This window comes from Suillus clintonianus, assembly GCF_016758775.1.
Source record: "Suillus clintonianus strain FC179 chromosome Unknown DEU56scaffold_107, whole genome shotgun sequence".
In the NCBI taxonomy this organism is placed as follows: domain Eukaryota; kingdom Fungi; phylum Basidiomycota; class Agaricomycetes; order Boletales; family Suillaceae; genus Suillus; species Suillus clintonianus.
Genome location: NW_024539331.1, coordinates 1 through 125,090, shown reverse-complemented (window position 1 = coordinate 125,090; position 125,090 = coordinate 1). Strand labels below are relative to the sequence as shown.

The window sequence follows — 125,090 nt, the reverse complement described above, 5'->3', positions numbered from 1 at the left end:
GATTGGTTTGACGATTGGAATTCAACCTCATCCCTATCTTCCGATTCTGCGCATCTGTGAGACGTGTTACTGTTGTTTGTACGGTATTCATCTTTTCCAAAGTTCACCGCTTTCACTTATGTTTAAGTATCTTCTGTTGTACGTTGGCCTTGGTTGAGTTTATGTTATTCCTGCTGCCTTTTCCATCACTTGTTTTTTTACCAATTACCATCTCCCCAGCCCAATGACGGCGCTTTTGACAGGCAGACGCATGTTCCACCTATGACATGTATATTGGAGTTATGTCTACTCGCCTGGTGCAAGGTACCGCTCATCGTCTCCAACTCAAGTGTACTCCTATCACCCTTTGACTACAATACTTAACCCTCCCCCCCCTCCACCCTACTATCTTTGCTTACACAATAGTAGCTTTTACACGTTTCCTTGAACCCTGCTTCTAGTGTACAGATAACATGCACCAATTATCATAATGTTGGAATTCACACCGTGTGCCTCGTATGAATCAGAATAGCATCCTCGTCGTCATAAGTTAATGGATGTTCTTTTTGGACTCGCGGAGGGATGGCTCTGATTCTATGTTAGTTATTAGGTACCTTGCGCAGTTCTGAAATTTTATTATGAGCAGGTCCGTTCTAGATTTTTTGCGTGTTTAAATTGATCAGCATCTAATCAGGGTGCAGGTCCTCCGCGGGAGTGCCGGGGGTCCTGGTGCAGTGGCTGGAGTCCTGGCTCGTAGTTAGTCACTACTGCATGTTGTAGTCGGTCCTCGATAGATAGAGCCGTCGCCTCCCGCTATAGAGGTTGGCCTTGGGTTTCCTTTGCAGTTCGTGCCGGTCCATCATCATACACACATCTATGCTCGCACATCCTATCCAACGCTCTCACATCTAATCATCTCCCCAAATACGACTCAAAGGCCAACCAGGCATTTGCAACCCGCCTCGCCAGCGTCCTCCAACCAGGAGACCTCGTATGGGTCCGTGACTACCATCTCTTGTTAGTCCCTCGCATGCTCAGGAATGCGATGCATTCTGGTGCTGTGAGTGCTTTTTTAACGATGACGGCAAGAGTACTGATACACTACGCGTAGGGTCATCGGTCTTTTCGTGCACACGCCTTTCCCGAGTTCTGAGGTGTTTAGGTGTTTACCGCGTACGTCCTCCCCCATTCCCCACACGTCTACATTCCTTCCTCGATCACCCTAATCAGCACACTAACCTAACGCACCTCCCTAGGCCGCAAAGACATCCTTGACGGAATGCTAGGCGCCAACCTCATCTGTTTCCAAACCTACAGCTACACCCGCCACGGACGGAATGAACACGACCTCCATGGAGTTCGTGATCGCGCAAGAGCGCACGAAGAGCTCTTCCTTCGTTTTGAGCGAGTTTATGGGTATCAGTCAGCATATGGCTGATGCGCTGCAAGTGAATCCTTGGGATCTTGGAGTGCGTAGTGTCTGTTCATTTCGAAAATCTTCGGATGATTGACAGATGTGTTGTGAGCGGGATGTAGCGGCTGCCATGAACCGCGGGTTGGTGATTTCGGAGGAGGAGAAAGCGTCAAGGCACGCGGCGTTGCACAAGGTCGTAACGACTCACACCTCGCACACGTGGGCTGCGGTCCATGTACGTGTTGAGATACTGTCGTGGAATATGTGATAAGAACGTTGATGTGCTTGTGCCTTAGCGTTTCTATAGACCAATAGTTATTGTTTTCATTTCGTCGATGCTGGGAGTTTGGCGCACAGGATGTACAAGGGGCTTCGCGGCTTATATTCAGATGTAAATACTTTCGAGTCGTGTGTGCTGCTTGTCACGATTTATGTGTAGCTAGGAGTTCTAATCAATTATACATTATACTTACAAGTGATTCCCTTTCAGTCGGCACTATGCAGTATGCGGCGAGCGCAAGCTAGTATCTATAGGACGCCTAAGTCTACTGTAAATGCTCGGCCATGTTGGCAGTGGCCAGACAAGCAGGCTGTCACGATTGTAGTTCTTGCACCTTCTATGCAATTCAGCTAAGCTATATCTCACTTTTAAAAAAATGTCACAGTGGATTATAATTCTACTAGATTTCTCCGGTCATTTTACCTATGTGTTACACCATAGTAAATTTATCTAAGGTTAAAAAATGACGTGCAAGCAGGCTGTCACAATTGTAGTTCTTGCACCTTCTATACAATTCAGATAAGATATATCTCACTGTTTAAAAAATGTCACAGTGGATTATAATTCTACTAGACATGTGATGACCTGCAGCCATGCAGTTATCTCACTGTTGTTTGCTTACAAGATGCACGCCAAGATGGTATTTCTCTGGCATAGTCTTATCTCATTTTACCTATGTGTTACACCATAATAAATTTATCTAAGGTTAAAAAATGACGTGTCATAATGAGTTTTGGTTACCAATCCTGTCTGGTCATATCAATTTCGGGTTGATTTCCTGATGTAGCAGTCTAGATGTCGACATAGTTGTTGGACGGCATGCGCTATGTCGGGTCGTGTGCCAATCGCGAGATACATCAAAGAACCGACGAGTGACCTGTATGGCGTTCGCGACATAAGGTCTCGTTCAGAATCATTGGAAGGGGTGTGAGTGCGACGAGATAGGTGAAGTCCTGGTTCCATTGGGGTGGACACGGGTACAGCGTCCCTGAGACCAAATTGCGTGATGACGCGATTGATGAGCGCCGTCTGCGACAGTTGAATGGTGCGATTAAGTCGGTTTCTGTTGAGTGCGATCCCGAGACAAAAGCGTGCTTCACCAAGGTCGGATACTGTCCATTTCGTACGAAGCTGGTCTTTGAAGGTCGAGATGGCTTTCTTAGTGCTTCCAACAGTGAGGAAATCGTCCACATGGACTGCGACAAGGAGAATGCCGGCGTCAGTGCGCCGATAGTAGATACAGTGCTCGCATTTCAGTCGGCGGAATCCCCAGGACAGCATAGCGTCGTTCATGGTGCGATTCCAGACGAGTCCACCTTGTTTCATCCCGTAGAGACCTTTCTGTAGTTCCCAGACCCAGTCCTCCTTCCCTTGTTCGACGAAACCCTCCGGTTGCTCCATGTAGCAGAGTTCGTCGGATTCGAGAAGTCTGTGAAGAAACGCGGTTTTGATGTCGAGTTGATCTATTTCCCAGTCGAGAGCAGCGCCGATATGCGTGAGGATGCGGAAAGACTCTAGTCGGGCTGTAGGAGCAGATGTTTTAGTATAATCTTGTCCCCATACCGCTGAGTACCCGCGGCAAACGTATCATGCTTTGAATCTAACTGGTTTGCTGTCTTGATCACGTTTCAGCTTAAAAATTGGGCGGCCTCGCATAACTTTACGACCGGGAGGGATGGATGATCGAGGGACGAGTTTGTAGACGCCTAGTTCACGTAGTGAGTTGAACTCCTCCTGGAGTGCCTTGGTCCAATCGCGTGCATTGTCAGATGCCATGGCTTCTGCATATGTGGTAGGATCGTCGGCGAATTCGTGTTCGAGGTGGTCGGGCATGGCTGAGAAAAGGTCAGCAAGGTGCGCAAGTTCGTCTGCCGAAACGATTGCGGCCAGGGCGTCTTCTTCTGATAGAGGAGTGGGTGATAGAGCCTTTAAGCGTTCGGCCGACGCGAGCGAATCCAGTACCGCACGCTGTGTCGTGGAGAGGTAAGGTTTACCGTCCAGGGCGCATTGTCGTTCAGAGGGGATTGGCGTGCGATTGGAACGTCGAGGCTGAGCCGGTAGAGGTGGGAGTGGTAAAGGCTGTGGTCGATCTATGTCCGGTACTTCCTCAATGGTAACAGAGCGTGTGGGAGTGTTAGCTGCACACTGTATAGTATCAGTATCAGGCAGATTGACAGAAGGTGGAGGGGGGGAGCCAAGCTGATGTGACTCAATGAACGACACATGGAAGGATGTAAAGACCTTCTGCGATGCACGATGAAAACATCGATAGGCTTTCGAGTTAGGCGAGTACCCAATCAGTATACATTCGACAGAACGGTCGTAAACCTTTGGATTGTGGTGGTTCTGAATCAGCACAAATACCCGACAGCCTATTTCGCGTAGATGTGACAAATCTGGTTTGGTGCCTTCCCAACGTTCAAATGGAGTATGACCTGCTTGCGAAGAGACTGGTGTACGATTCGTGAGGTAGCACGCGGTAAGCACAAATTCATCCCATCGATTGATGGGGACGTTGCAAGCAGTGCGCATGGAACGAGCCTTACCCATCAGTGTGCGGTGGAGGCGCTCTACTCTACCATTCTGAGCGGATGTGTATGGCGCGGTAAATTGATGTTGAGTACCACGCGAGAGGAGCCACTCTCGCATGGCCTCAGACTTCAATTCGCCGTTGTCGGATCGATAGACACCGACTTTGAGGTTGGTTTCGAGCTCGCGCGCGCATTCCCAAGCCTGAAGATGAGGGAAAGCGTCAGACTTAGCAGCGAGAGGGATCGACCAGGCGTAAGACGAGTAATCATCGATGATGTCCATAACATATTTGTTACCGGATGCAGATACAGTATCGGGGTGCTCCATCAAGTCTACGTGCACAATCCCCAGCTTTCTGGTAGCTCTATCTCCAACTCGGACCTTTGGGACGCTAGTTCTTGTCTGCTTGCCAAGAATACATGCGTCACATTTGGGGGGTTCCGTAGAGAGAGTGATAGGCATACCGGTGGCATTGTTGGAACGTGCCAAGTCATATACGGCGTGATAATTCGCATGGCCGAGACGGCGATGCCATGTTTGGAGAGTGGGTAGCTGTTGGGACACATAAGCATGTTCAGCTGATAACTGCCCCCCAGATAACGCATAGAGGCGGCGAGACGTCAAGATGCCAGATAGCATGCGTGCTCCACTGCGGGCCTGGACCCAGCAATTGGTAGCGTCGAATGACGCGATACAGTGATGAGCGGCACAAAGGGATGATACGGAAATGAGGCGAACAGTGGCCGCCGGGATGAATAGGACTTGGTCCAAGGTGATATGAATCCCTTTGGCGACGACAAGACGAAGTGTACCAATGCCAATTGCCTGGATGGATGATCCACCCATGCCATTAACGACACGGGGAGGGATAGGTCGCAAATGAAAGAAGTCGGTCTCGCAGTTGCTGATGTGAACGGATGCTCCGCTGTCCAAGAAGAATGGAATTATAGAGGGGTCGACGATAGTTTTATTGCGCTGGTTGGGAGCCTTGTAAGTCAGGCCTGCAAAGTCTACCGCGCGGGAGCATTGACGCCAGTCGAGGCTAGTCTGGAGAGGCTCAACAGCAGCCAAGAGTGTGGTGTACTCGTGGTCATCGACCGCAGAGAGTTCGCGTATAAAGGCGGGGGTTATAGTATCACTGGCGAGACCAGCGAACTCGCGACTTTCAGGTTCAGAGGTGGAGTCGGGAGCCTGATCAGTGGCAACGTAGATAGCTTGACGTGTCTCGCTATCCAGAAGGTAAGCCCTACCACCAGTATCATAACGAAGGCCTCCAGGCTTGCCAGTGGCAGCGGCTGGTTTGGAGGGTGCGCGAGAGGAGGACGAAGTTCCCTTGTTAGCCTCACGTGCCGCTCTCTTGCGTTCGAGTACCTCGTCTCGCTTGCCTTCCATGGCACCACCCTTGCCGAAACAGTCCTTGACGGGATGCCCTGATTTACCGCAGTTGGTACAGGAGGGGCGACCGGACGGGCCTCCTTTTGCAGCAACGAGGGCAAGATCTGTGGAAGTCTTAGCCGACTCGGAGTCAATCAGCTGCTGCTCTACATCGAGACGAGCTCGAATGTGCGAAGGACCGTAGGAAGCCGTGGACGAGCTGATGGTGAGGGTGTCTGCCACGTGATTGCGGACATGCGGGAGTTCCTCAGACATAGCGTTGAGCATCATGATGACGAGGAAGTCATCTTCGGAGGGAAGGCCAACGGCATAGATGCGACGAACCAAGTCGCTGAGTTGAGTACTGACTCCTGAGAGGCGCTCACGGCGACGATAGCGCAGGGAAAGAACCTGTTGGATGAGCAGGATTTGGGCAATGGGCCCAACCTGCTCATGACGAGATTTAAGGGCTTCCCAGGCAACGTACGCATCGGTGTGACCGCGTAAGAACTCCTGCTCTTCGGTGCTTGAACGAGTGCGAAGGGCGGCGACTATACAAAGATTGTTGAGGTCAAAAAGGCCGGCCCCGCTGGGGTCAAGGATGGGGTTTGGACGTGACATGATTCCGAGGATGTATGCGCCCCCGTGTTTGAGCAGGAGGTAGTTCTGCATTTTGTCTGACCAAACGCCCCAGTTATTCTTGCTGCGATCAAGGACCTCGATCTTTTCAAGATCGGTCTGGCTCAAGGTGATGGAGGTGATAGCAGCTTGCGCGGATGGGACGATGCCAGATTTGTTCTTAGCGCCGGAGCTATGAGCGCGGGTATGGGGTCCAGTTTTGGTGGATGTGGTAGGGGCCATGTTGATGGGGAGGTGGAGAGAGTCGGACGGATTGTCTTGTTTTACCCTCGAGGTATTTATGATGGCTAGCGGCGTCAGATCCGCAGGGGGTCCTTCTCCGAAGAAAGATATATTAACGCCCTTTTAGGGTCGTTGTTGATTCTCGACGTAATTCGTCGCACGCCCTCGGCGTGGATGTTCCTGCGAGTTTAATCTAAGTTAAATCTCGGCGGGCTCGATAGTGCCTAGAGGTTTCCGCGTTCTCGATTATTTACGAGAGCGCAGGGCTCATAACCTATAGAGACTAGACACAGTTAGAGACCTCAGTCGTAGTGGAACGAACTTGATTAATGTACCTAGACACAGTTAGAGACTATATGTACTCGTAAGTGTCTGGCGGTACGGATATAAATGAACCAAACTTACCCTCAGTCGTAGTGGAACGAACTGAGGGATAAGAGCGGGAAAACGTTGACTATATGCGTCAGTATTCCTAATAATCAACTCCGCTTGTCGCGTCGCTCAACGGCACGAGCTCACGTGCTCCAACAAAAGCGAGAGACATGTAAGAGAGGAAGTTGTAGAGGAGACCCTGTTCTGTATTTTGTTGTAAGGGATTGCACATATGTTGAAATTTGGCTTCTTAAATGCACGAACAGTGACAAAAATGACCTAAAGTGACCTGTTTGTATGGCTTAAAGATCAGAAAATAAAAATCTGTTTTCAAGAAAGCCTAGAGTAAGGTCTCCTCTAAAACTTTCTCTCTTACACGTCTTTCGCTTTTGGTGTAGTTGTGTTGGAAAACACGTTGCAAGCTCGAAAGTAGGGCATTTCACCACTATAATCTTCAGCCACAATCATATCTTTAATCTATTTGATCAGCTATCTCCAGTACTCCTCGAGATCTCTTGACCTATAACACCACAACAACTCCACCAAACATTATGAAAATTTGCATGCAGCTGATAAAGTACCTAAGGAAGGTATTTGCAAATTTTTGTGTTCATATGTTGCATGCGAGAGTTGTGAGACACAGAAACATCACTGGGTCACTTGTGTTTGTGCAACTTGCTGATGGGAAAATTATCTAAGCGGCACGAACGCCCTGCGGGCGTTGCGCCCCAGTGAAAATCGACAAGAATGAGGTAGATAGATAGCAATATACGTCTAACTACAAATTGAGATAGATAGAAATCTAAGAAATTCGAGACGGCAAAACTCTGATTTTGTGTAAAATGCAAGAAACCTTTGCAAAGGTAAAAATGTAAGCTTGTTTGCGTACTTTGCAACGAACTTTTGACAAACTTTGCATATGCATTCATTAATGTGCATGTGCATATTGCACAACTTCTGCATCTGCACATATGCTAACTTTATCATAGTATCCGAGTTGGTGCAGACTGTGCAGTTGAACCACATGCATCTTCTCCTCCGCCCACCATGTCATTCGTCCCCGCCGCGACCCCCGCTCGACACAATCACTCCCTTCAAGTTGTGTTTCTAGTACAACACGACAACCAGTTACCACAAGTTGATTTCCTAACTGTGACTTTGAACTACATCTAGGATCTAAGTTCAACGCTTGCAGACGTCGCAGTCACGCTAAACGGCATTTCTTCTAATTATGACTGCAGACCTTGCACGCGACCTCAGTCTTGATTCGGTCGGTATGCTCAACCACTCCCGACCCCACATATGCAAGAGAGCAGAGCTGGAAGATTCTGATCCAGGTCAACCCAAGCTAGACGAGATCAAACTGCCTGTTTAACCAAGGCATACACCCAGGTGTGGTCTGCGTGACTGTAAGTGTCTTGTGCGAGCTCGCCCGGCGGGGCCCCCAAGACTGCCTTCCGCTTGCCCCACAGCTCTTCCATCTCCTAACCACATCGTCTAACAACTGGATGCTCATTGAAATCGTCAAGTTGGTATGGATCTTTCTTGCTTTTCTTACGAGCCCTGCTTACTCTTATTAGTTTGGTTGTCTCTCGCCTCATGAACCGCGGCTAAAGACCTCAAGAGAGCCGTCAATATCATTTTCCAACGAGTCTTTACCTCATCCAACCACTCTTCTCATCGCACGAGCTCAACCCTATCTCATCTATTGCACAAGCTAGTGTGCCGATTCCTGACGGACTTGACCCGGACGCGTGGATTGTGCCGTCAATGCAAAATCGCGTCGCAGAAGAGCTGGTGATGGAGGTGAGCACTGTTCACTACATCTCATCGCATGTACTGACCACGTGTCCTATGGCCGGCTTCCTCAGGACTGGTTCGTGTAGACGACAACCACGATGACTACATGGCGCATGGCAGGATGGTGGGCAGGCAGGATGGCGGGCGGGATGGCGGACGAGGCGCAGCGAGCAGCGATACCCTACCTAATGATAGCGATACCACCCTAACCCTAGCGATACCTATAGATAAATCTTATTTGTGTGCATTAGATGTATATCGATGTGTTTTTGGATCAAATCGAGTGATAATTCGTATGTAAATGTGTATCGGTAGGTCTAAACACAGCGAGAATCATATCTAAACGTCTAAATTTTTTCTCAATGTCTTTCTTTTTCCGTCTCGAAAAGTGCCGTTTTTTCGAAACACCTCGAAACGTAGCAATAAAATTGACAGCCTCAAATTTCCTCGACGTATATCGTTACGTATCGGCCTGTTTCTTGTCGATTTTCACTGGGGTTGCGCACCCCACTGTTAGTCTGGGATCGCAGTCACATGTTTCTCCGATGTCCGATTTCGCCAGGCGCACAATTGTCTTTTTTCGATGTTGGTCATCATTCTTTCAGTTTCTTCTAAATCTGCCTGCACCTGCGATTGTGTCGCCCGTTCGAAGTTCCTTGAACTCAATCTTTGATTTTTCAAGATGTAGTGTTTATGTCTACGCACATTTCCAGGTCGGTAATTAAATTACTCCACGCTTGTCACGGTGTATGCACATTTTTAGTGATTCCGTCTAGATCCTACGGTATGTTATATACAATTCAGTATCATCTGATCTGCTGTTTAGAAAAATTGGTCATGGAAAAGGGTTACGCCAAGCCGCAGGCTCTGCTGTGACGGTCTTCCTTGCACTGTCAGTGACTATGGGAGACTAAGAGCGCTATCATACTGCAAGCATCATCTGTTCTCAATGTTCATCGTTCTTGACGCTGATTTTCTTGTCACCACATATTTTCAACGGTCATCATTCAGAAAACAGGTGACAGTCGTTGTTTGACTTGTCCTGTACTGTGAATGGATTTGTGTTACCGAGACAGAAAAATGGCTCCCCTCTTCGAATCTACCGCTAGTGCGCGCGTTGTATACTAAGCTCGTGGACCACAGCGTCTGAGTAAGACCTAGTGAAACTGTTAAAGTGAGCAAACTTCTGATAGTTGGGCCTACCACATGTCATCGAGGACTCGCTGATCAATCTATTCGGATATTCTCCACTAGCATACACCGTCACTTTTACCTTCCAATAGGAACCGTTCCCTCATTGTCCATTCACTCGTCCATGCATATAGAATTAACATGCACCGATAACATGCCCGAACGATTCCTGGTTGTGTGATGAAGCCTGCGGCCTGCAGCAGCTTTCTAGAAACGGATTAGTAGATATTTGCTGGGATGGTGGCGGATAAGTTTTAGAGGCTCGGTTTGTTGCAAAATTTCCTTGCTGCCTCAGCTGTCTCCTGATCGGGTCCAGATATATATATGAAGCTACGAAACAAATGAGCTGAGCACAACTGTGAAAATACGGCTATTCGAGATGGGTGGCAGGCTGCAGGCGAGCAGAAACACTGCGAAGGGTTCCTACAGTACTGGGGCCTACTAGGACTCGACACGTATAAATCGCCACATTTGCCGAGCATTGCCTGCTGTGAAATTCTCCAATTTCACCTATATTTCGAATTTCGTCAGCACACAATCCTGCATATTGTTGAACTGAGAAAGTCAACATACTTCCGGCTGAGTTCTGCTAGGAATAGCCAATACCAAGTTATTATTCTCGTAGTAAACACTGTATGCATTTCAACGTTGGATATGGAATCCAGTACTGATATGAATGCCGACCTGAAGCCATCATCTGAAGCACCAAGTACATTGACAAAACACTTCTTCATGGTATATAGAACTCTTTCACCAGAATCCTGCAAGTAGCATCTGTCAAAAAGGAGTAGATCGAAGACAGAATGACATTCCGGTCCAGCTTACCTGTATTTCTGCAGCAAAGAATCCATGCCCGTTGGACCCGCCACTGTTGACTGAATGGTGACAGTTTGACGGCTGAACGTGAAACCCGGCTGGCTTTGGTCGGTGATAATCCACTGTGCAAGATATATAATGTAAGAGCCATTCATCGAATGGGGGCACACATACCTGTTGGGCTACGGAACCGTTGTCAGAATGGCCTTCGATCGTAGTGCCTTCTTGCAAGCCTTTCAAATCCAGCATGAGACCCCTGCCAATATTTTCGATTTTATACACTCCGTCAGTCAGAAGACTGGACATGGCGTAATATGTTGAAGGATTGGACAAGCACCAAGTTGTTTTGGCAACAGGATTTGAGTTCTTTTCTTCAAACAGTTGGGCATACAACTCAAATTGGGCGCTTCATCTCATCAAGTTGCACAACGGTAATACTGTTCTGTTTGAACACGCATTAGTAACATTATGGCACTTTAGTTGCATAGCAAGTTGCAGTATCAGTGTTGGAGTTTGCCCCTAGATCAGGTGGCAGGCGGGGTTAACCGGTGTTTAGGAGTGATTGCAGCGTCAACATAGAGCTCGGATGTATTAGCAGAGTTCCTGACGTCCGTTCCACAGAGAGTGGTCATACGCGGCTCATATTATCTTTAAGCTAGCAACAACACAAACCCTGTCGTGTCAGGGATTTCATATGCAGACCACGAGACACACACAGAGACGCACCCAGACGGCGGGCCGATTCTGGTCACGCGCAACGAGAACCACAAATGATCGCGCAAGCAATCGCGACATATCAGCGGAACAACGACTGTCGTCACGACATGGGTCTCAATCCACTTCACACAATGACTATACCCTGCATCACAATGGTGGGAACCCGTGTCACCTTCTACCTTGTTCCCGTCACCAACGAACTGAACGCCGCTGTCGTCGCTGGAGAATACCCACTGTCCCAGACTCGAGTGCGGAAATGCACAGTCGATCACGTCGGTGGTATGGAGTATAGGAAGCTTGCTTTTTAAGGCTTCATTCGCGGTGAGTCCAGAAGTTTGATCAGCGTACCTGTCCTCACTGTTGGCCGTGCTATTTCTCAGTCCAATAGTTCCTAACTCGGACGAATTTCGCCCAAGTACAACACGCAATCACGACCGAAGAAGCGCGGAAGGAGTCACGTACTCCGGGAAATGTCGGCGCATCTGATGCTAGAGAGTATGTTCTTTAATTTGTTAAAATTTGTTATTGATATTTATATTCAGGCCAACTGCGGTTTTCTTGATTGTTTTCCATTGTCGAATAGACATGTAACGACGCGCGAGGTGCGGGTGAGCAAATACTTTTGGCAATGTTAAATTATTTTCTAATCTCATTCCGGCAGGATTTATCCCATCAAAGATCAAGTGGACGGCGCTGTACAGCACCATAGCCATCCCGACATTGCTGGCATGCATCTCCACCGCCCTTCATCTGATTGCAGTACTGATCATCGCCGTATGGGAGCCTCATATGGCTGTGTAGAAGCTTAGCTATACCATCATACCTGCGATGTTTTTTCATTTCGTTCCTTTTCGAATTCATTAATTTACTATAGTAACTTGTCTAGATTTTAGACCTCCCACATCCCACTTTTTTTCGCTTCATTCCACTCGCCTCGTCCTGCCTCCTTAACCTTTCGTTCATGTTTATATGAATGAAATGTCAAGGAGGCAGGACGAGCGCGCTTTCCGCGACTTTTCATCTTCTACGAGTAGTTTATCATGTCAATGCAGTTCCACATCTCTTGTCCCGCCAAGCTTTCTGAGTGTTGCCATTTGTCCCTCGTCTTAAGCTTCAACGCATTGCAACTCTCGTTTGGAATCCTCCCTCAACACGACCGCCTCGTTCTTAATGGTAGCGCCTTTTCATTACACCACTCGCATACAGTCTACAGACAACACTAGGTAATCCAAGATACCAGACGCACACCGGACACGTACATAGAGTACAAGAACATAACAGTCAATTACAGCAGACAAGTCCCCATAGTCCGTCATGTCGCCTCCAATACATACGATAAAAGACAGGGGTGGTGCTACATACAGTGATTGCGAAACAACGAACAACAACAATCTACATAACATGGGCGCTATCACCACACGACGGGCCGCGCATACATGCTGTTTGCGTAGGTGGGAGCAGCGATTGGGACCCATGAGGTCGGTGGTGGTGGCGGCGGCGGAGCGCGGGCTGAGACGTAGTACGAGCATGGATACCCCGGTGCGCGCGGGAGGTGATAGAAGGGTCCAGGCGGCGCGGAAGATTGTATGTGAAAGGGCATGTCTGGAAATGAGGATGTCATAGGGAACGACGAGCGTGCAGCGCTGCTGGAAACCAGTGCTTTGACATTGAACGTAGGTGACGGGAGCTCCATCCACCCGTTTCTCCCTGGTGTGGTGTGGTTTCCGGGGCTGAAGGGTGAGTCTGGATCAGAGTCGCGGTCACCGCCTTGTGCGGAGCTGGGACTCTTTTTGTCTCCCGCGTCACTGAGTGATGTGGAAGGTTCTGGCGAGAGTGGGCTTCGATACGGGAGTGGCTCTCATCTGGTCCATGATGACTCTGGTCTTGGAGGCCTTGCGCGACTGAACGTCGGACAAGAACTGCGGGAGACGCCTCAATGACAAGCGTGAAGAAGGTAGAGAGGAATCAAGACGGGGGGCAGGAGAGTGTTGTGTGTCAAAGGACCAGGTGACAGATTCATACCTGATCTCCCACCAGGTAGGAGGCCTAACCTCCCAAACTCCTGTGTCTTGCTCGGGCTTGATGGACGTCTGCCCACTCCAGTGTGTATTGATGAAGTCTTCACATACCCGATGGGCCAGCCATTTGGTGGGGGCCTGACAAAGTTGTTGAAATCAACCTTAAAATTCACACGATTTGCACCGTGACACGATACATTTTGCAAGAGCGTTTTCTTTCGACCGTCCCATAATGTCACCTGAACGCACCGGCAAACCATCGGTGCTGCCTATAGCTAAGTACCTGCTATTCACGACTCACATTCAAGTAGGAAACCTCTGTGGGAGCCACTGGCGCACAAATGAGGAACAATGTCGGCATTTTTTTGTTCTCCACTTCATGAATTGATGCCAAGAGTATTGTTTACGACTCGTCGTATCAAGGCTTGTGAGCCTTTTTGTGCCTGTCGATGCAGTTGACCCCCATGCCCGCGGATGAACATGCAAATTTCAGGTCTGTTTTATCATTTGAAATCATTTGCATTCACATTCACACTTGCACATAAAGATCTGTGTTTTGAGCATGCGCTTTCTTGCATGTGTCTCAAGAACTGTTTGTATGGTAACCTTGTATTCATAGACCGTTATCTGTAGGTTTTGACATGGCCAAGACATCATTCTTGATTTTGCTATAAATCAAATCAAGCAGAATGGCATATTGACACCAAATTGGCGGCAATATCAGGTCTCATCGTACTTCGCCTCCACAGCAGTTCCTCTGGTATCGACTGTCATGATACACAACGATCAGCGTCTCCCAAACCCGAATTCCGTGGATAACTTACCATTGATGCCCTTGGATGGGTTCCACTCACATTCTTCACCCCGTCACTCTCTATCTGGTCATCAAGAGACCATGTCAGACCCTCAAAACTCCAGATTTTCTCTCTTACCCGACGAAGAACCGTTTTATCACCACCAAGAGACGTCTGGTGCGAGCCATTTCCAGAACCCAATTCGCCCGCAACTATTTCGCCAGAGCCCCACCAAGAGCCACAGGGACATTGTGCTCAAAGGCACCTGGCAACTTACGAAAACCTTCATTGTTCCTTTCATCACCATTGCATATCTGACTTTTTGCTATACGGTTCAATATCGAGTGGTTCGCTTCAAGGGAAAAGGGTTGTACGATGAACTTGACGACACCTGGCTTGGTATGAAATCTTGATTGCGATATCTTGGCCCAATACTCATGACTTGTGGAGCCATTGTCAAATCCGGTTTAACAACGATCAGCATCATTATCGTCAGCATTTCTCTCTATCCTGTGTATGATCTGCTTTCCAGCTTGAAAGTAAGGCGCTTACTTGCTCGTTTTGTTTCGGGTTTTGACAAGTCTTTATGACAAGAGCGAAGAATTCTTCAGAGTCCTTCGCAGACGTCCCCAAGGCATTCCTCTGTCTGCAATCAATTCCATTTCCAACCCTTCCTGTGGAACTATTGAGACTATCATGCTCATCATACACAAACAATGTTCTCGGTATTTCGTCACTGCCTTTGTTGCAGCAGGTATTGCGTGGGTTGCATCGGCGCTTGCACCTGCCGCTTGTAGGTAGAATTATCTTGCCTTTGTGGCAGACTGTTAACGATCTTCCGCAGTGAGTATTCAGCCCGTTCTGGCCGATGGAGATATCCAAGCATTTCTTGTTGGTGCTGTTCCGCCTTTGAGCTTTTACAGGTAGGGAACCAATTTTCAATAGGGTCAACTATTTACGATGATTTTGCTCCATGATAGACCCACTGCATCCGAACAAACTATTCCGTCTATGAAGCAAGCCGTTTCCCCTGGGTATCCCGCTTCTATAGCGTGGGCAGAAATGGCACTGGGCATGTCATATGCGTACACCATATCGAGCAAGTCACTTGATAAACACGCGGCTTATCTCACGCCAATGCCGACCAGCATCCAAGCTTCGACAAGTGCAAGATGGTTAAGTGACGTAGTTGGACTCGATCCTTTTTGCACATGGGCAAATGCTGTCAATCTTACCAAGTCTTCATCATCAAAAGCGATGAATAGTTCCAGCGTAGCCTCCACGGCTGTTACTGCATACCTCTTGGGTCTCGATCTTGATATTTCCGTTCCAAGCAGCCTTTTCCGTATGTTCTTTTCACATTGAAACCTGTCATGACTAAAGCCATAACAGCGGTGTATAAATCCAAATATGTAACACGGATTTACGTGTTGGATCCAACTATATATGTCAAAAATCATACCACTCACACACTGCCGTCTGACGGCTCGACGACTTTTGCCGTCATTGCTTGTACCGAAGGTTGCACAGGAAACCAGATCAACATCTACCCAGACTTTACAGACATACCGACTCTGCAGTTTACTGCGCCAAATAACACTTACGAACTCGCGTTCCTCGTGTGTAAGCCCAACATCGTCATCGAAACGCGCGAGGTGCGCACACAAGGGTCCTTCATATTCGAGGTCCAGCCACTCCCAGAAGGGAAAGCTTACCCAAGGCAAGGAAACTTGGACCACACGCAAACCTCCTTTATGTTAAGCATAGCGACGTCCGTCCTATCCTCAGACTCAGGCCCTCAGACATCAGCATGGTTCGGCCTCGGGTCAGAAACACAAGTCAATTTCCTCTTTTCGGATGCTCAGATGAACGCTATCGATCTCAGCAAACTGGGCGTAACAATAACACTTCAACCAGTGCCCCTCAAGAACCTTACACAAGGGTACACTCAAATAGTACAAGCTGCGGCGAAGGGTGAGTTTTTTTATCCTTCATGCGCACATTCTGCAGGGCATTGGTAAAAACTGAGACGCCTCGGTCCTCAGCATACATCACGGGTGGCCTAGGCACTGCTTATGTCCCGGCTCGAGTGTCGAGAATGCAACTCATCTTCGCGTCGTCACTCCCACACGTCATCTTGGCTACCGTTGCGTTCGCGCTTTTATGGGCACTGAACATATACGCGCACTTCCGCCAAGGAAAATATTACGATTTCACGCTCGTCAACGTCGGAGCTGCATTGCACAATTCGGAAATACCCGAACAGTTTTCACAGATGAAAACGCATGCAGCCAATCAAAAAATCCCTCATTCACGCTGGATTAAAGTTGCCGGGGTGCGGTTCAAGACCGGTTCGAGGTATGACAGCCCGAACCCGAACACGAACCTGTTCATGATATCTCAAGGCCATCGAACACGAACATTAGCCAACGGTTCGGTCAAGAACCGGTCCTATATGGTGCTGTTCAGGTGCGAACCGGTTCGAACTTTTTCTACTACCAAAATTGAAAAAAATAGGTATTAGAGCTATTTCGCACCCAACTGCACTTCGTCGACAGCGTCGTCGAGCCAACGTTGTCTCCGCGCAGCGTCCTTGGCTTCCATCTCAGCTTCGTGATGCCTCCGCTCCTTCTTGTACTTATTCTTTACAATTTGAATGTCACCAAAGTTTGCTGGAAGTAAACGTGCACGGCGTTTGGTATCTGTCAGCCCAGCATCCGAAAATGCACGCTCGCAAGGCACAGAGGAGCCTTGGATAGGGAGGTAGTCAAGGGCCATGCGACTGAGAATCGGGTATCGCGTGACATTGGCCTTCCACCACTCGAAGATATGCTCCGCCTGGTGCTCTGGAGATGCCCGTTGGTCGTTGACAACGAGTGGCTCCTCGATGTAAGATTTGAGTTCTGCGCGAGAATCCTTAGTTATGAGCTTTTCGCGGGCACGCCGACCTTCAGTAACCCTGCTCATCAAACTGCCAAAACTATTGCTCGACTCAGAGCTACCGGGCTCTGTTGTTGGTAAATGATCATCACGAGTAGTAGTGATTTCCGCGCAGTGTTTTCGGCAGTACTTATCGAACTAAAAACTGACATTAGATCTGATGTCGAATGTGAAGTTTTCACAGAAGTCAACACATACCACTTTTTCCATAACAGCGAGAGCTTGTCGTTGGCCTTCTTCGGTCCATGCAACATTGAAATATTCGTCCTTGATGCAGGGATTGAGATCTAGAATAAAATACCAATCAGCCTCGAAGTCAACATAAGTGGTGTTTCAACGAACACATAGAAACAATGTGCGCAGGGGAATTGTCGGTCTTATTGTAGTACTTTTCGAGGTTCGTGATACCTGCGTGAATAGCATGTCGAAGCACTGCCATCTTAGGGTCTTTGGAGAATGTTTGCCACCGGACGATGAAGTCCTCGTAAAGCGGAAGAATTCGCCAGACAGTTGGATAGTATTCAGCCGAGAAGGCTTCTTGTACATCAGCTGCTGCCTAAGATATACTATGTCAATGTGACCTTCCAGTGTTTGATACACGAAAATACATACAGCTAACACCTTCCGGATCATAGTGAGGAGATCCCATTCCGTGTCTGACACACGATAACTTGCATACTTCCGCTGGTTTTTGTCGACATTGGGTACATCATCCGAATCGTCTGCAGTGTTGATAAATATTTTGACGGCCTGCCAGTGAAACAATTGAACGTGAGTGTGAAAGCTGAATGAAAATAAGTCTGACTTACTTTCTTGAGTAATAGCATTCGAGCTATAACACCATTCCATGAGCCCCATCGAGTCTTACAGTATGGCAGAAGCTCGAGCTCTTGATCGAGTGCATCTTCACAGCACTTCTTGAAGTACTTTTTGGCTTGCGGGGACCGTCGAACCTGAATTTATGAGTTAATAGCTGCCCTCGATAGTTGTCCAGGTACTACTACCTTTGCAATGAAACCTCGAACCTTCAGTAGAAGTCCTGAAACTACTTTTACCTGCTCTGAACCAGCAGGTAGGTTTGCACATGCAGTGTCAGCCTCTCGGATAAGAGCCTCAATTCCATCTTCCGTGTCTTCATCGTCAGCACTGGCATCAATCTCACCCATGGATATGTCATCTGAAGGAGGTGGGATCACAGGGACGTCTTCATCCATTCCTGCTGAATTCTTTTTCTTGATGCTGGGAGATAGCTTGGTCAAAAATGCGCCCTCAGCAAGGGCCACAGCATGCGAGAAGCAGCTATCACCAACATTTAGTCTTGTAAAAACAATTATAAGATTTCGATGGTACGAACTGCGAACGCTGCGCTGTTGCATTAAAGTCATGTGACTCATCCCTTAATTTCTTGCCCAAGACACGCAAACTTTTGTCGTTGACAGAAACATTGTCAGCTGTGATGTTCTGTACCTAATATACACCATGACACAGATTAGCAACACACAGCACAGTATAAAAATTGAATCAACCTTATCAGAGATGCCGAACTTATCCAAAACATCGTATAATTCCTCGCCGAGATTCTCGCCAGTATGACTACCTGAAACCTCTGAAAAAGATAGTAATTCGGAACGCAGCTGCCATTCTCTTGTCATCCAATGCCCTGTTACAGCGAGATATGATGTCATTATCTTTGACGTCCACCCATCGAAAGTAAGTGAAACACAGCCAGGAGATTCCTGGAGTTCCTTAGCAAGATCCTTTTGAATTTCATCGGCACGTTCGAGAACACAGGTGGTGATTTTTGTCCGATGTGGGATATCCGTGTCTTTGGTTTTGTTCCGGCTGTTGTAAGCGAGAAGTTCACGAAACGACTTATGGTCAACAATTGATAGTGCCTAGGCAGATATTTTCAATGCTGATAGGTGGATTATGTATTTATTCACGCACCTGATCAGTCTCTAGAACGAATCGAATAATATGCTCTTGTAGACCATCATTAGTATACTGAGGCGCCATCATAGGTTTCATAGTCTCCGTGAAGTTCAGAATGCTGTGTTGCCTATCAAACAAAGTTACATCAGACCCGACAATTCAAAATGAATTGTGTGTGATTTATGTATCGGTTGCCGTGCCTTCCAAGCGGTCCAATTCTTCTTGTGGAATACATCGTTCATCCATGTCAATGTTTTGCTGCACACACTTCTCCCGGTATCGACGATAGTGAGACATGCCCATACGTTGAATGTGAGTACGCATAGCAGTGTTGTTGCCTTTGAAGATAGTTTGCAGTTTGCTGTGCTTTTTCGGATTGGCTTCACGAAGCTCGCTAGTCCAAGTCAAGTGAGTTTCCCACAAGTATGAAACATGGGTTCGGTACTCACACACAAGGCTCACAAAGATAACCTTGCGAAGGATCATCATCGTCGATGAGCTTGAAGATGGTCAGGATATCGGCAGCACCATCACCTCTTTTTCGTTTTTTCTTGACTGGCTCGTTCCGCTCGGATGCTGTGTCATCAGCGGTCTCATTTTCAACCGATGTGGATGACCCCGTGCGATGAATCCCGTTTTGCTTCACCCGTGCAATCGCCGGTGGCTTTGCGACAGTCGCAGCCTTCTTCGACTTTGTATTGGCACCAACCTGCCCTTTTGGGCGAGTTGACGTTGGATCGGAAATTACTGCAGGTGTGGAATTGTCAGCTTTTCGTTTTCGGGGATTTGTGAAGTCAGCAGGGGTTGAGGATATGATTTTGAATGGGGTTGGTGAGGGTGGTTTATTCCTCGCTGGTATTTTGAGAGTCAATGATGCAGGTTCACTAGTAGGAGAGTGAACCCATTCCATCTCTTCGGCATTTTTTAGGGATCCATCAGGATTGAGTGCTGGAGCTTCGAGTTGCAGAGGCATTTTGAAGTGTATCACACTGGCTGCATGCAGTTGAATAGTACTTTGTATTTTTGTTTGATTTTTGTTGAATTTTTGCCGGCTGCACGACCAAAACAGACATCAAGATTCCTCTTTCTCAAGGTGATTATTTACTAGTACATATGGTGCGGTTACGGTTCGAACAGGTTCCCTATGGTTCACATAAAATGCTCAGTGCCCGAACCACGAACCTCTCCCAGCGTGCATCAGTCGAACCTAACCATAACCGCACTGCACCGATGGTGCGGTTCACGGTTTGGAACCGGTTCGGGCAGTTCAGAACCGCACCCCGGCAACTTTACGCTGGATGCATTACAGCGCCGATCAGGACGTTGTCGGGATGCTCGAGGCCCATGACATTGCCCTCCGCATGGGTCGAGTTGTAGATTCGCTGCGGATCATATAGGCGTCGAAATATTTGCCTATGCCGGAGAATGTGTGAGATATTTATTCGGATCACAGTGACATTTTGGCTGCGACTAGTATGTGGAGTGTCACAGATTTCGAAGGCTGGTAGATGACAACGTCTGCGGCTCATATTTTATGACACTGTTTATTCCTATAGCAGCAATGCGAGTGCATGTATCACTGCCGCGGTGGGGAGCGATGGAGCCGGAGCTCGAGATCCTGGGGTCAAATGGGTTGGCATCAATGGTTCGTCGACGTGACAGCAAGTGCGTTCAAGTTAGGAGTAGTCTGGGGAGCCGCGCGAAAAATACAGTCTGATGGGCGTACACCGTTGTGTTCACACCGATGTTATAATCAATCACTTGTGGGGACGTTCCGAATTATATGTTGGCGAAGTGGTCGCTAATTGAAGCACATTGCATATGTGAACGACTTGAAGCAGGAGAATAGGTTGTTATACTAGTACTTCACAATACATCATGATGATGGTCGATTTCGGTGATGCCATGGAGTGACTATTGTTTATTAGAAGTGGAAGTGGAAGTTGAGTGGAAGCAGACTAGTGCTCAGGATGTGAGGCAGACCCCATGCCACATCATCATGGACTCATCACCGCACCTTCTGCACTACTGACGTGACCATAGGAGCACGTCGAAGAACGAACCAAGGATGAAAGAAGATCTATTAACTTGCATACAGGCGCACTACTCTACTAGTACAGACAACGCTGCATTACGACTGTATGATGGTTATAAAAACGTATGAAGGCATATCTGTACTGCATTCGCCACACGCTTGATTGCTGCAGCTCATTGGCCAAGCCTTTCACGTCTCAAGTCATTACAAGCCTTATCTGCGGCCTTGTCTTTAGCATCATCTTTGGTGCGGGCTGTACCGTCACCGTATTTCATATCATCGACTGTATGTCGTATTGGTTAGTATGCGCGTCTCTGAATCTTCCAGCTGTCAAACGTACTGTAAACGGTCGAATACCATGTTAGATTGTTGGGAGGGCCTCGTGCAAAGTCTTCCCATCTGACATGCTTAGCCGCATCGGAACCATAAATCAACTGTAATTCGTTGTTCAACCTCGTGCGTGGGTCTGGAGGTCAATGAGCGAACACGTCCTGCATGTTGAACAAATGAAGGGAGGACGTACGGTCACGTTCATTACTAGACATTACTGTTGGAATTTGGGTACGAGTGTTGTATAGGATAAAATATCAGTAGGACTTGTTGAATAATGAGCTGCACCATACCTCTTTCTTTTATATCTGCATGGCATGCATAGCTCACTAAGCTGGCGCCGTAGACGCAAGCAGGGGTAACTGGCAGCTAGACAAATTTGGTCATTGGCAAGTACATCGCGGACACTACATGTTCCCGGAGCCAGCAATGACACGGGTTGGAGGTGGAAACAATGAAGTATCAACATGACGCGCGCTTGATACCCAGATGACAAAGTGATGGATCTGAAAGACCGCTGAGTGTCATGAGAATGGCCGATATTGCCTTCTTGCGCCTTCGGGATTTCGTACATTGGCGCTAGAATACATGCCAACTTGCCAAGCTGTATGGATAAAAAAAGTTGCACGCACTTGACTACGCATTTCCTATCCAGGATTTTTGGAAGGCCCTGTAGTAGATGGATTGCAACGGTCTCGCGCAACATATCAATTTCCGATTGCCAGTCCGCAGGTGGATTTGGCTAATGGCAGGTATAGGAAGATGTATCACGCATAAAGCGCCTTGATATCTTTCTGTCGAGCAAGGCAATATGGCGTTGGATTTTTCCGTGAAAGAAAAATAACCGAGGGATGACAATACTAAGTCTGGCTGAGCGTTACAAGAATCTGAAACACATGGTGACGGTACTAATAAATCGTACCTGCTCGCCAGCGCGTTCCGGCAGCCTGAATGCTATTCTATGAAAAAGTAAGACTCGAGGCACTACAGTACTCACAAAGCAAGTGCACATCATATTTAGGCATGGTGCATATTCATATTGAGATACGAAGATCACGGGGGTGGTGGTGGATGAAATGAATTGGTTGTTGATGTTAATTTTAGCTTTGTGATGCAGATTCCGCGGCATTGCAGCTTCTAGCCTCGTTCATCGTAGCACTACTGGCAGCAGGCGGATTGAAGCTTGAAGGTCCTGAAGTGTCGTTCGCAACGTTCAAATCCACTCCTCAAAGATTCCCAGGAGTCCCACTGCAGCCACTAAGTTAGATGCTAGAAGTGCTAGCAAACTTGAACAAACAAAATATTGTAAGTGCCGCGTTATCATGATCACTCCCGCGAACGAGGGTCGGGCTCTCGTGTCTGCACTTTTTTTTTAAAAACAAAATTCCTTTTATTGTCGTTGTAGGCTGGCCTAATGCCGACAGCACTGTCTGCACATACTAATAGACCATCGTTTCAGTTTGACGCAGTCGCTAGCACAAGCAATTGTACGTCTATTTCGACTTATCTGACGCCATATTTATGATGCGCCAGATCTTCAAACATCATACTCTAATACCGACCTATTTGTCGCGTGCACAGGACTATGCCATCTTCACCGATCGCCAGCACCTCGTCAAAAACTTGAAGCAGGACAAGGTTATCCACCCCATGAGCTCACACGAGGGGCTTCAGCCTTACACAAATCAAATCCGTCTCTTCGTATCAATCTTGTTATGCTGTCATAGCTAAAGAATTGTTCAACGACCTTCCAGCACTTTAGGAGCTTACCGTATGCTGGTGGACCCCCGAATTCAATAGGAGAGTCAATGCACCGTATTTCTTACGACCATCATCCCGGGCCACCCTGCGCAGTCTCGAAGTAAGGGGAGGGAGTTCATGTTCTGCTCGCCTGACTTCGACCACTGATCTTCTTCCAATACCGCATGGCTCCACCGGACAATTGTCGCGATCACTATATGTCAACCAAATATACTTCTCCGATTGCTCCAGCTAGCTCCAAACCTCTCCTCTGTAACTATGGACGAGGGAAGGAGATGTATCATGTATCATATAGCCCCAACTAGCCATTGACGCACAGGAATCTTCAATCCTTGCAAATGTTTTGTCCCACACACGTAAACTGAGTCCGACAAGAATCACCGGCTTCTTTAATGCACTCACACTCGCTAATTTACGTGAGCTTGAAGCTTGCATCACAGAGAAAAGGTGACCTCATGAGGAGCTGAATACATTTTTGGCATGATCAAACTGTCACCTGGAGTCCCTGACTTTCGGCGATGAAGTGACGACAGCCTCAACATTATCCAAGCAGAGAGCGGAATATATTACTCTCATTCCTTCCCTTGCCGTGGTGGTTACCTAGGATGACTATAGTTTTCACGATTGAGGGCAATGACAAATGCTCTAGTTGATTCAATACCATTTTTCAGGCTCAAATGATGATCACGGTCAGTTGTGTATTGTCCATGCATGTGCGCGCTTTCCCAGCGGCCCTACGCACTTGTGACTTGACCTGAAGTGAAGTCGACTCTCTCGTGTGCAGAGCTAATATATATTGCACCCTAATTACCCAACGAAGTCCGAACACCAGAAAATTACAACTCCAAGTAGTATACATAGCAGAAGGGGTATCTTCAGGTTAAGTTGCGCCAGTTCAGCAGCCCATCTCGATGCCATTATAAGGACCATCGTGGTCAGACTCGTTACCTGCACGACCCTATCAGTAGCGCAATCAATCAGTACCACAATAATACGTACCATCCCAGATCTCGGGGACATCACCAACAATGCACTGAGTGCTCGGGTTGTCTTGTCCTAGTGCCCAGCTATTCAGTACTCCGTCATCAGACCATATGATGCATATACTAACCAGAGCATGCAGCCCATTCAGCAGAGTCCTCAATGTGCACCTCGCCTGCGGGGTGTACAAAGCCCATGAACATACCGGGACAGATGGGTATTGGGTCCTCTTTATTGTTGATGTGCGTGAGATGGACGTGTGCATCGACATAATCAGCAAATGCTTGGTTCCCAACCTATTTTGGAAAGAAACATATTTTCAGTTGAGCGGCGACAAGACCTGGGAAGCATCATACACGAGGAAGGCCATAACCAATGGTCTGGAAAGTGGTTCCCTCAGGAAGCCAGAGAGGAAGATATACAGAATCAAGTAGGGTGATCGCGGCACCTGCGAATATCCTGATAAATACAAGACCTAATGATCCAGCACGAGAAATGAACCATACCAAGGGAGTGACCAACCAAGGTAACCGACGTGGTGCCGTAGGTGGACATGGCGGATTCGACGGCGGCAAGAACATCAGTGGCAGTACTTTGTAAATCACGAGCTCAGTGCTAGTACAGCCATCCATGCAGAATCATGTACCCACCTGGCCTGATCGTCTTTGAAGCCGTTGTGAACCTCAATGTTCGAGCTGATGCCCGGGAACAACGTCGGATCCAGGGAGGTCAAAAAGAAGTCGGCATCAGTGATGAGAGGCAAACTGCCGAACGTGCATCAGTACAAAGTCTCTATGAACTAGACAAGGCAACTTGCATTTCCGAGGGGTTCGTGCCCTGATGAGAGACGATCACCGTATCCAAAGTTGGGTCATATCCAACAAACCCTGTTGGTTTCAGCCATTGAGATCACAACTCGACACGACATTTATAGCTTAATCAAACTCACAGTACTGCACTGAGTCTCCGTTACCTCCGGAGGCAACCGGTTTGAATCCCGGATTGGCGTTACAATTGGCTGTTCAAGATCATCGATCAATCATCAGCCCAGGCTGTAGGCGCGTGTGATCACTCACTGCCACAGTTCCATGCGAGTGTCTGTACATTCGTGCAGTACCCTGCGCTGGCGTAATAGGTATACGGGGTGAAGGAATCTATCTGTGACGTCGTCAAAGCCATAATACTCTGTCGCGCGCTGAGAGACGGAAATGCCTGGACAGCGGCGGCGGCGGCAACCAGGAGGATAGCAACAATGGACATCATCGTGGCTTTGCCTCGACTTGAACAGTTTGACCTGGCGTTGGAATACTGGCACAACTTCTTTGCTTATATACATATGGCATGCTGGCCAGAAATAGAGTGCCGTGAGCACCAAGCTCTTGTACCATATGCTAAGCCTGTGTCCTCTCTCTCGAACGTTTGGACGGCATAGTAACTCGTGATGCGACCACACGTGTCGAAACGCATATGACCTAATGCCGTCAAGTGCATCATATCCTTGTGGAATTGTGTCGATAATCTACAGAGGTCGTCACAGGTATTCTGATGTAATGAATTGCTTCTCACCTGGCATTCGCCGTGATCATGATGCATACAGCTCATCACAGCTTAGCGCTTAGCCATCTGAAGAGTACAATCAACAAGGGGATCGTGGAAAATTACTACCTGAGGCGTGAGTATGCAGATCCCAGCAGTAGCCCCTTCAAACGAGGTGTACATCACAGAATAAGAATAGATTGACTCCGAACTTCGAAGCAGTGTGCATGCTATAGCTATCTGAAACAGGAAGGTCACGGATATAGCGCCAGTACACCACAGAAGTCAACGTTGACCACGAGTGTCCAATCAAAAGGTGTGATATGGATCGGGTACATTATAATAAGAATGCTGGCAGGATAAGTACCATGCATCATGATCAGTAATTACCCCGAAATTTGCAACATGTGCACACGTGCATATGGTAAAGAACGGATGCCCTTCACTGGTGGCCACGGTCAGGTTTTCTATAGCCGTCATTGCCAGGTATCACGTACCTTTACCTCATGAATACTCCACAGTTTTCGATGTTCTTCAAGCGAGATACAACTCCTCAAGAAAGAAGGCCTTCCTTCTTGGTCCCACAGGAGGGTGCTCCTGGGCGCGAACTTTGGAAAATGCAGGTAAAAGCCTTTCCACTTCTTTCCACTTTTCTTCGTGCTCCTTCGCAGCAGGTATCGGTCTCCGCCTACCCCCCAAATGATTAAACGCGTCAACTGACAGCAAACGTGGGAAAACGTCCGACAGGAACGCAGCGACTGCGAGCGGGTCACCGACTCTTGAGTCTCCTACATTTAGACTCGTAACTTTGGGCCTTCGAACTCCGCCCCCAGGCCTCTGAGATGTGATATCTGTAGTTACAGCGTTCATCACGAGGCCGATGCTTTCTAGCTGAGGACAGTGTCGCACTAAAGATAGCAAACCTTTCAGAGTGACGTCACTCTGTTGCCTCCAACCCCAATGGGTTCCCAGTGCAATACTTTGCATACTGGGCCAACAAATGGCCAGCTGCGTCAACGTGGTATCGTCCAACGAGTATGTACATGCAGTAGCGAGGTCCAATGTTGTGAGTCCGCGAAAGCGGGACAAGAGCCGAAGCGTGTCAGGGGTGAGCGTGAATTGATCTGGGAAATCAGCGCCAGCATCAGCGTAGTCTTCGATCTCCAGAATCTCTAGCCTTCTTGGCAAGCACCGATCCAGAAGGATTGTTATCCATTCCTGTATACCCGCTGCGGTTGTGCCGTGTGGTAGATAGCACTTCACTTCGCGGAGATGAACAGTTTTGACTTGCCGCATGAAAGCTGTGACAAGGTTGATATTGTACGCACGAAGCACGAGCCGGCGCAGGGTAGAAAACCCAGGATTATCAACAAGTGACTTTATGTCATGCAACTTGTGGAGACAGATATCCATACTTGCAAGATGTGCCAGCCGGCCAAGCGACTGGATAGTAGCATCTGCAAGGGGCCCGGATGTCACGTAAGCAAGATTTGACCACTTGTCGAACATGTCAGGGAGGTGAAGAAAGGACCACTTGGGAAGATGCATGATCCTTAGGGACGGACAGGCATCGCTGATGGAAGGGATTATGACAGAGTAGACTGGGTTAGTTATAGATGACATATCAAGGAATTCGAGAGCAGGTGTCAGTATTAGGCGGAAAAATCGGATGGACTCTTCCCGCGAGTCAGTCCACCTAATCTTCCTCAGGTGAGGGAAAGTGACGGAGGAAGGTGGAGGGGATGATAGTGCACGCAAGATGTCTGTGCCGATATCATGTGAAGGCGAGTTGAGGACAGGATGTTTGTCTCTTCTTGAAACATAATAACCACAAGTAAGCACAAGGCGCGAGTGCGAAAGGAATATCTCCCAGTCTGCAGAGGACATCTCTCTTTCGAGGGCCTGCGTGCGATACTCAGATGACGCCCAGTAAGGTCAGTGAACTTCGAAGGCTCACCAAAGTCGGGAGATCATCATGTGTTTTTCCTTTACTCTTAATAGTCTTGACGCAAGGAATGCATCTGATTAAAGGGACTAAAGTTCCCAGGTGCGCCCACAGGACTTTCATGGCAGGCTCCTGAAAGGCCCGACATGTTCGACATAGGGCAGCCAAGGTCCTAGCTGCCTCCTCTTCATCGCGTTCATTGACCTCTGCAAAGATATTGACCAGAATCTCTGAAACAAGCAGACATGGGTGCACTGTAGTTGATGGTAACATTGCCGCTGGACAGAATCAGATTCGAGTTCAGTACTATGTCCGGACACTGCCAATGATGCACTGCAGCACGACAACCTCGTGTTGATTAGTCATCAATGATTTCCCGCGAAAGTTGATGCCAAGCAAGTTGCCACCGCCTCCAGCAACAAGTAAATCTTTGATGTGCCATCGGAAGCTTGAACGACCCTCGAGAATCGACATGTTGTGAGCAATGAGCATCAGTGAAGAGAAAATTGCCAGTCACATGATCCTATAGTCAGCTGTCGTGGTCCATGCCACATGGCAACGTTGCCGTGAAGGACCGATAATAGGGTGAGTAATCTGCTTTTGACACTCTTCCGTTGCTCTTCCGCACAGATAAAAACCAACCTTCCGTACCTCGAATAGAGCACCCTCCCAAACTGCTGTTGGGTTCGAAGCCAAAACTGACTTAAGTTTTCAACTTGCACTGGCAGGTCCACACCGTTCAGATAGAAACCGGTTATTCTTCGTTTGCGAAGAAGGTAGGGAGAAGTCGTGTTGTAATCTCCTTGGCCCAGGTCTTGTTTGACACGTCATGATAGATCTTGGAGCCCTGGGACAGTCGAATTCAAATACTGCAAGAAGAGCTGCGTGCGTCGCCGGCATGTGCACTCCGCTTGCTTGGATTCAATGATAAAAACCATGGAGGTGAGCGAGTTCGAGCCCACTCTGCTTAACGACGTATGTGAAGGATGTCAATTCCAACTCTCTTGGGCTGGCCCATCTGAACGTTGAATTTTGAAGCCTAAATCACTCAACATGCTGCTTTTTGAGGAACACGCCGCTTGAGTCCTTTCCACCAATCAATCAGAAGGTTCCGCCTCAGCGTCCAGGAAAGCTCCAAACCGTCAACGTAAAAGTCAGCTCAAGCACATCGGCGCACGCTTCTACGTATGGTGTCCTTAAATCGAATTACGGCATGATATGAGCTTCGCGCAACCTCGGTCAAGCTTTACGCAAGGCTAGGCCGCAAAGGTCCTTACATGTATGTACAAGGGTGGCAAACACAACGGCACTTATCCATGTACTGCGTCACTTGCAACCTATAACAGGTCTAGCGATGTCCTATTAATACTCTCGGTCTCTGGAGCGCTCATTCGATCCCCAACCTACTGCTTCTTGCCTCCTCAAGTTGACAAGTAGAGGGTGTAACATAGAAACCTCCTCCCACCTCTCCCGATACATCATCCGAGTATTGAACGTTCCAGTCATGTCATACTCGATGTCGTAGCCCGTTATCTCAGCGTTCGGTACAACATCTGACAAGAACGCTGCGACGGACAACGGGTCCGTGATCTTGGAATCAGCCACTCGTAGGACTTCCAGACCGTTTCTGCGGACCCCACATCCAGGTCGTCGATCGTCGATATCCGGTGCCCAGGCGTTCATAGCAAACCCGACTACCGATAACACGGGGCAGCGCCGCAGCAACTCTGCAAAACCCTGCAGAGTAATTTTACTTGGTTGCCGCCAACCGTTCTCGATCCCCAGTTCAAGTGCACGCAACTTCAGCCACATATCAGCCAGCTGCGCAAGCTCCTTGTCATCGAGGGCAAACGTGCAAGTTGTGTCGAGATGAAGTGCCTCTAGATGACGCAGTAAGAAGAGCGTTTTCAGGGTATCAAACGTAATGATATAGCCGATAGGGAATTCCGGCGGGGATATCTGTAATTCTTTTATACGTAGATCCCTGAGACTTGGACATTGACGTGAGATTAGGCGGAAACACTGATGCACTTCAGCGTTTGTTAGGCCCTCTTCCGTCGAATGAATACGGAGGGAGCGTAGCGATGGCAGCTCTGCAATTTCAAGGATATGAACGCAATGGAGGGTGTGAGTCGCAGTGATGTCGAGCCCCTGAAGGGCAGGAAATACTGGTTGGCCAGCGAGTTTCATGAGAGAACTGTAGTCGTTCTTCTCGTCGACTTGAATAGTGAGATGTGTAAGCTTGGAATATGTTGCGAGGTGATAGAGCATTGTGTCATCGACTAGGCCGCAAACGAGACTCTGTAGGTTGCGCCAGCTCTGGAACATGTCAGGGTGTATGTCCCTCATACTATATTTCGCGGGAAAACACACGACGTGGAGAGAGTTGCTGCCAGAGGTGATGTGAGGAATAACACGCGGAAGAAGCCTTGAGTCTAGATCATGCAGAATAAGCCATTCCAGTCTGGCATTGACCAGGGAACATAGGAGTGGTAAAGCATCTGCAGAATTATTTGACCACCAAAGTCGTTTGAGATGAGTAAACATTGGGGGTGCGAAGGGCGAGGTAGCTAGTGCATGTAGGATGGTCTTGTCGATGACAAACTCTTCTTGGTCATTGACCCTGAGCGAATGAACTCTTTTGGCGTAGAACTGCATTCGCTGCCAGTCTGAAAGGCGTAACTCTTTGAATGTAGTCTATATAGATGTGATTTCAGCAAACTTCCGCATACCGCTGTGGGTCAGCACTCACGATCCTCTTTCCAATTCTCACGATTGCAGGGATGCAAAACAGCAATGGACGAAGACTTTCCAGCGAGTTGTAAAGTACGTTCAGCGCAGGTTCGTGGAAGAGGCGACAAGTTCTGCAGAGAGCCGCGAGGGATGACTGATGCCCGGTGGCAAGAACTCGTTTACAAATGATATCAAACAGCTCTGCGATCCGAAGACATTGATGCATTGGGTCGTCGTTCGAAGGGTACTGCTAAAACCTGCCATCAATGACCTTTGATAACTGAGAAGTATGACTGTATTACGTGCTTTGCGGATTTGGTCAGACAAGGACTCGGATGAAAACACAGGACATGGACTTTTAACTTGGTTCTATGTGCTCATTTGTACAGTTTTATCGATTAAAGTATCGTTATCGTGAATCGCCTGATATCTGTTCGATGAATGTTTGCGAGAAGCTCACCGATCCATTGGAACCTCTACATGTGTCATGCACAACAGCCAAAAACCACTGTCAAAGAATGCCGCAGTACACAGAAATATCTGCGACCCGGAAAGGAAGATGCCAGATGAGTGATCATAAGAAGCGAGCGACCTTCCATGATCCACGATAACAAAAGCTCACCAATTCGACGTACTCAAACAGTTGGAAATTGACAGTAATGTAGGGATATCGATGGGCACGATACCATCAGGTCAAAAAATCGGTGGGCAGCAGACAAAATAAGCAGAATTCGTTCAGGCGTAGAGCTTATCGGTCGAAGTTCGTTAATACCAGAGTGGAGTCATTACCGAGGCGTCCGCGAGCCATTGTGAGTGCTTGAAACTGACCTCAAAAAATTGCATAAAATTCCGCAGAAGGAAAAGATATGGCAGTTTGATCAGTTGAGATCCATATTATTTGGATAATCCAATTGAGACAGAGAATATGGGTCACAGTGGCCAGTGGACCATGATGCATGATGCATGATGGCAGGATGCAACCTGAAACGTGCGGCAAAATGACTGCAGAACTCCCAAACCCGAAAAGGAAACTGTCTTGTATTTCTGCGTGCACTGAACCCACTTCAGGTTATGTTCTCTTTGAAGCAACTTGGAGCATTAACACATGCACGCGTTCTACTGCGCTCTGGGCGACCGGGTTCTTTACTTCAAACAGCGCCATTGAGTGGCTCATCGATCAAGGTATTTTCATCGTGCTTCCCATGGTTATCCTCGTGTGAGTCTGATATTCAACTCGCTGTAATAGTCCCTTCAAGATGCTTTTCGGGACCCATCTTCGCCATTTCACATTGCGCCTGGAGAGACAGGGCCTGAATCTCCAGACGCTCCTTCCTCGCCCCCAGATCCTACTCCATCTCAGTCCAACCACCCCGCTGCAGTTGGCTCGCCGGCTGAGAACGCCAAAGCTAAGCTGATTTCTATGGGTTATGACGCGGGGTCATTATGGGAGCAGAGCATCGTATGGGGACACCAAGATTCATTTCGGTAGGCACCTCACGAACGGGTTGAAAAATGGGCTCATCCTCTCCTCTTAGACACGTTAACAATGCGCACTACCGTAAGGGTTCAAATTTTCTTTGAACAAGAACAACGAGGGTCGCTAACTAATCTGCCACTGCAAATGTGCAGTGCGATTCATTGAGTCGGTTAGCGCTCATGTTGTTGTCAAAGTTCGTGGCCACTGAAGCTTGGTTAGGGTCGCATGGTGTGGCTCGTGGCCCTCGGAAAGGCACTTGGTGGTGAAGAACGCGTCAAGGCAATGCTCGCAGGTCAGGGAGTCTCACTCATACTCAAATCAGCAAGCATCAATTTTAGGAGACCAGTGACGTTTCCTGACACGGTGAGATTTCCCTGACACATCTATTTAGTTTAGTCTCTCATATCCATGAGTAGCTTTTGATTGGGCACAAGCCGATTATCTCGTCGAGCCGCACACAGTTTACTCTGAACGCAGTGCTTTATTCGTATTCACAGCAAGCCATCGTTGCGGACTCGGATAGCATGCTTGTTTGGTACGACTACGACAGCCTGAGGAAATGTAACCCAGGAGATGACACATGGCGCATTCTGAATGCCGCCTCGTAGGATGGTCATGTGGACCACTGATACCCGTGTGTTCTCGTCGAGCTCAAACTTGGCATATGTATAGTAAATTGGATATTTGACATTCTTGACCCAGACCGTCTCGCCGCAAATCAGACCATGAGGTATCCAGACTGTATGCTCTGAGCTGAGTCTGACACAGTGGACAAGGCTATGTGGGTTTCGCAGCCCGGAGGCGGCGAGCAAGGCCTAATCAGGCTAGGACGAGGTGAAGCTCTACACAACAGACATGCTGGAACCTACATGCTAACTAAAGCTATGGAAAGGCCCGAGAGACTAAGTGCGCAGTCCCTGTTCATGGAACCCCTAGCCCAGCGGAATGGTCTGCGATAACCACTTATAAGGGCTGCGTAAAAACTCTTCAACGCCGCGTATCTCCTTCTGCTATTGCACCAAGCGGCAATATCCAAAGTGATCTCCGAATGATCCGCTGAACATTCCGCGAACCCTCAAATACATATGATTGTCAAGTTCACAGGACAAGCCACAATTACGAATTGAGCATGCCAGCAAGCACTCGATCAAAGGTAGCGGACTTTGCCACGTCAACTGGGTCAATTGAACTGGCCCTACATAGTGCACTGGTGCTACGTAGCTTGAAGTAAACGTCATGTTCTCTTCGAAGCGACTTGGAGCATTAGCGCGTGTACGTGTTCTACTGGGCTTTAGACGGCCGTGTTCTTTAGTTCAAATGGCGTCATTGAGTGGCTCATCTATCAAGGTGATTTCAACGTGCTTCTGACGGTTATCCTCGTGTGTCTGAAATTCTGCTCAATGTAGTCCCTTCAAGATGCTTTCCGGGACCCATCGTCGCCATTTTACATTGCTCTAGGACAAACAGGGCCTGAACGCCCAGATGCTCCTCCCTCACTCCCAGATTCTACTCCATCTCAGTCCAGCCACTCCACTGCACTTGGCTCGCCGGCAGAGAACGCCAGAGCTAAGCTGATTTCTATGGGCTATGATGCGGGGTCATTTTGGGAGCAGAGTATCGTATGGGGACACCATGATTCATTCCGGTAGGCACCTCACGAACGGATTGAAGAACGGGCTCATCATCTCCTCCTAGACACGTTAATAATGTTCACTACCGTAAGGGTTCAAGTTTCCCCCCGAACTGGAACAAGGGTCGCTAACCAATCTAACATTGACAATATGCAGTGCGATTCATTGAATCGGTCGGCGTGTTATGCTGTTGTCGAAGCCCGTGGCCACTAAATCTTATCTAGGGTCGCACAATGTGGCTCGTGGCACTCGGCAAGGCTCTTGGTGGTGAAGAACGCGTCAAGGCAATGCTCGCAGGTCAGGGCGTCTCATTCATACTTAAATCAGCAAACATCAATTTTAGGAGACCGGTGACGTTTCCTGACACAGTAAGATTTCCTTGTAACATTTATTTAGTTTAATCTCTCATATCCATGAATAGCTTTTGATTGGGCACAAGTTGATCACCTCGGCGAGCACGCAATTCACTCTGAACGCAGTGCTTTATTCGTATTCACAGCAAGCGGTCGTCGCGGACTCGGATAGCGTGCTTGTTTGGTACGACTATGATAGACTGAGGAAATGTGACCCTGGGGATGGTCTATGGCGCATTCTGAAGGCCGCCTCACGAGATGGTCAAGTGGAGGGCTGATCTCCGTATGTTCTTCTGACTGAGCTCGGATTGATGTATGTAAGGCAGAAATGATTACTCTTGAATATTGGACATCGGAGCGGCGGCGACTGGCAATGTGCCTGCCTCTGGCAAATCACAACCTGTAGTGGCGATTCAATATTCAATATTCATGAATGCCACCCTCTATCTAAAGCCGGATAATGCCCGAAGACTCTATGCTGCTGACTAATCTACCCAAATGGTGGCAAACACCTCTCATCCGTATCTCCTTCTGCCAATGCCAAAATGTTGTGCCAAGCGGCGATATCCAAAGTAATCACCACGCATGTGATCCACTACTACATCAAGGAAAGGGACGAGGATACTGTATTCCCCTCGCTGCTCATCTGTCGTCGTGACTCCAGTGCCGAAAACCAGGCTCTCCAGAGGACAACTTGACCGTGCCAAAAATGCTTTCAACTCCTCGTGAGGCCACGGTCGTATATAGCGAGCTTCAAGCACACGTAAATTGGGGAGTGTAAGTGCGTTGAATAGGTCAGGGAACAGGTTGCCCATGCGCAACGGGGTTGCGTTACTGATGCACAAAGATTGAAGGTTCGTGTGCGCGAATGGCTCAAACGTTAAGGGAACTTCTTCGTAAAAGCCTAGGCCAATCTCTAACGAGCAGAGGTTGGGACCCAGCTGGAGCAACTGGAGGATTAGATTGGGTTGGCATATAGCGATCTCGACATGTGTCAAGTGGGCCCATATGGGATTGCAAGAAGATATGCGGTCGAAGTCGAATGCGGACGGTCCAGCTACCTTGAACCTGCGCAAGGTGGATGGTAGTCGCGAGATGGATTGTGCGAATCCTGGTGTGCACCACAAGGGATTAGATGTGGTTATGGTAAGGTCCTGGAGTGCTGGGAGGTCATTTAACAGAAGATCGGGTGTGAAGGAGTTGACGAATATTATGATATGAAGGGATGAGATTTGCTTCATGTAAGGATGAAGAAGGCTTCGTAGGTTGGTCGCGTCATTTTGGAAGCACTTGAGTGCTAATGAGAGTGGACGATCTCGCGATCGCTTGAGCCATGCGTCATAGCAGAAGGCTGCCCGCTGCCGGTCTTCGTTATCGACGTCCACAATCAGTCCGCACCACAAACTGGGCATGCCTACAGCAACCTCCCTCCATCTTCGGCATATTTTAGTCAGCAGCAGGGGAGCCGACTTTGACGAGGGCAACAAGAGTTCGGTTTCCGGGAGACAGTGAACAAAAATATGGGATAAGAGTTCGGATGGAAGGCGACAGAGACTCGATATAAGTCCCCTGTGCAAGTTCATGGACTGGATAACGTGATCCTTCTTTTTAAGGAGCTGCTGGTGAAGATCTCTCACTCTATCCATGACGCTTTCCAGGCCTGAGACCTCCTGCAAAACTACCTCCAACTGCTCCTGGCGTTCGGCGATGACAGCACTGATGCTCTTGTCGCGCTCGATGGCAGAGTGGTCAGTATTGGGGGATCCGGAGTACGTGGTTTTAAGGTCTGGAATCTGCAGTGGTCATCGTCGATATAGCATGTCAAGAGACAAGGATCGGAATCGACGTACGACCACTTGAGCATGTGCCAACTGCAATTGATTATTACCCTCCAATGCATGAGTAACTCGGGCTATAAACCGGCAACTCACAATGTTGTGCAGTGCACTGATGATATCAGAGATCGGGAAGACATTGACTTCTGAGTTGGCTGTCATCCCCTCAACATTTGCCTGCATGTTGGTGCTAACGCGAGGAACGACGATGTTGAACCGAAGAACGCGGTATGACAACCGGATTTTGTATCTAGATACTACTCACCAGTAGTGATACATAATAAAGTCCCACTAAGTCCCCCACTTCAGTGCGAAGTGGGGTTCTTGTACTGCACGAAATGATAGGACCATTACTATACAGGGTGTCAGCGGTCTGCAGCCTATTTAGGGATGATAATAGTGGTATCAGAGGTCCTAATTCATTTAGATGACGCGATCACGTGCTTGTGTACCTGTAATGTGTCGCGACTTTCCATTCGTGTCTTGGCGCTTGTCTTGCTCTTGTCACTTGTTAAAGCTTGTTAACTTCTTCCACATACTATCGTCATCGTCGACGACATCGAGCATCTATCAGTCAGAGCATGACTGAAGGCACAGAGGACTGGATTGTCGCTGACAGCGAGGACGAAGACGGCTTCCAACCTCTTCAGATTGCTGACCAGAGCAACCTCTTGAGCGGGAATCCGTTTTCTACAGGCCCGGAAAAGATACCAGATCGTCAGTAATCCTCTATATGCTGTACTGCATGCTAACCAGACATAATTCTACAGCGTCGCTCATTCAGACTGCCTCATTTATTACCAGTCCGGCGCGGACTCCCCAGCGAGAACGGACCCCCGACATAAGTAATGCGTCTCTGTTTACGCCACCTCCGGTGTACCAACATTCACCACCAAATGCTTCTCCGTTACTCCCTCTAGGCGCAGACGCGCTTGTACCCAAGTCTAAACCGCGCCCACGTCCTGTCCCACGAAAGTCTCGAACTACGAACACCATATATGATGACTTCCTCATCGAAGATGCGTCTCGTTCCTCTGGCTCACTCATTAGCTCTGCATCCGCTATCCCATCCAATACATTGGCTGCAGATAGCATCCGCCCTCCAACCACCCCATCTGCTGTTTCAGAATTTATCGAGGAGGTCAATCCTACATTTAGCATTGCCGACAGGGCCAAGACGCGCTCTCGCAAGACACAGGCCAAGAAACCGACTTATGTCCCTGTCGACCCAAATGTGATTGAGCTATCATCTGACTCTGACATCGACGAACTATCCCTCAGGCCTCCACGGAAGCAGCAGAAGTCTCAAGACAAGCCCGTCAAGCCAAAGCCGAGACCCAAGGCGAAACCCAAGTCTAAAGCTAGGAAATCGCCCTCACCTAAGGTTGCTGAACGAGTCAGCGTCGATACTCGGCCGAGCGACCTTGTTACCCTTCCTGCACCACAGGAGCCAGTACTTTCGTCCCAGCTGCCTTCTACAGCCTCGCACCTCTCATTGTCTTTTCCGCCTTTACCTGAATTGTCTTCTCCACCCTCTTCTCCACCTGTGATAACTCGGAAGCGGAAGAGGGCTCCCCCGCTTGAGCCTGATCTTCAAGGAGAAGATATGGATATAGACGTCCCCAGCGGTTCGTCGCCTTCTATTGTAGCACCTCCTCTATTCTCTCCACAATCACCATCTGTGGTTCCGCCAATCGACAACTCACACACGCTTGAAGAAGAAACCGGGAATGCAGAAATTATTGCTACTGGAAACAAGCGTCAGAAAAAGGACACAAAGTCATCTACTGTGGCAAAGGGGAAGAAAAAAAGTCGGAAGCAGGCCGATGAAATCGAACTCGAAAATATTGCACACAAATCCCCTCCGGACGAGGCAGCTACCCGTAAGGATGATCTTGTGGAGGACGATTTTGCTGAGGAAGAGGTACCGAAAGTTACTTCGAAGAAGAAGGCTCCACTGAAGTCTAAACCTGCCGCAAAATCGAAACCGAAACCAAAGGGAAAAGGAAAAGGCAAGGCGATTCTCTCGGAAAGTGAGAATGAGGAGGACGACAACTCTCCTCGTTCAAAGTCACCTAGCCAAGGCAATCATTTGCCCGAGGACGAAGAATCTCGAGGCGGCAGTCCCAGGAATCCTCAAGCGATTGGGGTCGCTGAGACAACCAAGGTACTCCCTTTCCACACAATTTGACATAATGATTTATTTTCTCCTTAGAAGAATTCCCCGCAAAGCGTAACTTCCCCATCAAAGCAGACTCCGTCCACTGGACTGAAGTCACGCGCCTTCAACATCAAATCCAAATCGACCCCAATGTCAGAGCTCATCCGCCGTGTAAACTCACAACCAAATTCACCATTTGCGAATGGCCCTTCCTATTCGCCGTTGATAAAGTCTTCGCGAACGATGCTTTCTCGCATCGCACCACTCCACCCCAACCGACGAACCCCGCCGCCACCATTACCGAGACCGCCCCCGCCGAAAAAGAGCAAGAAGCAACTTGAGATGGAGGAGCGTATAGAGGAGGAGTTGTCAGAGACTGTCGAGGGGTGGTCATGTATGACTGACGAGGAGAGGAGGAACTTGCGAAGAGGGCGAATTGATGCCGAGTTGGGTTATGAATGAATCAACACTGTATTCTTATTCCTCATGATGTCGTTGCTCTTTTTATTACTATGTATCGTGGACCTTTGACAACTTGCATCTGGTTTTGAGAGATGTCCCGCTCGCTCACTATTTGGTGCAGCTACAGGCGCTGCTGGTCATGCAGGGCCTGGACAGTCATGTTCAATACTCCAAAAGCAACCTGATATTTCTCGCCAACGGTAAAAACATGATCAATAGTACCCTACAACCCCACTCCATACTTAGCCATCACGTTCCTCAATGATGCCTCATCTCCAAATCGCGGCTCAAAGCGCGCAGAGAACGGTTTAGGGTGTGCAATCACGCCATCCACGAAGCCCATCTGATCAATCGGATTCTCCGGGTCCTGCGTGATCTTGAACGACCACAAGAGAAGCGCGACGTTGATGAAAACAGAGCGATTCGCTATGTGCCGCCCGGGGCAGATTCTGCAGAAACAATTCTTCAGCAAAGTTCAACTTGGTTGGATATCAGGCAAAGGGCGTACCTGCGTCCAAAGCCGAATGAAGGGAACTTGAGGTCGTCCCGGATTTTGCCTTCGTTGTTGAGCCATCTCTCGGGATCGAACTTGTCGGGATTGGGATAGACGCTCGGGTCGCGCGAGATTGCCCTGTTAGAGGGTGATCAACATATACATCTGAATAGAATGAATAACATTCGGTACCAATGGTTCCCAAATACTGTAGCGCCCTCTGGGATACACATGCCTTTCTGCTCGAGCAGCCATAAGAATCAGGAAATCACACCAGAGCACTGGAAACGTACATAGACTATATCAGCCGAGGCACGATGAGCAAATCCAAGGGTTGTTACGGGCCTCCAGCGAAGGCACTCCAGCATGAACGCCTCGATCTGCGGAAGGGAATTGTAGTCGTCGAAAGTAGGAGCTGTAACGATTGGGTTGAGAATCGTTCAGACAGATGAGCTTCGGAGTACCTCTATCACGACCAATGACGATATCCAGTTGCTCTTGCACTTTCTCCTGCGCCTTGGGATAACATGCGGAAGCCATGACGACATACATGATCGCCACAGCAGTCGTGTCTGAACCGGCGCCAAAGAGCGATCCAGCGAGATAGGCCATTTCTTCGTCCGAAAGCTTGTGTGAAGACTGGTTCTCAAGAAGGTATCGAGCAAATGAAGGGCCGGCCACGCCGGTCGCCTGCGAAGAACTGAGGTGGTGTTCAGGAAAGATGTTGAAGGAACCAACCAATTCTCTCGAAACACGATCGAGTTGGTCATGGAAGACCTGACTCTCTTCTCTTCTCCATTCCTCCAACTCGGCTGTGTATCCTGGGACGTACTTGAGGATTGGGTAGCGCTCTATCAGGAACGCACCAGGTCGCATGAGCATCTGGAAGCGCTTGAGCATTCTATGGATGACGATGATCTCGGGAGCATCCGTAGTGGTTGGCGTAGACTTCCCATACATGACGCGCAAGATGACTGAGGCGGCGTAGCTTGCGTTGAATGCGTAAGCGGTTATAGAATAAGCCAAGAAGTGCAACACACCGATTCGCAGCTGCTTGGTGTCCTTTGGGGTTATCAAGGATGTCAAGGATAACATCACGAGCGGCATCCATCTGGATGGGTGCATAGGAGTCTGCAGCTTTCGCCTGAAGATGAGTGTGTGCTGCCCTGGATGAAACAACTTCAGCAAAACAGTTCATGTAAAAAAAAATGACAACACAACTTGCGGAGTCTCCGGAACTGCTCTCCTGCGGGTGCAAGGATCATACGTAGTCCGCGAGACAAGATCTCTCCTGCTGCAACTGCACGAGGGCGGTCCGCTAGCACACCACCCTCTTTCTCCATTATGTCGTTAGATTCCTATGCAAGTGAGTATGAAGGTGCATAGTGAGCAGAATTTGAGTCGTCTTACCTGATGTCTGCCGATGATGACCATGACCCTGCCAGGCCCAACCCGAAGGGAGATGATGGGACCATAGGTGTTGATCCATTCAGCAAACTGTTGAGATTGGCTGTAATGCGTTTACTGTCAGTGTGTACGTAGACCCAGAGAGTAGTCTATTTTATGTGCTCACTTGGCTCTTGGTAGTGGGTTTCCGAACAGCCAATGCCCTGGAGGTCCGGGAGGAAGAGGCAGGCGTGACCTCGATCGTAATTTAGCGCGGAGGACATTGCCTGCCAAAACAAGAGCAACAAATGCTCCTAGGGCCTTGAGTTGAAATGTCAAGTCCAACATCCTTCAATAGTCTATTGGTGCAAATACGGCAACTTAAAGCAAGGGAAGGAGCGGAGGAAGGAGGGGAGGTGAACGCGCGTGGTGCAGCAGCTCCCGTTTTATCTTCAACAAGCTGACAGGATGCGGTTCAAACTGACCGATGCTGATGGGAGAAGAAACACATTGGGAGACAGCGGCCCACTGATGGTTAGGGCGGCTTTGGGGAGGAGGAGATCTACATCAGTATCAAGGCGTGACACCGAGCCTCGCGATTACCTGATAGAGACAGCAGTGAGGGTCTAGTGACCTTGATAGAAGGTAAAAAGTCGTTCCATCTTCACCAAGGGTGAGTTCGTCCATGTGCATGAGATCTGAGAAGCAAACTCAAACTTCGTATCAACATAAAAACTGAACCAAATCCAAGCACAGGTAAACCTACGATAGAACGCGAATGCACTACTTGGTCTATTTGAGTAATGAGTGAGCGGAAATCCACTCAAGATCCTGAAGAACGCACCTAGAACTCCTTGGCCAACCAAACTAGTCCAACTCCTTCCTGACGAGGTCTGATTGTGTGCCCAAATAGCGAGCTATCACCGCCAGCCATAGCATAGAGAGAGACGAATAGGATTCACGCACCTGCAGGTATCTGATGAGTCTATTTTCGAACATCAACTTCACGAACGTTGGCCGCCTCGCGACGCACATTAATGTCGAAAACAAGCAAAAATGCACCTGCCAAGCCTGTCAAGGTACGAGAAAGCGAAGAAGATCCGGTTCTGCATAAGAGTCAATACGAGGTTAGTCTCTTGTACACAGAGACTGGACTTGAGGCCTGAATTTCTGCCAGTGACTCGGAAGTGGGTATTTGGATTCAAACCATTCTAGTACGTATAGTTTGTGCGCAGAGCTCGCCATGACTCTACGAGCCGATCTTTCGTGACAGTCAAGAGGTACCCGCTCGGGAAAAAAAGTACATGAGGCCACCTTACGTCGTTAAGGCCCTCACAGACCCTCCCCCCCTCCCGTGGGAACTTCCCACGCTCTAGGGGTGAGCCAAATATAGTAATTTCTGCGGTACTTACAATGGATGTTGAAGGGCGTGTCACTTGCAGAACATCCTAGGCATTGTACAGACGAACGGATGCGACATTTCGTTATTAAAAAACAATCATTTTCTTTTCTTGTGAGAGCTGGTACCACTGCTGCATATATCACTGCAGAACCAATCTGCCTCGGGTGCATCAAGCAAACCAACACATTCAAAATGAAACTATTGCAAATGGAATCAGCCGCGGTAATAGAGGAACACCAAAACCAGATGAGTACCCATTGATTGCATCTATCAAAGCTGCATTGCACCATTTCTCCAGATTCCGGCCCTCGACACCAGCAGAATTCTTCTTGAGGGTCCTCAGGTTGAGTTTCTGCATTCGAACCCTGTTCGGATTGGCTTGCACGCGGGGAACGGGGAGTTGGAACAGTGCCGTTCTTCGCTTGGAGGGCGCTCAAGCGTACTGCCGAGGGACGAATCTTGATGAACAGACGAGCGCTTGGCGCAGAAGGTATGTCTTGGCTATCACTTGTGTCAGACAAACCTCGCGGACGCTTACCAAGTGATATGGTAGACAATGGTCGAGTGGAACTCGTCTGTGCTGCATCAGAGTTGGGGATAGACGGCAACGCATCGCCGCTAGACACAGTTAGATGGGGTGATACGGCGGACAAAGGAGCGGACAGCTGTTCATCCACTTCGTCATCAACGACTTCGGACGGGAATAGATGGGGTGATACGGCGGACAATGGAGCGGACAGCTGTTCATCCACTTCGTCGTCAACGACTTCGGACGGGAAATCGGGAAAGCACACTGGGGCTTCAAGTTGAGGTGCCTCTTCCGACTCGGAGGCAGCTTCAGAATGTCTTTGGACGTGTCGTAACGCCACTCTTGAGCTATGCTGTTCGGAAATCCGCAGTGTAGATGTTGCTGTCACTTGCCTCCGCTTGCGAGGCTTCATTTTGAATTTGGTTGATACTTGTGTCCTCTCATCGTCGTCGAGCCTCCACAATTCTTCGAACCGCGCCTTATTCGCCGACGGGTGCAGTGTATCGATGTGACACGACAACGAATATTTCCACACCGGAGCAGCATTGCTGTCGCAGTACGGGCAATGAACTGGGGTGTTTGTACAAGGTGAGTGTTTCGTTGACTTGCGTGCATTCTTCAACTTGATCTTGAATAGGTTCGGGCACCGCGAACGACTGATATCGACAACTTCTGAGCCTCCAGCACCTCTCACGAGCCGAATCTCGCATAGCCCAATGCTGAGGCACAGACCACAGACATTGTGCTTGTCCTGTAAGTCCTGATCAAATAAAATATGTCCGCCCATGTGCTCAATAAGCTTTGGGCCGAGCTCCTCAAATGCAATGGCGGGGCAGCGAAGACAGCGATAACGCTCATGGAGTGTTCCGCGAGCTTCTCCATCCACCTCGCAGACAAAACACGCGGCCCCTGGTAAGCAGGATGTCAGTCACAATTGAATATTCGATGATCCATCCTTACCATTAGCAGAACGGTAGGGAAAGGTTGGGGTGAGTGGAACATTAGGGATACTTGAGACGTCATTCTTGAGACGTTCGAACAACAATAAGGCAAGTCCGCGAAGTATTACTGTGGAAAAGCGATATGTTGATGTGCCTTGGAGTGTCGAGAGATGAACATCAGCGTTGACAGGTTCAACACATCGCCCATCAAGCTCCCGTGCTGCAGATGTACCCGGTAGCTGCTCGAAAGCACCTGTCCATTCCCAATCGAGGATGACGTTGTTGTTGTCATGTCCCTCGGAGTCAGTATTAGCCTCTGGTGCGAGCGTGGCAAGCTGCATGATTTGCACACGAATGTGCACATTTGGCTCTTGTAACTCGTCAACAGGAATAATCTGGACAGTGTTGCTTCCCGATCGCATGTCAATGACCTGTCCGATAGCAAGGAAAACTTGTTGATTGCATCGAAGGAGCGTGGCTATTGGGTCTTCAATGGTCAGTACATCGGTATTTGATGTGATGTTGTTGTTTGATTGTTGAGTCGCCGAAATGACATCATCATAGGATGAGTAACCTCGATTTCTTCGCAAACGATCCTTGGAGCCCGTTGTTGCCAGTGGACTAGAGTACATGCGCAGAATGGAGGCTTTGTGAATCCGCTTGGCATGATCTTGCGAACTGTCAAGTGGAATCCACGCATCAGATTTCACTGGTGAGGAGTCCGCCAATACCAATTCTGTGTTGACCATGTCTTCCAGATCAGGCTCGAGATCAATATCGGCCACCTCTCGATTGACTGGGCCACGTGCTCCTCCGTCCGAAGGTTCTTCCACCTCTTCGATATCTTCTTCTCGTTCACCAACATGTAGTCCATCAAGTAGAACCACTTTACCACCACCAAAAGGTGCGAGTATGTCACACCCTTGCCCACCCTCCAGCCGTTGAAATGGCGGCTCAATCCCACACAATCGTAGCTCCTCTTCAGCATCGCGGCGACCGTTGATCCAGCATGTCTGCAAGACAACATTCTGGACGTGTACATCCCCTTTCCAAGACCGTGGTGATATATGATCGTATTTCTGGGAAACTTCGCCAGTAGGTGTTTCGACGATGCTCGGGAGTGCGAGCCGTCGGGGGGTACATTTCCACTCAGGATGAATGGCAAGTAGAGTCGAGCAAAGTAGCGCTGTATTGAGCCGTGATGAAACTTGTAATGTGTCTGCATTGGTATCATTGCCAACCATGGTGCGGATATCTCCAAAACACTCTTCCAACGGGTCTGTACCGAGCAGAATGATCCAGAACTCGCCATCAGGGTTGCTAGCCTGGACTTTGGCGGTGCAAAAGAAGACGTTCTTCACCATCGTCATCGTGTCGTAATAGAGTTGGACAGGAATGAAATTCCCTTTGTTCTCCTCGTAAAGGGCTAATGTGATATGAGCAGCGGCAGATAGGTGTTCGAGCTGCCCCTGCAATGACAGCTCAACATTGGTATAGGGTTCAAGTAAGTGGTGATACAATTTGCCAAGCAGCTGTAAGATGCGACGGGTGACCACGTATGTTGGTGCTGCATCAGGTGCTGCATCGGGGAGACGACCAATGGCAGTGAGCAGACTGAATGCGAGGGGGACATCTTGTTTGTCATTTGGATATAACAGCGCATTGATTCGACGTTCAGTGAGTTTCGGCAGGCTGCTGAGGTGATGCTTGAGAATAGCAGCTGTGATGACAGCACCACGAACGGTCACCCCTTTCTTGCGCAGGAGGGAGTTACGGTAACGCTTGAAATTATGCTTTGCATCAAAGTCACCAGTCACGTCATCCAACCCACATCGAAGATTCATCAAAGGCAGCACAGACAGTCTTTCGAAGATTGGTGACAATGTTGGCAACTCTTTTGACATCGTAAGACGTGCTAATGCTTGCCTCCGACGAGAATCACCATCTGATGAAATGGAGTACACTCGTTTGTTCCGCGGAATAGCAACAACTTGGTTAAATGCTGCAAGGGCACCAGAGAGGAGACGGTGCTGGCCTGCAACATCCTCTCGCTTGCAGGTACCCGATACTACAAAAGGACGTCCAATATTTCGGGTTGAATCCGGCGATAAAATACGAGCTGCAATGACAGTTGCCTGAAGGTGAAAACTCATTGAATAAAAATTATATGGTGTGCATCATGAGACTTACTTCGCTTGAAAGGTGGACCCGTCGTTCCTCAGGCACCGTGACATCAATTAATGCAGCCAGGACAGCATCTGCTTCAGCAATAGACACAAAATCCAGTGACACTGAATGTCCGTGTTCACGACACACGCCAATAATCTTATTTTCCGCGCTATCCCAGCGAAGGCGTTCCTCGACTTTGATTTCATCAGCAAATATAGTCACGGGCTCTTCCTCCTGCGAATTCAATGAATCGGGAAAGGCAATCCCGAGGTTGTGGGACAGCTCTTTGTTGGTTGGATATCCTGGTGACGGAATGATTGGCTGTGCTTTTAATCGTCTCTTTGTCGCACTGATTGATGGAAGACCATGGGATTTTCGTTGCAGATGAGCAACACGGCCACCTCCTAGACTATGGTTCAACATCATAAGTTGGAACTCTTCTTCGTCATAGTCTCGGGGCTTAAAAAGTTGTTTGTGAGCGGAGTCCATCTTATCCAGTATCGTTCTGATGCCATCCCCATGCTTGACACATACACGAACAACAGCGTGCAGACGGTAACGACCCCCAGACTGCGCTATGGCAAGTTTGAATCGGTTCATGAGGTCCAAAGTGCGTGCCTTTCGCACAAGCTGTCGAGCTGAATTGAGACCCTTAAGCTGCAGGTCATTGTTGTGACCCTTTAGGCGTTTGATAGTCTCGATGAGCTGGAAATAAGAGAAGAATGGGTAGTTGGAATTTTCGTGGACTCCATTGTGCATGCGATCGTGGATACCCATTATTTGCTCGTTGTTCTCCAAGCGGCGACAATCAAAACACGCAGTATGTTTCTTGCCATGACGGTCCAACACGTTCGCTGACACATCTTTCTTGCAGCTTTTCGAAACCAAGAAGATAGTATCATCGTGCATAATACATGTCCATGGCAATGCGTATCTGGTATGTAGCCCAAAAGGATAACATCCGTAAGGTGACTGACCAGAAGGGATTTCTAGTTGGTATCCACTGCATGGCTGGCTTGGTATTGACGAGCCACGAGATTTTACGGGCGCATTGGCTACTGGTTCCGAGTCTGGTACCTCTTTTGCTCCACTGATAAGAAATGGTGAGTTTTTACGGCGCTCAAGTTTCGCAAAGTGCGCTTACCAAATTTGAAGGCTTTTTAGCACCTTTTCTATGCGTGGCTCCAGGAGAATACCTTGAACACCCAAGAAGCGGATGCTGGTTTCTAGCCAGTTACACAAGCCGTCAATACCGAGGCTGCCACGGCGAATGCATTTCGCGAGATCTTCAGGTGTCTTTCCATACCCCAATGCATTGTCGAGTGTCCTATTAACCATTTCCCAAGGGTCCTGGTCTTCCTCAACTTCGTGCCTGGGATCACCTCTAAAACGTGACAGGAGCTCGTCGCTCGCACCCACAGGAATATTCAGAGGTAATCCCTTGGCTAATTTTCGCAGATTTCGGACAAGCAACAAACCAAGGGCACAAGGTTTCAACTCGTTCGCTAGCCCTTCCCCCGGTACCGGTCCCAGCATGTCCACGTCGATGACATCATCGTTGCACGGTGACGGCGGCAACTGTTCGCGTGCTGTCACTCTTGCGATTTCGGCCTCGCCAGCACCGGTCACAGGCTGCCAAGCTTGTGCGGGGCCAGCAATAACTACAGCTGCTTGTGCACCTGCACGTTTTGGCTGGAAAAATGAGGTGAGCATGCGAGTATTCTTAACTGCGCTGTTGTTTTTTTTATGCTCGAGGCTCTCGGTATGAGCGTTCCAATTTGCCTCGCCTCCGAGGCCAGTATTTACATCTCGGTTGCAAGAAGCACAATGTCGAGTAGTACTGACATCCTGATAAATTTAGGTTCAGCGAAGCACTCATTTTGCTACAGAGAGTTTCATACCGCCGTTTGGGCAACCTTTGCCTTTTTTTTTGACATCACGCTAGGGTGTTCAGAGTGTGCGTTGGGTCTCAATCAGGTCGATTAGCTCGATTATCATCTGTTATCTCTTTCCGCAATCTGAGACAGTCTATTTTTGATACAGTAATATATATTTGACGTTCAGACTGGTGATTGAACCCAACAGAATGCATTTTGACACCCCCCAAGGTTACGTCGATACCCCCCAAGGTTACGTCGATAAGGACCTCTGGGGGACCCCCCCCCCTCCCCCCCTCATGTTCGGCATTTCCCGAGCGGGTACCTCTTGGTGACAGTCCAAGGCTGTACAAGTATATCCGAGTCAGTAGCCGTCAGTGACACGAACTGCACCCGACATTCCTTAACGTCCGCACGTCTACCCCTTACTCATTGTTTCAGACCTTATTAGTTGCCTCACTTAGTAGGAGTAGTACCTTACCACCTGTCCACACAAGTTCAGCACCCACGGTGCTCACCTCTCCAGGTTTCAGTGGTCGACTTTCTACGTACGTGCGCAGTTCAAACATATCTACCTGGATTCTGTGCTCATGAAAGGAAGGCAGTGTCGCTCTTCGGCCTTCATCCTCCCTGCGTTATTGACAGTCATCGTGAAACTCGATTACGATAGCATGGCGGACAGGGTGGAAACGTGTCGAGCGTCCTTGCAGAGCTGCCCCCCCGGTCATTCTGATCGACCAACGATTCTCAACGATCTTGGCTTCAGCCTTTATGACAGATTCGAGCAGCAGGGTATCCCGTCTGACCTTGACGAGTCCATCGAGCTCTTTCGGGCTGCACTACTCATCTGCCCTCCCGGTCATGAACTTCGACCAACGTCTCTCAACAATCTTGGCATGGGCCTTTATGAGAGATTCACTCAGCGGGGTGTCCCTTCTGACCTTGATGAGGCCATCGAGCTCTTTCGGGCCACACTACTCATCTGCCCTCCCGGTCATGAACTTCGACCAACGTCTCTCAGCAATCTTGGCCTCGGCCTTCATGACAGATTCAAGCAGCAGGGTGTCCCGTCTGACCTTGACGAGGCCATCGAGCTCCAACAGGCTGCCCTACTCATCCGTCCCCCTGGTCATTCTGATAGACCAATATCTCTCAACAATCTCGGCCTCTGCCTTTATGAGAGATTCACTCAGCAGGGCCTCCCGTCTGATCTCGACGAGGCTATCGAGCTCTTTCGGGCCACACTACTCATCTGCCCTCCCGGTCATGAACTTCGACCAACGTCTCTCAGCAATCTTGGCCTCGGCCTTCATGACAGATTCAAGCAGCAGGGTGTCCCATCTGACCTTGACGAGGCCATCGAGCTCCAACGGGCTGCCCTACTCATCCGTGCCCCTGGTCATTCTGATAGACCAATATCTCTCAACAATCTCGGCCTCTGCCTTTATGAGAGATTCACTCAGCAGGGCCTCCCGTCTGATCTCGACGAGGCTATCGAGCTCTTTCGGGCTACACTACTCATCTGCCCTCCCAATCACTCTCTTCGACCAACGTATCTTAACAATGTTGGCATGGGCCTGTATGACAGATTCAAGCAGCGGGGCGTCCCGTCTGACCTTGATGAGGCCATCGAGCTCCAACGAGCCACGCTACTCATCTGCCCTCCCGGTCATTCTTTTCGACCAACGTCTCTCAACAATCTTGGCCTCAGCCTTTATGACAGATTCAAGCAGCGGGGCGTCCTATCTGACCTTGACGAGGCCATCGAGCTCCAACGGGCTGCACTACTCATCTGCCCTCCCGGACATTCTGTTCGACCAACGTCCCTCAACAATCTTAGCATGGGCTTTTATAACAGATTCAAGCAGCGCGGCGTCCCGTCTGACCTCGACGAGGCCATCGAGCTCCAACGGGCCACACTACTTATTTGCCCTCCCGGCCATTCTTTTCGACCAACGATTCTCAGCAATCTTGGCCTCAGCCTTTATGACAGATTCGAGCAGCGGGGTGTCCCGTCTGACCTTGACGAGGCCATCGAGCTCCAACGGTCTACACTACTCATCCGTCCCCCCGGTCATTCTGATAGACCAATATCTCTCAACAATCTCGGCCTCTGCCTTTATGAGAGATTCACTCAGCGGGGCCTCCCGTCTGACCTTGACGAGGCCATCGAGCTCCAACGAGCCACGCTACTCATCTCCCCTCCCGGTCATTCTTTTCGACCAGCGTCTCTCAACAATCTTGGCCTCAGCCTTTATGACAGATTCAAGCAGCGGGGCGTCCCGTCTGACCTCGACGAGGCCATAGAGCTTCAACGGGCTACACTACTCATCTGCCCTCCCGGTCATTCTCTTCGACCAACATCTCTCAGCAATCTTGGCATGGGCCTTTATGACAGATTCAAGGAGCGTGGCGTCCCGTCTGACCTTGATGAGGCCATCGAGCTCCAACGAGCTACACTACTCATCTGCCCTCCCGGTCATTGTGATCGACCAACGATTCTCAACAATCTTGGCCTCAGCCTTTCTAACAGATTCAAGCAGCGCGGCGTCCCGTCTGACCTTGACGAGGCCATCGAGCTCCAACGGGCCACACTACTCATCTGTCCTCCCGGTCATTCTCTTCGACCAACGTCTCTCAACAATCTTGGCATGGGCCTTTATGAGAGATTCACTCAGCAGGGCCTCCCGTCTGACCTTGACGAGGCCATTGAGTTCCAACGGGCCACACTACTTATTTGCCCTCCCGGCCATTCTTTTCGACCAACGTCTCTCAACAATCTTAGCATGGGCCTTTATGACAGATTCAAGCAGCGCGGCGTCCCGTCTGACCTCGACGAGGCCATCGAGCTCCAACAGGCTACATTACTCATCTGCCTCCCCGGTCATTCTCTTCGACCAACGTCTTTCATCAATCTTGGCACGAGCTTTTATGAGAGATTCATTCAGCGAGGTGTGCCTTCTGACCTTGACGAGGCCATCGAGCTCCATCGGGCTGCACTACTCCTTTATCCCCCTGGTCATTCTGATCGATCATTGTCACTCAACAGTCTTGCCCTCTGCCTTCGAAACAGATTCGAGCAGCGGTGCGCCCCGTCTGACCTTGATGAGGCATTTAGGCTGTATGCGCAACTCTCTCATATAGCTCATGCAGTCTCTCGTGAGGATCTTACTGCTGCCAAGTCATGGGCCACCTCGGCCGAGGAGAAGAACCATGACTCTGTATTGGTTGCCTATCAAACTGCATTGAAATTCCTAGATCAGCATGTTACTATATTGTCATCTTCTCCACTCCATTTCGATATTGTCAGGATGGCCACTGCTTCCCTTGGAATGGACGCTTTCTCATGCAGTGTTCGTCATGGCGCGCTCACAACTGCTGTGGAAATGGTGGAGCAAGGCCGTGCAGTATTCTGGACTCATTTGGCACGCTTCCGCACACCCCTCGATGAACTCTCCATGTCTGGTGACACCGGCGCAGCCTTGGCAGAAGAGATCAAGCAGCTCAGTTTTCGCCTTCATAACGCGTTCGGCCGGTCTGCTGAAGACCCGTCTCCGCAAATCCGGCAATTGACCATGCAATGGGAGGACGTCATCTCACGCATCCGCATGCTGCCTGACTTTCCTCGATTTCTCCTGCCCCCGCTGTTCTCTGACCTCCAGAAATCCGCTGAAGAAGGCCCGGTTGTCATCGTCAATGCTAGTCAGTACAGCTGCGATGCTTTGATTATCCTAAGTGATCAAGATCCTGTCCACGTTCCACTTCATATTGCGCAGACCAAAGTCTCCAAATTGTCTTCCGAGTTCCAGTCCCTTTCAGGACAATTTGGTTTTTCCAATCATCTATACAAGCTTGTCGACATCCTCCGGAAGCTTTGGCGTGATGTCGTTGACTCCGTGGTCCAAGCTCTCAAAGAGTCTAAAGTTCACCGTGGCTCACGTATTTGGTGGTGTCCCACTGCCGATTTTACGCTGCTTCCTCTACATGCAGCAGGACCCTACGAGAAGAAGAAAGACAATTTATCTGACATTTACGTCTCCTCTTACACCCCCACTTTGGCGACACTTGTTCGTGCAAGACAGCAGGTTTCTGGAGATGCGTCCCCGCAACATTTTCTTGCCATTGGTCAAGGAAACTCTAAAGGGGCGAAGGCACTCGAATATGTCGCTCCCGAGTTAGCCGTAGTCGCTCGGATTCTCGCGCCTGTTGTCTCGGTCACGTCGCTCGCGGACGGCGATGCGACAGTTCAAGGTGCACTTGATGCACTAAATCATAACCAGTGGCTCCATCTCGCCTGCCATGGAATGCCCAATCGAACACAACCGTTCGACTCTTCCTTTGCAATGTGCGATGGGCCGTTGATGATCAAGGACATCATCCGGTCCAACTGGCAGAATCCAGAATTTGCTTTCTTATCAGCCTGCCACACTACCGTAGGCGATGAGAAGAGTCCCGACGAGTCGATCCATCTCGCTGCGGCCATGCAATTCTCCGGATTTCGCAGTGTAATAGGTTCCATGTGGTCTATCGACGACGAGGTTGCACGACAGGTTGTGTCTGCTTTTTACCGCAACCTGGTCAATGGGTCAGGGAGATTGGACTGCACACGGGCTGCGGTGGCGTTGCACAAGGCTGTGAAATCGTTGCGCAAGAAGATTCCGCTAGAACAGCAGATCGTGTTTGTTCACATAGGTGTCTAGTTTGCAGTTTATGTTATCCTGATTGCTTTCAATCCCCTGTTGTCCCTAGTTCTCAGTTACTCAAATTATGTCTGTACGATACTTTTGTTTTTTCATTGTGTACTAGTACTGTAAGCACCGTTCCATTGAATGATTATACATTGCGTTGTCGAACATACAAATGAGTTGACTGTTTACACAAGGACTTTGTGCGATGGACTGGTGCGTAATTCTTCCTTGATAATATATGTGGTTACTAACACTTGGTAAGTTCGAGCGACATCAAGAACACCGCGTATCGCTCGACTGCGTTGTCTCCTATAGTGCGCCGGCATACATTGCAATCAACTCTCGCTGGCCTGCAGCCTGACAAGGAAATTAATGTAGAACAAAACGACCAAGGACAAACTCTCACTTCCGACACTTGTAGGTAAGCCTCGAGAAATGACTTGGGTCGCGAGCGGCGGCACTGGAACGTCAGTCATCTACAAATAGAGGCAGAGGTGGGCGAAGAAACGTGTCATTGTAGGATACCTGCTGCTTTATTAGTGAATGTCAAACGCACATTATTCGACTTACTCTTATAATTCGGGATCAAAGTTTCCATCCCTAAGTCCAGTTGCAAAAGTTTCTAGCAACGAACTTGTCCGATCGAGGATGATAGCCAGCTGAGAGAAATGAAATGCGTGGTCTGTGGTGGGATTGACTGACTGTCAGCACACGGAAAAATAGATGCACACATGTACACCGTATCCTTCCTCCGTGAACGCTACCTAGTGTTTCCAACGTAGAGAGACGGTGGGCTTTCCGATGGTCACATCTTGGTCAGCATGTGTTCTCAACCCTTGGATTGACCGGGTTCGTGTGGAAGAAGAGCGAAGGAGTTTCGGGAGGTAGTGAAGACAAATAGTTACTGTGTGAACATGAACCAGAAGATCGAGGAGCGAGGGATATCGCAAGCGATGTCACCGTTGCGTGCTACAGCCCGCGATAGTGTACTCGCGGGAAGCTGATCTGGCGAGGAAGCAGAATCAGGTAAACTGCAAGCTCATTATAAGCCATTTGATTCATCGCAACATGTTCAGTCATTCGGCGCTGGATGCAGATCCTCGGTCTCACTGTTACTATATGCTGTAGACTCACGTCATTATACCACTCGACACTCGAAGAGTCAGTAAGGATATGACAGTTTTTCTCGAGTCTCACTGATCCAAAGCCTTTCCTCAGGCTCAGCTAGCCTCTGCGCTCTCGGATCTTCATCGTTGGTCGTATTCTTCTGGTGTAGTCCCGGATATTGGCATAAACTGCCACATGATGGATCTAGTGTGGTACGTTCTAGTGCGTTTTTTTTTTTCATTGAGGGTTGTGCGATGCGCATTGCGCAGGGATGGCCCGGGCATGGGTCAAGTTATGATTCTACTAGTACCTCTTAGACTGAGTTCCCACGGCACAGATTTTTGCGCTCAAGTTTCAAAATTTCATGCACTGTTTGCACATCACATGCACATTCGAAGGGTAACCTAGAGCTCGAGTGCTCTGGAACGCTCTTAGAAGGCTAGGTCTGGAATGCTCTATCCTATGGTGGATGTTTGGTTACAGTTCGACTTCCCGAGATGCCGCACGGATTTCCAATGTCCGATCGGTGTTTGGTTTCAGTAATATTGTTTCTTCGATTTTATTCGATGTATATCCCTCAAATATCCCTAGCGACTTTGTAAGGAAAGGCAATCTACATTCTTCAGCAGTCCAGAGGGGGTTGTAAGTCGTGAATCTGTGGTTCATTAATGTATCAATATATACTCATTGGACTACTGACGCTTCAAGCCTTGCTCTAATGCCCAACTTGCAAGGCAAAAATGGGAGAGGTGTTGTTGGTCGTAAGTACATTTGAAACTGGGTTTAGTCAACTCAAATTGTAGCGAACACACACGAGATTCAGCACTCGGACTCAGGAGGCAAGAGGAAGAATCCGGCTCACCCTAGGCTCCTCCATAATGTCTATTCAATAAGGGTTTCCGTTTAAAACACTCTGCACTTCAAGTGGTCTGTCACGAACCAAGATTCAGAAACCATCCATTTTCATCTCTTGATCAAGGTAGGTTAAGTTCGTCTCACATGCTCTCTGCCCATTCCGTATTTCAGGCCATTGCCCTCTTCAATGCAAATCAACATGACGAGGCAATGCTGCTCATCAAAGAGCTAGCTGCCGCTCGTCCGAATGCTGATACCCTCGGATGTCGCATCGTGTGAAGTAAGTATTGGCATGCGGCTATGCTCGGTTATCAACACTGAGTACTGGTGTTTGCAACTCGCACATTAGGCATATCTACGCGTTCAGCTCGGAACCAAGGCCTTGGATGGCGCACGTTGGTCCAACGGCAAGTTTTCAGTAGTGCTACTCAAAGCTGTTATACTGACCCGCATTTCACTCAGACTTCAAGGAACAATGTAGCCCGCTTGCTGCTCGCAATGACCGTATTCTTGGCACCTGTACTCCCTTTCTCAATATTTTCGCTACTGACCTAAGTTATACAGTCGGAGATTCCAGGGCAAGATCAAGATGGTTATGATGCAGAACCTGATTTCTTCCGGGGCATGCATGGTGTGGGTGCATCGGTGTATCCTTCATTTCTCTTTGACACATCATTCATTACAGCATTCTCAAATTTCCAGACCACCACCTCAGCAGCGCCCGGGGCGCTTCAAGAAACTCAGGCTCGCTGCGACAAGGCGCTTTCTTCCTCCTCCTGCGCATGCACCCACATTAACATCGCCTACCGCGCTACCACCTGTCGCTGGTCGCTCATTGGGCAAATCAAAACGTGATTCTGCAAGGACGTAGGTACGAAATTCTACGAATATCAATCCAGGGTATGGTACATATCGACCAACGAATGGCAAGTACAACCCAACCACAATACCAACGAACGAAAAATTACAGCCAAAGGTTCAGATAGAAATACAGGACTCAGACCTCTAATTCAAGAAAGAAAAAGCCAAATTCTCCTGCTCCAGATCACCGTTAACTTCATCAATCATCTCCCGTGCTATACGCCACTGCCTGTCGATATATGCACGCGCTCCTGGAAAGCGATTGAGGTCATGCCGGTTGCTGGATCAGAGTCAGCCACGAGCCGAGCGTGATATTCTCGAACGCTAAAATGACCACATTGTCTTTAGCCACGATTGATGTGGATCATCATATGATCTTCCTCCTCGTCCGAGTAATCTACTGTCGCTGTGGTGTGTTGGGTTCTTGTGTGTTGGGCCGGTGTGTAGAATTGCGGTCTTACGGAAGATCATCAAAATATTCGTCAGGTACTAAGTCCTCGTTCCCAGGAGCATCCACTGCAGCATTGCGCTATAGATGTATATATGAGACAAGACATGGTGATGAAAATGGACCGGGCGCACCTCTTTGCCCTTCGCAAAAGGAACATCGACAACGGGTGGTGCTGCATGATCGGGTCGCCAGGTGAATAAGTATCGTATTGTTTGTTGTGATATCTATGTTGACTCGAGGCAGTATTTCATCACTATATCCTTCAGGTTTCTCCTTGTTCCTATTCATAGCTAACAATCCCGATCCTTACCTGAGTCTCCAAGCTGTCGGGAAACCCCCAAGATGATATCACTAACACTACGCTATGTATGAGTCCTCGAACGGGTTTAAACAGGTATAGGGTAAACCTGTGGGTGTATATTGAAATTAGACATTGTACATACTGACTCCAGAGAGGCATGATGTAGGATGCCAGTGAGTTGAGTTGAGGGAAGACGAACACAGACGCAGAATATATGCAAGGTATACATTGAATAAAATCGAATAAATGAAATAAATGAAATAAATGATAATACTCGAAGCAAACACTGATCGGACATTGAAAATTTGTCCGGCTTAGCGGCAAAGTCGAAGTGTAACCAAACATCCACCATACTATCCAGGTCTAGACAAGGTCTAGGACGGCTTGTGATTGAAACCTTGTAAGAGGCAAAATGTTGAAACCCCCGATGTTGTTGGAGATGAGTCCGCTTCAACATGCGACGCGTAGGATGAAGGAAAATCGGTATGGGAGTCACATGGACATTGGACATAGCTATTCGCAAGCACTGGCAATTTGTAAGTGTGAGACATATGTCAAACTCGCGTGTGCTTACAAAGCTCCAGATCAACGCCCACACTGCCAGTGGCAGACTCGGAGGTGCCAGACTCACAAGCTTGTCACTCTCGTTAATCGACTGGTATCAGTTGGTATCTGTGCTGTCATTCCAAGGGTCAAATGAGTCACATAGACTTACCTGTCATCACAACCGGGGATTCAAAAAAGCCCCTCAGCTCAGAGGAGTGCCCATCTGACTATTTTCCGGACGGAGGATTCAGAGCTTGGGCCACTGCGTTTGGAGGGTAAGATGCCTATTGAGTACCGCTTCAACGCTCGTGACCATCTACCTTTCCCAGCTTTCTTGTGCAATTTTGCACGTATGGGTGAGCTTTAGAGCTTATTTCGCGAGGCAGTCTAACGAAGACCTTATTTCAGATACACAATTTCGTTCGGCGTTTATCAAGGTAAATTTTCATGTTCTCACAAGGAGCTATGATATTCCCAAGGGTGTAACTTCGATTCAAAGATTTCTATGGTCGGACTTATCTAACGAACGAGTCTCCCTCAACAATTGCGTGCGTCGTACTTCTTCGGTAGTTTTTTCTCTCCTTTTATTTGTTTCCAGCTGGATCGGCAGTGTGAACGCCTTTCTTTTCGAAATGTGTGGCTTGATAAGTGGGCAGCTTTATGATCGAGGATATGTGTAAGTCAAATTTGCAGCGTGGTTTTTACACGGTGGTCATTGGAAATGTCGGAAGCCGTCAATTGGTTATAGGCGCATCTCTCCTTCAAGTAATCTCGCTGTTCATGCTTTCACTTGCCAAACCTGATCAGTACTACCAAGCAAGCATCTATTGCTTATTTTACGGATCAGTCGCTGACTACGGTCACAGGTATTCCTTTCGCAGGGCATCGGGTCAGGCTGCGCTGCCGGTTTGCTTTATATCCCCAGCATGGCTGTTGTTTCGCAGTATTTTCGCAAACGACGCGAATTGGTGATGACGTTCGTTGCTTCAGGAGCCTGCCTTGGCGCTGTGGTACACCCAATCATGTTAAACAATACCCTGAATGGCCGCATTGGATTTGCCAATGGAGTTAGGGCTAGCGCTGCCCTTATCAGCAGTTTGCTGCTCATAGCATGTTTCCTCATCAAGCCAAGGTTCCCCCCATCAAAGGCATCAACAACATTTCTTGCAACCGCAAAGAAATGTGCTCACGATCCTGCATATATATTTGGAACTGCAGGGTACGTTCGCGCAGATTTAATGAATGTGGGCTCACTTTGATTTGCATAGGTTGACTATTTTTGCCGTCGGATTCTACTATCCCTTATTCTACCTCCAGCTCGACTCGGCTATGCACGGTCTCAGCAAAACGTTCTCATTTTATTCAGTTGAGTTCAATAACCCTCCTTCGTGAAGATGTTTTGAACCTGTCAGCTCGTAATTATGAACACATCGAGTTTCGTAGGACAGCTAACAAGCGGCTTACTCGTTGAGTGCTTTGGTGTCCCAGCAGTGTCGACAGTTTCGACATTTGCCGGCACTGTCTTACTTTTTTCCTTGATCGGATTGCGCACCCTGGCAAGTGTGGTGGTGATAGGAATCCTTTATGGGTACAGTGCTGGAATTTGTAAGTTTGCGTACCGTTACTAGTTACACTGACTCACCGCTTGTTGCTACAGTTCAAGCGCTATGGGCGCCAGTTCTAGCTGTCTTATCGCCAGACCCATCTGACCTAGGGTATGCCCGTTCCTGAAAAGCAAGTCTGCGAAGACGTATGACATTGGTTCACAGAGCCCGCATGGGCATTTCGTACGCCTTTATGGGTAATTATTAGGTTGCTTTCAACTTGGTCCTGTGCTCATATGCACCCTAGCTCTCGGGGGGTTGATAGGTATATAGATATCCCAAGAGTAACGTTCACCTTTGCTAAATCAAAGGGTACGAATAGGCCCGCCGATTTCAGGAGCACTGTTAACAGGTGATTACATCTGGTGGCGCGGCGCAGTTTTTAATGGGGTGAGCGTGTATCGTATCTTGTCCGTCAACAATACTAAGGCGCTACAGATTATGGGAGCAATTGGGTGTTCGTGTTTTATTGCCATGCAAATGGTGCTCAGGCGTCGGGATCTCGTTTCTCAGTAACGAGGCGAGTAATGGTTACTCGGCTTCCCAGCACTTACCAAGAAATGACGTCCAACGATATTTATAACAATATGCCTTGTTTTCTCATCGCCAGAATTGACAGTTCCACGCACAGAAGCCGACCTACAGTACAGAAGTCCAAGGCTTCAAATATTAATACTCCAGTTTCATAATGTACAGAGTGGTTTGATGCGCAATCTATGATTTACTGACAACGGACATGCGAAACGATCCCTACGCGTACAAGTCATCATCCTGCGAGTCATCCGTGAAACCAACATTGCCAGCGGGCGCCGATGGGGCACCGCCAGCAGAGGGTGCGCCCTCTGGGAATCGGAAGTTGTTACCGAATCCACGTGATTGTTGCAGGTTCTGTAGAGGAAGAAGATTAATATTAGCCAAGTATTAATATTGATGTACATCTAATGAAAGATCATACCTGGGAGAACATCTCGTACCGCCTGATATCTTGGTCTGACACCGACCGACGAGCGCACTTCATCGCCTCCTTGAAGTGCTCTTTTGTGATCTCAGGAACACTGGAACAGGGTCTTCCTCATCTTCGTCCATCTTGGCATCCTCGGCATCCTCCTTCTCCTTCTGCTCGCAATGTCTCCTAATATCAGACTCGATGCTTTCGCGAATGGCCAACTTTGCTGCGCGCTGGCAGATCTCTATGAGATCAGCACCAGAGAATCCATGGGTCTGCTTCGCCAAGAATGCGAGATCCAAGTCTTGAGCAATATCTGTACTAGTAGCTCGTAGCAATTAATGTATCACGAATGACTTGTAGTTATAGGTACAGGTACAAGTGGGCATGATGTGATTTATCCTTGGAACGTGTAGCTGGCGAAAAGTTCTATTAACTTGAGTATGACTGCCGTGAAGTGCAGAAAAGTACTTACGTCTGAAGTGATTTGTAGGAGTGAAGTTTCTCGAATCTCCCCTATGTAGACTCCCGCTGGCGTTCTGCCTCCTGCCGAAGATGTAATGATCTCATAGAACGAATCGTCTCGTTATCGGGCAAATCTGGGAGGGCAAGGTATTCGGCTAATGTATATGATTTGCCAGGAGATAACCGCAGCTGGGGTTTCCTAGCTAGTTGGTCGCCCATAGCAGCGAATCCATATCTATCCTCCAAAGTCACCCATTCCACGGCGGTATGAATATTGCCTTCTAGCCACTTCTTAAGCTTGCGATCCAAATGATGCTCGGCTAGCGGCAATTGCATATTTTCATGCGAATAACGGCATTGGGTGAACAAGAAGACACGCAAACTGCTACCTGGGACGTCGGGCCAAGTATGGCATCCAACGAGGAATTGAGGTTTGTCATTAGCGACAAGCCAGTCGTTCATCGGCTTGTATATACAATGGTCTTCAATCTGGGTGTCGTCGATGCTGAGGAGTTTGTTGAGCGCACGAGCACTCTGCAGAGATATATGATATCCGCCCAGGATCTGAATCATCCTTCTGCGCGAGTAAAAACATTACAATCCAGAAAACGCAACACGGAAAGAGCCATGGCATACCTGGTTTATTTCGTGCGAGTCGGACGAGATATCATTAGTCGATGAGAGTTTGTGGTATGCAACATAAAAGCCTGATACTGATATTTAGGGGTGGAAGTACGTTGGAGATTACAAAGATTCGATTTTGTGGGCTGAACATGTTGGCAACTGTCGAGAGTCGTGGGAGTTCTTCACCGAGCAACTCGGTCGTGTCAAAGATGCGCTAGTACTTGAGTATGTCCTAGGCTCCTAGCTGACTTATTGAAGTATTAATATACTACGAGCTAACTCGCCCCAGCACTCCCATTCACCGGCGAGCAATCACTTCCTCGCCTTCATGCCTTCATTTCGGAGGCCCTGAGATGGAGGGCCGTTGTTACAATTTTGACCCGAACGACCCTTTGGACGTGGAATATCATTCGACATTACTCAGGAATATCCGAAGAAACTATTCAACGTATGGAAAAGCTCGTAGATGATCCTTCCAACGTGTCCACACTGTTTTTGATAAGCTAAAAGTATACCTCGAACAGACAGAGGTGAGTCTGCGGGCTTCGTCCTCGCAATACCTCATATTGATCAGGGCTTTAGCGAGAAAACGAGTACGTAGTCAAAGAAGGTAGCAGCGGGTGGTGGGTACATCGCGACGTTCTCAATAGAACTATCACCTTCCGGAATCACGCTGCTCCTACAGGAGACATACCATTGCCTAACCTTCATTTCATCGCCCTACACGCAGCCATCTCTTGAATCTTGCACATGAGTGGTGCATCTGAGGTATTCGCACAGATCTTGGACCGATATGATGGTGGAGCAGGAGGCAATGCTGGAATTCTGAAAGCAATGGAAATCCAGTACATCGACTATCTTCGATGTCTGCACTGTATATATGCGCCTCGTTGGAGTCCGCTGCATAGAGGTTGCAGTATTGTCTGTAATATTGTTGGTGTAAGTTCAATGAATGTACCATTGGACCTCAACACACGTACGGCACGCGACAGTATCTCCGCTACATTGCTCCTACCATCCTCTCTCTCGGGGCAGGCCGTAACTCGGTTTGATCGTGTCAGTGCTCAATTTCAGTCGGCTTCTGATGCGTGACTGAGTGTGTATCCAGTTCGAAATAGATTCCCCGCCTCCCCCAGACAAGTGCACGAACCTTCAATGATCTACTAAATGTGCGCATCTCATTCTGTTACTCATTACACCACTTATTCATCACCGCCATTGTAGTCTGATGCAACTCGTCGTCCTCCTGCCGTGCGCGCAGACCACCAAGATCTGTCATACCTATGATGCAGAGACCTCCACCTACAATCAACCTGCAGCAACCCATTTTCCTTCGCCTCCGTAAACTTCTTCCCTTCTCTTCTTGTGCGAATGCAATTCCTTCTGTTCGGAATAATTCCCAGTCTCGCGGCCCTCTAGATGTATGTCTCTGTTTCTTGCTTCGTTTGCCATTGACTCAACACTCGTGCTGTAGTTCCCTGCTACGTCGCCCTTACTGTCCAATCGCCTTTATGCAGAAAGCCCTCCATCAACTTCCTTCAAGTTGCCCGGTGGCAGGGCCTTTTTCAATACCATTCAGTCCTCGTCTAACAAGGGGAAGCAAAATGCTCGCGAACGGAAACGGAAACCGGCAAAAGTTGTCGACGTTCCTCTCGGACAAGCTACCTATGTGTGTTTTCTGCTATTCCGTTGAGTTCGTGAGATCTGACCGCGTCATTTGCTAGGGCGACGCTGTTGGTGTGGACGACGGAAATCGACCGTTTGTTCTCTTATTTTGCCTGAGCTGGTTCCAGAAAAAGGAGAAGAAGCAGGTTCCACAGCCAGTATATGATGACGATCCTGAGGATGGGTATTTGGACCAACTTGAGAAAATTAGTCGTGGCTATGGCGAATTCGAAGCTGCCATAAGTGATTGTGCAAAGTCAGTTGCGCTATTCCGCCCCGTGTCTGGAGCTGTGGCCGTGCAGTTTACAAGTGCCACCAGTGTCCTGGATCTCGGGCCCAAGATCATCGAGGGTACTGCACACGCCTGCTACGCAAGTGGAAGGGGGGGCGGACAGCATGGATGTGATGAAGGAGAAACCGAAGGAGGAAATGAAGGAAGAAGACCCAAAGGTGCACGCTGCTCGACTGAGCATGTATGGTGTTATGACGCGAACACACCGAGGTCCGAGATCGAGATAGTGAGAGGCCAAGGAAAAAGAAACGGAAGCAGTGAGAAGGGGATGGAGGTGATGATATGTGGGTTGAGATGCCTCCGCCGGATATCATAAAGGTTTTGCCTGACAAACTTTATTGATTGAGTGTACAAAAAACAAAAACTTGAACAATTGAGGATAAAAAAAGTCCATAACGGATCAGCTCTAGTAGGTAGATACTTGTGTTCTAATGGTATGGAGCAAATCAAGGACATCTTGTGAGATAATAGAATGGTATACGCTTGCATTCACAAACATGCCACTTTCGTCTACATTCCAAACCTCGCAGTGGGTCTTCGTCATTAAGATGACCCAAAAATTGCCGACTTGATGACCCCTCTTAGTAACCAACTCCTGATAATGTGCAGCCCATCGGATGTACTTGTCTTTTTGGATGGCTGTGACCCCGGGCCCCTCATCTAGGTTTTTGGCTTCTAAAATGAGGAAAGGGATGTCCTCATGCAACTCAGGAAATCCCCGTGCAACGATGAAGCCTGGGAAGGTGCCATCACTACGCGTCTGGACTGGTTGGTCAGATGAATCAACCGAGCTAGTACTTGAATGGGTTGAATCTGTTCGAGTACGAAGCCGTGCTTGTGGCTTTACTAAAAAGCCCTCGTATACTGGAAAGTATGTCGAAAGTAGGGTATTAATGGGTCCATACCAAGAATTTTCATAGTGGACCTCTTGTGCTATGAGATTTTGAATTCGAGAGATCAGCCATGGTTCAATCACTGGATTATAGGGAGTTGTCATGCCAGGAAGATAATGCTGCGATGAACATAGCATTGAATTTATGAGGGAGGATTGACAAGATGGAGGGATACAAGACCTACCTCAATGTCGAATGGGCAGACTGGGGACGGTTCAGTGAGGGGACACGAGTTTTATACTCAAGTTGTATTCAAACCTGGCATACTGCACACCCGAAATATTCAATGTATGTCCATGGACTGGACATTGCTAGAAGAGACAACGAAGTAATAGGATAACTAACAAACTACTCCTATGTCACTATCTTGGTGCGGCACGAACACGAACGGGGCAAATGAATGAGCACATTTCTTTGCGGTTGCAAGAACTGTTGTTGAGGCCTTTGATGGGGGGAACCTCGGCTTGATGAGGAAACATGCTATGAGCAGCAAACCGCTGATGAGGGCAACGCTGATACCCTGAATGACCGCATTGGATTTGCAAATGGAGTTAGGGCTGTTTAACATGACTGGGTGCACCACAGCGCCAAGGCAGGCTCCTGAAGCAACGAAGGTCATCACCAATTCGCGTCGTTTACGAAAATACAGCGAAACAACAGCCATGCTGGGGAGATAAAGCAAACCGGCGGCCGCGCAGCCTGACCCAATGCCATTCGACAGGAATATCTGTAACTGTAGTTAGCAACTGATCCGTAAAATGAGCCAATAGAATATTGCCTGGTAGTACTGATCAGGTTTGGCAAGTGAAAGCATGAACAGCGAGATTACTTGAAGGAGAGACGCGCCTATAACCAATTGACAGCTTCCGACATTTCCAATGACCACCGTGTAAAGACCACGCTGCAAGTTTGACTTACACGTATCCTCGAATCCTCGATCATAAAGCTGCCCACTTATCAAACTTTGAAAAGAAAGGCATTCATACTGCCAATCCAACTGGAAGCAAATAAAAGGAGAAAAATAACAACCGAAGAAGTATAACGCACGCAATTATTGAGGGAGACTTGTTCGTTAGATAAGTCCGACCATAGAAACCTTTGAATCGAAGTTATGCCCTTGGAAATATCATAGCTCCTTGTGAGGACATGAAACTTTACCTTGATAAGCGCCGGACAAGATTGTGTGTCTGAATTAAAGTCTTCGTCTTCGATAGAACTGCCTCGTGAAACAAGCTCTAATACTCACCCATATGTGTAAAATTGCACAAGAAAGCTGGGAAAGGTCGATGGTGATCAGTGTTGAAGCGGTACTTGATAGGCATCTTACCCTTCACACGCAGTAGCCCAAGCTGTGAACCCTCCGTCCAGAAAATAGTCAGATGGACACTCCTCTGAGCTGAGGGGATCTTTTGAATCCCCGGTTGTGATGACAGGTAAGTCCATGCGACTCATTTGACCCAGAAAGTCTCAGTCTTCGCCCCATACTACCTACTGCAGGGTTATGAACACATCGACAGTTAACAAGCGGCTTACTCGTTGAGTACTTTGGTGTCCCAGCAGTGTTGACAGTTTCAACGTTTGCCGGCACTGTCTTACTTTTTTCCTTGATCAGATTGCGCACCATGGCAAGTGTGGTGGTGATAGGAATCCTTTATGGGTACAGCGCTGGAATTTGTAAGTCGGCGTACCATTGCTAGCTATACTTAATCACCGCTTGTTTCTCCAATTCAAGCGCTATGGGCACCTGTTCTAGCTGTCTTATCGCCAGACCCATCTGACCTAGGGTATGCCCATTCCTGAAAAGCAAATCAACGAAGACGTATGACACTGGTTCAGAGCCCGCATGGGCATTTCGTACGCCTTTATGGGTGATTATTAGGCTGCTTTGAACTTCGTCCTGTGCTCATATGCACCCTAGCTCTCGGGGGGTTGATAGGTATATAGATACTCCAAGAATAATGCTCACCTTTGCTAAATCAAAGGGTACGAATAGGCCCGCCGATTTCAGGAGCACTGTTAACAGGTGATTACATCTGGTGGCGCGGCGCAGTTTTTAATGGGGTGAGCGTGTATCGTATCTTGCTCGTCAACAATACTAAGGCGCTGCAGATTATGGGAGCAATTGGGTGTTCGTGTTTTATTGCCATGCAGATGGTGCTCAGGCGTCGGGATCTCGTTTCTCAGTAAAGAGGCGAGTAATGGTTAATGGTTACTCGGCTTCCCAGCACTTACCAAGAAATGACGTCTGACGATATTTATAATAATCCTTGTTTTCTCATCGACACAGAAGCCGACCTACAGTACAGAAGTCCAAGGCTTCAAATATTAATACTCCGGTTTCATAATGTACAAAGTGGTTTGATGCGCAATCTATGATTTACTGACAACGGACATGCGAAACGATCCCTACGCGTACAAGTCATCATCCTGCGAGTCATCCGTGAAACCAGCATTGCCAGCGGGCGCCGATGAGGCACCGCCAGCAGAGGGTGCACCCTCTGGGAATCGGAAGTTGTTACCGAATCCACGTGATTGTTGCAGGTTCTTTAGAGGAGAAAGATCAACATTAGCCAAGTATTGATGTACGTCTGATGAAATATCATACCTGGGAGAACATCTCGTACCGCCTGATGTCTTGGTCTGACACCGACCGACGAGCATACTTCATCGCCTCCTCGAAGTGCTCTTTTGTAATCTCAGGAACAGGGTCTTCCTCATCCTCCTCCATCTTGGCATCCTCGGTATCCTCCTTCTCCTTCTGCTCGCGCTGTCTCCTAATATCAGACTCGATGCTTTCGCGAATGGCCAACTTTGCGGCGCGCTGGCAGATCTCAGTGAGATCAGCACCAGAGAATCCATGGGTCTGCTTCGCCAAGAATGCGAGATCCACGTCTTGGGCAAGGGGGGACTTCTTCAGGGCTGCCTTCAGAATAGCCAAGCGAGAGACTTCGTCGGGCAAAGGGATGTAAATGAGCTGGTCGAGACGTCCAGGACGAAGTAGGGCAGGGTCGATCTGATCAGGACGGTTCGTGGCGCCGATGATGAAGACGTTCTTCTTGGCGTTCATACCGTCCATCTCCGTCAATATTTGATTAAGTACGCGGTCCCCTGCACCTCCTGCATCACCTGATGAGCCACCACGTGCCTTGGCGATGGAGTCAAGCTCATCGAAGAACATGACACAAGGAGCGGCAGCGCGGGCCTTGTCGAATACATCACGAACATTGGCTTCGGATTCACCGAACCACATCGTGAGCAGCTCGGGCCCCTTGATGCTGATGAAGTTGGCTTGACATTCGTTGGCAATGGCTTTCGCGAGGAGAGTCTTACCCGTCCCCGGAGGGCCGTAGAACAAGACACCCTTCGACGGTGACATACCGTATTTGAGGAACTTCTCGGGATGCTCGACAGGGTATTGCACCGTCTCCTGGAGCTCGAGTTTGACTTTGTCGAGACCACCAATGTCGTCCCAGGTAACAGTGGGCACTTCGACGGCAGTCTCGCGAAGTGCAGATGGGTTGGAGACACCGAGGGCAAAGCGGAAGTTATCCATAGTGACACCAAGGGAGTCCAACACTTCGGCGTCAATCGTGTCCTCGTCGAGATCAATGAGATCCATCTTTTCACGGATCTGCTGCATAGCAGCTTCTGAGCAAAGAGAGGCTACATCGGAACCAACATAGCCGTGTGTATCAGCGGCAATCTGAATAGAAGTGTCAGAGTGGCATAATACACTGGTCTAGAGTTTCTTTACCTGCTCAAGATCGACGTCATCACCCAACTTCATGTTCTTCGTGTGTATGCGAAGAATCTCCAGACGGCCAGTGGGGTCTGGAATACCGATGTCGACTTCACGGTCGAAACGACCAAAGCGACGGAGGGCAGGGTCAATGGAGTTCGGCCGGTTGGTAGCAGCCATGACAACAACATTGGACCGAGCCTTCAAACCGTCCATGAGAGTGAGCAGTTGCGATACAACGCGACGCTCGACTTCACCGTTCGTCTATCATGTTGTCAGAGAAGGCATGACAGATACTCAGCCTCACATACCTTTTCACGCTTAGGAGCGATGGAGTCAATCTCATCAATGAAGATGATAGCAGGCGAGTTTTTCTCGGCCTCTTCGAATGCTTTCCGCAAGTTGCTTTCACTCTCACCAGCCATCTTGCTCATGATCTCCGGGCCGTTGATCAAGAAAAAGAACGCGCCGGTCTCGTTGGCTACCGCACGAGCCATTAACGTCTTTCCGGTACCAGGAGGACCGAACATCAGAATACCACGAGGCGGCTTGATACCGATGGACTTGAAGAGTTGTGGGTGACGTAATGGCAACTCGACAAGTTCGCGGATCTGGGCCATCTGCTTTCGACAGCCACCGATATCGTCATAACCGACATCTGCGAGGTTTGATTCCTCGTCTTCGCGCTTGACGGGGTCACCCTCTGTGATATGTTCAGCGGACGTGATGGGCAGGAACATAAACGAACAAACCTGTATGGATGACAGTGTCCTGGGCCACTATACAGAATTCGGCGGGATCAGTCTCGATGACTTTGAATTCTACTGTCCGCATGCCGCCACGAACAAGGAATGTGTCACCCTTGCGGACTGGTCGGTATGCTAGGCGGAATAAGTATCTTGACCATATTCATCGACTAGTGTGTACATACCTTCAAGGAAGTAGGGTTTGAGGTAGACATCAAAGATGTTACCACTAAGACCTTCGATGGAATCGTCGAACGGCAGGACGTGTATCCGCTTGCCGTATTTTATGTCTAAACATTGATGGACATTGACAACATCGCCAAGTTTCACGCGCAAGTTATTCCGGGCGACCTTGTTCACCTGAATGCGACCTTCCTCGACGTCATCAGAGCTCAGGCAAATGAGCACGGTGTCGCGACGTTTCTTTCCCCTGCATCCCACGTTGTTTAGAACAATTCGATGCGAAAAGAGGTCGCGATGCATACCTCACGATGATAGTGTCACCCCGGAAGAGTTGCAGAATCTCCATGGTGGCAGGGTTCAAAGTTGCAACTGTTCACGGAAGATTAGATAGGTCATCAGCAGCGTTCGAAGCAGACATACCTGAGTTGTCATCTGAAGTAGCCTCGTCGACAATGAGACGATTTGGCCTGTAGATGTCAGATGTGTGTCATGGGAGATCTCTGGTGCAACATACGATTTCTTTGGCCGCAGAATTGCGGTAGAAGTGTCATTAGGACCTGGTTGTGGTGCAGCACCGCTGGGGTCAGCCATTATGATTGTCTAGCAAGGAGAGAGTTGACAGCGTTAATGGGTAAGGATAGCTTTTGTACTGGTGAAGAGGCGACGCGCGTCCTGCTGAGATGGACGCCACGTGTGACTACACTACCTAATCAGTTTCTCGTCCCTTCGATAACCTTCCAAGCCAAAAATTAAATTTAATGAAACTTTGCCAAGTTCAGTTCTAAGACCAACGAACAGTATGTTTCAAAGATTCAGATGCGCCTTGTTTGAAGTCCACAAGTACTCTCGGTATGTATACATAGCTATATGCCTATAGGCCCCAGGGGATTTGCACAAAATGTGTGCCTAGAGTACTGAAAAAACGTACAAAAGCCCTCGAAAAAAACAACAACATTTGTGTGAAGAAAGTCTCGCGCTACATATTTGATTAGAAATACAGTTCTGCCCGCCTAGACCAGATGCCCAGAGCCGCACCCAGGGATAGAACCCAAGAATGCACTGTCTGGGCCATGAAATCGCAGCAATGGTCCGCAAGGATATCACTTACGCACTACTTCTCTCTTGAGTGCGCGCATGATTCCCTTTCCTGCTTCCGCACCTCTGCAAATACACAGACCAACTCTGCTACATCTCCCCACCGTCTTCGATAGTCGGGAACGCTCCCACCAGGGCACACCACCTCTCCTGTCCAAGATAACGCTTCCCGGAGGTTGGGCACGATAGCAGAGAGAAACGCTGCAACTTCGGCTGTTCTCGTAATGGGCGAATTGCAAAAGTTGATGGAGGTGATGAGCTTATTGCTGATGCTGCTCATTGGAGGTGCGGGAGGTGCCTTGGTGTCAATGATTGCATTCACAGAAAGTGCGAGCTGATATAGATCAGGGCAATGTTCCAGCAGTAGAACAAGCCCAGTCAGATCTACTTGTGGAATATGATAAGGCCCTGCTTTCTGCTGCAGTATGAGGACTCGCAGCTGCGGCCACGCAACAGTGAGCTTTTGCAGCCCGTCGTTATCCAGTCCTGGGAGGATAGCTCCGCTGAGCTCCAGTATCAACAGATTCTTGAAGCTAAAAAGCGGTTTTAATGATAAGGGATTTGTGATAAGGTCGTCGTCTTCATGCGGGGCGGCGTTGGTGTGCAGGGAAATGCACTTCAGTGACTTGTGCGGTAGCTGCAAGGGAAGCAAATCCAGAAGCGCCTTGCGTCCAGCAGGATCATACCCCGCATCCATCCGATGGTGGAAACAGCGTATGTTCCAGTTGGTCGCCTTAAGCATAGAGAGGCAAGGACCGACGGTTTTAGTATTGATTGTCAAATAGCGAAGTTTGCAAAATGGCGATCTTGAAAAGGTGAATGCGGATGGGATATCGTCTCCAAGTCCAATTGACAAGCGGCTCAACAACGGAAATTGCGCCAAGTGATGAAGAGCTCTGATTGAAACCTCCCCGCATGTGAGTGATCTCAAAGCAGAAAGTTTGCATATCGCATCTTCTGTGACATTTGGACTGATAGCAACTTTGTGATTTTGGATGACTAGCTTCTTAAGCGATGTGCATCCAAGATCGGAGAATGCAGCAAGAGCATGTTCAGATACGATAAGCTGCGCTTCCGCGGGGTTGTGGCCGAGGAGCAGACCCATGAAAGCGATCATGACATCAAGTCCAGCAGAGCGGGCGCTGAGACAGTGCCAAGTCAATGTACGAAGGTTGGGTAGGAGGAATGAGGGATCAGGGGGGGACGAAAGGGCGCGATAAAGCCCGACATCGCTCGCGAACCATCTAAGCCGTATGCTACGAACCCGGCGAGAATAGCTTGCAAATATTTCCCAATCCTCAGGGCGCAAGGGACCCCTAACAACCTAGACACCATAGCTAGTGAGAAGAGTTCTCAGAATCTTCATGTGAACATTCACCAATGTACCGGACCTCGTTGACCACAGATCGCGGGGCAAGCGCTCAATTAATGGCTGGAGCCCTGGGAGATCTGAATAGATGTCATTCAGCGCGGGCTCGTAAAACAATCGACATGTCCTTGCGAGAATCGTCAACGACCTATAGTCAGCACTTTTGAAGATCTCCTGTAGAATTTCTTCGAGGTGCAGACACGGGTGCATGAGTGGGTTAGCGCTAAGGACCCACTCAGCTACTGAAAGCGATGCGACAGCGAGAACAGCCTTCCAGCGCTACCACCTTGCCTATAAATACGCGCACTACAGGAAAACATTGTGCCAATTCTAATTTCTGAATCAGCCTGGTCACTTCTTCCAGTAAAATTCTCGACATATGTAGCCATAATGCAACCGCAAATCACGAAGTCCTTCTCTGTAAAGCCTTCCACTCCTTCCTGAGACCCATATTTTCAATGATGCCGGCAGGCATGCAGTACACTGGGTCAAGGTCCACTAGTCCTGGGTATCCCAATAATGACAGGCCTGGGGAAAATATGAATGTGAGATCGTTTCTAAGATCGGACCATCTTACGCACCGGCCAAGCCAAAATGTGTGTGGAAGACATCAGGCATATCGCCCGGGCGGTCGGCAATCCCTCCTGACTCGGTGTCTTGCGCAGAGAGAATATAGGCCTCAAGTTTACTCGAGTCTATCCATGTGAGCTTGCCAAGGATAGAAAGAGCGGATAGCACAAAGAAGCTGTAGCAAACCTGTAAACCGAGAATCAGGAACCCGCAGGGCATGCACTTGTTGGGAAACTCACATCTTCCAGCTTCTCAGGGCGCCCGTTAAGCCCTCCACACGGTAGTTGTCGCTCTGATAACCACCAACAAAGGGTCGGCTGATCGACCTCATCCAATCTGTCCAGAATAGCGAGTGCCGCAACACAAACGAATACTGTGGCGCTCCAGCGATTCGAAGTATATGTGTGTTAGAATGCTCACCTTGCGCAGCGTGACTTTCCGCGCCCGCAACGGCTCCAAATCCACCATCGAAATTTCTGCAACTCCTGATATACGCAACAGTTTTCTCGACGTCCAATTCATCAAGCCTTCCGAGAAGCGAGAGAGCATTGACGGCACAATACAAAAAGCGTGTATCAGTCTCGCCAAAAGCGTCGCCCGCAAATATTCCAGAAGGCTGCTGCAAAGACAAGATGACTACGCCATATCAGCAATGTCAACCCATTCGACAAGAGACTATCACAGCACATTTCACAACGCGGTCGACATCGACTCTATCGAGCGCGTTCTGCGTCACCAAAATTTGTATTGCGCTGAGAGTAGAAAGCAGGTGCGCGTCATGGTCAGGATGAGCACTAAATGCGCCTGCGGATTGTAAGCTCGAGATGGCATAGATCTCTTGGTCGGAACAAACCTGCCTCTTCGTCCCAGCAGCTCATAACGAAATCTATCATCTCATCGCGATCCAACGCATCCTTGTGTCCCATGACACAGAGTGCAGTCAAACCCCAGTACACCGCGTTCATCCTTAGGTGAGCCGAGAGGTGATAGGACAGTTCATCTTGGCTCTGCTTGAAGGCTTAGAGATCAGTTCGCCGAGTAAGAGTCGAACAACCAACATTTCCAAGAGCTTTGATGTATGCAACATGTATGGGAACGGTCAGAGAAGTGAACATTACGAAACTGGCATAGAGTGGTAACTGTCGAAAGAGTCAAGGAAAGAGCTTATGATAAACCGGGTACCGGTACCCCTGCATCTCCTGTTTTAGACATGTATCGCTTCCAAACGGTAAACCCGAAGTTAACGACACTCTTCCTTTGCTCTTCCTTCCCATAAGACCATATGGTGGCTAGGTGCTCCCTTCGTTTTGAAAACGAAATCGGCTGTATATCAAGTATACTATGAACAACTTCTCTGAGATTACCGTCGTGTCTAAAAAGAATGTGTGATAAAAAGAGCGCGTGATGAACGGGTATGTATCATTCTATGGAATGAACCTCATATCACCGTCATGCTTAATAGAATATTAATGAGAAAAGGAATGAAAAATGAACGTGGAATAAAGGAGTGGTATATAAAATGTAGCAGGAATCGATATAGGGTACGCTCTGCGCCATCGCTTACTTAGTAGATAAGTTACCGGAAGACGCACATCATGAACTGGTGCTGTTCGAGGTGCCGTTCAAGTATGGAACGCACACGTTCGGATCATGGAGCGCCGCGGGGTCCTGGGTCAAGAATCCGAGTTCCAACCCCTCAAGGTATGACCTAGACAGCCGTCAGGTCATTCGTACAGTACCCTAGAATGCGCATTGACTGACCATTGCCTTGCAAGAGCATTCCCGTTGGTGAGGGTCGATATCTCGGTTTTGAAGTTCCAGAACTAAAGTATTCTTCCTTGAGTAACGTCTTGGTCAAGCGCTATGGGACACGTACAATCCATCCAGCACCCTTACTATAGGCCAACTTTTGTGCGTCAGCCCACTGGTAAAGGAACGCGTCCGTGGCATTGAACTGCGTCGGAAGACCCCACTCTCCGAACCAGAGCGGGGAGTTACCAACTGCTGCATCGCTCTGGATGCGTGTAAGATCTTTACCAAAAAAAAATGAGTACGCCATTGCCCAATCAACGAGGAAGAACGCACTGCAGATACTGATCATGTAGGCCGTCGGATTGGCATCCGCGACTCCCTATAAAAATGTTAACGCGAAGCAATAACCTGTGCACACACGACATACACCAAACCTGTAAAGCGAAAGTTGAGAAATCATGACAATTGATATTGATACCAAACTGTGCGCTCACGAGTAATACAAATGGTTGTCATATGCTTGGGGGCCAATCGCGACGTCAGCTGGGTTAGAGGGGTTGTTGTACTGCCAGTTCACATCCATGAAGCTTTGCATGCCACTGTCAGAGTATCCCAGCAGAAACATGTGTTGAACTCACTTCGCCACCAATGAACTACGGGACTTCTTGAAGGACGATGCTTCGAATATGGTCTGCATATCGTATTCTGCTCCAATCTCCTGTAGAATCGGAATGGCATCTGCAAGTGCCGCTTGAACTTCCGCCGTGAAGGCAGTTGCCGAGGATGTTGCGCTCAATGCAGCGGTGAAGTTGTTTGAGAGGGACGCCGATATCGATACCGATAAACTGGATGACGGCACAGGGATTCCGAGTGTGAGCTCGACGGCACGCATTGTCTGGACGAAGTTCTTTTGGACTGGATGAAGATTCAGGGGTTAAGAGAGCACAAATATAAGAATGATGAGTGAAACATACAGGTGCCATAGTTGGGTGTTAGAGCCGCGTTCATGATGGGTTCATTGATTGCCTCGATCGCAAAGACACTTCCAAAATTAGGGTCTAGGTGAGAAAGCGTAGTCATGACCGCTGTCCACACCAGTGCACGGTGGTAGTTGTATGAAGTCTGTATGTAAGGTAAGTCTGGTTGTTGCTTTCACCTCCTGCGAAATGGCTCACGTAGAATTGAACATCAGTAGTGCAACTGGTAAAAATCACTCTCAATACAGAACAGATAGCAAACAAATGGGAACTTACTTTCCAGTGAACATTTGCCCAGGCACTTGAACACCGGGTAATGCGTGATGATCCAGAATCGCATGGATCCCAGCATCTTTCAACCAGCTCAAGCCCCGGCGCTGGTTACAAATGCTTGTGTTTAATCAGAGTATTGAACGACAACAGTGCCTCTCACCAAATATTTAAGACCGCCCCGAGGGTATGATTCGTGTGACCGATCGACTAAAGCCTCCACAATCCAATATCCCAGCTAAAAGAAGGCAAAGCAGATCAAATCATTCAACGTTAGCTTGGTCAAGTTCGCAGTGTGCCTTGGAATCGACTTACAGGAACCCGGACCGTGTTAATACCAGCCGCCTTCAGTGTGTCGACATTGCTCTCTGTAAACCATGTGTCCCAGTGTTGAGCGAATGTAGTATCGACTGTGTCGGGATAGGCCTTTGCAAATGCCCTGGATTGTCAAATTGAGTTTCATATACAAACCATATAGAATAGGAACGTACGACTCGCTTGCAATGCATGTCGAACAATCTGCACATGACTGTCCGCCCATATCCAACCACTCTAAATTGTAACAAAACTTAGTCAGTAAACACGTATTTGTGAGGTTCGTCAGTTTATCACCTTGAGGAAGCATCCATGGCTCTAGGACTAACCTGCGCTACCACTTAAGTTAAAGAGTCAGTTGGAGACGCAGAGTAACACTTACCATGAACCCAAATTAACACCATAAATATGAGCTGGTTGCCCCGCCCACGCACGGGCGACAAGCGTGCTCGAGAGCACCAAGCCTGCCAGGATATTTCTCATTGATTAGTCTGAGTCGGCGATTGGCTGGGAGAGAGAATACGATCACAAGGCCCGAAACCAGCTTCAGCTTCAAGGGGAAGCGCATTTTATGCCGGTCCATTTTATACTGGTCCAGTGGTCCTGCCCGACGTGGCAGGGATATGCAGGTGTGACTCTGGGAGCGCATTTAGTTTGAAAAGAACCCTGAAAATCCTCACAGTATATCTCGTCACGGGTCTGGGGGTGATGGAAACCATTCCGGATGTCGCATAGTTCTAACGCCTTATAGTCGTGCGATATACATAAACTCACTGCTGATCTGAGTTAGTAGGCGGCCTATATAGCATAGCGTCACTCGATTGCGGGTCATATGCTGTCGGTGTCATATGTATGCTGCTTCTTTCAGCGTTCACTAGGTCAGTCAAGCCATCTAGTGTTATTTTTATACCTGGGTCATCCTTTAAACGAGGTGCCCGCATACTAGTACAGTCACATATTTGTCTCTGTAAATATTGATATTAAGTTGCCACATCCTCAGAGACAACCAGATCAAAATTCCGTACCTGTCCGTGCTGGTGGAGGCCAGGTTATACCAAACTGGTGGACTTGTCGCGGAGTTCAAGTTGAGTGCTTGGCATCAGATCCGTGGTATATACGGACCGTCCGACGCGCGTGGGACCATGTATTACTGCCGCTGGGGCTAATGATCAGTGATTCAGAGGAATTTCAGCCAGATCCCAGCTGGTCACAGTTGTGCTGCATTTGCCTCGGACTCGAAGCTCCTTCATTCGATGAGTCACGGTTTAGTCATAGTGCGGAATTTAGGTAAATCCCGAACATCGTTGCCCGCGGTACTTTTACTTACCAAAAATCCATTACAGAGTGTCTTCGACGTTTATACTATCACAACTCGAGTCTCGAACACGACGAACCTAACGTATTGCGACAGATCAGATCGATCTCATGCAAAGCCTGCACATGCTCAACTCCGCGCCATACTTACATGTAAGAAGAACGTACAAAGACGATAATCGAGAGGAGCAGCAAGGTACGGTCTCATCCGTTTGACTTCAAGTTTAGATGCACCAGACCATGTCCCAGGAAAAGTTTTTATATTGTGCAGTTTCTGTACGTTGTTGATGCTGTAACAAAAAGTCTGCTTCCACGCACGCTCCACCATCTCGAAGGAAGACAGTGCCACTACTAGTTCTTCCTTCCATTAATCATTCGCGGAAGCTCCTCCCTCAGATCTGAGCATGCAGAGGCGAATCAAAAATTGAAAATGTGATCCTCCATATCGTACTAGTGCGTGGGCAACATATCTTTTTTCGAATCGAATCACTGTCCTGTTGGGGTGGGGGGTACACTGTCCTGCATCTTCGATTGTGCAAGTGCCCCCTGTGGGCACACATACAGCAATGTACTGAAAATACAAAGGATCTGTGAGCCTGCGTATCCACCCTGATCTGTTTATTAGGACATACAATCGATGATTCTGGGCCTGCATTGCATCTCTCTGGCCTGTATATGATACCAACGCTTCAGGCTGTTTGTTCCACCTGCCATCTTCCAATCAAAAAGAGCTTGTTAACGCAATGACCGCCTACTTTCAGGACAAGCCTGCTCAAACATTGAGCCTCATACCCCTTGACCTGCCTCTAGACCCCTCGGACTCGGGTGAACCTATTCTGCCAGACGAAATCGATACTTCAAACCCAGAGCAGGTTTTCGAGAACTTGCGCGACACGTTGAAGCCCGATTTTCCACCGCTAGATGTGCTACCCTGTGCCAACGTGCAGGTGGCACAGTTTAAGGCCTGCCCAAAGCAAGGCACCAAGGCATGCAGTGCATGCAAGTTAGTATCTTACTGTTCCAAAGTATGTCACGTGTGCTGCCAGTTCATACCTAACTCCTCAATACTTGATGCTTAGGAGTGTCAAAAAAATCATTGGCGCATTCACAAGTGTGGTACGTGGAATTACCGCGTCCCTATCTTAGTCTTACACTTCAGCTCTAGACTGCAAGAATCATCTCAAGTCCGATGATTGGAAACCGGCTTGGATCGTCGAGAAGCGCCTTCCTGCGGCTTTGTCTGAAGAAAGTGTGGCAGCGCATATCGTTGAATTCGACTCTGGGCTGAGTCTGTCAGCCACTCTGTTAATCATGCATGATCGGTGCTAACTTGTGGTTTGCGCGTACTGCAGATGGGGGAACATGCCCGCGATGGACTTGATCAACCTAGCGAAAAACGAAAAAGACGCGAGCCAGGATTTCTCAATTGCACTAGCTGGTTTGTGTTTGTTCTCTGTAATCGTGTCACCAATTGACCAGTTCTCTGCCGCAGCCTCTGGTGATCTTAGGCACGCTGTGCAGACGATCAATGCCCTCCCTGAGGACTATTCAGGTCATCTGCAAGTGTTGGTTAACGACTTCTGCCTACCAGTTGTCGCTCGCAACATTGTGATCCTGCTTATACTGGGAACAGTCCATGACGAAACGATGGCTGTTGACATCGCTCTTCACTTCTGGTACTCGGTTTTCATGCCTGTGGAGTACAGCACCACCATCATGACAATCATTGCCTCATTGCTGATGAGGATGGGCACAAACCTAGAGGATCACCAACCTTTGGGTCCATGTTCATCCCTGGACTGTTTGATTCCAGAATCGCTTAAGCAACTTTTACGTGATTTTGGGTTGCATTCAACTCTCTCCATGGCAAGTGCACAAAACGAGTACGATCGCGTGAGGAATGTACCATGCAGGGGCGATTTTCGAGATCGGATATTTGCAAGGCTCAAGCCATCCCATCGTCTCGCATTCCAAGAGTTTCGCCGGTTCGGTATTGTCCTTCCTTTCGGGGCTATGAACGCCCATTTCAACGTCCCGAACGCATCCCTCTTCTCGCCTGATGGGAAATGGTTGCAGACGGACTTCGCAGACCCCCTCGCAGGATGGGAGTGAGTAGAATCTAATCATGTGCCTTGAGCCTCGTTTTTATAGGTGTTGTAGCGTTGGCCAGGTTCTAGATGCGGGGACAGCCAATGGCGCGCAACCCGAGGACATCTATGGGTGTCTTTATTTTTTCCTCTCTCACCAACTGCGGACGTTTGCTCGGCATCTCCGCAAATTTCGGATCTCATTCCGCGTAGTAACTACTGACGCGAGTAATCTCTCTCGTCTGATTCGCGAGGACGACTTCTCCAGTTTCGGGATCCCATCGTCTGTCCGCTTCGATCGCATCGACGTGTCTAATATCCTTGATGTCAATTACCTCGGAATTCGAGATGTGCTGACGCATTGGGGTCCGTTACTGAAAAAAAGTCGGACCGCGGCTATAGTTGGGTATTTCATGAACTGGGCGATCGTTCAACCAAATGGCAGGGCATTTGCTGCTGGGCGTATTGAGTCGCCAAAGATCTTTCGCGCTCTAGTAGAGAAAGGAAGGGTGCGTGTATAATGCACTCTTCGCGTCAATAGGATTGCTGATAAGTTTCGTGTATCTAGTTTCCAGGTCTTGGACCCGATTCTCGGATATCAGATCCACGTAAGTCATTTGCTGCACCAGAAAGGTAGTATCTTATGGACGTCTTAGGGGACCTGCATATAGGACTTTTCCAAGTCGGGGACAATTTGAACACCGTGTATGACAATTCAAAGGCCTTTGCTCAGTTTTTGAAGCAACAAAAGCTGGAGGACGTCTTACACAAGACAAAGCTCAAGCTCAGGCAGACGCGTACTATCGTTCCTCACGTATGTTTTCCATGCGTTTCGGATGCAGATTCGCTGTGACAATTATGGTCTTACAGCGATACAAAGTGCCGTTGGACGCAGCACCGAATGCATTGCCTTACTTTTCGGACGATGAGAACTGGTATCAATATGTGCGTTTAGTCTGGTCGTGTTTTTCGTTGGTTTGAGCTCACGCGGGTGGTGTTTCGTTTGGTGCTCTAGACGCAGCTCCAGTTATTTTCGTGGACTGAGCGCTTTGTTGAGTTTGTTAGTGCATAGACAATCGTTTGCGGTTGAGATCCGTGGATCCGAAGGGGAGATTTGTTGCTCTTCACATTCATCCCACTGCTTCGCAACCAGCTTGGGGTTTACAGCTTGTGACTACCACCTTTCTGCGTCTTAAGAGGAAGGATTACCCCGTGGTGCTGATAGTCGGACCATGAGCGTATAATAAATAGTCAAATCCTTTTTTCCTATGTAATTACCCAGGAATATTAATCCCTCGATGTCGAGTTGCCGATATGCCAAATGTATGCATTACGCAATAGTTTGACACGTCGTTTGTGCTCTGTCACGTTTTATAAGCACACTATTTGCCCGATCTAATTAGCTATAGCAGCTGGTTCTCGGCTGACGTCGCTGTCGTTCATGATGGCGAGCAACTTGTTCTTAGGGACACCTCTACTACTTTCTCTCGTCTTGACTTGGACAACGCCAGTACTCGCTCACGAACATCATGGAGCAGACCTCACAGAAGAACAACTACATGCCCCAGTCGATGCCATCCTCTGGATACACATCGCCCTCCAAGCTATCGTCTGGGGTATCATATTCCCCATAGGCATGGTACTCGGACTCACACGAAGTAAATGGCATGTTCCCGTACAAGTACGTATCATTTTCCCCCCTCGCCTGAATTCATTCTGAGTTACGTACAGAGCCTTGCATTTGCCCTAACTTTCGGCGGCATAGTGCTTGGCCATGCCCATGGCGGTCGACAGTTCCCTTCTTCTATTCACTCACATCTTGGCTCATGGATCTTGGTCCCTGTTCTCGCCCAGCTGGGTCTTGGAATCTATCTAAAGCTTCATATCCATGAACGTACCGTACGGCCGTACGCTGTGCGCGCTCATGGTATCCTGGGACGTGTATGGCCTGTTCTTGGTTGGGTTCAGGGCTTGTTTGGCGTCATCACGTTGAGGGGGTTCTGTGGGGAGGTGGGAGCCGGCCAATGTGCCGCGCACTATATTATGGTAGGTCCACGTATATGACCCCTTTCGGATAGTGCTCATCAGAGTCTACAGGGAAGTGGATTCATTGGCTATGGTGTCATCATGGCACTCTTACTTGTTGTCGGTGACAACTGGGTGCGCCGCAGCGGCCGCAGTCCGGAATGGTGGGATTCATGGGTGATCATGCTTTGGGTACGCGTACCATGTGCTTACAGTGTGTTTGAGCTGAGGTTCTGACAGGGCATGGTCAATACGTTTACTGAGCATCACGGTGGCGAATGGAGTGTGAAAGATATGCAGCATACGTATGTCTGTTCTGAGAATTGTATTGGTCGAGTGATCGACCATCCCCATGTAGGGTTCTTGGTGTGCTCTGGTGGGCAGGAGGTGGTCTTGGCATCTTCTTGTCTCGGAATAATCAGGTATGTGCCCAATCCTTTTTAGTGGATTTCCAAGTTCATCTATGCACGTAGCGAAATGTAGTACCTGGCGTGATGTTCGTCTTGTCATTCACTCGCTTGTACTGGTCGACGGTCTGATGAACGTTTAGCATAATATTAACAGGATGGGCTATGTCAGACCACGCTCAGGCTCTGATGTTGTCCACGAAGGTAAGCATCACGACACGTTGCAAATACTCGTTATTCGCGAGTTTGTGCTGATGTTGGTTGTGTTGTCAGGTTCACTCCATGTTCGGATACTCGCTGATGCTCGCTGGTTTAGCGCGTATCATCGAGGTTTGTTTTATACCGCTACCGCCTTCACCACGATCGGAGGCACCTCCACTGGATGATAACGATTCAGAACACACATTGGCACCTCCTGTGCCAAATGATACCCGTGTTGCCAGGAAAACAAATGCTGCGCGGACATTCAGGCACTTGTCACCGTTTGTTAGTATTCATTCCTTGACGATCGTTGTGACATCACTTATCGCATTGTTTACCAGTTGCTAGTTGCTTCTGGGTATGTTACCATTATACCACAATCAAGATTAGTCCCTTGACGTATATTCAGGTTGCTGTTCATGTCCGCCACCGATGAGGAGCTCGAAGCTGTCCACGAAGCAGGAATGGATCACGTCACATATGTGCTGTTTATGTACAGGTGGGGACCCTTCGCGAGTTCACATCAATCCTTGTCGACTTAGTTCTTCTCACAGCATTGCATTCCTGTTCTACCTCCTTACTGTGTTCTTGCTGCACCTTTACTCCACGTCTGGGCGGAATGCGTCGTCTGCGCAGCAGCCTAGTGTTATTTTTTCGGCTGGGGATATTGAGCTGTCGGGCCCGAGCGATGCGAGTAAGTGGTATGCGCCATTACCAAGGGAGGCAGGGAGGTCGGCGGCAGTGCATGTACTTGGAGAAGACGAGGATGATTGATGTACGTACATAGATTTCTGATACTAGTACTGTCTACATAGTATCTATTTCCTGTGTACCCGATAAGCTTAAGGCTGCAAGGTGGAAAACATCGATCAGCGCAGGATGTCCCAGCCGACGACCGTGGGTTGCTAGCTGTACATGGCTTCTCTAATTCAAAACATTAAAAGTCGAATAGAGGGTTTCCACGAGAACTCACCTTATATGCGCATGCGCATATACGGCTGTTTTAACGAAATTTAAGGTAGCAGGTACTTATCACTCCGCCCCCTAGCATCCTACCCTTTTGTACCTCATTTAAATTATTGAGCCAGCGAATATGCATATGCGTGCCAATCCGGATATCTACAGCCAATCCAAATATTCGCGTTCGCCGCCGGTGATACAACTCCGGATCCAGAGTGGCACTGTAGTATGTAGTAATAATCCGATGATTTCCTGCCGTATTTGTATTTTGGTGGGCAGTTTGAGGAAATACCGACCTACATCGACGCAGAAATCATATTCTTGCGGAACATCGATTTGGGGGGTGAAAACGGAAGCAAAGATGGGAGCATCCATCTCCTTTCTTTAAATCGGAGTCGGATGACATGACTGTGTACCGGCGGTACCGACGTTCCGTGCGCAACGACTTGCTTTTTCAAATATTGGTTACTGAGGATCCGCTGCACAGCACTATCACGAGTGCGCTCCTCACTGCGCCATCATACCAATCAATGCGGGGATCATGAAGCTTGACCTTGAATGGGCTTTAATTCTCGCCATCATCCAATAATAGGTTGATGATACCCCGCGTAGGCCAGCCAGTGTTTGCAGTGTAGTCTGAATTTTGGAGGCGATGGCGGAACACATCAGAAAGGAAGGTCCATTGCGCGCGCTGAACGAAGAAGCGTGCGAAACCGTTGATTAGGCGGCGCGCGTACTACTATGAGTCTGACACAAAGCTGTCAATGAGTGTCAGTACTGCGGTGAACTGCCTTGAGTTGCGCGACGATAACGATAGCATTAACGGCGCCGGTTGCCAGCGGGGTTCTACACTCAATCAAAAGGAAGGTGAGTCTCTTTACTCACATTTGACATACATACTACCCCCTGGGTCGATACAGCAAGTGGGGTCACTATACCGATAGAGCCGCTCGGTGAGGCTGTTGTTGCGACTGACTTTGACAAGGAGGACATATTCTAGAACGTCGGATAGGTGTATATCCCTTACCGGCAATTTCCCATGAGGTTTCGCCGATGCGTCCACGGACGATCTCGGGAAGTCGTGATAATATGAAATTAGTTGCAGTCTCCAGAACGTTAGTGGAGATGAGCACGGATGAACGAGGAACGAGACATATGCTAAGATTAATAGTTGGCGCGAGGTGATGATGTGACATAATGTGCCAGCCTTCGCTACATCATGATGGGGGGAAGATAGCCTGAAGGGGGTACATCGCAAAAGTCTGGAACAACCTCCTTGACACTACTCCATGAAAGAAGCGTGTTCGATCGAGGTCGATGATCATCGCATGTGGTGCTGTATATGAAAGTAAACGTGGGTAACGAGGTGAGCCCGAGGCGGTCCACGATGTCACATGGCACTCGTGCCGCACTTTGTCAGAGCTGTATGGAACAGTGGACACAGCGATAATGGCTATTGGGCCACGCCCTGATTGGCGAGACTGATTAATGATATACCACATTTTATACCAGTGCCAGCTTGTCTATCCACAAAGCGCGCCAGCTCCCCGACGGCCAAGGGCCAAGCCTGAAGTGGTTCTAAACCGATCCGATCCGACGCATGGAAACCAAATGAATTTGATTCAGAACGTTTACAACATCACATATTGAGGGCAAGTTTGAATACACCTTAAATTTCAATGTCTCCTCGAATCTTGAGGGGGAGGAGACTCAGCGATACTGGAACGAAAACTTTGCGAACTTACGGTACCTGTGAGACCCAGAACCGGTTGATTCAGATGAGGACACCTTTCTAAATTTAGTTGTGAGGTACGAGCCGGCAAACACCGGACTTATCGTGACATATTCCAGTACTGTTCACTTTGCTAACTTTTCAGGCTTGAGGGATCTCGTCTAACGCCATTACGCACAGCCTACCCATTCATTGAATCACGTTTCTGTATTCTTGACACGGTTATTTATTGCACCGATACTCAAAGCAGCAATTGGCAGTAAAATTTCCTATCGACATGGCCACCAAATGGTTCCTATCGTATATTCTTTGATCCGTATCCCAGGCACCATCTGGCACCGTGCCATGTGTAGCTACCATACTTAATACCCAATGATGACAGCACATTTAAAACCGACCCTCTGAATCCCCCCCTCATCTATACCCGCCACCCTTGAACGCGATCCCCCTCGTTAACTCCATCATGAGTAGCGAGGATCGCAAGTTTGACGCAGCTAGCGTCGAGAAGAACCAGCTCGATGAAGGAGTTCACGTCGTCGCTGACGGAAAACACAAGTTCGATGTCGCTTCCATCGATTTGGTACAACGTCGACTCAAACAACGCCATGTGCAGATGTATGTCTAGCTTTAATATGTGATAACGTCTTTGTTAATTTCTTTTTAGGATTGCTGTATGTCGTGTCATGGTCTTGTCCTTCCAGTTGACTTACCAAGACTCTAGATCGCTGGAACACTCGGTACTGGGCTTTTCCTCGGTTCTGGGAAAGCTCTCAGCGGTGCAGGCCCTGTTGGTGCCCTTATCGCATACGCCCTCGTCGGCTCAGTGGCATATTCGTACGTTCGCACCACTTTATTATATCATTTCTCATTGCTCTTCCAGGTCATTGTGTTCTATCGGTGAAATGACGTCCCATGCCCCAATTTCAGGAACTTTCCCTCATTTTGGTCTGTAGCATAGTTCATACTGCTCAAAACATCCCATTGACCGATATTGTTCAGCCGCTCGATGGGTCGACCCTGCTCTTGGTTTCGCAGTAAGCACTATTTTTTCCATTCAGTAGTGCCATCGCTAATTCCTTGATGTTCAGGTTGGATGGGTAGGTCCATTCTTTTACGGTTTGTGGCATTTCTGACAGGCATCACGATGGTATTCAGAACTACTTTTATGTGAGCTAATAATTCATCCATATACACAACTATGTGCTAATGAACCAACAGACTAACGTGTATGTCTATTTTTGTCCATCCTGTCATTACGTTTACACGCGTACAGGATAACCGTGCCGGTCGAAATCACGGGCGCTCAGATCCTTATCACTTATTGGGATCCCGATGTAAGCCAAGCATATTTTTTTTTCGTCTCTAGCCGTGTTGATCCTTATCGTGTAGACGAATCATGCGGGTATCTACACTGCAATTATCATCGTGTTTGCTTGCGCGACGAACGTTTTCGGTGTACGGTATGTGGCGTTCACCCTGTCTACCACGCATCTTCTCAAGCTCCACCTTTCCCATCAGGTATTTTGGCGAAGGTTAGAAATAACTCTTCTTGGATACTCGGCTCGGACTTAATCTTGTAATCTACCAGCGGAATTTGTGTTCTCACTCATTAAACGTAAGTTTGATAGCTGACATCTTCCGTGGTATTTCTGACTTACGTACTATCACAAGTCACGATGATCACCGGTCTTATCCTTGTTGGTTTGATCATTGATCTTGGCGGTGCACCAGATCACCACAGACTGGGCTTCCAGGTTGGCATTAAAGTCAATTCGAAATAAAGTTGTCTAACGCTGAGGGCAGTACTGGAAAAACCCCGGTGTCCTTGCAGGCGCTCAGCTAGAACCAAACCATGTTGGCTTGGACCGCTTCCTGGGCATACTGAATGTTCTTGTTCAAGCATCATTCTCGTTCCAGGGCATGGAACTCGTCGCCATGTAAGTACATCACATCCGCCAACAGAAGAAACTCATTTTCCAAATCGATTTTCATAGTGCTGCTTCTGAGACTGAAAACCCCCGCCGGAACATCGCAAAAGCCGTCCGCAGGGTATTCTTCCGTATTTTAGTTTTCTATGTAAGCCTTGGTGGTTTGGCTGGAACGATCCGGACCCTGATGGAGGATTTACGTAGATCCTTGGTATCTTCATCACCGGCCTTATTGTTCCTTATAACGATCCCAACCTACTCCACTGTAAGTCCTTGCACATGTCAAGCAGGATGGGTCTGATATATCTGGTATAGCCACGGGTACTGCTGCCCAATCTCCATATGTCATTGCGATGACAAATGCCGGGATTAAAGGTAACATTGACGACAATCAGGACCCGATCGTTTATTCATATTTACCTGAACAGTTCTGCCAAGTATCATCAATGCCGGCGTCATGACGAGTGCATTCAGTGCTGCAAACTCGTTTTTGTTCTGTTCATCTCGTATCCTGTACGGTCTTGCTCTCCGAGGACAAGCACCCAAGGTTTTCGCCAAGTGCACGAACTCTGGACTTCCCCTCGTCGCTGTTGCGTTCTCTGTGCGTCGTGTTTAGGACCATCGCACCGGGATATGGCGCTGATTATATATACAGAGCATTTTTGCACTCCTTGCGCTCATGAACGTCGCGTCGGGTTCCGCAACGGTGTTCAAGTAGGCGTGCACCTAGTGGCGTACAACCTGTACTAACGTTTGATAATCTAGCTGGTTCGTCAACCTCTCAACCGTGGGCGGCTTCTTCGGTTGGGGCTCTATCAACTTGACCTACCTGTTCTTCCGTAAGTCCTTTATTCGCTTATTTCTCATCCAAGCCTCACAAGATACGCAGACCGTGGAATGAAGTTCCAAGGCATTGACCGCAAAAAGCTACACTACTGGAACCCCCTCCAGGTACGCGCCTACTATTAATGCGCGCTCGTGCTGATACTGACACGCCGCCTCCAGCCGTGGCTTTCGATCTGGGGACTGAGCTGGTGCATCTTGTTTATTATCATCAACGGATTCGAAGTCTTCTGGGATTTCACCGCCGCTGGCTTCCTCACTGCCTGTGCGTGTGCCCGCTGTTCCGTGACAAATCTAGACTAATCCCATCTCGCAGACATCAACATCCCCCTGTTCTTCGGTCTGTACTTTGGCTGGAAGTGGGCAAAGGGCACTGAGATCTGGAAACCCAATGAAATGGACTTTGTTACGGTGAGTTTGTCTTGGTGACTCGTCCTCGACTCGAATTGACACGGGATTTAGGGTATTCCCACCCCGGAGGAAACGGAGGGGCCATACTACCCTCCTGTGGGTTTCTGGCAAAAACTTGCTGCTGCCTTGTTCTAGGGGTTGTATGTCAATGTGGCTGGTTGTTGTATGAATCTAGTGACTGTATATCGGCTCTTGTTTTGGATAGGAGCTGTAATATCCCCCCCACCCCCTTGTTTTTTTTTTCTTTCTCGATTTAATGTTAAGTGGGCGGCTTTTGCCTGTTTGTTTATGGTGTGATGGGTTTTTGAGAATGAAATGGGTGCGATAAATGTTGGGTTTGCTTTTGCTGTATGTACAGCATTGGATATATGATGGTCCAGAGCAGAAATCCAAATCCAAAAGTCGTTGAAGGCGATGCTCGCTTCTTGTTATCAGTTGAATTGCAAGATCTATATAGGCGCTGAAATGAAAGGGATATGATTCCACGACGCGTCCATCACGTGTCTTAAAAATCAAGCACTTAGCACTGCGTATTTGCTCAGGTTCATATTTGAGAAATAGATTGCTAGGCTGAAACATGTCACGGTTGGAAGAGCCCTGGGCCATATGCATATTGATACTTATACAGTATGCGATGAGCTGGCCTGGAAGCAACTTGGTGATTTGGTGACGTGTGATATTTTGTAGTATTTGGCAGCATGCCAACGCCCGACGCGGCACACCTGTTGCCTCATTTCATCTACGCCCAAGACAAGTCAGCCAATACACACCATGTCAACAGCTCTAATTCTCGGCGCAACAGGCGCAACAGGAAAACACCTCCTTCGCGAGCTTCTCTCCCACGACGAATGGTCCAAAGTTGGCGAATATGGCAGACGCGTAACACCAGAAGCCGATCTTCCACAGAATAGGGGCAAACTCGAGCAGAAAACAATCGACTTTGAGGATTTGGAAGCAGCTGGGCTGAAGGATGGACGGTGGGATGTCGTGTTTGTCACACTAGGGACGACTCGTGCGCGGGCAGGGAGCGCTGAAATGTTTGAGAAGATCGACAGGGAGTGAGTTTCATTTATTGGCATACTCGATTCTGTCTCATAAGTATTTTGATTTTGTGGCGCAGGTATGTGGTGAACGCTTGCAAAGCTGCAAAGACGGATGATCCGACGCACCAACAACGTGTTGTGTATCTTTCGGTGGGTTCATTACCAAACATGTGCTGCATACGATGTGGATTGATACAAATAATATTAGTCGTCGGGTGCCAACCCTTCCTCTTCCTTCCTGTATCCGAGGTGCGCAGGCATTACGTGGCCCGCTCTTCCTCAATTCCTCCTAACGTTCTTTCCTTCAGATCAAAAGGTCTCACCGAACTAGGCATAGCACGCCTTGGGTACGAGGATACCATCGTCTTCCGCCCCGCTCTCCTCAAAGGAGCAGAACGCGCTGAAAAAAGGTTCGGAGAGACCATAGCTGGGTACGCTATCTTCCTCTTCGATTTTGCCCAAAAGTTGATTTGACCGATTCAAGCTACGTGACTGGCCTCGCATCGCATTTTACGTCTTCTGCGGAGATTCACGTTGCTGTTCTTGCGAAGGCAATTATGAAAGCGGGTATTCTGGGTTCTTCTGGTTTGCCTCCTACTGTGGGTGCTACTAAAGCGGGAGAGGAGGGGGCGTGGTTTACTTTGATAGGGAACAAAGCTGCGCTTGCTCTTGGGCAGGAGGCGTGATTCGTTATTGCGCATTGCGCATTGTGATACACCTAGGAGGTGCTTGTTCATTCCAGACTACAGACATTCAGGATTGAAATAATATAGTACGTCGAGATTGAATGTTGAATGACATTGACCGTGCTATTACCTTGAGACTACAAGCACTGGGCGCAGTGAACGGCAGTTGCGAGATAGCTCGTGCGAGAGCGGTCGGCATAACAAGTATTTTGTATATTCATGTTCAGCTCGAGTGATGGGAGGTCCGTTAAACATAGTCCGAGTTTTATTAACACTGAGTTAGTGAGCCAAAAAAAAACACGCCTCTGCATCAGCGCTTCCTGCCTTCCGAGAAGATTGTATAGTTGTTTCGCAATAAACGTGTCATTAAACCCGCTTCTGCAGCTTAGAACAACGAGGCTCACTAGGACTTTCCTCGGTCATGGAGGAAGAAGCCAAGGGAGAAACTCCATTCTGGGCAACAGATGGTGTTGATGGGAGTTTAGGAAGCAGCATGATCTGGATTTTTCGCCCGGAACGACGAGGCTGAAGGCGAGTATACTGCGTCATAGTTTCATAAGGGGGTGATGAGTGTTGAAAGAAACATAGTTACGAGTCGCGACCTGTGCGCCTCCAACTTCGAGCGTCCATTAAATAAAATTTAGAGCGCCGACCTCGGGCTTAATTTGGTAATTCTTTGATTTTCCGTGTTTCCCCAGTGACTCTCCGCAAGATCGTACGCGTTGTGTCTCTGCTCGAATCTCTATGATATCTCAAGCAAACCTCGTCCGCCCAATTACCTCAGAGAGTCACCAATAGGCAACTAAGGAACATCTAGGGAGGAAAAAGGCGACAACAGAAACAAAACGATCGAATCATGAGTTTTCCGCGACTGCAGAAAATCAGCATCAGCCATCACGCAAATATCCAGCTCCACCATCAATCTATTCGGAGGGCTCTGCAGCACATCTGCTACCCATAGCCTTGACGTAAGCATTCCCTAAATTAACCTTGATACTGAGCCCACCCAAGCCCGGTACATGACCACAGGTCACCGCATTATGATCAGATGATGTCCTGAAAAGATCATCAATGGCCACGCCGAAGTAGCATTGACTCAGGCGTTCCTACCAGTCTGTCTCTTCATCGTCTGATGTGCAAAGGTCAGCGTGACCTTTGCACATTTACCATCATGATGCATATGGTCTGTTTTCTGTCACTATACGGCTCGGACATAATGAAGTTCTGCGGTTGGTCTATGTTAATAGATAGTTAACGTTTCGTAATTACTGGTGCGAACTGATGCAGAGCTTCTCACACTACTATCTCCTTTCTACTCCCTGTGATCATCTAATATTGTGATTCGAGAAACAGCCTGATCACTATAAAAGTGCTGGATGGTGGTGTGTCTGCACGAGCTCCATACGCCCCATCCCGATATGACCTATATCGTCTCAAATGACCCCACTTTCTGGCCAGTCATCAGTCATGCTCGTTTTTCCAGTTATTTTGTAGGTTCGTAGAGATCAAGTGGCACGGCGATGTTGACTTCTCGCTATCATTGACTGTGTTTTTTCAGTTGCATCTGCTGTTGTGGTGGTATATGATTGGGGTGAGCGAGATAATACTTCCCCCATGGATCATTGATATGTATACGGTATTCAAGCATCAACATTCGCACAAGAGGTATGTAGGTTTATGTCATGACCTGCGCAGCCATCTCACATCTGACTACGAATGCTCTTACAGTTCGAACTCATCTGGGTGAGGAAAGTCCTATATCAGAAGCAAACAGGATAATGTATTTGACTCGGGGCAGAGGCAACGCTGGTCCTTCATGACCGTGCTTTATGTTTGCGTATGTTATATAATGAGCGCAGTTGACATCTTGTGCTGACTTCAACATATGCTAGGTCCGCTACATTGGAATACTGTTTTATTTGTATGTTTGCAAGGATACGTCTAACTGAACTGTACTGATAAATCATGTCTCATAATCAGCATCTACATACGATGTACGTATCCCCAAATACACTCTGTTCATTTCTTCTGACTGGCAGTATGTAGGGTCTCTCCTAGTCCCGTTAACAGACACAGTGGGTATTCGGCACCGACTCCTGACATTCCCATTCCCATTCAACCACTAACTGCATTCCTACACAGGGGTGAGTGACAATCTGAAAAGTTTGATGTTTATATAATATGATGACCGCGACAGCTGTAAGTTCATTCGAAGCATTGAGTCCATTAATGCACATCTGACACTGAATTTTTCAGGCTACGTCCTTTATTCCATAGTCACATGGATGCCTGTCGTCGTCAATGCCATGCTGGGCGGTGAGCTCACCTGCCGTACCTCACTGATACTGACTTGATTGATATATCATGCAAGTCATCATGATGACTCGGATACACGCCATGTATGGGCGATCCAGCAAGATGCTCATCTTTCTCGCCGTACTCTTGCTGGTTTCCACGATCGCCACCACAGTTTTGATCGTAATTTCGAACCTGGATTACTCAGGGGGTAAGCTTTAATTATTGATAACAGTCTTGAGCACACGAGACTCATGGAGGAATATCAGGGGAGGGCGTGTTTTCTGGTTACCATACCTGTGTTGTCATACTTGACACAGATGCGTTGTCTCTGAATGACGATATGAGCATTCCCACCGCAATATGGGAGATTCTCGTCTTTTTTCTTGCAGGCTGGATTGTTATAAAACACATCCGTGAACTGCGACAATTGCGGAGAGGATCGACCATCGGGGACTGTTTCACGGTGTTGATGCAAAGTCATGCATTGTACTTTCTAGCGTGAGCTCGGTAATTTGGATGTTGCTATCTTGTTTCGCTGAATCCGCATGTGCTAGCTTTGTGGTCATGGCTTGCTTGAATCTCGGCTCACTGTCTCCAAATCTCATGGTGCGCTGACCTGCGACTGGCATCTGCATCTGACCAGTCCTGATCATGTCTACAGTACTCAACTACATTGGGAGCTACTGTTTATAGCGGCGTTCTCGAGATTTCCCAAGTGTTCCAGATGTGTGTACTGGGACCACGTCTGATCCTCGGCGTTCGGGAATATAATTCTAAGCTCGTGACCAGGTCAGACGAGGGGACACATATGGCGTCCATTTCTTTCCGGGCTGGTGGAGATGCGTTGACTGGCGGAGATGTGTAGAACCGAGGAGTATTTATATAATTGATTTGAGATTCGTTGTGGTGTTTTAGGATTGGTGATTTGGAGGATATAGTAGGAACTTCTTCCCGGTATTTATTTGGTGTTCCAGAGAATAAAATTACATCTGGGGCAATGTCATATTACATCACTACTGGAACCAACCCTATGCATGCACTCCAGGAGCCTACCGACGTCTTGCAATCGAACAAATGCGGATTAATTTGCCTCAGCTTCCTCGCTTCTGCATGCTCGTCGAGCGTGGTTAGGCACACTGCTTTGCCGTATGTGTATATCGCTTTCGACCACTGGGCGTACCGCGTTCAACGAGGTGAAGCCGAGGAACACCAACACAAAGCAAAGGCACACAAGGCGAAGCGGTACACCAAGATGACAGCCAGAGATTGATGCACGGAAGTACAAGAAATATTAGGGGAATATGAACACGAAAGAGGGAAACAAAAAGTCACAGTAGCCTCGCCCCCGAGTTTATCCCACCACGATCTACTTTCCCCGACGCTGCAACATCAGTATCGTGCATATATTCAGATCCACGCCTGCCCTGTATCACCCCGCACTCCTCCCTCACCATAGAACGTCCACTAGAAACCAAACCCCACACAGCACAAAACCAGCGAACCACACAGAGAACAGAAACCCACCCCAAACAAGCAACTGCGCTCTCACACCACGAATATGGTGTAAAACCATGTGCTGCGTCTAAGCTTGTGCAGCGCGCGTGCTTAGTATGCGAGGGCTTTGCATGGTTTGGAACGGACGAAGCGAGACGGCCGAGGTCGAACAAGAAGAAGACGCCTGTTTTGTGAGTGACGAAGTCCAGCCTGGATTGAGATGACCTCATCATATCACGATGACTCAGCATGATGCTTAACATCGTCCCCTTTTTTCCCCTAAACCCAACTCAGCCTGATACCAACTCATCAACCAAGTACTCTCGCCCCTCAGATTTAACATTTAACCTCACGTCTCGTTTGAAACTGCCTCCTTTCAAACCAACCAACCTGATCAGCAACCATGAATTGTCAATTGGAAACACTCCCAATTCCAAATTTGTCTGGTTGGTGGGTCGGCCGCGGTCGTTTCAAGCTGGTCGAGTTGATTGGCTACGGCTCCTCCGGAACCGTCTATCGCGCTCTCGACACTCAGTCAGACCCATGGAATCCTGTATACTATGCCATCAAGTGCTTGCGAAACAAAGAGCTCTGCCGAGATGGTCTCATGTGGCAGAAACGAGAAATAGCATGCCACTCCGTGGTATCTAGATCATCGTCGCCGAATATCTGCAAACTTCACCAAATCATCGAGGAAGGACTATACATGTACTGCGTACTCGACTACTGCCCTGGTGGGGACCTCTTTACCGCCATTCGGTCGCGAACGTACGAGGGCAATGTCCCGCTCATCAAGAAAGCCTTCATCGAGCTTCTCGATGGCGTATTTGCCTGTCATACCGCCGGCGTATATCACCGCGACTTGAAACCAGAGAACATTCTCTGTGCTGAGTCTGGGTCGGGCATCCGTATTGCAGATTTTGGGCTGGCGACAACAAAACTTGTCAATAGGGAATTCAACGTAGGCAGTCGGGATTTCATGAGTCCTGGTATGTCGTAAATCGCATGAGGTCGCTATCTGACAATTCTATTTTTTCAGAATGTCATTATGAGATGGGCAGCCCTCATTACTCGCCGCTTCACTCTGACATTTGGTCGTTGGGAGTTATTCTTGTAACCATGGTCTCAGGTCGCTCTCCTTGGGGCCCTGCAATACTTTCGGATCCAAACTTCCGGAAATATACCGAAAACCCTGACTTCCTTCTCGATGTCCTACCAATTTCGAGGTCTTTCAACGAAATCCTCAAGCAAATATTCCACCTACGAGAATCTGCACGAATCAGTCTTCCGAGGCTCAGAGAAGAAATTCTAAGGCTTGACACCTTCTACCCCAGCGAAGCCGAGCTCAACAACGACTCAGAGAACGCACGAGAAGCCATTCACAATTACGCAAGGCGCGTCGCACTGTTGACTAATCAGATTTTCCATATGCCTGGCTATCAAGTTAATGACTGGCCATTCGGCCCTTTCGGAGCCCCCCAGCCTCAGTGTGCTTACCGCGGTTCCGCGCCAGCAGTTCAACAGCCTATCAACGCTGCGGGAATTGACAGGACGCCCTCACATCTTTGCATTTACGATGACGGTCGACCTTGTTCACGGGCTCGCCTATCGCGCTGCTCTTCTTCTGGGGACGAAGGACCCATTACTCCAGAAACTCGCCCCTATGAGCCTATGATAGACCCGTCCGACATGCCTGGCCAGAAAGGGGCTGTGTACCATTCTCTACCTCCTCCCTCATATCATCCAAGCTGTCTTTGCGAAGTGCGATTTATTTTTCTTAGAAGCACAAAACTTGCTGACCAGATTTTTACCAGATTTGCCTGCCATCATTATCCCCGAAAATTGGAACGAATTTTTTCGTTACGAAGATTATGGACACTGGAGGAGTTGTGCAGGCTGTCTCGACGTTCTAAGCCTTATAGTGGGAGCACTTTAATTTTAACAATTATCGCATTCGTTGAGGTAGCAGCTGCCTTGAATACACTTCACTCGTCTTTTTATCCAAACGCGAGCTGGAATTTTTGCCTCGAAAAAATGCATGTTCAACTGATCTATCCCCATGAGATAGTCTTATAGTATCTCGAGCCTGGAGGTGATCACTCGCATAAGTGGGGACCACTACTACTTCATGAGAGCAACGTATTCCGCTCGCTGCTCATCTGTCGTTCCTCCGATGTCAAAAATCAAGCTCTTAAGGGGACAGTTTGACCGTGCCAACAGGGCTTTCAACTGCTTGTGAGGCCACGATTGTCGTCCACCGCGGGCTACAAGCACGTGTAATTGGGGAGTGACAGTACATCGCACCTCTTGCTCAGTAAGTACTTGACGGTGCTGCCTATATAGCTATCACCATGCCTACGACGATATTGGTTTTTTCCCAATATAACCATGAGCCCCTATACATTGCACCTCTCACAACCAGACTCAGAAATTCATAGTCACTAAACTTTGGATTTGACCGGCGTCGCGAATCATAAACGCATCTTTTTGGGCGCTTACTCAGCTACGTCCTTCCCTAAATACTATATTGTCTTGCCCTGCAGTTCTCCAGCCACGTAGTCATCGTTCCTTACCTGTCGCAAATCTAAAGATATCTCTACATCTAGTTGACTTGTCGCGTCTCCCGTTGAGTCTGGCCATGGTCCACAATTTTTTCGTCGTCCTCAAAACCGATTTGCACTATGTTACAACTTCCGATAACGCTCGGATCCGCGATATCTTCGACAACCTCGAATCCAAATCGATTGTAGCACGTCGTGTTTTGCGTGGAATCTTATATCATCAATGCGACTACTACAAGCTCAAAAACCCCGTGCTTGTTCCTGATCGCGTAGTCCCTGCCGACATCGTCCCAGAGTGCCTGGATAAGAGCAATTGGCACAAGGTGACCCCTCTGCATCGCGTGCGGAGTCTGGCACAATCCATATCAAATGATTATGTCTACATCGTGATCATACCTGATGAGGGCGAGTCACGTCAGCGTATCCGTTGATCATCGATTAGCTCACGCATTCCCTCAGGTGCAGCAGAGAGAATTATCGCAGCTCTCAATAGAGATCATAAAGAGATATTCAGCCGCTTGCAGATCAGGGTATCCAGGCTGCAAAGATGGACGATGGACGATGTCACCCATAACATGGCGGGTGGCAGGTTGTACCTTCCCGACAACAAACGTCCAGTCGAACTCTCTGAAATAGAGGCATCATTGACACAACGCCGTACCTACAACGTGAGCACTTCTTTTGCTGCATCTACAGCCCTTCGCTAATTCTTCCCAAGGTCCCGAGCGCCCCAGAGAGCGGGGATTATCAGAGTGCTTGCGAATACCCTGAACATTTTCACAACATCTTTGAGTCGACTCTGAACCAATCGGGCACTGTGACCGACCGGGAATTCGTAGCCTTTTTTAATGTCCTTCGGTGCTTTCACAAGGACTCGAAACACCTTAGCACCGACTCATCCTCCGCCCTCAAGACTAGCAACTTCATGGTGTATTTTATAGGTCCACCTTTCTTTTCCAGTCGCAGTTTCGATTTGAAGGAGTAAGTGGGTTCACCTCATATCATAGTTCAACTGATTATAATGAAATGTTTCAGGAAGACGCCCTTGAACTTCCCTATATTTATTGGTACTGACGATCAGCCCAATTCATGGTGCCAGTTTCACCCGAGTAGTGATTTGATGGTTTCATCACCCTTGTTTGGTTTCCCGTTCCCCGTCTGCGAAGTGGTTTCACAGAAAAAAGAGGAAGACCGATGCCGTATGCTGCTTCAAGCCATTACTATCGTGCGGGCGGGGCAGTACTTGATGGCGGACGGTGCACCGAAACCGTTTTTCGTTGTCGCAATTTACCTCCGTGCAAATTTGACTGCGGAAAGATACGTGGTCACCCACACTACACCGACGGAAGACCAAGAGGTGTGTCTTGTTGTTTCGTCGTCCCGTTTATATTTTGCTCATGGAACGGTCAGGACCGCCAGGTATCCATTGCCCAGAAAGATTTTGACCTTACCACTGCAGATGGTGCAGTCACATTTCTTCGTGAGATGTACAACCTCGCCGCGATGCTTGAGGAATTGGCCAAGCATCTTGACAAACGCAAACAGGATAGCCTTGTTAAAGTCGACCAGGATGCTGCCAGCCTGAGGATGATTTCCCTCGCATCTAAGGTTAAGAAGGACAAGACGGGCGGCTCGACATTGGCCTCAACAGTTGAGGATGATACTGATGAGGAGCCTCGAGATGATCTCGGCGTCTTTGGTACGGACGATATCAAAGCTATTCTGAAGAAGATGAATTACAAGATCGACTTCATCCCTTATATGGTACACGTCATCATAACGTTTGGGAATGTGATACTGACGCTTTGCAAACTGCTTGTAGTATCCACTGATAGCTGCTGTGTCGAACAGAACTGACGAGTCCGAGGAAGGATACCTGAAGTTCGTGGAAGAAGGGGGGCAGGAAATTGAAATCTTGCGATACCTCACAGGATTCGATTCCCCTGCAAATCATACCATCTCTGGAGTACAAATCTGGCCTGTACGCGGCGGCGACGTCATATCGATGCCGGTTTCTGGCGCTCATCTTACGTCGCTAACCAACCCCAGTGCACACCTGTGGTCTGTGGCTAAACAGCTGTTCGAAGCGGTCGACTTCATGCACCAACACGGCGTGGCGCACATGGATCTGAAGCCGAAAAACATCTTGATCCCTGTCGACGGCGGCCGTCTGACTGTCATCGACTTCAACAGGTCCTTGCGAGTCAAGGGTGTCGAACATAAGTTTCGTGGCACCGCGGGCACTCCTGAATATATCGCCCCTGAGGTAGCCGCTGGTAAAGGCAACTTCAGTGCGATCCGGGCGGACTTGTGGTCCTGTGGAAAGACATTAGAGGAGCTGTGCAACAAGTGTCGCCCATCCACGGATCGCGATACCCTCCTCGAAATTTCGTCGCAACTTATGGATGAAGACCCGAAAAAGCGACCGATGATGACAGAGGTATTGGACAGGCTAACCCGTTGTACCGTTGGTATTTCCACCTGACCAGGTTCTTCAAGGTAACGTGAATCTGGACTCTTCCTCTGTTACCTGTCGTGAGTAGTTTCTGTTGCTCCACAGGAAGTAAAGGCGTGAATTCAACTTCAAACTCCTTTAGAGAGTGGTTAAAGATTGGATTTACCGGAGTTGCCAGGTGGTACTTACACGGTGTCGTTGAGCAACGAATTGTTTTTTTTAAATCTAGAGTGAACAAAACATTGCGAAAGCGAAAACAAGACAACAGTGGAGCACAAGAGCATGTGCGTACAGACATAACAGGGTGATTCGGTAATTTTTACAACTTGGAGCTTAAGTATAGCAACGTAAACGAAAGAGAATGCGATAGTATGCAGAACCCATGAACTCGGCATACGGGATGAAGACAATACAGCAGGACCTACACACCAATATGAATGAAAACAATTCTCTGCTCGAGCGGCACTTTCTTCATCACGGCGTACTTAGCATGGTTGAGTGCCCGCGCCGCCTTCGTACAGTCCATAGCACCCCCATCCTTCAAACCCTCAAACAAAGTCTTGTAGAAAGCTTCGACAACGTGTTTTACGACAGCGTCATCGACCTCCCACAGCGTGCCAACGACGCTCTTGAACCCTGAAAATTGGATACCAGCTGCGAGATGGATAACTTCGTCGGGCATCTTATTATCGCCGGCAGCAGTGTGACACGCCGACAAGAATGCGAATTCGGCGTGCGGAATGTCTTTTTCCATGATGTCAAGCAACGTGAGAGGCTCGTCTCTCATGACGAAATGGGAATTGTAAGGCTGGTCGTGGTCTTGCTTGCCATGACATGCAAGGTGCACCCATGAGTTCTGTTCCAAAGCTTCGAGTGCACCTGCTCGTGTGGCTGCTTCGCCTGAAATAGTGATACGGTTGACCGCCGCTGGGACGAGCTTCCGGACGAGCTCGAGCTCGCTGTCAACAGCCAAGAGTTCCTTACCTTTCCCTGAACCAGGTTGACCCTGTCCAATCGCCACGAAGGACGGACTCCCACATGACTTCATCATCTGTCTAGATCTGATCAGAGCCGAAAGTGTAGGCGTGTAAGAGCAGATGTAGAGATCTTCCAAGCATGGCTCCCTCCCAGAGCGATCTGCCTTCGTTTTAAAGGGGTGAGCTGCGTGGAGAGGAATAGCTGTGAAAGCTGCAGTTGGACATAGCCATATACGAGACCGGTGCTTTAATTCGAGAACGTTCTCGAGTACGTTGACGATAGGTAGCATGATATCGTTCCATACTGCCCGCAAGAGCACTATTAGGTCAGTCCTTGACTCTGTCAGGCCCATTCGAGATGCTTGCGGTATTGCCCAGGCAAAGCGACCTTTGAGATTCTCCAGATCTGCGAGAGTGATCGACGGCAAGGGAACGTGATGGGGCTCCCCTGACGTTGGGACAATGATGGCGCTGCATGAGTATTGACTCGCAATGAGGATGATGACTGGGCCATGACGTGCTGCAACTTGCAACTCTGTATACGATGGCGGGAGCAGGAATCGCGAGAAAGGTGGAATATTACGGATTTGAGCTACCACAGCGTCCCACTGCTTCGTCAGTTTCCTGTACTTTATTGCTGCGCGATCAGCAGCAGCTCGGTCTGTACTGATTACGGAACCTTGAGCGTCGGAAAGACGCTGGTTGAGCTCTGAGAACTTGTGAGCTAGGTTGGAATTTGTGGCCTCGAGGTCCTGAAGTGGACTCCTCAGGCGAGAGGCCAACGACCATTGCTGGCCACGACCCTGCTCCACGAGTTCAACAGCTCGTTGCAAATCGTTGGAACGAACAGCACAAGATGCTGCATCTACTGGCAGTGACTGCGCACCGCGGAAAGCGGTTGCAGCTTCGCGCCGTGAGATGATCGACGATCGCGTCATCACATGGTTGTCGAACAACTCCAAGCACATTTGATATGCCTCGAGGGCAGATTCATGTTGATAGACTTCTGCTTGGCAAGCCCAGTCTATAGCCTCTTTGATGCGTGATGGAAATCCTTGAGTAGGGTGTCCTGACGCCAGTCTGAAGTTCTCCACTGCAAGTGACAAATCGACAGGATTGTTGTGCACTCGGTAACGAGACATATAGGCCACCTGCAGCCACATATAGCTGAAAAATCTTCTTGGGTGCAATGAAGGCAATGCCAACAATGATTCTTCACAGAGATCAATCGCCTCCTTGATATCCTCATCCTTCCGAGTTCGCGTGAAACGAGAGCAGAGCGCCGAGCTCAAATTGTAAAGAGTTTTATGGCGCTTGGGATGATCATGCCCCTTTAGCCGAAGGCATTCACGATACAGATAAATGGCCTCGTTAAGATCCTCGGCAGATTCCTCGCTGACATGTGAATTCCCAGATCTGGCTTGAAGCGCGAGGGCAAGGTTGTTGAGCGTGGTGTCATAATATGGATTCCCAGATGGGCGCAACGTCAATGCCTCGCGAAGGAGGCTGATAGCTCGGGAGATGTCATCAATGTCACCTCGTTCGTTGAAACGGATGCGGAGGACGCCCCCTAGGTTTCCCAATGAGAAATCACGAAATTCGAGCCCAACCGGACACAGACGCAGTGCTTCTTCGTACAAAGTGATGGCCTCATCGAGGTCATTAAATTTGCCTTGGTGATCAAAGCGGGACCTGAGTGAGAATGCCAAGTTATTCAGGTAGGTATCACGGCTGGAATCTTCCTCGGGGCACAGAGAAACAGCTTCACGACGAAGTTGTATGCTCTCTTCTAGATCATCAATGCTGCCATGCTGGTCAAAGCGTGCCTTAACTGCTTGTGCAAGCTCATCGAGGGCGCAGGGACGGTGTTGATGGCCCGGAGGACAGAGTTCGAGCACGTTTCGTCGAAGGCGGATGCCTTCATTGGATGCATCAGTTGGAAGATTGTTGCATTGCTGGACCACATAATCAACCTCGCTGTCTACGCCGATGTTACGAAGGTAGGTGCCCTCTGGACAGAGGGGCAGTAGCTTGCAGCACAGCTGCGCCGATTCGTGGATGCAGACGACGGTGTCCTCCATGTCGTAGCACCAGTTCAATGCTAGAATCAGACAATATAGAGATAGTGTGTGATCGGGGTGACCCTGCGGACGCAATGCAAGGGCTTCGCGGAAGAGGGAAGTGATGGTATCAATGTCTTGAAGATCATTTCGAATATAACCTCGAAGGCGGGCCCACGCAAGGTGGGTGAGAGCTGCTGCTTGGTCAGGATGGCCGACCGGACACTGGTCCAGAACCAGCTGAAAATGCTCTACGCCATCGTTCAGGTGAGAGACCGTCCTGCTGGATATGTATTCGGCAAATCGTGCGTGGCCCGCATCTGTCTCTCGAGCAATCTCGCTGTCTACGAGGGACTACAGTCGGGATTCCATCAGCAAAAGCTAACAGCAGAGACCAGCGTCACTCACAACAAACAGTGCGCCGTCCTGATCGTCGCAGGCATGTACAACAGCAGTCTTTAACGTGAGGGAAGGGTGGACACCACGAACAGGTGGGAAGGACAGTTCTACGATGTATTAGTAGATGTGCATGAGTAAGGAGCGAATCACTCACCAAAAGGCTCATCACCATGATCAAGCAACTCATCTCGCGATGTTTCGAGTTTTCCGATGACTTCGCCATTGCCCAACATTCGATTGAGCTCATAGGACGCCCTGATTTCGATTGATAATGCACACGACGCCTGTGATGCTCTGTAAATCAAAGATCAGTTCTCGAATCACGCCCCGAAAGTTTTCTTGTATTTTACAGGGTCACAACATCACCCCACGCTACAGATTTGTCGGATGGTAAGACTTTGATGGCTGATTTCCAGCATCTCCTCGAGTCGACATCGATGGATATGTAAATGCCAGCGGGAATGCGGTCGAAAGGGATTTCAAGATTTTTTGCGCTGATAACTGTAGATAGAGCGTGAGGATGACAAAACGGATACGAAGGCGATACAGAGTGACCCACCTTCAAGTCTGATAGACTGGCTTTCTAAGCTACCGGACATGATGCAGTAAGACGATGAGGATTGAGGATGGGCTGAGTGGTGGGCGGGATGAGTGGTAGGACAAGACGCGGGTAGGAAAATGGAGACTGTGGAATGGAGTTCAGCCGGAAGGGTGAGGAGAAGAGGGTGAGGACTCAGACTGCACGTGTGTCCATACTGTCGAGGGCCGGTCGGCACCATAGACGCTCGTATGATTAGAATAAGCGTTAAGATGAAAAGATGACCGACTATAGGGTTAGCGGGAGAACCTGTGTTAATGAAGCAGGCAATTATTAATGTCAAAGTCAGCGAAAGTGACACGGCATGGTCACCGGGCCGTTGTGAGAACTCGGTCCTGTGATGTTTGCTACTCCTGGACTGAGGCGTACAACTCATTTAGCACACCGGGGTAGCAAGTAGAATCGAGAATATTTCGTAAGGCGTTATTGCAAACCGCTGAAAACGACGCGCACGGAAAAGCCGAAAAATTATATGTAGTGTGGGCTCGCAGCGTTCGAGATACTCCAAACTGTTAGTTTATCTCATGTCAATACACCCTCGTTCTACACAGAAAAGCAAGTAACATGGTGTCATAAAGTTACAGGTACAACGCGAGACTCAACAGATGAAATGTTTGACGGATTTACGAAGACTGCCCCTCTACGTGTTCATCAATTACTGCAAGGTGAGACGGTCCTGCCTCTGGCTGTGACTGACTAGTAGCCATTATATTCATTTCAATTTCTTCGTACTGGACCCTAAAAGACTCGCATCAGCGAAATAATTTAGTGAGCGAATAGGCGGATTATACCTGGGAGGAGACACAGCGACACGATTGAGAATGTCTTCCCCCTCCTCCTCTTCGTCGTCCTCAGGATCATCATCATACACTGGGCGTGGAACCTGCCTCTTCTCCTTTTTCTGGAACCAGCTTAGGCAAAATAAGAGAACAAACGGCCGATTTCCGTCGTCCACACCAACAGCGTCGCCCTAGCAAATGACGCGGTCATATCTCACGAACTTGACAGGATAGCAGAAAACAAACATAGGTAGCTTGTCCGAGTGGAACGTCGATGACTTTTGCCGGTTTCCGTTTCCGTTCACGAGCCTTTTGCTTCCCCTTTTTAGACGAGGACTGAATGGTATTGAAAAAGGCCCTGCCACCGGGCAACTTGAAGGAAGTTGATGGAGGGCTTTCTGCATAAAGGTGATTGGACGGTAAGGGCGACGTAGCAGGGAACTACAGCACGAATGTTGAGTCAACGGTAAACGAAGAAGAAATAGAGACAGACATCTAGAGGGCCGCGAGACTGGATATTATTCCGAACGGAAGGAATTGCATTCGTGCGAGAAGAGAAGGGAAGAAGTTTGCGGAGGCGAAGGAAAATGGTTTGCTGTGGGTCTATTGTGGGCGGAGGTCTCTGCACCATAGGTATGTCAGGTATTGGTAGTCTGCGGCGCACGGCAGGAGGACGACGAGTTGCATCAGACTACAATGGCGGTGATGAACAAGTGGTGTAATGAGAAAAAGAAACGAGATGCGCACATTCAGGAGATCATTCAAGGTTCGTGCACTGGTCTGTAAGGGAATATCAGCATACAGACAGTAGATGATCGCGGGGAATGCGTACACAGGCCTGAGCAAGGACTTCGGGTGGAGTGTTACAAATGTAGATGTTATCATCATAGCCAGTGAATGTCGTGTAAGCAAATTGGCACGAGTCGGGTGAGAGGACAAGGGTATCAGGATTTTGAACATCGAAGGAAGCGAGGAGTTGGCGGGACTCGAAGGCCCAGAGTTTGATGGTGTGGTCCCAAGAAGAGCTAGCGAGGAGAGTGCCGTCAAATGAAAGTGCTAGACCGTAAATGACGTTATTGTGTCCTTTGAAGGGAGTTCCGACAGTCTTCAGCGTCGACGCGTCAAACTCGTAGATTGTCCTGGAATAGTCGATTGTGAAGTTGAATGCGGCTAAGATGTTTTTGTTTTTGTTTGTCCAGAAAATTGGCGTAGATGTCATTAATAGTGGTCCTTTGATCGCTCTCCCTATGCTCACATCCAATTTCTGTGTTTCGACATCCCAGACCTCAAGCCACTGACCGAAATATGACTTGATTGCGAGCTTCTTTAAATCCGTTGAGAATCGAACTGCGCCCACCCAATCAACGCTCTTAAATGGACCGGCTACAAGTTCGCCGGTCTCCAAGTTCCATATCCGCGCTGTCTCATCCCCGGACCCGCTCGCCAGCAGCTTGCTGTCCGCCGATACATCAATGCAGGTGATCATATCTGAGTGGCCTTGGAGTGTTTTCACAATCCCCGTCTCAACCTCACAGGCTTTCAGCTCCGGACGAGCGTCACCTCCACCGCCAGTGACAACCCATCGACCATCCCTTGATACCGCCACTGCCTGTACCTCCTCCTCGCAAATTCCTCGCACTTTCTCAATCTCCTTACCCGCCTTCAGATCCCATCGCCGAGCGGTCTTGTCTCGAGATCCGCTGATCATTCGCTGGCCGTCCGGAAAATAGGATATAGATCCAACCCAATCTACGTGACCCTTCAAAGTCATTTTCAGAATCGATTTCGTGACGGCTGCCTTTGTTGACGTGGAAGCCATGCCTGCGTCTCCGGGAGTGAAACTGTTAAGTGGGGGAAAGGTGTTCTTTGGATGTGTTCGAAGGACTTAGTGGTGAGCTCTCGTGTGCTGTGGGCCCGATATTGGTCGTTTTGAATGTTACCAAGAGGCAAGCAATGATAGAGAGAAGGGTTCTAAAACGTGAGCACAGCTGTTGTCCTTATCCGCTATTTCTTAAATATCCTTGCTTTTGGCTCACAGCCTCTCACAGCCATGACCGAGGTTCCTGTGTTAGAGCGTCAATCTCGTTTTCTATTTCCCACCCGCCAGCGTTGCAACGTTGCTGGCCAAAAAACATCTCATATGCTGTAGTATTAGCCCCACTCTTATCATTGCGGTTTCGCTTCGGATGAGAGCGTACTCGACAATTGAATGTTCAGTTTTACGTGACTTCTCGCAGAGGCGAAGATAAGTACTCATCTTAGCCAATCGGGCGCAGGGTGACTCTGATACTATGGAATGGATAGAGGCCCTCTCGACGTTCGACCAGCACCTTACATATTCCTCAGAAAAGCGCGTCTTCGGATGCGTCTCCAAAGAGGAACTCGACGTTTGACAGATTCGGAGGCTAATACGGGAGGAAGGCTAATATGGTCTTGCTGCCAGTTCTCAAGGCAACTGCAGTGCACGCAAAACCTAACCAGAACCACACGTCCATCCCCATACATTACTCGCAAAAGATTCTTACACACCCACGTCAACATTAGCACAAGCAATGATTCCTACACAATGACACATTCGTCAATGCTCCTCACAGAATTCGTCGTGGTTCGAGAATGGCTTCATGAAACCGCCCCATGACTGCAACATCCAGGAATCACCACAGGATGCTGGAAGTTCGCGAAACATAGTATTGTGCAGGCTCTACGCACAGGCTCAGGAATCAGAGACGGTTTGGTGAAAGAGCTAGATCCTGATGCTATGAACAGAGGTGATGGTTGATCATTAGCAGCTGCTGACGGCCCCGTGAGCCAAATCACAGCCTGTCGAAGCACTGTCGGAAACGCGATCCTTTAAAGTGATATGAGAACAGCCTAACACAAGTCTATTCATTTGTTCGTGCTGGTAGATTGGATGAGGCAGACGAATTATGCAGAAAAGCACATCGGTCATGGAGAGCTGCGAGTATCCGTGGTTCGCTACTGTTTCGGCCCGCCCGCCTCAGTGGTTCGCTACTGGTAAGTCAAGCTCCACGTATCATCTGCGTATCTCTAATCTTCCAACAGTTAACGATAAACGAGATGACGCTGAGGATGCCAAAGGATGGCAGGGAAACCCATGAAAATTGTGTGCAAGAGCAGTCCTGAATGTGCGCCATTCAACCGTTTGTGTACCATCTTCTTAACGCGTCCTTCAAGCCCCACCTCCCCGATCCAGAGAGCATTCTCTATGCAGCTCTTGTGCCCTGCACGCAAACATTCAGCGTCCTGAAGTCTCCATGTCGGACATGGGAAGACCACCTATGGGCGCAGATCAGTATCCTATGTAAGGAGAAACAGTCTGCAGACATGATTAAACTAGATGGTGGCTTCTAGGATGGTGGCCTGGCAAAATACGTCGTCGCTACTATCTCAAGAGGAAGGTGCAGTTGAGGAAGAAGAGTGGGAAGCAACATCTACGTTGAAAACACTGGGTAGCATTCACGTGGAGGACAGGTAGGGTGTACATATACGTCTATTTCCCGTGTGCTGACAGTTAGTCAGTCCCACCGCAGACCACGCATTCTACGTCTCTCAGTTGGTGATCATCTATCATCCCCGATCGGACAAGTTCCTTGCTAGAAACCTTCGCAACTGGACGTGTAGGGGACTTATCGACCAGGCTTACGATGCAGTCGTAAAAGTACTCACTTCAGATTGAACGATTCCGGATGAGACAGGAGATTGTCGTTCCCGCAAGCTAACTTGGCAGATATACATCCCCGAGCTTATACTGCGGCTGCATGTCATGATCTACGCATCTCGAGAGCATATCCCAGAGTGAGTATAACTTCGGATGCAGTAACTGCAGGTCTAACACATCTTGTCCAGCAATTTAAAGCGCACATTGGAGCTTGCCAACATTATTTCTGATTCAAGGTACAAACTGTATGATGATTTCTTACATATTGATGGCCGGTCGTGGCTCGTCCCCTTCTATGTAGCAAGGATGATATGTAGGATGTAGGATGAAGCATGATCTCTCTGCATCATGTTTCATGCAAAGCGCCTTAGTAGCCGCAGAGAACGATATTATCAAAGAAAGAGTTACGCCCCAGCCCATCCCATAAAGCCCGCTGTAAACAGCCAGCTTATGTGTATGTTCGACAAAGCAATGTGTATTTATTCAACGGAACGATGCTTGCAGTACTAGTACACAATGCAAATACAAAAGTATCGTGCAGACATGATATGAGTAACTGAGATCCAGGTGGGACAACGGGGGAATGAAAGCAATCAGGACAACAAAAAATACAATAGCACGACGAATCAATCAAACTAGACACCTATATGGACAAATACGATTTGCTGTTCTAGTGGAATCTTCTTGCGCAACGATTTCACAGCCTCGTGCAACGCAACCGCAGCGCGTGTGCAGTCCAATCTCCCTGAGCCATCAATCAGATTACGGTAAAAAACAGACACAACCTGCCGTGCAACATCATCGTCAACAGACCACATGGAACCTATGACACTGCGAAATCCGGATATTTGCATTGCTGCGGCGAGATGGATCGATTCGTCGGGACTCTTCTCATCGCCCACGGTAGTGTGGCAGGCCGATAAGAACGCGAATTCTGGATTCTGCCAGTTGGACCGGATGATGTCCTTGATCATCAACGGCCCATCGCGCATCGCAAAGGAAGAGTCGAATGGTTGTGTTCGATTCGGCATTCCATGGCAGGCGAGATGGAGCCACTGGTTATGGTTTAGGGCATCGAGCGCACCCTGCACTGTTGCGAGACTGTCTCGGAGTGATGTGAAGGATGACACGATGGGTGCGAGACACTGAGCTATGGCGGCTAACTCAGGAGCAACATGTCTGAGTTCCTTCCCTCTGTCCGGATTCGCTTGACCAATTGCAACAAAATGTTGTGTTGACGCATATCGAGAAACGCGCTCTCTTGCACGAACCAGTGTCGTCAAAGTGGGGGTATAAGAGGAGACGTAAATCTGAGACAAGTTGTCTCTCTTCCTCTCGTAGGGTCCTGCTGCATGTAGAGGAAGCAGAGTGAATTCAGCTGTGGGACACCACCAGATACGTGAGCCAGGGTGAACATTAGACACCCTAAGGGCTTGGACCACGGGGTCAACGGCATGATGCCAAAGCTTGCGGAGGATGCCCACGAGCTTGAGTTGATGATCGGAACAACCAAATTGCTCTGCGATAGACTGAAACTCGGAGGACAACTCGGAAACTTCGGTACGCGTGATATCAAGTGGAACGTGGACAGGATCTTGGCTGCTTAGGACAATCAAGGCGTCGCAGCTGTACTCACTAGCATTGACAATGATGACCGGACCCTCTGCAGCGGCTTTCTGGAGGTCAGAAAACAGTGGGGGCAGGAGAAACCGAGAAAAGTCAGGCTGCATGCGGATGCGGGAGACAACATCATTCCATTGCATGGTCAGTTGTCGTATTTGTGGGGACTGCTCTTCTGTAGACTGATCGAACGCGCCACGAAGGCCAAAGCTCAGCTGTTTGAACTCTTTCTCCAAGGCTGCGCCGGTGTCACCGGACAGGGAAAGTTCATCGAGTGGTGAGCGCAAGCGTGCCAGTTGGGTCCAGAATACTGCACGGCCTTGCTCCACCATTTCCACAGCAGTTGTTAGCGCGCCATGACGAACGCTGCACGAGAAAGCGTCCATGGCAAGCGAAGCTATGGCCACCTTGACAACATCAAAATGGCGCGGAGAAGACGACAATATAGTAACATGCTGATCTAGGAATTTCAATGCAGTTTGATAGGCAAGCAATGCAGATTCATGGTTCATCTCCTCGGCAGAGGTGACCCATGACTTGGCAGCAGTAAGATCGCTGCGAGAGACGGCATGAGATAGGTAGGAGAGTTGCACATACAGCCTGAATGCTTCGTCTAGGTCAAACAGGGTACCCCGCTCCTTGAATCTGTCTCGAAGACGGAGGGCAAGACTGTTGAGAGACATTGATCGATGTGAATGACCGGGGGGACAAAGTAATAGTGCAGCCCGATGGAGTTCGATGGCTTCATCAAGGTCAGACGGGACACCCCGCTGCTTGTATCTGTTAACAAGACTATTGGCAAGATCGTTGAGAGACGTTGATCGAAGTGAATGACCGGGGGGACGAAGGAGTAGTGCAGCCCGATGGAGCTCGATGGCCTCATCAAGGTCAGACGGGACACCCCGCTGCTCGAATCTGTTTTGAAGGCTGCGGGCAAGATTGTTGAGAGACCATGATCGAAGTGAATGACCGGGGGGACGAAGGAGTAGTGCAGCCCGATGGAGTTCGATGGCCTCATCAAGGTCAGATGGGACACCCCGCTGCTTGAATCTCTCATCAAGGCTATTGGCAAGATTGCTGAGAGACGTTGATCGAAGTGAATGAACGGGGGGACAAAGGAGTAGTGCAGCCCGATGGAGCTCAATGGCCTCATCAAGGTCAGACGGGACACCCCGCTGCTTGAATCTGTCATCAAGGCTGATAGCAAGATCGTTGAGAGACCGTGATTGATCAGAATGACCGGGGGGACAAAGGAATAGTGCAGCCCGATGGAGCTCGATGGCCTCATCAAGGTCAGATGGGATGCCCCGCTGCTTGAATCTGTTAGCAAGGCTGCGGGCAAGATGGTTAAGAGAACTTGATCGACGTGAATGACCGGGGGGACGAAGGAGTAGTGCAGCCCGATGGAGCTCAATGGCCTCATCAAGGTCAGATGGGATGCCCCGCTGCTCGAATCTGTTTCGAAGGCTGGCGGCAATATTGTTGAGAGACGTTGGTCGAAGTGAATGACCGGGGGGACGAAGGAGTAGTGCAGCCCGATGGAGCTCAATGGCCTCATCAAGGTCAGATGGGACACCCCGCTGCTTGAATCTGGCATAAAGGCTGGCGGCAAGATTGTTGAGAGACGTTGATCGATCAGAATGACCGGGGGGACGAAGGAGTAGTGCAGCCTGATGGAGCTCGATGGCCTCATCAAGGTCAGATGGGATGCCCCGCTGCTTGAATCTGTTAGCAAGGCTGAGGGCAAGATTGTTGAGAGACGTTGATCGAAGTGAATGACCGGGGGGACGAAGGAGTAGTGCAGCCTGATGGAGCTCAATGGCCTCATCAAGGTCAGATGGGATGCCCCGCTGCTTGAATCTGTTAGCAAGGCTGCGGGCAAGATTGTTGAGAGACGTTGATCGATCAGAATGACCGGGGGGACGAAGGAGTAGTGCAGCCTGATGGAGCTCAATGGCCTCATCAAGGTCAGATGGGATGCCCCGCTGCTTGAATCTGTTAGCAAGGCTGCGGGCAAGATTGTTGAGAGACGGTGATCGAAGTGAATGACCGGGGGGACAAAGGAGTAGTGCAGCCCGTTGGAGCTCGATGGCCTCGTCAAGGTCAGACGGGCCACCCTGCTGCTTGAATCTGTCATAAAGGCTTAGGGCAAGACTGTTGAGAGACCATGATCGATTGGCATGACCGGGGGGACAGCTTTGCAAGGCCTCTCGACACTTTTCTACCCTGTCCACCATGCTACCGTAATCAAGTTACACGATGATTGTCGAGAACACAGAGAGGATGAAGCCGACGAGCGCAATTGGGCGAAGACGACTCTGTGCCTTTCATGAGCACGAAATCCAGGTAGATATGTTTGAATCGAAATGTGCACGCACATAGAAGTTACTGAAATGGTAGAAACCTGTAGAGGAAATGATATGGTGAGCGCTGTAGTGCAGTGCCCAAGAGAAGTCTGGCACTCGAGGTGAAACTATCCTTGATTTGTTATAAGATCATTGGTATCACACTAACACCTTGGATCGAGTATATTCCATCCACCCTTGGCAGCGCTTTTTGGACCTTCCCACGGTCTTTCAGACTGGGTTTCTTGGTCTGCGGTCTCTGCGCTAACCTATCTCCGAGACGTCCCTCCTGAAAGAACCTGCCGCCCATTTACATCCAGCCACATTCCTCTCGAGGTACGTGGACCTCTTCTTCTGTGAACTGAAGAGCGCCTCTGTCCTCTGTAGCGCTTACTCCGCACCCCACGAGTCCACGGGAGGAATATGTTATGAGGTTGTGGCATGTTCTGTTGCGCGAGGTTTGAGAGGATGTTGGGGAGGTTTTGGAGGAATGTTTTTTTTTGGGGGTTGGAGGAATGTTGGGCATGGTTTCGGAGTTTTCCAGGACTGTCTCGCGAGGTTTGTGAGCGATGACCTGCGATGACCGGCTCTCGAGTCTCAACTGCATGCTCGCTGATAGTGGTGTCCATGGCAACCCCAACAGCATCTTGAACTCGTCCTTTAGGTGTCATTTATATGTAGACCCAATAATACATTGTTCTGCTCATGTCTTGATCAAACATTTCACACATATCAGTCCGAGTAACGTGCTCGATGTATTCACACCTTGGTTGCCCAACAAGCTTTAAGGCTTATAATACTGGGCAATCACGCGCCTCGCCTAAGCTTACAATAGTAAATGTCATTAAATCCCAACAGTGGGTGTGGAATGAAACTCGAACGCTATGAGAACAATGTACCATCGCAATAGTTGAGCCGACACGGGTGCTCTGAATCTATTGAGATAAAAGTTCTGCTGCCCCGCCTTGACCGAACCGGGGAATCGGTTAGCACAGCCATATTGGGTCCGCCGGCGGAACCAATATGCCGTTTATTCAATAGAGGCTTGGCACCTGGGAGATTCGAACCACAGACGTGATGGATGTGCAGCTTCGAATTCGCCATGCAGTGGCAAGGTGGGGAAACGGTCCCCCCTTGCCACAACCTTGCCATGACCAATATTCCTGCAGGACACGCGTCAATATCACTTGGCCCTGAGGCAACATGCCGACGCCCTACGCACGTATCGGCAGACCTGGGTTCAAGACTTTAAGTTGCACCATGACTCGCCGAGACAGTGCATACCATGTCGACAGCTCTCATTCTCGGCGCAACAGGCGCAACAGGAAAACACCTCCTTCGCGAGCTTCTCTCACACAACGAATGGTCTAAAGTTGGCGAATATAGCAGACGAGTAACACCAGAAGCCGACCTTCCACAGAACAGAGGCAAACTCGAACAGAAAAACAATCGACTTTGAGAACTTGGAAGTAGCAGGGCTGAAGGACGGACGATGGGATGTCGTCTTCGTCACCCTCGGAACGACTCGTGCGCGGGCAGGGAGCGCAGAGATGTTCGAGAAGATCGACAGGGAGTGAGTTGATTTGTTGTCATACTCGGTTCCGTCTCATACGTATTTTGTGACGCAGGTATGTGGTGAACGCCTGCAAAGCTGCAAAGACGGATGATCCGACACACAAACAACGTGTCGTGTATCTTTCGGTGGGTTCATTACCAAATATGTGCTGCACACCATATGGATTGATGCGAATATAGTCTGGGGCCGCTAATCCTTCCTCTTCATTCATGTATATGAGGTACGCAAGCATCACTATGGCCCGCTCTTCCTCAATCCCTCCTCTGACTTTCTTTCTTTCAGATCAAAAGGTCTCACCGAACTAGACATAGCACGCCTTGGGTATGCGGACACCATCGTCTTCCGCCCGGCTGTCTTCAAAGGGGCAGAACGTGCTGATAAAAGGCTCGCAGAGACCATACTAGGGTGCGCTATCTCCTCTCGATTTTGTCCCAAAGTTGATTTGACCCAATTCAAGCTACGTGACTGGCCTCATGTCGCATTTTACATCTCATGCGGAGATTCACGTTGCCGTTCTCGCCAAAGCTATTATGAAAGCGGGCATTTTGGGTTCATCCGGCTTATCTCCCACTGTGGGCGCCACTATAGCAGGAGAGGAAGGGGTGCGGTTCACTGTGATAGGGAACAAAGGTGCACTTGATCTCGGGCAGGGCGCGTGATTCATCATTACGGTATTTCAGACATCCTTCTGGTTTCAGTGTTATGATTGTCCTCTGGACTGGATGACACATCGGGGTTTGCAGTATTTAAGACAGGCTTGAATGTCGTGCGAAATGTCAAGATAATACTTAAAATTTAGGTTGTCGTCTAAGCAGAAGTGAAATTTCAAATATTAACGAGATCTTGCACGACATGATAAATATAAAGCATTAGCAAACATTTTGTTGCCGGCCGAACGTTAACGACAATAAGAAATATAAATATATATTTAATGCTGGCCTAAACTTCAAAATGAAACTTCACATTTAATACTCGAAAAAACTTCAAGCATTGCACGTGACTGAATGCCTGCTCAAGTATGAAGTTTAGACCGCCACTTAGACGGGCGTCAAAATTTTAGATACCCCCTGAGGATAAATGTGAACATAAAACATTAAGTTTTATCTCCAGATAAAATAGATCGCCCGACGATCGCCCACTCATCGCCCGCTCACGATGATCTATACACGATTCGCCCACTCATGAGTTGGGAACACGAGTCTGATTGCTTGTATATACAAATATATGTAGTAGAGCGAACTGAAGATCAATCACGAGATAGAGATACACGATACACGATTATGTAGTACATCAGCGCCCGCTCAACTCACGATAATCTACACAACGAATATATTTCAAACACCTGGTCCACTGGTTGATAAAGTCATAACTCGAATCGCTTTAAGCCTCTGTGAAAGCTAAGCAGGAGATCAGAATCAGAGATGCGCAAGTAACAACTATTCTTACCAGTAGCAAGAAAACTGCAACATGCTGCATCGACGTTTTTCATCATTTTGCTGGTACCCGGATTGAACTTGAGTGAGCCTTTCCACTGCTTACCGGTCATTGGACCGTTGGCATCATTAGTGAATTTATGACGCTCTCGTGAAACACCCTGTCGAATGTTGCCCAGGCGTAACTGGAACCAAGATTCACATCGACTAGACCAGAACCCCACGTTCAGCCCTGAGGCAGCCCACGCCTGGGGTCTAGGCCACCAAGAGACGATTTCCACATTCCCATCCTCTGAAAATTAAAACATAAGCGCCCCTGTCGATGCGAGTAAGAGAAATTTTGATTACTGTTATGCACATAATATGTTCCACACATGAAATCTACCTCCTCTTCGGACAGCTCATCATCAAAATAAGTCTGGCCATTAATGTCCAGCATCAGGCCAAATGGTACCGCTTCCCGTGAAATGCCGTCGAGAACGGAGGGGAGAACATCGAACCCAAGACTATGTAAAGCCAGCCGCCATATGAGTCCACCGTGAAGAACAGCTGCTCTTGCGCGAGGCTGGTTCATGAACTCGTGACGGTGCTGCTCATACACAATGTAGTCGGCGTAAACAGGCTTGAAACGGGGAAGCGTGTGATCGTTGGGGGGGGGGGGACATGTCCGAGGGAGTATGTATGGAGTTCCGTAAGTGGGCGTCACGTGTGAGGCGGAATTGACATTGGTAGCAATGTCTTTATGGCGATTCCTTTTTCAAGGAGGTTACGTGCGATCTTTGTTATATCTGAACCCCAGTCACGCCGGAGGCACATCACGGCTGTGGTAGCGTCGGAGACTGCCAGTTTCCAGGGCACCAGACTTAACGATAGATTTGGCTCGATTATGTAGAGCCGCCGCGTGGGTTGCTGTATGTAGTGAACCCGAATGTGTGCATTTGAGGTTGACAGGGAGGATTCAGGTCCTAGATCCCAGAGATCGGGCGGGATGTCGGACAATTGAGATTGGGGAAGGGTGACGAGGTAACCTATAAAACATGTGATAACATGCTTCTGTACCTCTGGAATTGAGGCAATATTCGCGGGCTCATCGCCAACCAGTTTGCATAGGTGAGCCCACTGTGTCTTGCGAGTCCAATCATCGAACATGGTCGATCTGCCTCGGGGTGAAGTGGTAGATGCTGCAAGTCGATATCCAAGATGGAAATGCAAAATTGAGACAAATCGCTCAACACTTCGAGTGTATTGCGCTGAGGGTGCGACTTCATAACGACCGAAGTAGGCTTCGATGTCCCGTACGAAACTGGACAGTGGGGGCGGAGGGGGTGGTAGGGTGGGTTCAGAAGGAGCAGCAAGGGCAGAGGCAGGCGGAAAATTATCTTCCTCCCAATCACCATCAGGAATGCTGGTAGGATCCAATCTGTCGCACAAGTCCCACTTGTTACGGAATGAGTCATATACCCTGGTAGATTGGTTATACGACATCCAAGTCATCGGTACCTCAGCCTTTGTGAGACGGATGCGTTGAAGAAAGCCGCCAAACTCGTCATCAGGTTGCCATTCCAACACCACGACCGTGCTAGATTTGCCAGGAATGCTGTGGTTCATGGCTGCACGCTCACGGCTCTGACGTGACTGCCGTCGAGCTGGCGTCTCTGCCTCCTCTTTCTTCTTATTCTCCTCATGGCGCCGTGCAAAGAATGCCTTCCAATCCTCTCCTCGCTTCTGTCTAGAGTGGGGTTGGGGGATTGGAAATAGAGAGTCCGCGTGGGCTTCGGGAATATCGGGTGCGGGCTGCTCTCCACCGACTTGACCCCATCCAATTTCACTGCCATCCCATCCAAGGGCGCCCTGACTCTTGTTGTCCCGACCCCACGCACTATCGTCCGGTTGACCCCAGGTGCTGTCGTCCGGTTGGCCCCAAGTACTGTCGTCCGGTTGACCCCAGGTACTGTCATCTGGCTGACCCCGTTGGATTGTCTCCTCAGTCGCACGGGTGATAGCTGCCTGAGACGGGATATAATGACGCTAGGTGAGGTCGACAGCAGAGGCGGAAGCATTTTGGGGAAAGCGAACCCAAATCGGGATTGTCAATTTCTCAAAAAGGGGCAATTGAACTTGCCAAGGGCAGTGATTGGAAGAAATGAAGGCTCCCGTACGTGGCACGTTTGTTGTGAGATCCCCAACGAATGAGCGCGACAACTCAAGAACCCATTCAGCGGGTATGGGATTCTTATGGTCATTCGTTAGGATAGCCATCCAAGAATGATTGGAACCTTGGTTTCGATGACTCATGATGAACCATGAGCAGGTAGCGGCGATTACTAGAAATACGTCAGGCAATCACGATGAAATGAATATACGTTCCGCGACCTCATTGCGACCTTTTTTGCAAGGTTAGCGTCTGCATGCGACCGCTGGTACCCAAAGGCAGTCGGAGGGCATGGAAGTTTAGTCCCCCATGGAATGAGCAGCCCAGCACCCAAACGTTCCTGGCACCAGAGCAGTTTCTGCTCTAAGGCGACCCATGTTGCCCGAATATCGCGGTGGAGAACGTGTCTTCCCTGTGAATCCACCTCTGTGAGGAGCGAGAACCTGGAGTGGTTGAGGCATCCAAAGATCGGCCCATCGAAGGTAGGATTCAAAGGTATAAGAGGAAACCACGGACGAGCTCCGTACGCCCAACAAGTAGAGAGCGGACTATCACTATCGTCGGGAGAAGAATTGTAGTCGTTGCGAGGGTCCCAAAGAGGCTCGTAAGGAATAACATCAGGAAGCGAGTCTGCAGTGAGAGAGGTATAGACCTGCCCATCACGCGCAAAGACACGGAGATTGTTACTCATGGAAGGGTAGACTACCGCAATGGTACAAACCGTTACGTTAGAGTTGAGAGATATCTCGGAAGAGCTACCACAACAGTACAAACGGTTGTGTTAGATGTTAGAGATGCAAGAATGACAGGTGGGAATGCATCTATATAGCAGTGGCGGAGTTTCAACGAGTGATTACCATATCGGTGGCAACAATGAGATCATGATAGGTGTGGAATGTGGACTACAAAAAAAACACGGCCGGGTTCAATACAAGAACTACTCAAACAAGGAAATATAACTTGGTGTGGACGGCATTATGGACTAAGACGCTGAGGATACCCCAAGAGTGACGGTGTATGTAGTCCTGAAGGACTGACCAATTTTAAGTAAGAAGGGAAAACATCATAACAACTTGCCTTCTCGGTGCAGTTTCTGCCCAGGTTGTTTCTGCGAAGGCGGTCCCTTGAAAGACGAGGGCAAGGATATTAAACATATGATCAATATAAGAGAAAACATCATAACGACTCACTTCATCGGCCGGTGCAGTTTCTGCATATGATCGGGCCAAGGATGTCAAGTATGGGAGACCAGGAAAAGGATGTTAAACCCATGGTCAATAACTAGGCGTCAGGTCGGCAGAGGATGAAATACGAAGGAGTGACTTGGAGTTGGGACGTTGGCGATGGCGACAAAATTAGAGAACGCCGGGCACGACCGTACATACAGTCGTACCCTGGGAGAAGGTCATGGAAGGACCACGGGCGTCGAGCCGGGGAGTGACTTGGAGTTGGGATGTTGGCGATGGCGACAAAATTAGAGAACGCCGGGCACGACCGTACATACAGTCATACTTTGGGAGAAGGTCATGGAAGGACCACGGGTGTTGAGTCGGGGAGTGACTCGGAGTTGGGACGTTGGCGATGGCGACAAAATTAGAGAACGCCGGGCACGACCGTACATACAGTCATACCCTGGGAGAAGGTCATGGAAGGACCACGGGTGTTGAGCCGGGGAGTGACTCGGAGTTGGGACGTTGGCAATGGCGACGAAATTAGAGAACGTTGGGCACGACCGTACATACAGTCATGCCCTGGTCATTCGTTGTCGATGAGGATGACAGGCTCGGCGGTAACAACAGCCAAGCCTGGTGGCGATAAAAGTACGATAGGCATGACCGTACATACAGTCATGCCCTTGGGGGAGGATGGCCATTTTTTCGACGAGGGAGAATAATAAGGATATGAGTTTGATATAAGTTAATGTTTCATAAGGAAGAAAGACTTAGAACTTTGGCAACGAAAGAGCACAACAGTCACAAATAACAATATTCCCATATTAGGACATTGTTACATAATATTGTTCTCAGCGTTGCAAGCATTTGAATTCAGAAATCACTCCAAGTTCCAACCATCAACACTCGGAGCTCGACGGTTTGTACTGTCGAGCTCATTGAGCTTATCGTTTTCCCATCTTTTTCCCCCCATGTTTGGAGCACGATGGTATGTACTGTCGTGTCTCCTGCATGGGAATACCGTCTACCTTGCCAACTTTTCGCTGATGCGACGATCCTTTGGATCCAATCTGAGGTCCATCCATCCATCCTCTACGTCAGGCAAGCAATAATCCCACTGTTAGCAAATCCAACCGCTAACAAATCCAACCATTAACAAATCCAGCGGTCAACACCCTTCATCCCCTCCACCGTCGGTCAACACCCGTCACCCCTCCACCGTATGTACAGTGGAGGGGCAATGGCGTCGACCTCCCATCAACTTCCTCCAGCAATGGCGTCGACCTCCCGTCGACTTCCTCCACTTTCGCTGCAAGCCCGTTTGTCATGTCACCCGTCACCCCTCCACCATACATACAGTGAAGGGGGCACATATGGCTTATCGTACATTCCTGCGGCGCATGTCACTCACTCCGTCTATTCAACCCTACTCTACACCACATATACTATGCTACCGCAACTTTCATCCATCGGAACGTCTCGTTTGAAACATTCAACCTCTCCACCTGCCCCCCAGTAAGACCATCAAACCATTCGCCATTGTATAGGGCCTTCGGTAATCCAGTGACCGGGCTACGTACAGTTGTCGAGTTACCGGGCGCGCGTATCCTTTTCATTGGTTTGGAACCCTGGGGCGCGAAAACATCATCGTCCAACACTCTCTGATGGTCGATGACATTCAGTTCTCGCTCTATCCTGCGACGCCATGCCATGTTCTTCACTCGGAGTACACATTGTACGTCGTTTTCCACGTCGCTTTCTTCTGAACTCATGCCACCATCTCCCAGTGTCTTGATTAGTTTTTGAAGCCACATCCAAGCTGGTAGGTCATCGTCCTCCGAATCATCCTTCAGCTTGATGATATGCTCAAGAATTTTTGCCCTGCAAATGTATTTCTGTGGACGCATTAGTATGTATCCGAAAGCCTTGTGATTGTGTCGTGGACATACATTTCGGCGACGAGTTGTTTGATGAATTGACTTCAGATTTTCGCCTCTCTTTGTGATCAACCTCTCCTCCACCTCTGCTGCAGTTTCCAAGATGCCCTTTGCTGTAACCTTTGGTTGCGCTGCTCTCCAGGCCGTCCACAGCCGCTTGTAGCGATCCTCAAGAATCGCTTTATAATACCCATCCGACCTTTGGAACGGCCACTGCTCTTCCACATTCCTCCTTTGCAATTCTTCAACGAGCATATTGAGGATTCTCGCATTCCAAGGGGTGTTAGATCCATGTGTGAGATCGAAGGCGAGGTTCTGGGTGTCAGGGCCTGGTCCATCTTTGTACTCGTATGAGTACACATCTTCATGGATGGCTGGCTGATGCACGATAAAATCTGCATCTTGAGATATGCTGAAGATATCTTTGAGGAGACGCCGGACTTCACCCTGTTCCATGCTCAGTATGAGCACATATGTTGAGTTTTAGCTCTCACAAGAAGAAAGTCTCTTTCGTGACTCAATTCTGCGGCCCTTTCCGTCCTAACTTCATCATCCTGCATCCTTTTCCTTCGAGGACTACACTTCGTGGACATTGGGAGACCCTTATCGACGAAGATGCGTCTGAGTGCCGCCTCTATTCCTCTGGAGACCGCGTTCTCCATCGCAGACATGGCATCGTCCGGCTGAGATTGCGGTGGCTCTTGCTCAACCGTCATTGATCGTTTTCGATGCGTTTCCATAGGGTCATCGTCCTGCTATGACGTAAGTTTAACACGAGTTCAGACCACATTTAGTACTTACCTCTGCAACAGATACCAGACGCATCTTGCGTGTTGATCCACGTGCCTTCCTGATCTTTTTGATGGACTCGAGGCACGGTGTTTTGAACTGTGGTTTCTGGGGCATTTTGGGTTGCTGTTGAGCGCTCCTGGGGGCAGGGTCCGTGTCCATTTCCATGGCTGTATGATGTTGCCTACCGGATCTCGCAAATCGCTGCTCCATGTTGGCAAGTTCGCTCTCTTTTTCTACCCTCAATTTTTCTATTTCTAATCGCAGCCTTTGCTCCATCTCAGCAGAAATGACTTTCTTGCGTTCTTCTAACTGCTGGACATCAACATTAGCAATTCCTCTGGTCGGTTGTTCTTCCCCACCTCTTGTTTCTTTCTTTTACTTAATTCTGCTTCGTGTCGCGCCAGTTCCTCAGCAAGACATTGCCGTTCCTCAGTGCGTTCTTCTAACTGCTTGACATCATGAGCGATTCCCATAGTCGGTCGTTCTTTCTCACCTCTTTGTCTTTTCTTGCAGTTAATTCTGCTTCGCGTCGTGCCAGTTCTTCAGCTAGCTGCTCGACGTCATCAGCAATTCCCCTGGTCAGTCGTTCATTCTCCTCACCTCTTTGTCTTTCCTTGCACTTATCTCCTCTTCGCGTCGTGCCAGTTCTTCAACTAGCTGCTCGACGTCATCAGCAAATCCCCTGGTCAGTGGTTCATTCTCCTCACCTCTTTGTCTTTCCTTGCACTTATCTCTGCTTCGTGTCGTGCCTGTTCTTCAGCCAGCTGCGCTCAACATCATCAGCAATTCTCCTGGTCGGTCATTCTTTCTCACCTCTTGGTCCTTTCTTGCACTTATTTCTGCTTCGTGCTGTGCTATTTCTTCAGTGATGTTCTTCCTCAGTCGTGCTTCCTGCGCATGAGTTTCCTATTAGCTTGTAAGCATACATCTGATTGAAGTGTCTGTGGTGCTCACTTGCTCCCGCTCTTTCAGGGACGCTTCCCATTGCCGAGTCTTCTCGTCGACATCGTGTTTGTGGCGCTCACGCTCTTCTTCTGCAAGACATCGTTGCTCCTCAATGCTGCCTTGAGCTTCTTGGCGTATCTGCTGGTATGATTAGAGCTGTGACATATATTCAATGAGTTTCTCGTGCGTACTAGTTCTGTTTCATGCACAATATGATTGATCCGTTCTTGTTGTTCATACACAGTCTGGCGAAGTGTCTGCGAATAGTCGACTTCATGAAAGCGACACTTTTCAGACGCCTGAATGGACGCTATGAGTCACGGAAATTGGTTAGTGCTATCCAAACGTACCACTTCATCTCTGGCCCTCTTTTCGAGTCGAGCTGTACTAGTAGGAAGCTGACTGAGAGCATCCAGGAAGTTACCAGCATCGCTCTCATCATCATCTTCATTGTCGTCGAATAAATCCGCATCATGGGATGTTTGTACGTCCTCTGGCTCAAGCTCAAGGTGAGGGCGCTGCATCTCAATGTCATCGATGTTATCGACACTCATAGCGGGGTAGGAATTCATTGTTAGGTTGCAAAATGGAATGGCATATTCCTGAGTCTTCTTAAGTCATGCAAGTGTTTTGTGTTTATTCTTCTAGTTGTCTTTTTGAAGTCCATCTCGCCCGATCATTTTCAATTATCTCGTTGCTCAATTCCCCCGTACAATTACTTCGTACAATTACCCTTGGTAACCAGCGCTGCAGGATTAACAGTACAGATTCTTATTGTCATCCTTCATTACCGATTTGGTTTGGCTCGTTTGGCTCCCCGCTGTTGCCGGCAACTGTGTCCCCGAAGTAGACTCTAATATGGTTATTGTCTTTGATTTGGCACGCAAAGTTTAAAAAGCCGGACCGTTACTACAGCCCGCTTTCATCGCCCACTCTTACATTCTTGTCTTGATCAAAATATAATCAGCATGGTGAACTCTCGCACGTATATCCTTCCTACATCATCTGTAAGTCATCAGCCACTTGCTCGCACCCTTTTTTGACCTTCAAACAGACCCCGGAACTTCACCTGCGGTGCAGGCTATATTCGACATTGCGGACCAGACCCCGTCAGGCCACTATGTTGACGCGGTGCTCTGGTTACTCGCGTACTGCTCAGCGCTTTCCTGTTCCTGAAAGTCTCTTCGAGGAAGCTACCGTGCAGCCTTATATCCACAACTGTTTTGTGACTGTGCGTGAAGGGAGACACATCTATCAATTCTGCATATTCTTCAAACGGCATCTTCGTCTTAGAGACAACCTGCTTCTTAGTAGTGGTGATCGTACGTTCCGAGGCGATGCAGTTGTTATGAGGATTGGTGTCAACAATCCTTCCGTTGTGAACATGCGAGGCAGAGACAACGCGCTTGCTGACTTCATAATTCACCGGTGAGTAATAGTCAACTCCACAATTGATTGAGCCTACCTTAACTATCTTTCAGCTTTGCGCAGAGGATAAATGGTCGTCCAAGAGCTAGGCTCCCGCACTATCTTACTCTTGTAAAACCCTTGAGCACTCGCATCAGCAGCCGATTGGCTGCGAGGTGTGGAGTAGCATAATTTCTGTACCGCGAATGCATTAGTATCTGGACTATGAATGTATTGTTACACTATTACCAGAATTTCTCAGCTGGACTGTGAACATAATATTATTGCAATTTCAAGCTAAGGGTGCGCGAAATAGTCCTAAATTTGTATTCGCCTTTGCTCACATCAATTCCGGGGTGTCCGGACATCTCGGATTGCTGTGGATTTTCGGAACAGACAGAGCACTTCATAGTCGTGTGCGTGTGTTAAATCGCGAAGATATCACGCATGGTTCAATACGAACAGTCAGAGCTAGGATTTAGATAAACGACATGACTGGTAAAGGACGGGGGTATCTAGTGCGGCGGGGGCATCACTTCTTGTTCCTCTTCTTGCCCACAGACATTTCTCCCTCCTTTCATCTAGCGCGACCCGACATGTATTTCAGGCGCATCATAATCAAATCATTGACTGGCCATAAGTTGCTATAATTTTCAAGGTCTGGGAAATCGTCGAGAGCCTGAGATGTCATGAGTTCATTGACAACGAGACCGATAGAGGCTGTTCACCTTGTCGCGCACAACTCTCAACAGCGCAGGACTTTGGGCAGAAGCGCATTTTGTCATGTCAAGGTGGTCCTCGATGAAGTTATGCACATTTTTCTGAGGGATTCGTGAATTACTTTACAATGGGTACAACAATACTTAGCGAACCTTGAATTTTGCATACATCTTTGGATTCCAATCCAAAGCTTCATAAAGTGTGTACCCCCCACGCCCTGGGCGCCCAGGTTCGCCGGCAGGTTTAGGAATCTTCGAGTCTTCCGATAAACTCACATCCGAAGTTGAGGAGGAGTCGCTATCTGATAAAGAATCCAAAGAGGAGCCCGCAGAATCTGAGGGCACAGGTGTTTGAGAACGGGAACACGGGAACGTGACCTTCTTTAGGTATGGTGAGGAAGAGTGATCAGATTGCTTGAGCATCCGCTTTGCGAGTTTGAACTCAGGGGCGGGTGTGGACGACGATGCCCTTGCAGCGGGAATGATACTGGCTTTAGGAACCAGGACTTCATCGGCAATAAGTGTAGTTGGGCGACGATCAACATGGCCAAAGAGCTCCAGCTGGTCCGTGAGCATTGGGGGAAAGGGCGGTGGTGCACCAGTCTCCAGGTCATAGAAAGGAGGAACAACTGTAGATGTAGACGTATTGTGCATGATAGAGTGATAGATAGAGGAAGGGACTGAATAACTATGTTGAACTTAAGGGATGATTCAAGGGAAGCGAAAGCACTCAACAGACTACCATATTGGGTGAAAACAATAAGGGCTACGTGACAAATGGTAACCGTCGAAGCACAATAACTATTATGAAGAAAAAGACTTATTGAGAGGAACATCGACAAAGGCATCAAGACTACAAGTTACCATGGAATCAAACAGAAACAAAAGTATCCGAAAACAAATGCGCAATGCTAATAAATACGCTGTGAGCGGGCGACTACAACAGATCATATTACAATGTCTTTCCTTGCTACATTTTTCAACAAATCAGCGCAGCCACAGCGTTACAAGCTGCTCGCTCGTCTAACTGCCCACAGTGGCTCTGTCTATGCACTTGCGATCTCTAATGATGGGCACCTACTTGCATGCGGTGGTAATAAAGCAGACACTCAACCATAGACAGCGCTAACAAACAAGCAGGTACCGAGGGCATCAAACTCTGGGATATAAAATCTCGGAAAGAACTCACATCTTCGTCTCATCATCATGAATCCCAGGGAACAGTCAGTTGTGCAATCTGGACCACGACCAGGAAAACCGCGGCAGAAACCCTCTGTTACGGAACAGGCCTGGGTTACATCATATTTTTGCGACGCAGTCTCACGAATGTAAGTGCCCAGGGTTCCCACTCGACCGTCCGTTGACATCAGCAGAAAACATTCCAGGAGATTTGCGCCAGGAGACTTGGATCAGGTTTTGAGATTACATGCTTGTCCTGGCATTCGACTTCCTCCGAAGGCAACCTACGGATTGCTGTGTGGACGAGAGACAAGATGGTTCAGGTTCTGACGCTCAACACAAGCTCGCAGCTCCAGTCCGTCTTCGCAGTGCGACTTGAAAATATGGTACCCAAGTCTGTGGCATTCGCAGATAACCGAGATATCTATGTCTTCGGGCTCTACGACGGCAACTTGTCAGTCCCTCCACTCCAGAATTTTCATCGCCTGATACTAAGCCCCCAACAGCATAAAACTGAAGAATGAAGATGGGGTCGTATTGCAGGAAACGAGCTGCAAATCAGTGATGTGAGGACCACCACTCTCAACCCGCGCATTGCTGACATTATCCAGTGGTCACGCTGCGGTGCACTCAAAGCGGGGCGTTTTCGTCGTGGATAATGCGACGGACAGCTTTACATTGTATCGCCTTGAAGGCGATGGTGAGCCTGTTCGAACGTTCGCAACTGCTGTGCCAAGCATGTCGGTCCCCAAGCAAGTGGCATTTGGGGAAGAAGGAAAGGTAGTTGTGGGGGGAAGTGACAATGGATTGGTATATGTGTTCGATCGGAAGACAGGGCAGATACTTGAAACCCTCCACCACGGAGACACAGACGCTGGCCTTGTGCAAACAATATCCGTAAGCGTTAAGACTGATCGGAAAGAATGTTACTGAACTGGTTTAGACACGTGATCTCCACGGCCGCTGCACAATTGCCAGCACTTCGACTGCGCTAGGGCGCGGGAAAACCACAATCAAGATATGGGCATACGACTACGCAGTGCAGAAGGCATCCAAGGCGCCTTCAGATAATTACTGGTCCCTGTCGCGCATACTGATGATGCTGATACAACTACTGGCACTGCTATCCATGAGCGTCTTCCTGCTGATAAATTATAGAGACAGCTTTTTGGTAAGTAGTCATTTGCTCAGCAGGAATATAACTAACGCACCTCCAGGACAGCGCAGTGAACCACGTGCATGGGTACATGACTTCAGCGATGATGAATAATGTGGCCGACGAGTTTTCACAGCATATCAAAGCAGCAATGAAGTTTGGCGAGTATGTAGATATCGAGGACGATAAGGAAGGGCCGACCGAAGGATACGTCAAAAATGATATTAGGATGCTCCGGGAATTAGCAGCGAAGCTCATGGAGATAGCTCAAGAAGCAGGTGGAGAGATCGACGAAGATGAGCATGAAGAAGATGAGGGCAAGCACGATACTCCGCAGGCAGTGAAAGGAGATGAATGGACGAAGAACCTATCTCTCGTCCAGTAAAAGATAGCACGCTAGCTGAACATATCTTATTTTGGCATTGTGCCCACCATCGGATTTGGCAGATGAATCTACGATTAAGTCAATAAGTCATGTCCCCTCCACTGTATGTACGGTGGAGGGGGTGGAGGGGATGACAGATGTTGACGACTGGATTTTTAACGGTTGGTCGACGGTTGGATTTGTTGACAATTGGATTGCTTACCTGACGTGACAAATGGGCTTGCAGCCAAAGGATCGCAGTCAGCGAAAGTGGAGGAAGTCGACGGGAGGTCGACACCATTGCTGGAGGAAGTTGATGGGAGGTCGACGCCATTGCCCCTCCACTGTACATACGGTGGAGGGGTGACGGGTGTTGACCGACGGTGGAGGGGATGAAGGGTGTTGACCGCTGGATTTGTTAATGGTTGGATTTGTTAGCGGTTGGATTTGCTAACAGTGTTAAGACCGTGTTCAACGGGTCGGACCGGAGGGGCTTAGCTTCAGCTCGTGCGCTGCGCTCTTTACCCGAGTACGTGCCCCTAATTTACAGGGGGTAGATATCGTCGGCCGAGGTATATGGATGGGCCGGACGAAAGAGGGGAGGCTACCCGAGACTTCGTCCAGGTAGAAACTAACAGGGTACGGGCTACCCGAAGGTAGAAGCGGAGGGATTTAGCCTTAGGGATATAATCCCGAGGCTCGGAGGGTCGGACTAGGATGACAATCCCAAGAGCCGAGGGAAACGAGGAATGAACTGAGTCTAAGATGATATTCAAACTGAGGATATACTACGGGTTACAAGGGGTTTATATACTATAAGGTATCCGACGGACGTCCGGCCGAAGCGCAGTCCTCGGAACATAAAGCTATGTAGAAAACATACTAGTGAGTAAAACATAACTGCGGACGATCGAAAGTGGGGCCGGATATGAAATAGAACAAAGGGGACGAGTTAAATGAAAGGGAAATGAATAGACTAACGGACAGATCAGAATGGACCCGGACATTAACTGTCAGAAGGATCCGGACACATAGGGGCAGAAAGAAGCATATACAAATGGGGACTCAGGGAAATGAATTCTAGAACGGACCCGAGAAATCGGGTGGACCGGACCGGACGAGAAGCCTCATGTATGGGATATGACAAACAGTGGGATTATTGCTTGCCTGACGTAGAGGATGGATGGATGGACCTCAGATTGGATCCAAAGGATCGTCGCATCAGCGAAAAGTTGGCAAGGTAGACGGTATTCCCATGCAGGAGACACGACAGTACATACCATCGTGCTCCAAACATGGGGGGAAAAAGATGGGAAAACGATGAGCTCAATGAGCTCGACAGTACAAACCGTCGAGCTCCGAGTGTTGATGGTTGGAACTTGGAGTGATTTCTGAATTCAAATGCTTGCAACGCTGAGAACAATATTATGTAACAATGTCCTAATATGGGAATATTGTTATTTGTGACTGTTGTGCTCTTTCGTTGCCAAAGTTCTAAGTCTTTCTTCCTTATGAAACATTAACTTATATCAAACTCATATCCTTATTATTCTCCCTCATCGAAAAAATGGCCATCCTCCCCCAAGGGTATGACTGTACAGTGGCTCAAAAAAGTGTCCCAATGTTTGCCCAGTTTCAAGTAATTGCATGATGGTGAGTCAAGGTGTGTGAATCTGATGTGGCAGTGCAGACATATTTGGTAGTAATACCTTCTGGCTTGAATCTGAGCTATGTGGCGTGGGAAACGGAGCTTACAGAGCGGAGATATGATAATTCTACAATTGTGACTCATTGGGACACTTTTTTGACTTTGAGTCCAACCACATACTGCAGTCACTTTACCCTTGATAGAAACAGACAGCCGAGGTTGAAATATCCCTGTTCTACACAGGCCAGCGGATGTGGGCCGATGAATGTATTGTTCTGTTAAATACAGGTGGGCCGACACCAAGTATTTATCTGATACAATCAATGGGCCCATGGTG

General features: G+C 48.8%; 44 protein-coding genes across 44 annotated transcripts in view; 20 read left to right on the top strand and 24 right to left on the bottom strand.

Moving 5' to 3' along the window:
- DEU56DRAFT_917449 (uncharacterized protein) overlaps nucleotides 1-1,132 on the top strand; it is a gene marked incomplete at both ends in the record, with an annotated part of 2,333 nt that extends 1,201 nt beyond the window's left edge. Inside the window, 3 exons of the mRNA XM_041357988.1 lie at nucleotides 1-56; nucleotides 760-1,039; nucleotides 1,091-1,132. The exon at nucleotides 1-56 is cut by the window's left edge and continues 53 nt beyond it. Coding sequence (XP_041203657.1) covers nucleotides 1-56; nucleotides 760-1,039; nucleotides 1,091-1,132 — 378 coding nt within the window. The remainder of the gene's footprint in view (nucleotides 57-759; nucleotides 1,040-1,090) is intronic.
- A 9,112-nt stretch (nucleotides 1,133-10,244) lies between these two features.
- Nucleotides 10,245-10,925, bottom strand: DEU56DRAFT_917447 (uncharacterized protein; the record flags this gene model as incomplete). The annotated part of the gene is made up of 5 exons (XM_041357987.1): nucleotides 10,245-10,313; nucleotides 10,377-10,434; nucleotides 10,488-10,577; nucleotides 10,629-10,741; nucleotides 10,794-10,925. 5 exons carry the CDS (start codon nucleotides 10,923-10,925, stop codon nucleotides 10,245-10,247), a joined length of 462 nt encoding a protein of 153 aa, XP_041203656.1.
- Nucleotides 10,926-11,380: 455 nt separating this feature from the next.
- DEU56DRAFT_745352 (uncharacterized protein) lies at nucleotides 11,381-11,644 on the top strand (the record flags this gene model as incomplete). Its single annotated transcript, XM_041349141.1, has 1 exon — nucleotides 11,381-11,644. A coding segment is annotated over one exon (264 nt), but the record flags the coding sequence as incomplete, so codon positions are not given.
- Nucleotides 11,645-12,747: 1,103 nt separating this feature from the next.
- DEU56DRAFT_917446 (uncharacterized protein) lies at nucleotides 12,748-13,715 on the bottom strand (the record flags this gene model as incomplete). The annotated part of the gene is made up of 4 exons (XM_041357986.1): nucleotides 12,748-13,122; nucleotides 13,184-13,492; nucleotides 13,552-13,593; nucleotides 13,656-13,715. 4 exons carry the CDS (start codon nucleotides 13,713-13,715, stop codon nucleotides 12,748-12,750), a joined length of 786 nt encoding a protein of 261 aa, XP_041203654.1.
- A 246-nt stretch (nucleotides 13,716-13,961) lies between these two features.
- Nucleotides 13,962-16,825, top strand: DEU56DRAFT_49736 (uncharacterized protein). Its single transcript, XM_041346505.1, has 8 exons — nucleotides 13,962-14,547; nucleotides 14,599-14,687; nucleotides 14,743-14,941; nucleotides 14,993-15,071; nucleotides 15,129-15,493; nucleotides 15,541-16,122; nucleotides 16,194-16,617; nucleotides 16,666-16,825. Exons 1-8 carry the CDS (start codon nucleotides 14,127-14,129, stop codon nucleotides 16,670-16,672), a joined length of 2,166 nt encoding a protein of 721 aa, XP_041203653.1. The 5' UTR covers nucleotides 13,962-14,126; the 3' UTR covers nucleotides 16,673-16,825.
- A 491-nt stretch (nucleotides 16,826-17,316) lies between these two features.
- Nucleotides 17,317-18,419, bottom strand: DEU56DRAFT_49781 (uncharacterized protein). Its single transcript, XM_041346508.1, has 4 exons — nucleotides 18,114-18,419; nucleotides 17,898-18,041; nucleotides 17,701-17,838; nucleotides 17,317-17,644 (listed from the first exon to the last, which is right to left on the bottom strand). The coding sequence occupies exons 1-4, from the start codon at nucleotides 18,300-18,302 to the stop codon at nucleotides 17,405-17,407; spliced, it is 711 nt and encodes a 236-aa protein (XP_041203652.1). The 5' UTR covers nucleotides 18,303-18,419; the 3' UTR covers nucleotides 17,317-17,404.
- A 2,696-nt stretch (nucleotides 18,420-21,115) lies between these two features.
- DEU56DRAFT_49703 (uncharacterized protein) lies at nucleotides 21,116-21,617 on the bottom strand. The gene is made up of 3 exons (XM_041346504.1): nucleotides 21,579-21,617; nucleotides 21,396-21,521; nucleotides 21,116-21,338 (listed from the first exon to the last, which is right to left on the bottom strand). The coding sequence occupies exons 1-3, from the start codon at nucleotides 21,598-21,600 to the stop codon at nucleotides 21,229-21,231; spliced, it is 258 nt and encodes an 85-aa protein (XP_041203651.1). The 5' UTR covers nucleotides 21,601-21,617; the 3' UTR covers nucleotides 21,116-21,228.
- Nucleotides 21,618-23,947: 2,330 nt separating this feature from the next.
- Nucleotides 23,948-25,849, bottom strand: DEU56DRAFT_829665 (Alpha/Beta hydrolase protein). Its single transcript, XM_041354492.1, has 9 exons — nucleotides 25,204-25,849; nucleotides 25,077-25,145; nucleotides 24,945-25,014; nucleotides 24,778-24,891; nucleotides 24,634-24,719; nucleotides 24,484-24,575; nucleotides 24,258-24,423; nucleotides 24,146-24,202; nucleotides 23,948-24,094 (listed from the first exon to the last, which is right to left on the bottom strand). Exons 1-9 carry the CDS (start codon nucleotides 25,388-25,390, stop codon nucleotides 24,042-24,044), a joined length of 894 nt encoding a protein of 297 aa, XP_041203650.1. The 5' UTR covers nucleotides 25,391-25,849; the 3' UTR covers nucleotides 23,948-24,041.
- A 9-nt stretch (nucleotides 25,850-25,858) lies between these two features.
- On the bottom strand, nucleotides 25,859-28,067 carry DEU56DRAFT_829664 (uncharacterized protein). The gene is made up of 4 exons (XM_041354491.1): nucleotides 27,957-28,067; nucleotides 27,621-27,886; nucleotides 26,161-27,565; nucleotides 25,859-26,108 (listed from the first exon to the last, which is right to left on the bottom strand). Exons 2-3 carry the CDS (start codon nucleotides 27,879-27,881, stop codon nucleotides 26,198-26,200), a joined length of 1,629 nt encoding a protein of 542 aa, XP_041203649.1. The 5' UTR covers nucleotides 27,882-27,886; nucleotides 27,957-28,067; the 3' UTR covers nucleotides 25,859-26,108; nucleotides 26,161-26,197.
- Nucleotides 28,068-28,739: 672 nt separating this feature from the next.
- On the bottom strand, nucleotides 28,740-30,799 carry DEU56DRAFT_49625 (uncharacterized protein). The gene is made up of 3 exons (XM_041346501.1): nucleotides 30,648-30,799; nucleotides 30,361-30,591; nucleotides 28,740-30,305 (listed from the first exon to the last, which is right to left on the bottom strand). The coding sequence occupies exons 2-3, from the start codon at nucleotides 30,565-30,567 to the stop codon at nucleotides 28,971-28,973; spliced, it is 1,542 nt and encodes a 513-aa protein (XP_041203648.1). The 5' UTR covers nucleotides 30,568-30,591; nucleotides 30,648-30,799; the 3' UTR covers nucleotides 28,740-28,970.
- Nucleotides 30,800-31,160: 361 nt separating this feature from the next.
- Nucleotides 31,161-32,744, top strand: DEU56DRAFT_49575 (Thioesterase/thiol ester dehydrase-isomerase). Its single transcript, XM_041346498.1, has 7 exons — nucleotides 31,161-31,523; nucleotides 31,588-31,826; nucleotides 31,877-31,899; nucleotides 31,971-31,987; nucleotides 32,038-32,181; nucleotides 32,235-32,652; nucleotides 32,711-32,744. Exons 1-6 carry the CDS (start codon nucleotides 31,413-31,415, stop codon nucleotides 32,424-32,426), a joined length of 726 nt encoding a protein of 241 aa, XP_041203647.1. The 5' UTR covers nucleotides 31,161-31,412; the 3' UTR covers nucleotides 32,427-32,652; nucleotides 32,711-32,744.
- Nucleotides 32,745-33,135: 391 nt separating this feature from the next.
- On the top strand, nucleotides 33,136-34,151 carry DEU56DRAFT_924272 (Thioesterase/thiol ester dehydrase-isomerase; the record flags this gene model as incomplete). Its single annotated transcript, XM_041358553.1, has 6 exons — nucleotides 33,136-33,165; nucleotides 33,225-33,463; nucleotides 33,514-33,536; nucleotides 33,606-33,622; nucleotides 33,674-33,817; nucleotides 33,871-34,151. 6 exons carry the CDS (start codon nucleotides 33,136-33,138, stop codon nucleotides 34,078-34,080), a joined length of 663 nt encoding a protein of 220 aa, XP_041203646.1. The 3' UTR covers nucleotides 34,081-34,151.
- A 90-nt stretch (nucleotides 34,152-34,241) lies between these two features.
- DEU56DRAFT_829653 (uncharacterized protein) lies at nucleotides 34,242-36,018 on the bottom strand. Its single transcript, XM_041354490.1, has 4 exons — nucleotides 35,734-36,018; nucleotides 35,653-35,673; nucleotides 34,712-35,595; nucleotides 34,242-34,657 (listed from the first exon to the last, which is right to left on the bottom strand). The coding sequence occupies exons 1-4, from the start codon at nucleotides 35,818-35,820 to the stop codon at nucleotides 34,318-34,320; spliced, it is 1,332 nt and encodes a 443-aa protein (XP_041203645.1). The 5' UTR covers nucleotides 35,821-36,018; the 3' UTR covers nucleotides 34,242-34,317.
- A 119-nt stretch (nucleotides 36,019-36,137) lies between these two features.
- Nucleotides 36,138-38,324, top strand: DEU56DRAFT_863996 (uncharacterized protein). Its single transcript, XM_041355368.1, has 3 exons — nucleotides 36,138-36,354; nucleotides 36,408-37,804; nucleotides 37,853-38,324. The coding sequence occupies exons 1-3, from the start codon at nucleotides 36,219-36,221 to the stop codon at nucleotides 38,258-38,260; spliced, it is 1,941 nt and encodes a 646-aa protein (XP_041203644.1). The 5' UTR covers nucleotides 36,138-36,218; the 3' UTR covers nucleotides 38,261-38,324.
- Nucleotides 38,325-38,479: 155 nt separating this feature from the next.
- On the bottom strand, nucleotides 38,480-40,382 carry DEU56DRAFT_829639 (cytochrome P450). The gene is made up of 10 exons (XM_041354489.1): nucleotides 40,327-40,382; nucleotides 40,164-40,263; nucleotides 39,975-40,111; nucleotides 39,794-39,919; nucleotides 39,492-39,741; nucleotides 39,218-39,443; nucleotides 39,047-39,168; nucleotides 38,946-38,992; nucleotides 38,769-38,891; nucleotides 38,480-38,709 (listed from the first exon to the last, which is right to left on the bottom strand). The coding sequence occupies exons 2-10, from the start codon at nucleotides 40,185-40,187 to the stop codon at nucleotides 38,484-38,486; spliced, it is 1,281 nt and encodes a 426-aa protein (XP_041203643.1). The 5' UTR covers nucleotides 40,188-40,263; nucleotides 40,327-40,382; the 3' UTR covers nucleotides 38,480-38,483.
- Nucleotides 40,383-42,401: 2,019 nt separating this feature from the next.
- On the bottom strand, nucleotides 42,402-46,188 carry DEU56DRAFT_717092 (uncharacterized protein; the record flags this gene model as incomplete). Its single annotated transcript, XM_041347610.1, has 3 exons — nucleotides 42,402-42,979; nucleotides 43,031-45,146; nucleotides 45,202-46,188. Coding segments are annotated over 3 exons (3,681 nt in total), but the record flags the coding sequence as incomplete, so codon positions are not given.
- Nucleotides 46,189-47,728: 1,540 nt separating this feature from the next.
- On the top strand, nucleotides 47,729-51,757 carry DEU56DRAFT_760029 (CHAT domain-containing protein; the record flags this gene model as incomplete). The annotated part of the gene is made up of 1 exon (XM_041350386.1): nucleotides 47,729-51,757. One exon carries the CDS (start codon nucleotides 47,729-47,731, stop codon nucleotides 51,755-51,757), a length of 4,029 nt encoding a protein of 1,342 aa, XP_041203641.1.
- A 4,116-nt stretch (nucleotides 51,758-55,873) lies between these two features.
- Nucleotides 55,874-57,601, top strand: DEU56DRAFT_829550 (MFS general substrate transporter). The gene is made up of 10 exons (XM_041354488.1): nucleotides 55,874-56,141; nucleotides 56,196-56,222; nucleotides 56,275-56,303; nucleotides 56,366-56,414; nucleotides 56,465-56,542; nucleotides 56,598-56,682; nucleotides 56,733-57,085; nucleotides 57,135-57,231; nucleotides 57,279-57,471; nucleotides 57,524-57,601. The coding sequence occupies exons 1-10, from the start codon at nucleotides 56,017-56,019 to the stop codon at nucleotides 57,595-57,597; spliced, it is 1,110 nt and encodes a 369-aa protein (XP_041203640.1). The 5' UTR covers nucleotides 55,874-56,016; the 3' UTR covers nucleotides 57,598-57,601.
- A 619-nt stretch (nucleotides 57,602-58,220) lies between these two features.
- Nucleotides 58,221-58,805, bottom strand: DEU56DRAFT_917431 (uncharacterized protein; the record flags this gene model as incomplete). The annotated part of the gene is made up of 4 exons (XM_041357985.1): nucleotides 58,221-58,358; nucleotides 58,426-58,482; nucleotides 58,533-58,732; nucleotides 58,796-58,805. 4 exons carry the CDS (start codon nucleotides 58,803-58,805, stop codon nucleotides 58,221-58,223), a joined length of 405 nt encoding a protein of 134 aa, XP_041203639.1.
- DEU56DRAFT_49191 (uncharacterized protein) lies at nucleotides 58,688-59,683 on the bottom strand. The gene is made up of 3 exons (XM_041346480.1): nucleotides 59,518-59,683; nucleotides 58,892-59,455; nucleotides 58,688-58,845 (listed from the first exon to the last, which is right to left on the bottom strand). The coding sequence occupies exon 2, from the start codon at nucleotides 59,452-59,454 to the stop codon at nucleotides 58,933-58,935; it is 522 nt and encodes a 173-aa protein (XP_041203638.1). The 5' UTR covers nucleotide 59,455; nucleotides 59,518-59,683; the 3' UTR covers nucleotides 58,688-58,845; nucleotides 58,892-58,932.
- A 2,185-nt stretch (nucleotides 59,684-61,868) lies between these two features.
- DEU56DRAFT_760026 (uncharacterized protein) lies at nucleotides 61,869-63,019 on the bottom strand (the record flags this gene model as incomplete). The annotated part of the gene is made up of 3 exons (XM_041350385.1): nucleotides 61,869-62,474; nucleotides 62,540-62,559; nucleotides 62,701-63,019. 3 exons carry the CDS (start codon nucleotides 63,017-63,019, stop codon nucleotides 61,869-61,871), a joined length of 945 nt encoding a protein of 314 aa, XP_041203637.1.
- Nucleotides 63,020-63,867: 848 nt separating this feature from the next.
- DEU56DRAFT_829506 (uncharacterized protein) lies at nucleotides 63,868-64,159 on the top strand (the record flags this gene model as incomplete). The annotated part of the gene is made up of 1 exon (XM_041354487.1): nucleotides 63,868-64,159. A coding segment is annotated over one exon (180 nt), but the record flags the coding sequence as incomplete, so codon positions are not given.
- A 503-nt stretch (nucleotides 64,160-64,662) lies between these two features.
- On the bottom strand, nucleotides 64,663-67,711 carry DEU56DRAFT_829504 (P-loop containing nucleoside triphosphate hydrolase protein). Its single transcript, XM_041354486.1, has 9 exons — nucleotides 67,538-67,711; nucleotides 67,444-67,490; nucleotides 67,326-67,392; nucleotides 67,026-67,270; nucleotides 66,847-66,975; nucleotides 66,406-66,797; nucleotides 66,110-66,358; nucleotides 64,961-66,058; nucleotides 64,663-64,899 (listed from the first exon to the last, which is right to left on the bottom strand). The coding sequence occupies exons 1-9, from the start codon at nucleotides 67,612-67,614 to the stop codon at nucleotides 64,762-64,764; spliced, it is 2,442 nt and encodes an 813-aa protein (XP_041203635.1). The 5' UTR covers nucleotides 67,615-67,711; the 3' UTR covers nucleotides 64,663-64,761.
- Nucleotides 67,712-67,746: 35 nt separating this feature from the next.
- DEU56DRAFT_48387 (uncharacterized protein) lies at nucleotides 67,747-69,821 on the bottom strand. Its single transcript, XM_041346449.1, has 3 exons — nucleotides 69,497-69,821; nucleotides 67,820-69,442; nucleotides 67,747-67,757 (listed from the first exon to the last, which is right to left on the bottom strand). Exons 1-2 carry the CDS (start codon nucleotides 69,695-69,697, stop codon nucleotides 68,135-68,137), a joined length of 1,509 nt encoding a protein of 502 aa, XP_041203634.1. The 5' UTR covers nucleotides 69,698-69,821; the 3' UTR covers nucleotides 67,747-67,757; nucleotides 67,820-68,134.
- On the bottom strand, nucleotides 69,418-71,243 carry DEU56DRAFT_829496 (rab geranylgeranyltransferase). Its single transcript, XM_041354485.1, has 8 exons — nucleotides 71,116-71,243; nucleotides 70,911-71,064; nucleotides 70,745-70,861; nucleotides 70,478-70,693; nucleotides 70,297-70,430; nucleotides 70,069-70,243; nucleotides 69,497-70,015; nucleotides 69,418-69,442 (listed from the first exon to the last, which is right to left on the bottom strand). The coding sequence occupies exons 1-7, from the start codon at nucleotides 71,170-71,172 to the stop codon at nucleotides 69,891-69,893; spliced, it is 978 nt and encodes a 325-aa protein (XP_041203633.1). The 5' UTR covers nucleotides 71,173-71,243; the 3' UTR covers nucleotides 69,418-69,442; nucleotides 69,497-69,890.
- On the bottom strand, nucleotides 71,206-74,038 carry DEU56DRAFT_48328 (glycoside hydrolase family 5 protein). The gene is made up of 15 exons (XM_041346441.1): nucleotides 73,754-74,038; nucleotides 73,669-73,700; nucleotides 73,548-73,608; nucleotides 73,372-73,495; nucleotides 73,220-73,294; nucleotides 73,063-73,163; nucleotides 72,985-73,009; nucleotides 72,784-72,931; nucleotides 72,448-72,724; nucleotides 72,304-72,396; nucleotides 72,237-72,243; nucleotides 72,143-72,188; nucleotides 71,934-72,088; nucleotides 71,819-71,880; nucleotides 71,206-71,765 (listed from the first exon to the last, which is right to left on the bottom strand). Exons 1-15 carry the CDS (start codon nucleotides 73,852-73,854, stop codon nucleotides 71,651-71,653), a joined length of 1,422 nt encoding a protein of 473 aa, XP_041203632.1. The 5' UTR covers nucleotides 73,855-74,038; the 3' UTR covers nucleotides 71,206-71,650.
- Nucleotides 74,039-75,241: 1,203 nt separating this feature from the next.
- On the top strand, nucleotides 75,242-77,904 carry DEU56DRAFT_48468 (uncharacterized protein). Its single transcript, XM_041346450.1, has 10 exons — nucleotides 75,242-75,710; nucleotides 75,765-75,801; nucleotides 75,851-75,977; nucleotides 76,038-76,123; nucleotides 76,178-76,793; nucleotides 76,846-77,281; nucleotides 77,341-77,380; nucleotides 77,429-77,586; nucleotides 77,643-77,717; nucleotides 77,788-77,904. The coding sequence occupies exons 1-10, from the start codon at nucleotides 75,429-75,431 to the stop codon at nucleotides 77,842-77,844; spliced, it is 1,914 nt and encodes a 637-aa protein (XP_041203631.1). The 5' UTR covers nucleotides 75,242-75,428; the 3' UTR covers nucleotides 77,845-77,904.
- A 220-nt stretch (nucleotides 77,905-78,124) lies between these two features.
- Nucleotides 78,125-80,339, top strand: DEU56DRAFT_48278 (uncharacterized protein). The gene is made up of 11 exons (XM_041346437.1): nucleotides 78,125-78,453; nucleotides 78,504-78,818; nucleotides 78,870-78,989; nucleotides 79,038-79,102; nucleotides 79,156-79,219; nucleotides 79,271-79,293; nucleotides 79,348-79,408; nucleotides 79,478-79,690; nucleotides 79,747-79,763; nucleotides 79,815-79,904; nucleotides 79,960-80,339. Exons 1-11 carry the CDS (start codon nucleotides 78,214-78,216, stop codon nucleotides 80,177-80,179), a joined length of 1,428 nt encoding a protein of 475 aa, XP_041203630.1. The 5' UTR covers nucleotides 78,125-78,213; the 3' UTR covers nucleotides 80,180-80,339.
- A 2,146-nt stretch (nucleotides 80,340-82,485) lies between these two features.
- On the top strand, nucleotides 82,486-85,563 carry DEU56DRAFT_829463 (general APC amino acid permease). The gene is made up of 24 exons (XM_041354484.1): nucleotides 82,486-82,712; nucleotides 82,762-82,768; nucleotides 82,819-82,931; nucleotides 82,978-83,042; nucleotides 83,097-83,131; nucleotides 83,186-83,194; nucleotides 83,253-83,264; nucleotides 83,316-83,323; nucleotides 83,371-83,431; nucleotides 83,487-83,557; nucleotides 83,616-83,629; nucleotides 83,686-83,712; nucleotides 83,769-83,851; nucleotides 83,901-84,034; nucleotides 84,092-84,173; nucleotides 84,230-84,290; nucleotides 84,341-84,400; nucleotides 84,454-84,626; nucleotides 84,681-84,739; nucleotides 84,791-84,864; nucleotides 84,915-84,976; nucleotides 85,031-85,133; nucleotides 85,185-85,279; nucleotides 85,331-85,563. The coding sequence occupies exons 1-24, from the start codon at nucleotides 82,561-82,563 to the stop codon at nucleotides 85,412-85,414; spliced, it is 1,644 nt and encodes a 547-aa protein (XP_041203629.1). The 5' UTR covers nucleotides 82,486-82,560; the 3' UTR covers nucleotides 85,415-85,563.
- A 487-nt stretch (nucleotides 85,564-86,050) lies between these two features.
- Nucleotides 86,051-87,008, top strand: DEU56DRAFT_873458 (uncharacterized protein; the record flags this gene model as incomplete). Its single annotated transcript, XM_041355860.1, has 5 exons — nucleotides 86,051-86,337; nucleotides 86,400-86,472; nucleotides 86,531-86,571; nucleotides 86,631-86,753; nucleotides 86,807-87,008. 5 exons carry the CDS (start codon nucleotides 86,051-86,053, stop codon nucleotides 87,006-87,008), a joined length of 726 nt encoding a protein of 241 aa, XP_041203628.1.
- Nucleotides 87,009-90,946: 3,938 nt separating this feature from the next.
- DEU56DRAFT_829443 (serine/threonine protein kinase, negative regulator of sexual conjugation and meiosis) lies at nucleotides 90,947-92,728 on the top strand. The gene is made up of 4 exons (XM_041354483.1): nucleotides 90,947-90,991; nucleotides 91,049-91,789; nucleotides 91,840-92,561; nucleotides 92,615-92,728. Exons 2-4 carry the CDS (start codon nucleotides 91,204-91,206, stop codon nucleotides 92,711-92,713), a joined length of 1,407 nt encoding a protein of 468 aa, XP_041203627.1. The 5' UTR covers nucleotides 90,947-90,991; nucleotides 91,049-91,203; the 3' UTR covers nucleotides 92,714-92,728.
- A 528-nt stretch (nucleotides 92,729-93,256) lies between these two features.
- DEU56DRAFT_893632 (uncharacterized protein) lies at nucleotides 93,257-96,271 on the top strand. The gene is made up of 6 exons (XM_041356353.1): nucleotides 93,257-93,766; nucleotides 93,821-94,029; nucleotides 94,080-94,342; nucleotides 94,397-94,718; nucleotides 94,772-95,125; nucleotides 95,184-96,271. Exons 1-6 carry the CDS (start codon nucleotides 93,439-93,441, stop codon nucleotides 95,844-95,846), a joined length of 2,139 nt encoding a protein of 712 aa, XP_041203626.1. The 5' UTR covers nucleotides 93,257-93,438; the 3' UTR covers nucleotides 95,847-96,271.
- Nucleotides 95,718-96,271, bottom strand: DEU56DRAFT_829436 (uncharacterized protein). The gene is made up of 2 exons (XM_041354482.1): nucleotides 95,959-96,271; nucleotides 95,718-95,896 (listed from the first exon to the last, which is right to left on the bottom strand). Exon 1 carries the CDS (start codon nucleotides 96,209-96,211, stop codon nucleotides 96,002-96,004), a length of 210 nt encoding a protein of 69 aa, XP_041203625.1. The 5' UTR covers nucleotides 96,212-96,271; the 3' UTR covers nucleotides 95,718-95,896; nucleotides 95,959-96,001.
- On the bottom strand, nucleotides 96,042-99,803 carry DEU56DRAFT_48043 (CHAT domain-containing protein). The gene is made up of 3 exons (XM_041346428.1): nucleotides 99,407-99,803; nucleotides 99,262-99,359; nucleotides 96,042-99,207 (listed from the first exon to the last, which is right to left on the bottom strand). Exons 1-3 carry the CDS (start codon nucleotides 99,483-99,485, stop codon nucleotides 96,238-96,240), a joined length of 3,147 nt encoding a protein of 1,048 aa, XP_041203624.1. The 5' UTR covers nucleotides 99,486-99,803; the 3' UTR covers nucleotides 96,042-96,237.
- A 579-nt stretch (nucleotides 99,804-100,382) lies between these two features.
- On the bottom strand, nucleotides 100,383-102,647 carry DEU56DRAFT_983807 (uncharacterized protein). The gene is made up of 6 exons (XM_041359970.1): nucleotides 101,462-102,647; nucleotides 101,377-101,409; nucleotides 101,123-101,320; nucleotides 100,876-101,070; nucleotides 100,642-100,820; nucleotides 100,383-100,588 (listed from the first exon to the last, which is right to left on the bottom strand). Exons 1-6 carry the CDS (start codon nucleotides 102,446-102,448, stop codon nucleotides 100,474-100,476), a joined length of 1,707 nt encoding a protein of 568 aa, XP_041203623.1. The 5' UTR covers nucleotides 102,449-102,647; the 3' UTR covers nucleotides 100,383-100,473.
- Nucleotides 102,648-102,973: 326 nt separating this feature from the next.
- Nucleotides 102,974-103,539, top strand: DEU56DRAFT_829403 (uncharacterized protein; the record flags this gene model as incomplete). The annotated part of the gene is made up of 3 exons (XM_041354481.1): nucleotides 102,974-103,071; nucleotides 103,111-103,234; nucleotides 103,304-103,539. Coding segments are annotated over 3 exons (273 nt in total), but the record flags the coding sequence as incomplete, so codon positions are not given.
- Nucleotides 103,540-104,352: 813 nt separating this feature from the next.
- Nucleotides 104,353-104,719, top strand: DEU56DRAFT_829399 (uncharacterized protein). Its single transcript, XM_041354480.1, has 2 exons — nucleotides 104,353-104,445; nucleotides 104,497-104,719. Exons 1-2 carry the CDS (start codon nucleotides 104,414-104,416, stop codon nucleotides 104,630-104,632), a joined length of 168 nt encoding a protein of 55 aa, XP_041203621.1. The 5' UTR covers nucleotides 104,353-104,413; the 3' UTR covers nucleotides 104,633-104,719.
- A 224-nt stretch (nucleotides 104,720-104,943) lies between these two features.
- DEU56DRAFT_760016 (TPR-like protein) lies at nucleotides 104,944-108,902 on the bottom strand (the record flags this gene model as incomplete). The annotated part of the gene is made up of 4 exons (XM_041350384.1): nucleotides 104,944-108,154; nucleotides 108,185-108,252; nucleotides 108,307-108,332; nucleotides 108,668-108,902. The coding sequence occupies 4 exons, from the start codon at nucleotides 108,900-108,902 to the stop codon at nucleotides 104,944-104,946; spliced, it is 3,540 nt and encodes a 1,179-aa protein (XP_041203620.1).
- A 511-nt stretch (nucleotides 108,903-109,413) lies between these two features.
- Nucleotides 109,414-110,508, top strand: DEU56DRAFT_983803 (uncharacterized protein; the record flags this gene model as incomplete). The annotated part of the gene is made up of 6 exons (XM_041359969.1): nucleotides 109,414-109,645; nucleotides 109,677-109,846; nucleotides 109,902-109,974; nucleotides 110,029-110,069; nucleotides 110,132-110,254; nucleotides 110,307-110,508. Exons 1-6 carry the CDS (start codon nucleotides 109,559-109,561, stop codon nucleotides 110,506-110,508), a joined length of 696 nt encoding a protein of 231 aa, XP_041203619.1. The 5' UTR covers nucleotides 109,414-109,558.
- Nucleotides 110,509-111,212: 704 nt separating this feature from the next.
- DEU56DRAFT_745359 (uncharacterized protein) lies at nucleotides 111,213-111,916 on the bottom strand (the record flags this gene model as incomplete). Its single annotated transcript, XM_041349142.1, has 2 exons — nucleotides 111,213-111,574; nucleotides 111,631-111,916. Coding segments are annotated over 2 exons (648 nt in total), but the record flags the coding sequence as incomplete, so codon positions are not given.
- A 4,327-nt stretch (nucleotides 111,917-116,243) lies between these two features.
- Nucleotides 116,244-116,984, bottom strand: DEU56DRAFT_699184 (uncharacterized protein; the record flags this gene model as incomplete). The annotated part of the gene is made up of 2 exons (XM_041347291.1): nucleotides 116,244-116,396; nucleotides 116,664-116,984. Coding segments are annotated over 2 exons (474 nt in total), but the record flags the coding sequence as incomplete, so codon positions are not given.
- A 2,264-nt stretch (nucleotides 116,985-119,248) lies between these two features.
- On the top strand, nucleotides 119,249-119,879 carry DEU56DRAFT_917410 (uncharacterized protein; the record flags this gene model as incomplete). Its single annotated transcript, XM_041357984.1, has 3 exons — nucleotides 119,249-119,287; nucleotides 119,335-119,708; nucleotides 119,762-119,879. The coding sequence occupies 3 exons, from the start codon at nucleotides 119,249-119,251 to the stop codon at nucleotides 119,877-119,879; spliced, it is 531 nt and encodes a 176-aa protein (XP_041203616.1).
- A 385-nt stretch (nucleotides 119,880-120,264) lies between these two features.
- DEU56DRAFT_917409 (uncharacterized protein) lies at nucleotides 120,265-121,060 on the bottom strand (the record flags this gene model as incomplete). Its single annotated transcript, XM_041357983.1, has 3 exons — nucleotides 120,265-120,366; nucleotides 120,416-120,508; nucleotides 120,560-121,060. 3 exons carry the CDS (start codon nucleotides 121,058-121,060, stop codon nucleotides 120,265-120,267), a joined length of 696 nt encoding a protein of 231 aa, XP_041203615.1.
- Nucleotides 121,061-121,363: 303 nt separating this feature from the next.
- DEU56DRAFT_745370 (WD40-repeat-containing domain protein) lies at nucleotides 121,364-122,518 on the top strand (the record flags this gene model as incomplete). The annotated part of the gene is made up of 5 exons (XM_041349143.1): nucleotides 121,364-121,496; nucleotides 121,544-121,734; nucleotides 121,777-122,039; nucleotides 122,092-122,151; nucleotides 122,197-122,518. The coding sequence occupies 5 exons, from the start codon at nucleotides 121,364-121,366 to the stop codon at nucleotides 122,516-122,518; spliced, it is 969 nt and encodes a 322-aa protein (XP_041203614.1).
- Between the last annotated feature and the right edge of the window lie 2,572 nt (nucleotides 122,519-125,090).

What these genes read in the sequence shown, in the direction of transcription:
- DEU56DRAFT_49736 (XM_041346505.1), top strand. Translation starts at nt 14,127, where the DNA reads ATGATACACAACGATCAGCGTCTCCCAAACCCGAATTCCGTGGATAAC. An exon ending in ACTTGACGACACCTGGCTTG is followed by an intron (nt 14,548 to 14,598) that starts GTATGAAATCTT and finishes TGACTTGTGGAG; the next exon opens with CCATTGTCAAATCCGGTTTA. An exon ending in AGTACAAGCTGCGGCGAAGG is followed by an intron (nt 16,123 to 16,193) that starts GTGAGTTTTTTT and finishes CTCGGTCCTCAG; the next exon opens with CATACATCACGGGTGGCCTA.
- DEU56DRAFT_49781 (XM_041346508.1), bottom strand. Translation starts at nt 18,302, where the DNA reads ATGGATGAAGACGTCCCTGTGATCCCACCTCCTTCAGATGACATATCC. An exon ending in GAATGCTATTACTCAAGAAA is followed by an intron (nt 17,839 to 17,897) that starts GTAAGTCAGACT and finishes TTTCACTGGCAG; the next exon opens with GCCGTCAAAATATTTATCAA. An exon ending in TGATCCGGAAGGTGTTAGCT is followed by an intron (nt 17,645 to 17,700) that starts GTATGTATTTTC and finishes AGTATATCTTAG; the next exon opens with GCAGCAGCTGATGTACAAGA.
- DEU56DRAFT_49703 (XM_041346504.1), bottom strand. Translation starts at nt 21,600, where the DNA reads ATGTCTAGTAATGAACGTGACC. An exon ending in GTCTAGTAATGAACGTGACC is followed by an intron (nt 21,522 to 21,578) that starts GTACGTCCTCCC and finishes ATTGACCTCCAG; the next exon opens with ACCCACGCACGAGGTTGAAC. An exon ending in ATGGTATTCGACCGTTTACA is followed by an intron (nt 21,339 to 21,395) that starts GTACGTTTGACA and finishes TACGACATACAG; the next exon opens with TCGATGATATGAAATACGGT.
- DEU56DRAFT_829665 (XM_041354492.1), bottom strand. Translation starts at nt 25,390, where the DNA reads ATGATGTCCATTGTTGCTATCCTCCTGGTTGCCGCCGCCGCCGCTGTC. An exon ending in GGCACGAACCCCTCGGAAAT is followed by an intron (nt 24,892 to 24,944) that starts GCAAGTTGCCTT and finishes CACGTTCGGCAG; the next exon opens with TTTGCCTCTCATCACTGATG. An exon ending in CTTGGTTGGTCACTCCCTTG is followed by an intron (nt 24,576 to 24,633) that starts GTATGGTTCATT and finishes GGATATTCGCAG; the next exon opens with GTGCCGCGATCACCCTACTT.
- DEU56DRAFT_829664 (XM_041354491.1), bottom strand. Translation starts at nt 27,881, where the DNA reads ATGTTACCATCAACTACAGTGCACCCATGTCTGCTTGTTTCAGAGATT. An exon ending in ATGATGATCTCCCGACTTTG is followed by an intron (nt 27,566 to 27,620) that starts GTGAGCCTTCGA and finishes TATCGCACGCAG; the next exon opens with GCCCTCGAAAGAGAGATGTC.
- DEU56DRAFT_49625 (XM_041346501.1), bottom strand. Translation starts at nt 30,567, where the DNA reads ATGCATCAATGTCTTCGGATCGCAGAGCTGTTTGATATCATTTGTAAA. An exon ending in TGAGAATTGGAAAGAGGATC is followed by an intron (nt 30,306 to 30,360) that starts GTGAGTGCTGAC and finishes ACATCTATATAG; the next exon opens with ACTACATTCAAAGAGTTACG.
- DEU56DRAFT_49575 (XM_041346498.1), top strand. Translation starts at nt 31,413, where the DNA reads ATGTTCTCTTTGAAGCAACTTGGAGCATTAACACATGCACGCGTTCTA. An exon ending in GGACACCAAGATTCATTTCG is followed by an intron (nt 31,827 to 31,876) that starts GTAGGCACCTCA and finishes CTCTCCTCTTAG; the next exon opens with ACACGTTAACAATGCGCACT. An exon ending in CAGTGACGTTTCCTGACACG is followed by an intron (nt 32,182 to 32,234) that starts GTGAGATTTCCC and finishes ATCCATGAGTAG; the next exon opens with CTTTTGATTGGGCACAAGCC.
- DEU56DRAFT_829653 (XM_041354490.1), bottom strand. Translation starts at nt 35,820, where the DNA reads ATGCAGGCAAATGTTGAGGGGATGACAGCCAACTCAGAAGTCAATGTC. An exon ending in TCAGTGCACTGCACAACATT is followed by an intron (nt 35,674 to 35,733) that starts GTGAGTTGCCGG and finishes AATCAATTGCAG; the next exon opens with TTGGCACATGCTCAAGTGGT. An exon ending in TGGCACATGCTCAAGTGGTC is followed by an intron (nt 35,596 to 35,652) that starts GTACGTCGATTC and finishes TGACCACTGCAG; the next exon opens with ATTCCAGACCTTAAAACCAC.
- DEU56DRAFT_863996 (XM_041355368.1), top strand. Translation starts at nt 36,219, where the DNA reads ATGACTGAAGGCACAGAGGACTGGATTGTCGCTGACAGCGAGGACGAA. An exon ending in CCCGGAAAAGATACCAGATC is followed by an intron (nt 36,355 to 36,407) that starts GTCAGTAATCCT and finishes ATAATTCTACAG; the next exon opens with CGTCGCTCATTCAGACTGCC. An exon ending in GGGTCGCTGAGACAACCAAG is followed by an intron (nt 37,805 to 37,852) that starts GTACTCCCTTTC and finishes TTTTCTCCTTAG; the next exon opens with AAGAATTCCCCGCAAAGCGT.
- DEU56DRAFT_829639 (XM_041354489.1), bottom strand. Translation starts at nt 40,187, where the DNA reads ATGGTCATCATCGGCAGACATCAG. An exon ending in ATCGTGTTTCGAGAGAATTG is followed by an intron (nt 39,444 to 39,491) that starts GTTGGTTCCTTC and finishes AGTTCTTCGCAG; the next exon opens with GCGACCGGCGTGGCCGGCCC. An exon ending in TCATTCGGCTTTGGACGCAG is followed by an intron (nt 38,710 to 38,768) that starts GTACGCCCTTTG and finishes TTGTTTCTGCAG; the next exon opens with AATCTGCCCCGGGCGGCACA.
- DEU56DRAFT_829550 (XM_041354488.1), top strand. Translation starts at nt 56,017, where the DNA reads ATGAGTCACATAGACTTACCTGTCATCACAACCGGGGATTCAAAAAAG. An exon ending in TTCGTTCGGCGTTTATCAAG is followed by an intron (nt 56,304 to 56,365) that starts GTAAATTTTCAT and finishes TTCGATTCAAAG; the next exon opens with ATTTCTATGGTCGGACTTAT. An exon ending in TATATATTTGGAACTGCAGG is followed by an intron (nt 57,086 to 57,134) that starts GTACGTTCGCGC and finishes TGATTTGCATAG; the next exon opens with GTTGACTATTTTTGCCGTCG.
- DEU56DRAFT_49191 (XM_041346480.1), bottom strand. Translation starts at nt 59,454, where the DNA reads ATGATTCAGATCCTGGGCGGATATCATATATCTCTGCAGAGTGCTCGT.
- DEU56DRAFT_829504 (XM_041354486.1), bottom strand. Translation starts at nt 67,614, where the DNA reads ATGGCTGACCCCAGCGGTGCTGCACCACAACCAGGTCCTAATGACACT. An exon ending in CAAACCCTACTTCCTTGAAG is followed by an intron (nt 66,976 to 67,025) that starts GTATGTACACAC and finishes TATTCCGCCTAG; the next exon opens with CATACCGACCAGTCCGCAAG. An exon ending in GGACACTGTCATCCATACAG is followed by an intron (nt 66,798 to 66,846) that starts GTTTGTTCGTTT and finishes AACATATCACAG; the next exon opens with AGGGTGACCCCGTCAAGCGC.
- DEU56DRAFT_48387 (XM_041346449.1), bottom strand. Translation starts at nt 69,697, where the DNA reads ATGCACCCGTGTCTGCACCTCGAAGAAATTCTACAGGAGATCTTCAAA. An exon ending in CAACGAGGTCCGGTACATTG is followed by an intron (nt 69,443 to 69,496) that starts GTGAATGTTCAC and finishes TATGGTGTCTAG; the next exon opens with GTTGTTAGGGGTCCCTTGCG.
- DEU56DRAFT_829496 (XM_041354485.1), bottom strand. Translation starts at nt 71,172, where the DNA reads ATGTTCACTTCTCTGACCGTTCCCATACATGTTGCATACATCAAAGCT. An exon ending in TGTCGACCGCGTTGTGAAAT is followed by an intron (nt 70,694 to 70,744) that starts GTGCTGTGATAG and finishes GATATGGCGTAG; the next exon opens with TCATCTTGTCTTTGCAGCAG. An exon ending in GCCCTGAGAAGCTGGAAGAT is followed by an intron (nt 70,244 to 70,296) that starts GTGAGTTTCCCA and finishes CTCGGTTTACAG; the next exon opens with GTTTGCTACAGCTTCTTTGT.
- DEU56DRAFT_48328 (XM_041346441.1), bottom strand. Translation starts at nt 73,854, where the DNA reads ATGAGAAATATCCTGGCAGGCTTGGTGCTCTCGAGCACGCTTGTCGCC. An exon ending in GGGCAAATGTTCACTGGAAA is followed by an intron (nt 73,010 to 73,062) that starts GTAAGTTCCCAT and finishes GATTTTTACCAG; the next exon opens with TTGCACTACTGATGTTCAAT. An exon ending in AACACCCAACTATGGCACCT is followed by an intron (nt 72,725 to 72,783) that starts GTATGTTTCACT and finishes ATCTTCATCCAG; the next exon opens with TCCAAAAGAACTTCGTCCAG.
- DEU56DRAFT_48468 (XM_041346450.1), top strand. Translation starts at nt 75,429, where the DNA reads ATGACCGCCTACTTTCAGGACAAGCCTGCTCAAACATTGAGCCTCATA. An exon ending in TTGGCGCATTCACAAGTGTG is followed by an intron (nt 75,802 to 75,850) that starts GTACGTGGAATT and finishes CTTCAGCTCTAG; the next exon opens with ACTGCAAGAATCATCTCAAG. An exon ending in TTTCTCAATTGCACTAGCTG is followed by an intron (nt 76,124 to 76,177) that starts GTTTGTGTTTGT and finishes TCTCTGCCGCAG; the next exon opens with CCTCTGGTGATCTTAGGCAC.
- DEU56DRAFT_48278 (XM_041346437.1), top strand. Translation starts at nt 78,214, where the DNA reads ATGATGGCGAGCAACTTGTTCTTAGGGACACCTCTACTACTTTCTCTC. An exon ending in AATGGCATGTTCCCGTACAA is followed by an intron (nt 78,454 to 78,503) that starts GTACGTATCATT and finishes AGTTACGTACAG; the next exon opens with AGCCTTGCATTTGCCCTAAC. An exon ending in AATGTAGTACCTGGCGTGAT is followed by an intron (nt 79,294 to 79,347) that starts GTTCGTCTTGTC and finishes ATGAACGTTTAG; the next exon opens with CATAATATTAACAGGATGGG.
- DEU56DRAFT_829463 (XM_041354484.1), top strand. Translation starts at nt 82,561, where the DNA reads ATGAGTAGCGAGGATCGCAAGTTTGACGCAGCTAGCGTCGAGAAGAAC. An exon ending in TCCGTATTTTAGTTTTCTAT is followed by an intron (nt 84,174 to 84,229) that starts GTAAGCCTTGGT and finishes GGATTTACGTAG; the next exon opens with ATCCTTGGTATCTTCATCAC. An exon ending in CGATCCCAACCTACTCCACT is followed by an intron (nt 84,291 to 84,340) that starts GTAAGTCCTTGC and finishes TATCTGGTATAG; the next exon opens with CCACGGGTACTGCTGCCCAA.
- DEU56DRAFT_829443 (XM_041354483.1), top strand. Translation starts at nt 91,204, where the DNA reads ATGAATTGTCAATTGGAAACACTCCCAATTCCAAATTTGTCTGGTTGG. An exon ending in TCGGGATTTCATGAGTCCTG is followed by an intron (nt 91,790 to 91,839) that starts GTATGTCGTAAA and finishes CTATTTTTTCAG; the next exon opens with AATGTCATTATGAGATGGGC. An exon ending in ATCCAAGCTGTCTTTGCGAA is followed by an intron (nt 92,562 to 92,614) that starts GTGCGATTTATT and finishes GATTTTTACCAG; the next exon opens with ATTTGCCTGCCATCATTATC.
- DEU56DRAFT_893632 (XM_041356353.1), top strand. Translation starts at nt 93,439, where the DNA reads ATGGTCCACAATTTTTTCGTCGTCCTCAAAACCGATTTGCACTATGTT. An exon ending in CGTGATCATACCTGATGAGG is followed by an intron (nt 93,767 to 93,820) that starts GCGAGTCACGTC and finishes GCATTCCCTCAG; the next exon opens with GTGCAGCAGAGAGAATTATC. An exon ending in CACCGACGGAAGACCAAGAG is followed by an intron (nt 94,719 to 94,771) that starts GTGTGTCTTGTT and finishes TGGAACGGTCAG; the next exon opens with GACCGCCAGGTATCCATTGC.
- DEU56DRAFT_829436 (XM_041354482.1), bottom strand. Translation starts at nt 96,211, where the DNA reads ATGCCGAGTTCATGGGTTCTGCATACTATCGCATTCTCTTTCGTTTAC.
- DEU56DRAFT_48043 (XM_041346428.1), bottom strand. Translation starts at nt 99,485, where the DNA reads ATGTTGGGCAATGGCGAAGTCATCGGAAAACTCGAAACATCGCGAGAT. An exon ending in TCATGGTGATGAGCCTTTTG is followed by an intron (nt 99,360 to 99,406) that starts GTGAGTGATTCG and finishes AATACATCGTAG; the next exon opens with AACTGTCCTTCCCACCTGTT. An exon ending in AGGACGGCGCACTGTTTGTT is followed by an intron (nt 99,208 to 99,261) that starts GTGAGTGACGCT and finishes TCCCGACTGTAG; the next exon opens with TCCCTCGTAGACAGCGAGAT.
- DEU56DRAFT_983807 (XM_041359970.1), bottom strand. Translation starts at nt 102,448, where the DNA reads ATGGCTTCCACGTCAACAAAGGCAGCCGTCACGAAATCGATTCTGAAA. An exon ending in AGTCTCGCGGCCCTCTAGAT is followed by an intron (nt 101,071 to 101,122) that starts GTCTGTCTCTAT and finishes TTCGTGCTGTAG; the next exon opens with TTCCCTGCTACGTCGCCCTT. An exon ending in GTCGCTGTGTCTCCTCCCAG is followed by an intron (nt 100,589 to 100,641) that starts GTATAATCCGCC and finishes CGAGTCTTTTAG; the next exon opens with GGTCCAGTACGAAGAAATTG.
- DEU56DRAFT_829399 (XM_041354480.1), top strand. Translation starts at nt 104,414, where the DNA reads ATGATCTACGCATCTCGAGAGCATATCCCAGA. An exon ending in TCTCGAGAGCATATCCCAGA is followed by an intron (nt 104,446 to 104,496) that starts GTGAGTATAACT and finishes CATCTTGTCCAG; the next exon opens with CAATTTAAAGCGCACATTGG.